General features: G+C 42.8%; 1 protein-coding gene and 2 non-coding genes across 4 annotated transcripts; all 3 read left to right on the top strand.

Annotated features, from left to right (window-relative positions):
- The first annotated feature begins 20696 nt into the window (after positions 1-20696).
- Positions 20697-97715, top strand: safb (scaffold attachment factor B). 2 transcript variants are annotated; one of them, XM_078555588.1, is made up of 24 exons: positions 20697-20931; positions 22677-22764; positions 23012-23073; positions 37929-38186; positions 39565-39642; positions 42620-42647; positions 44157-44658; positions 45162-45211; positions 46806-46921; positions 50998-51147; positions 52500-52624; positions 58376-58527; positions 58821-58909; positions 65902-66044; positions 73806-73962; positions 74289-74410; positions 74503-74658; positions 75813-76085; positions 77450-77483; positions 84500-84651; positions 91818-91933; positions 94633-94699; positions 96056-96119; positions 97324-97715. In XM_078555588.1, exons 1-23 carry the CDS (start codon positions 20776-20778, stop codon positions 96093-96095), a joined length of 3114 nt encoding a protein of 1037 aa, XP_078411714.1. In that variant the 5' UTR covers positions 20697-20775; the 3' UTR covers positions 96096-96119; positions 97324-97715. The 2 variants fall into 2 exon arrangements, with proteins under 2 accessions (XP_078411714.1, XP_078411713.1); XM_078555587.1 differs by lacking the exon at positions 96056-96119.
- Positions 59633-59771, top strand: LOC144689291 (small nucleolar RNA SNORA42/SNORA80 family). Its single transcript, XR_013578626.1, has one exon. It is a non-coding gene; the product is annotated as a small nucleolar RNA SNORA42/SNORA80 family (small nucleolar RNA).
- Positions 93226-93362, top strand: LOC144689290 (small nucleolar RNA SNORA42/SNORA80 family). The gene has a single exon (XR_013578625.1). It is a non-coding gene; the product is annotated as a small nucleolar RNA SNORA42/SNORA80 family (small nucleolar RNA).
- Positions 97716-107256: the final 9541 nt, after the last annotated feature.

Raw genomic sequence — 107256 nt, forward strand, 5'->3', positions numbered from 1 at the left:
ACTTGATCGGCCCAGACCTGCTAGAAGTGTACGAGAGTATGCTCCTGGCCGGCAGCATGTCAGAATCCATGAGGAAAGGCATCATCACCCTCATCTACAAGCACAAGGGGGAAAGGGAGGAAATTAGAAATTGGCGACCCATTTCACTGTTGAATGTGGACTATAAGATTCTGTCCAAGGTCATCGCCAACCGGGTCAAATCCGCTCTGGAATTGGTGATTCACCCTGACCAGACCTGCTCTGTGCCAGGCAGGAAGATCTCTGACAGCCTGGCGCTGCTCAGGGATACGATTGCCTATGTACAGGACAGGGGTGTGGATACCTGCCTCATCAGCTTGGATCAGGAGAAGGCCTTTGACAGAATATCGCACACCTACATGGGGGATGTGCTCTCCAAAATGGGCTTTGGGGAGGGAATTCGAAATTGGATCCAACTGCTCTACACTAACATCAGTAGCGCAGTCTCAATCAATGGGTGGGAAACAGATAGCTTTCCGATTAAATCTGGAGTCAGGCAGGGCTGTCCTCTCTCGCCTGTCCTTTTCGTGTGCTGCATAGAACCCTTTGCCGAGTCCATCAGGAAGGATCCGGGCATAAGAGGAGTGACGATCCCAGGCAGTGGAGGCACTCAGGTAAAAGCCTCCCTGTACATGGACGACGTCGCCGTCTTCTGCTCGGATCCGCTGTCGGTGCGCAGACTGATGCACGTCTGCGACCAGTTCGAACTGGCCTCGGGAGCCAAGGTAAATCGTGGGAAGAGCGAGGCCATGTTCTTTGGGAACTGGGCTGACCGATCCTTTGTCCCCTTCACTGTCAGGGCTGACGGCCTGAAGGTGCTGGGGATATGGTTCGGAGGGACCGGGGCATGCGTTAGAAACTGGAAGGAGCGAGTGGCTATGGTGAAAAGGAAACTGGGCATGTGGGAGCGACGCTCCCTCTCCATTGCGGGTAAGAACCTGGTCATCAGGTGTGAGGTACTCTCGCTGTTGCTGTACGTGGCGCAGGTCTGGCCCATTCCACACTCCTGCGCGATGGCGATCACTCGAGCCATCTTCCGCTTTATCTGGAGGTCGAAAATGGATCGTGTCTGCAGGGACGCGATGTACAAGCCTCTAGATAAAGGGGGAAAAAACGTGCCCAACATCGCCCTCATACTGATGGCCACCTTTGTGTGTGGCTGCATCAAGCGGTGCGTAGACCCTCAGTACGCAAACACCAAGTGTCACTACGTGCTGAGGTTCTACCTGTCCCCGGTGTTGCGAAGGATGGGTCTGGCCACGCTGCCGCGGAACGCTCCAAGTAGTTGGACCGTGCCGTACCACCTGTCCCTGGTGGAAAAATTTATGCAGAAAAACACCTTTGACCACAAGTCCATCAGGCAGTGGTCAGCACGTAACGTCCTAGAGGCCCTGAGGGAAAAGGAGAGGGTGGACCCTGTGGGATGGTTCCCCGAGCAGACTGTCAAAGTCATTTGGCAGAATGCCTCATCGCCAGAACTTTCCAACAAGCACCAAGACGTAGCTTGGCTGGTGGTGAGAAAGGCCCTCCCCGTCAGATCCTTCCTACACGCCAGGAGTCTCACCCCCTCTGCACGATGCCCTCGAGGTGGCTGTGGTGGGGAAGAGACCGTTGTTCACCTCCTTGTGGATTGTGCCTTTGCAAAGAAAGTCTGGAGAGAGATGCAGTGGTTGCTGTCGAGGTTCATCCCGAGCAGTTCTGTGACACAGGACTCTGTGCTCTACGGGCTGTTCCCAGGGACACACACCGAGACAAACATCGACTGCAGCTGGAGGATCATCAACTCGGTGAAAGAGGCGCTTTGGTCTGCCCGAAACTTGTTGGTCTTCCAGCACAAAGAGTTGTCCCCGACCGATTGTTGCGGACTGGCACAATCCAAAGTCCAGGACTACGTGCTGAGGGACGCACTAAAGCTTGGGGCAGCTGCCGCAAAGGCGCAATGGGGAAGGGTCGCTGTCTAAGACCTTTCTACCACAGCGCACCGAGAGACTGGGAACTGTTTAGAGCCCCTCCCTCGGGCTGTACAGATCAAAATGAAAGGCTGTAAATGATTGTAATATTGTTTGTACTGATGCACCTGGTGATACATTTTGTAAAAGTTTAACCTGGATTGTACCCTTGTAATGTTGTTTTTGAAATGGTTTTGAATGTGATTGAAGATTTTTTATGAATAAAGTATATTTTTACAAAAAAAAAAAATCTAGGCCTGCTTAGCCTGGGAGGGTGGGGTGGGGTGGCCTTCCTCTGAGGCCGTCCGGAAAGAGGACCTCCCTCCTCTCCCTCACTGCCTCGAGGAAGGCCTCCAGGTCTTTTGCCATAGGCGAATAGAGGACAGCCGCAGCCCTCTGGACTCCATGTAAAATATAGCAAATAAATCCCTAAAATGGCAGCCATTATGGGTTTAAATCGGGCCCACTCTTTTTCAGTCCTACCTTCATTCCCACCCCTGTAGCTGCTAACTGGCCACCCAACCTGCCCACCAGGCAATTAACAGTCCACCCCTGTGAAAATTAGCAGCTGTGGCTGCTTCCCCTTTCAGAGGTGGGATCAGGACCACAACCCAGAAACAGTCCAGACAACCATTTCTGGACTCCGCAAAGAAAATCAGGCCCAATGTTTCAAAGACTTTACAACAGAACTCAAAAGCATAAAAGTTTGTTGTCAGATCAATAAAAATATTTGATCAACACAGTAACCTATACTCTGCTCTCTAGCACTTTAAACCACTTCAGGTGAATTCTGTCCCGTGCCTAACACTAAGTCAGCACAAATCAATCAGATTACTTAGTGCTGTTTGCAGCACTCCTCCATGATCAGTGCCCTCTTATGTGTGGCACATGCACTCCGTTCCTGCCTCACACAAAACCTACCTCTGGTTGCTGCTCATTGGCTTCCTCTGGACCAGCAGCAGTTCTCGACAGTCTCCAGCAGACCCCAGTTTGAGAACCATTGTTTAGGTTGGGTAGAATCAACTAGTAAACCAGTTATGGCCCCTGAGCCATATATTGCCTACCATTATTCTAGCCAGGGGACACAGCCTCTCCGTATCTGTTGAGCCCCCTAAGAATTTTATAAGTTTCAATGAGATCACCTCATTCTTCTAAGTGCCAGAGAATTTAGCCCATTCTAATCACTCTCTCCTCATGGAATAATCCTCATCCTAGAAATCAATCCAGTGAACCTTCACTGCATCCCCTATAATGCAAGTATATCCTTCCTTAGGTAAGGAGACCAAAACTATACACTGTACTCCAGGGGTGGTCTCACCAAAGCCGATATACTTCAGCAAGACTTCTTTACTCTTATACTCCAACCCCGTTGCAATAAAGGCTAACATACCATAATGAGATACATAAAGTCCCGCCGTTTGCGACTTCCTTGTTCGCGAATTCACTTACCTGCGTTTTTTACTTTGTAGACAGCATTGCCCATCACGTGAACAATGCTCACTTATCCACGGTTTCTTCTCTCTCTCTCGTTCTTCTTTTCCCAGGGAGACAGCAGGCATTATGGAGCATCCAGAGCTACAATAACGGCACTATTCAATTTTAAATCTTCACTAGCATCTAACCTAACTCTATGCCTTATGTATTTTATAAACCTGTCCCCTAGTTTTCCCATCCGTATAATTCTTAACTAACCCTTTAGAAAGAATTCAAGGAATCCATGCACATTGCATGCTTTGGTAATCTCCTGCCAAGAGCCATGACACTATGCTCAAAGGCTCCCCTGTCTGTCCAACAGTGCACCACATTTTTGCTGGAGTCCATTTCTGCGCTCGCATGGCTGGAACAGATCTAACTAAATCCCATTCAAAAACATGTTCCCCCTTTGTGATTTCAGTGTTTGTGAGATATCGCGGGAACATAAACCCTGCGAACGGTGGGACTTTACTGTAAATGATTCTGATAATCTGTCCTTAGTTATATTGGTTGAAGGAACTTCCTTGCACTGGAGTTCATTTCTAGAGGGATAGAATTGAAAAGCAGAGAAGCTTTTTGAACTTGTATTGACCTAGGTTGGACCACTCATGATTGGGACCACACGGGATCAGAACCACACAGGATTGGGACCACTGTTGTTTTCCATTTATATGAATGATTTGAGCTTGGGGATCAGAAGTACAATTTCAAAATTACAGATGACACCAAATTGGAGGTGCGTGTAGTTAATACGGAGGAAGATTGAGGCAAAATACATGCTGTTAATAAACTTGCATGATGTGTTTGTTATTGGAAAGTGAATTTCATTATATGTAAGTGCGGTTTTGGTAGGTGGAGTAAGGGGGCTGCATACTCCTTGGAAGAGAATCTAATGGACTAGAGTGACAGAGGATCTAGGAGTACAGATACAATGAATCACTTGTTAAAAATAGCAACACGGGTTGACAAGGCCATAAAAAATGCAAACCAAGTGCTGGAGTAGGTTTCAAGAGGGGTAGAATTAAACATAGGAACAGAAGAGCAGGAGTAGACCATTCAGCCCTTCGAACCATGCTACACAATTCAATACAATCATAGCTGATCATCCACTTCAATGCCTTTTTCCCACACTATCCCCATATCCCTTTATGTCATTGGTATTTAGAAACCTGTCAATTTCTGCTTTAAACATTCTCAATGACTGAGCTTCCACAGTACTCAGTAGTCACAGCCTGCCAACCTGAAAATGATCCATTTATCCCTAATCTCTGTTTTCTGCCTGGTAGCCAACTCTTAATCCATGCCAGTATACTATCTCCTATCCCATGTGCTTTAATTTTGCTAACCAACTTCCTGTGGGGAGCTCGATTAAAAGCCTTCTGAAAATCCAAGTACACTACATCCACCGACTCCCCTTTATCAATTCTGTCAGTAACATCCTCAGAAGACTCCAAAAGGTTCATCAAACATGTTTTCCCATTCATAATTCCATGTTGACTATGTTCAATCAGATCATTATTATCCAAGTGTCCATTTATCACACCCTTTAAATTAGATTCTAGCATTTTCCCAACTACTGATGTAAGGCGAACAGGTCTACAGTTCCCCATGATTTTTATTAGTTTATTTTCATATTCTATTCTCCTTTTCTTTATCAGTTTCTTGGTCCTCCTTTCCTGTATTCTAAAATGCTCCCAATCCTCAAGTTTACTTCTATTTCTGGCAACTTTATAGGCCTTTTCTTTTAATCTTATACAATCCTTAACTTCCTTTGTTAGCCACGGTGGACTGACTTTTCTTTTAGGATTTTTGTGCCTTGAAGAAATGTATAGTTGCTGTAAACTATGCAATAATTCTTTAAAGACTATCCATTGCCTGTGTACCATCATACCTTGTGTAGTCCAAATCCCAATCCACCTCAGCCAATTTATCCCTCATACCTTCATAATTTCCTTTGTTCAAATTTAACACCCTGGCTTCAGATTGAACTACCTCACTTTCAAACATAATGTAAAATTCTATCACATTATGGTCACTCATCCTAAAGGTTCTTTTACAACAAGATTATTAATTAGCTCTTTCTCATTACATAATAGTATATCCAAAATAGCCTGTTCTCTAGTCAGTTCCTCAACATACTGCTCTAGAAAACCATCCCCAACACACTCCAGAAACCCGTCTTCTGCAGCATTAGTGCTCATTAGATTTATCCAGTCTATATGCAGATTGAAGTCACCCTGATCACTGTATTACCTATGCTACATGCTTCTCTAATCTCCTGACTAATACCATGCCCCACATTACCACTACTGTTTGGTGGCTTATAAACAACTCCTACCAATGTTTGCTGCCCCTTACTGTTTCTTAGGTCCACCCAAAGAGATTCCACATTTGTTCTTCTAATCTGAGATTCTTTCTTACTGATCCCGTCCCTTATCAACGCAACACCACCTCCTTTTCCTTTTTGCCTGTCCTTTCTAAATGTTGAATATCTTTAAATATTCAGTTCCCACTCTTGGTCACCCTGTAGCCACATTTCTGTAATAGTAATTAGATCATACCCATTTACCTATATTTGTGCCTTCAAATCATCTACCTTGTTGTGAATGCTGCATGCATTCGGGTAGAGTCCCCTTAACTTTGTCTTTAACATTATTCTGCATTCCAAGCCTGGTTGATGCTCATCTTTGTTTCACCTGCATTCTAACTTCGCTTGCTACTTTTCTACTTCCTGTTACCAGCTTTACTTCCTTCCAATTTGAGCTACCCCTCAGGTTCCCATCCCCTTGACAAACTAGTTTAAACCCTCCCCAACAGCACTGGCAAATCTCCCTGCGAGGATATTAGTCCCGACCCTGTTAAGGTGTAACCCATCCATACAGGTCCCACCTGCATTTCTGGTACCAATGCCTCAGAACGCTGATGCCCTCCCTCCTACACAAATTCTCCAGCCAGGTGTTCAATTGCTCAATCCTCCTATTCCCATGCTCACTAGCACATGGCACTGGGAGTAATCCTGAGAGTACTGCTCTTGAGGTCCTGCTTTTTAATTCCTTCCTAACTCCCTAAAACTTGCTTTAAGGATCTCATCCCTCTTCCTACCTATGTCATTGGTACCAATGTGGACCATGACCTCTGGCTGTTTACCCTCGCCCAGAAGAATGTGCAGCAGCCACTCCACGATATCAATGACCCTGGCACGAGGGAGGCAACACACCATCCTAGAGTCACGTTTACTGCTGCAGAAATGCCTGTCTGATCCTCTGCCTATTGAAACCCCTAACACTATTGCTCTTCTACTCTTCTTCCTCCCCTCCTGTGCAGCTGAGCAACCCATGGTGACACGGACTTGGCTCTGGCTGCGCTCCTGTGAGGAATCCTTGCCCTCACTAGTATCCAAAATAGAAAGCCGATTAGCAAGCAAGATAGACTCAGGAAACTCCTGCACTACCCTGCCTGGTTCTCTTAGACTGCCTGGCAGCCACCCATTCCCTCCCTTCCTGCACGCTCCTAACCTGCGATGTGACTGCCTCCCTAAACGTGCTATGCACATAGTTCTCAGCCTCATGGCCGCCACTCGAGTTCCATAAACTAGATTTCAAGCTTCTGCAGCCGGTGACACTACCTGCAGATGTGTTCGTCTAGGACACATGGTGCATCCATGACTTCCCACATACCGCAGAATGTACATTCCACTGGGCCAAGCTGATCTGCCACACTGTAACTTTAAAAAACTATATATTACAAATGGAATAAGTAGAATTACTTACTAGTTACCTACCAATCAGCTTATTCCCCTATACCGAAGTAATAGCCAGCTACTGGAGGCTGAAAAAAAGTAGAAAAAGAAAAGAGCACCTCCTTCCCCTCTTCACTGAACTCCCCCACTCACCAAACTCCTGCTTTACATTTTGTGCACTCAAAGCAACACTCTCAGTGCAGAGAAAAGCAGAGAAGCTTGTATAGGACCATAGAGGTATATAACTAGTTGAATTTATATACTAGTGAATAGTTATGGTATTCATGTTATAAAAAAGGACAAAGAGACACTAGAAGGTTCAAAAAGGATTTATAAAGATGATACCAGAACTGTAAGAAGTTATAAGTGTTCAGAAGGATTGAACAGACTAGAGCTCTTTTTCTCTCAGAGTAAACTGAGGTGTGACTGAATATCAGGAGGTGGTGGGGGACTATATGTTTTTCATGATTGGAGAACATATGGTGAGACAAGGGTGCAAAGGGATGTGTCATTAATTTCAAAGAAGGCTGCTAACTGTATTGTATTTTGTTTTTAGTTTGAGCAGGCTCAGGATTGAGCCAGGGTCTCAGGTCTAGTTCCCAAGTATAGGCAAGCAGTACTAACAGCAAACCAATGCCAGTTTTAGTCAAGGAATCTAAACACCTTGCTCACTGTGGTATAGAAAGTAAAGGAAGTTTGCCTTGTGATTGACATCAGAAGACTTTGAGACAATTTGATTAATTATTTCCTTACAGTATGGAACAGTGCCCCAAAGTATTTCACAGCCAATTAACTCTTTTGAAATGTAATCACTGTTGCAATGTGGGAAAGGCATCAGATCCCATAAACAGCTAAGTGGTAATGCCCAGAACATCTGTTTAAGTGATGTTGGTTGAAGAATAAATATTGGCCAGGATACCAGGGAGAGCTCCCTTGCTCTTCAAAGTAGCGCGATGGGACCTTTTACAGCCACCTGCTCGTCCTAAAGAGGGCACCTCCAAAAGTGCAATCAGTCCTGTATTGCAGCGTCAACCTGGATTATGTACTCGAGTGTCTGGATGGGGGTTTGAATCCACAACCTCTTGACTCGATGTAGGAGAGGAGGATAGAGGATGAAAATTGGAATAAGAGATCCCCAGGAAACTTCCTCTATACTTTTTGTAATAGAGGGGAGGCAGTGGCCTAGTGGTATTGTCATTTGGCTAGTAATCCAGAGACCCAGGATCTGGGGATCCGATTTCGAATCGCACCATGGCAAATGGTAAAATTTGAATTCAATAAATATCTGGAATTAGAAGTCTAATGATGGCCATAAAACCATTGTCAATTGTTGTAAAACCTATCTGGCTCACTAATTCCCTCCTCACTGGGTCAACATGTGACTCCAGACCCACAACAATGTAGTTGACTCTGAAATGGCCTATCAAGCCACTCACTTGTATCAAATCACTAAAAACAAGTCAATAAGGAATGAATGAAATGGGACAGACCACCCGGCATCGACCTCGGCACTGGAAATGACAATGGCAAACTCAATCCTGTCGACCCCGCAAAATCCTCCTCACTAACATCTGGGGGCTTGTGTCAAAATTGGGAGAGCTGTCTCACAGACTAGTCAAGCAACAGCCTGACAGAGTCATACTCACAGAATCATATCTTACAGATAATGTCCCAGACACCACCATCATCATCATCCCTGGGTATGCCCTGTCCCACCGACGGGACAGAGCCAGAAGAGGTGGCGGCACAGTGGTATACAGTCAGGAAGGAGTCCTCAACATCGCTCATGAAGTCTCATGGCATCAGGTCAAACATGGGCAAGGAAACTTCCTGCTGATGATCACGTACCGCCCTCCCTCAGCTGATGAATCAGTGCTCCTCCATGTTGAACACCACTTGGAGGAAGCACTGAGGGTGCCAAGGGCGCAGAATGTTCTCTGGGCGGGGTACTTCAATGTCCATCACCAAGTGTGGCTCGGTAGCACCACTGCAGGCCAAGTCCTAAAGGACATAACTGCTAGACAGGGTCTGCAGCAGATGGTGAGGGAACCAATAAGAGGGAGAAACGAAAAACCTACTTGACTCCATCCTCACCAACCTGTCTGCAGAAGATGCATCTGTCCATGACAGTATCGGTAGGGGTAACCACCACACAGTCCTTGTGGTGATGAAGCCCCGCCTTCACATTGAGGATACCCTCCATCATGCTGTATGCCACTACCACTGTGCTAAATGGGATAGATTTCAAACAGATCTAACAATCCAAGACTGGGCAATCATGAGACGCCGTGGACCATCAGCAGCAGCAGAATTGTACTCAACCACAATCTATGACCTCATGGCCCAGCATATCCCCCACTCTACCATTACCACCAAGCCAGGGGATCAATCCTGGTTCAGTGAAGAGTGCAGGAGGGCATGCCAGGAGCAGCACCAGGCATACTGAAACATGAGCTGTCAAACTGTTGAAGCTACAACACAGGACTGCTTGCGTGCCAAACAGCATAAGCAGCAAATGATAGACACAACCAACGGATCAGATCTAAGCTCTGCAGTCCTGCCACATCCAGTCGTGAATGGTGGTGGACAATTAAATAACTCGCTGGAGGAGGAGGCTCCACAAATATCCCCATCCACAATGATGGGGGAGCCCTGCATATCAGTGCACAAGGCTGAAGCATTTGCAACCAGTTCAGCCAGAAGTGCCAAGTGGATGTTCCATCTTGGCCTCCTCCGGTGGTCCACAGCATCACAGAAGCCAGTCTTCTGCCAATTCGATTCACTCCACATGATATCAAGAAACGGCTGAAGCCACTGGACACTGCAAATGCTCTGACAATATTCCAGCAAAAGTACTGAAGACTTGTGCTCCAGAACTTGCTGCGCCCTAGCCAAGTTGTTTCAGTACAGTTACAACACTGGCACCCACCTGGCAATGTGGAAAATTGCCCAGGTATGTACTGTACACAAAAAAAGAACAAATCTCACCCAGCCAATTATTGCCCCATCCGTCTATTCTCAATAATCAGTAAAGTGATGGAAGGGGTCATCAACAGTGCTATCAAGCAGCACTTCCTTAGGAATAACCTGCTCACTGACGCTCAGTTTGGGTTCCGCCAAGGTCACTCAACTCCTGGCCTCAGTACAGTTTTGGTTCAGACATGGAAAGAAGAGCTGAACTTCAGAGGTGAGGTGAGAGTAACTGCCCTTGTCATCAAGGCAGCTTTTGACAGAGTGTGGGATCAAGGAGTTTGAGCAAAACTGGAGCCAATGGGAATCAGGGGGAAAACTCTGTGGTTGTGGTTGTTGGAGGTCAATCATCTCAGTTCCAGAACATCACTGCAGGAGTTCCTCAGGGTAGTGTCCTAGGCCCAACCATCTTCAGCTGCTTCATCAAGGACCTTTTTTCCATCATAAAGTCAGAAGTGGGGATGGTCGCTGATGATTGCACAATGTTCAGAACCATTTGCGGCTCCTCAGATACTGAAGCAGTCCATGGCCAAATGCAGCAAGACCTGAACAATATCCAGCCTTGGGCTGAGTAGTGGCAAGTAACATTCGTGCCACACAAGTGCCGGACAATTATCATCTCCAACAAGAGAGAATCTAACCATCGCCAGTTGACGTTCGATGGCATTACCATCGCTGAATCCCCCACTATCAACATCCTGGGGGTTACCATTGACCAGAAACTGAACCGGACTAGCCATATGAATACTGTGGCTACAAGAGCAGTGGCTAGAAATTCTGCAGAGAGTAACTCGCCTCCTGACTCCCCAAAGCCTGTCCACCATCTACAAGGCACAAGTCAGGAGTGTGATGGAATACTCTCCACTTGCCTGGATGAGGGCAGCTCCCACAACACTCAAGAAGGTTGGCATCATCCAGGACAAAGCAGCCTGCTTGATTGGCACCCCATGGACTGACTTAGTCCTTCACTCCCTCCACCACCGATGCACAGTAGCAACAGTGTGTACCATCTACAAGATGCACTGCAGCAGCTCATCAAGTCTCCTTCGACAGCACCTTCCAAATCCACAACCTCTGCCACCTAGAGGGACAAGGGCAGCAGATGCACGGGACATCAGCACCTGCAAGTTCCCCTCCAAGCCATACACTGTCCTGACTCGGAAAATATATCGCTGCCCCTTGACAGCTCAAAATCCTGGAACTCCCTTCCTAACAGCACAGTGGATGTACCTACACCACATGGACTGCAGCTGTTCAAGAAGGCAGCTCACCACCACCTTCTCAAGGACAATTAGGGATGGGCAATAAATGCTGTCCCAGCCAACAACATCCACATCCTATGAAAGAATAAATTTTAAAAAATCAAAGCACATCTTTCACCAAGTTGATGGTCCTCCAGCAACAATTGATGTTTGTCTCAGTGTGCATCCCTGGGAACAGCCCACAGAGCACAGAGACCTGTGTTATGAAGCTGCTCAGAATGAAACGCAGCAAAACCGACTGAATCTCTTTCCAGACTTTCTTTGCAAAGCCATATTCAAGAAGGTGAGCAACAGTCTCTTTCCCACCACAGCTGCCTCAAAGACAGTGTGCAGTGGTGGTGAGACACCTGGCATGCAGCAAGGATCAAATGATGAGCAATTTTGTAAATAAGATGGCATGGCAAGCCCAATTGAAACATTTGCCCCTGTACCTCAGCTATTCACCTACTGGCCATTTCCAGCACTTCAGATTCTTTAGTACTAACCCAGTGGCTCCCGAAAGATCTCTGGGACGGAGATGGGGCGGGGATGGGGGGGGGGGGGGGGGAAAGGGGAGGGGGTGAGCTCCCCTCCCCTTAGGCTGCACCTTGAACTGGCACCGAGGTCAAGATGGTGTCCGTCCTACCCTTACCCTGCTCGTCTGTCAGTCCCTCTCTCTGAGTCAGTGAGGAGAGTCCTGCCCCATGCCAACACTATGAACAACAAGTTTGATGCGTGAGTCATTGACTTTTTCCTCTACCATTTCCTACTTTTCCCACTGAATCGTTTTTATCGGATCAGATCTCGGCTCTGTTGGCTTGGGCCCTGGAATTGTTTCTCTTCTTCTCAAGACCATTTAAAACTGTCATGTGTAGAGAACTCACCACCACGGGAGCTCCTGTTCCTAGATCCGTATTGGAACCTGGTGTGGATTAAGAGAAAGGAAAGTGGATGAACAAACCGATTGATCTGAAAAAAATTAACTGGAACCTGAGGAGGAGTCAGTTCTTATATTGGTGAGTATGTGGGTGGTGATGGAGGATGCTGGGTGTAGGGTCGGTGGGGGAGTAACCATCCTAATTATTTCGTAGAAAAACTCAGCAGGTCTGGCAGCATTGGCGGAGAAGAAAAGAGTTGACGTTTCAAGTCCTCATGACCCTTCGGCAGAACTGAGTAAAGTTAGGAAAGGGGTGAAATATAAGCTGGTTTAGGGTGAGGGGGAGAGAAGTTCGGGGGGGGGTGGTTGTAGGGACAAGCAAGCAGTGATAGGAGCAGATAATCAAAAGATGTCACAGACAAAAGGAACAAAGGGGTGTTAAAGGTGGTGATATTATCTAAGAAAATGTGCTAATTAAGAATGGATGGCAGGACACTCAAGGTACAGCTCTAGTGGGGGTGGGGTGGAAAGACTGACGACAGGGTATTACAGTTATAGATTTAAAAATAATGGAAATAGGTGGGAAAAGAAAAATCTATATAAATTATTGGAAAAAACAAAAGGGAGGGGGAAGAAACGGGAAAGGGGTGGGGATGGGGGAGGGAGTCTAAGATCTAAAGTTGTTGAATTCAATATTCAGCCCGGAAGGCTGTAAAGTGCCTAGTCGGAAGATGAGGTGCTGTTCCTCCAGTTTGCGTTGGGCTTCACTGGAACAATGCAGCAAGCCAAGGACAGACATGTGGGCAAGAGAGCAGGGTGCCGTGTTAAAATGGCAAGCGACGGGGAGGTTTGGATCTTTCTTGCGGACAGACCGCAGGTGTTTTGCAAAGCAGTCATCCAGTTTGCGTTTGGTCTCTCCAAAGTAGAGGAGACCGCATTGGGAGCAACGAATGCAGTAGACTAAGTTAGGGGAAATGCAAGTGAAATGCTGCTTCACTTGAAAGGAGTGTTTGGGCCCTTGGACAGTGAGGAGAGAGGAAGTGAAGGGGCAGGTGTTGCATCTTCTGCGTGGGCATGGGGAGGTACCATAGGTGGGGGTTGAAGAGTAGGGGCTGATGGAGGAGTGGACCAGGGTGTCCCGGAGGGAACGATCCCTACGGAATGCCGCCGGGGGGGGTGAAGGGAAGATGTCTTTGGTGGTGGCATCATGCTGGAGTTGGCGGAAATGGCGGAGGATGATTCTTTGAATGCGGAGGCTGGTGGGGTGATAAGTGAGGACAAGGGGGACCCTATCATGTTTCTGGGAGGGAGGAGAAGGTGTGAGGGCGGATGCGCGGGAGATGGGCCGGACACGGTTGAGGGCCCTGTCAACGACCGTGGGTGGAAAACCTCAGTTAAGGAAGAAGGAGGACATGTCAGAGGAACTGTTTTTGAAGGTAGCATCATCAGAACAGATGAGACGGAGGCGAAGGAACTGAGAGAATGGGATGGAGTCCTTACAGGAAGCGGGGTGTGAGGAGCTGTAGTCAAGATAGCTGTGGGAGTCGGTAGGCTTGTAATGGATATTGGTGGACAGTCTATCATCAGAAATTGAGACAGAGAGGTCAAGGAAGGGAAGTGTCAGAGATGGACCATGTGAAAATGATGGAGGGATGGAGTTTGGTAGCAAAATTAATAAATTTTTCCAGGTCCCGACGAGAGCATGAAGCAGCACCGAAGTAATCATCGATGTACCGGAGAAAGAGTTGTGGGAGGGGGCCGGAGTAGGACTGGAACAAGGAATGTTCCACATACCCCATAATGAGATAGGCATAGCTGGGGCCCATGCGGGTACCCATAGCCACACCTTTTATTTGAAGGAAGTGAGAGGAGTTAAAGGAGAAATTGTTCAGTGTGAGAACAAGTTCAGCCAGACGGAGGAGAGTAGTGGTGGATGGGGATTGTTCGGGCCTCTGTTCAAGGAAGAAGCTAAGGGCCCTCAGACCATCCTGGTGGGGGATGGAGGTGTAGAGGGATTGGACGTCCATGGTGAAGAGGAAGCGGTTGGGGCCAGGGAACTGGAAATTGTTGATGTGACGTAAGGTGTCAGAGGAATCACGGATGTAGGTGGGAAGGGACTGGACAAGGGGAGAGAGAAGGGAGTCAAGATAACGAGAAATGAGTTCCGTGGGGCAGGAACAGGCTGACACGATCGGTCTGCCGGGACAGTTCTGTTTGTGGATTTTGGGTAGGAGGTAAAAGCGGGCCGTCCGAGGTTGGGCGGCTATCAGGTTGGAAGCTGTGGGAGGAAGATCTCCAGAGGAGCTGAGGTGAGTGACAGTCCTGGAAACAATGGCTTGATGTTCAGTGGTGGGGTCATGGTCCAGGGAGAGGTAGGAGGAAGTGTCTGCGAGTTGACGCTCAGCCTCCGCGAGGTAGAGGTCAGTGCACCAGACAACAACAGCACCACCCTTGTCAGCGGGTTTGATGACAATGTTGGGGTTGGACCTGAGAGAACGAGTGCAGTAAGTTCAGAGAGAGACAGATTAGAATGGGTGAGAGGAGCAGAGAAATTGAAACGGCTAATGTCACGCCGACAGTTTTCAATGAAAAGATCAAGAGAAGGTAAGAATCCAGAGGGGGGGGGGGGGTCCAGGTGGAGGGAGAATATTGGAGGTGGGTAAAAGGATCCGTTGAACGGGGAGAGGACTCCTGCCCAAAGAAATGAGCACGGAGACGAAGACGGCGGAAGATGGTATCACCCCACCAACCTCCGCATTCAAAGGATCATCCTCCGCCATTTCCGCCAACTCTAGCATGATGCCACCACCAAACACATCTCCCCTTCACCCCCCCGGCGGCATTCCGTAGGGATCGTTCCCTCCGGGACACCCTGGTCCACTCCTCCATCAGCCCCTACTCTTCAACCCCCACCTATGGTACCTCCCCATGCCCACACAGAAGATGCAACACCTGCCCCTTCACTTCCTCTCTCCTCACTGTCCAAGGATCCAAACACTCCTTTCAAGTGAAGCAGCATTTCACTTGCATTTCCCCTAACTTAGTCTACTGCATTCGTTGCTCCCAATGCCGTCTCCTCTACATTGGAGAGACCAAACGCAAACTGGGCGACCGCTTTGCAGAACACCTGCGGTCTGTCCGCAAGAAAGACCCAAACCTCCCCGTCGCTTGCCATTTTAACACGGCACCCTGCTCTCTTGCCCACATGTCTGTCTTTGGCTTGCTACGTTGTTCCAGTGAAGCCCAACGCAAACTGGAGGAACAGCACCTCATCTTCCGACTAGGCACTTTGCAGCCTTCCGGGCTGAATATTGAATTCAACAACTTTAGATCTTAAACTCCCTCCCCCATCCCCACCCCTTTCCCGTTTCTTCCCCCTCCCTTTTGTTTTTTCCAATAATTTATATAGATTTATCTTTTCCCACCTATTTCCATTATTTTTAAATCTATAACTGTAATACCCTGTCGTCAGTCTTTCCACCCCACCCCCACTAGAGCTGTACCTTGAGTGTCCTGCCATCCATTCTTAATTAGCACATTTTCTTAGATAATATCACCACCTTTAACACCCCTTTGTTCCTTTTGTCTGTGACATCTTTTGATTATCTGCTCCTATTACTGCTTGCTTGTCCCTACAACCACCACCCGCCCCCCCCACCCCCAACCTTAAACCAGCTTATATTTCACCCCTCTCCTAACTTTACTCAGTTCTGCCGAAGGGTCATGAGGACTTGAAACGTCAACTCTTTTCTTCTCCGCCAATGCTGCCAGACCTGCTGAGTTTTTCCAGGTAATTCTGTTTTTGTTTTGGATTTCCAGCATCCGCAGTAGTTTTTTGTTTTTGATTATTTCGTAATCCAGTCTGAAAGGGAGATAGCATTGATTACACAGTTTTCCTCCTCGTACCCCTCAGTGCACTCCAGTGGAGTATGAGGGGAGTTAAGAGTAGCAAGTTTTAATTAATGTGTGTGTGGAGGGGGGGAGGGTTTGGAGAGAGGGTTTACTGTGTGTGAGGGGGAGGGGGGCTGATTACAGTGTGCGGAGATGGGGAGAGAGGTTGATTACAGTGTGTTGGGGGTGCGGAGAGGCTGATTACAGTGTTTGGGTGCTGGAAGGGTGGGGGCTGATTACAGTGTGTGTGTGGGGGGGTGGGGAGAGAGGCTGATTAGTGCGTGTGAGAAGGGGTAGGGGCTGATTACAGTGTTTTGCAGACGATGTAGCAGCTTCAGAGTCTTCTGACACTAGTAAATGTAGATTGGCTAAAACCTACATGAATACATAAAATGTTTACAAAGTACTTTAAAATCCCTCCATGGACTTGCCGCACCCTATCTCTAATTCCCTCCAATCCCATAACCCTCTGAGATGTCTTTGTTCCTCTAATTCTGGCCTCTTGTGCATTTCCAATTATAATTGCTCCACCATTTGTTGCTGTGGCTTCAGCTGCCTAGTCCCTATGCACTGGAATTGCCTCCCTAAATTTCTCCACTTTGCTTTGCTCCTTTAAGACACTCCTTAAAACCTACCTTTTTTTTTTGCAAAAATATACTTTATTCATAAAATATCTTCAATCACATTCCAAACCATTTCAATAACAACATTACAAGGGTACAATCCAGGTTAAACTTTTACAAAATGTATCACCAGGTGCATCAGTACAAACAATATTACAATCATTTACAGCCTTTCATTTTGATCTGTACAGCCCGAGGGGCTCTAAACAGTTCCCAGTCTCTCGGTGCGCTGTGGTAGAAAGGTCTTAGACAGCGACCCTTCCCCATTGCGCCTTTGCGGCAGCTGCCCCAAGCTTTAGTGCGTCCCTCAGCACGTAGTCCTGGACTTTGGATTGTGCCAGTCCGCAACAATCGGTCGGGGACAACTCTTTGTGCTGGAAAACCAACAAGTTTCGGGCAGACCAAAGCGCCTCTTTCACCGAGTTGATGATCCTCCAGCTGCAGTCGATGTTTGTCTCGGTGTGTGTCCCTGGGAACAGCCCGTAGAGCACAGAGTCCTGTGTCACAGAACTGCTCGGGATGAACCTCGACAGCAACCACTGCATCTCTCTCCAGACTTTCTTTGCAAAGGCACAATCCACAAGGAGGTGAACAACGGTCTCTTCCCCACCACAGCCACCTCGAGGGCAACGTGCAGAGGGGGTGAGACTCCTGGCGTGTAGGAAGGATCTGACGGGGAGGGCCTTTCTCACCACCAGCCAAGCTACGTCTTGGTGCTTGTTGGAAAGTTCTGGCGATGAGGCATTCTGCCAAATGACTTTGACAGTCTGCTCGGGGAACCTTAAAACCTACCTTTTTTTTTTTGTAAAAATATACTTTATTCATAAAAATCTTCAATCACATTCAAAACCATTTCAAAAACAACATTACAAGGGTACAATCCAGGTTAAACTTTTACAAAATGTATCACCAGGTGCATCAGTACAAACAATATTACAGTCATTTACAGCCTTTCATTTTGATCTGTACAGCCCGAGGGGCTCTAAACAGTTCCCAGTCTCTCGGTGCGCTGTGGTAGAAAGGTCTTAGACAGCGACCCTTCCCCATTGCGCCTTTGCGGCAGCTGCCCCAAGCTTTAGTGCGTCCCTCAGCACGTAGTCCTGGACTTTGGATTGTGCCAGTCCGCAACAATCGGTCGGGGACAACTCTTTGTGCTGGAAGACCAACAAGTTTCGGGCAGACCAAAGCGCCTCTTTCACCGAGTTGATGATCCTCCAGCTGCAGTTGATGTTTGTCTCGGTGTGTGTCCCTGGGAACAGCCCGTAGAGCACAGAGTCCTGTGTCACAGAACTGCTCGGGATGAACCTCGACAGCAACCACTGCATCTCTCTCCAGACTTTCTTTGCAAAGGCACAATCCACAAGGAGGTGAACAACGGTCTCTTCCCCACCACAGCCACCTCGAGGGCATCGTGCAGAGGGGGTGAGACTCCTGGCGTGTAGGAAGGATCTGACGGGGAGGGCCTTTCTCACCACCAGCCAAGCTACGTCTTGGTGCTTGTTGGAAAGTTCTGGCGATGAGGCATTCTGCCAAATGACTTTGACAGTCTGCTCGGGGAACCATCCCACAGGGTCCACCCTCTCCTTATCCCTCAGGGCCTCTAGGACGTTACGTGCTGACCACTGCCTGATGGACTTGTGGTCAAAGGTGTTTTTCTGCATAAATTTTTCCACCAGGGACAGGTGGTACGGCACGGTCCAACTACTTGGAGCGTTCCGCGGCAGCGTGGCCAGACCCATCCTTCGCAACACCGGGGACAGGTAGAACCTCAGCACGTAGTGACACTTGGTGTTTGCGTACTGAGGGTCTACGCACCGCTTGATGCAGCCGCACACAAAGGTGGCCATCAGTATGAGGGCGATGTTGGGCACGTTTTTTCCCCCTTTATCTAGAGGCTTGTACATCGCGTCCCTGCAGACACGATCCATTTTCGACCTCCAGATAAAGCGGAAGATGGCTCGAGTGATCGCCATCGCGCAGGAGTGTGGAATGGGCCAGACCTGCGCCACGTACAGCAACAGCGAGAGTACCTCACACCTGATGACCAGGTTCTTACCCGCAATGGAGAGGGAGCGTCGCTCCCACATGCCCAGTTTCCTTTTCACCATAGCCACTCGCTCCTTCCAGTTTCTAACGCATGCCCCGGTCCCTCCGAACCATATCCCCAGCACCTTCAGGCCGTCAGCCCTGACAGTGAAGGGGACAAAGGATCGGTCAGCCCAGTTCCCAAAGAACATGGCCTCGCTCTTCCCACGATTTACCTTGGCTCCCGAGGCCAGTTCGAACTGGTCGCAGACGTGCATCAGTCTGCGCACCGACAGCGGATCCGAGCAGAAGACGGCGACGTCGTCCATGTACAGGGAGGCTTTTACCTGAGTGCCTCCACTGCCTGGGATCGTCACTCCTCTTATGCCCAGATCCTTCCTGATGGACTCGGCAAAGGGTTCTATGCAGCACACAAAAAGGACAGGCGAGAGAGGACAGCCCTGCCTGACTCCAGATTTAATCGGAAAGCTATCTGTTTCCCACCCATTGATTGAGACTGCGCTACTGATGTTAGTGTAGAGCAGTTGGATCCAATTTCGAATTCCCTCCCCAAACCCCATTTTGGAGAGCACATCCCCCATGTAGGTGTGCGATATTCTGTCAAAGGCCTTCTCCTGATCCAAGCTGATGAGGCAGGTATCCACACCCCTGTCCTGTACATAGGCAATCGTATCCCTGAGCAGCGCCAGGCTGTCAGAGATCTTCCTGCCTGGCACAGAGCAGGTCTGGTCAGGGTGAATCACCAATTCCAGAGCGGATTTGACCCGGTTGGCGATGACCTTGGACAGAATCTTATAGTCCATATTCAACAGTGAAATGGGTCGCCAATTTCTAATTTCCTCCCTTTCCCCCTTGTGCTTGTAGATGAGGGTGATGATGCCTTTCCTCATGGATTCTGACATGCTGCCGGCCAGGAGCATACCCTCGTACACTTCTAGCAGGTCTGGGCCGATCAAGTCCCACAGAGCCGAATACAACTCCGCCGGCAGGCCGTCGCTTCCGGGGGTTTTACTCTTCTCGAAGGACTCGAGGGCCTTAGTCAGTTCGTCAGGAGTTAGCGGTTTGTCTAGGCTCTCCCGCGTACTGTGGTCTAGGACCTCCGTAATAGAGGACAGGAAGGACTGGGAGGCCGTGCTGTCCGTGGGCTTCACGTCATACAGTCCGGCATAAAAGGATTTGCTGATCCTCAGAATGTCGGACCGTGATGACTTTACTGAGCCGTCTTCTTCCTTCAGGCTGCTGATCACAGAGCGCTCTCTGTGTACCTTTTGGAAGAAGAAACGTGAGCACGTCTCATCCTGCTCCACGGAGCGGACTCTGGAACGGAAGATGATCTTGGAGGCCTCCGAGGCAAAGTGCGAGGCTTGCTGGCCCTTCACCTCTTGGAGCTCCTCCTTGACATCGACCCCCATCGACCGCAGCCGGAGCAGATTCTGCATCTTTTCCTGGAGTCGGGACATTTCCCTCTGTTCCTTTCTAGCTTTCTGGGTGCCTTTGAGGATGAAAAACCTCTTGATGCTTCCCTTGATCACTTCCCACCAGTGTGAAACCTACCTTTGACCAAGCTTTTGGTCCTCTGCCCTGATATCTCCTTATGTGGCTTGGTGTCAGATTTTGTTTTTCTCATGTTCCTGTGAAGCACCTTTCATTAAGCATGTTTCATTAAGTTACAGGTGCTTTATAAATATAAGTTGTTTGGTTTACATAATGTATTCATTATATGTCGATCTATGATCCATGAACTTTAATAATTCTATACTGAATGTTCCAATTCTCATTGTCCCATTTTTGAGATGGCCGCTGGGATTGGATATTGCGCGCGTGCGTAGTCTTCACCGCCCCCGCGCCCGGCGGCCCCGCCGCGCATGCGCAATTCGTGGTGCCGGTTTCCCTTTCGAGCAGGTGGCGCCATTTTGTCCACTTCATCCCTGGCGGTCGGATCGCGGTGATGGCGGCGGAGAGCGGGGCAGTGGCGCAGACGGCGACGGCGGAAGAGTTGCGCAGCATCACCGAGCTGCGGGTGGTGGATCTGAAAGCGGAGCTGAAGAAGAGAAACCTCGATACGAGCGGCAACAAGAGCGTCCTGGTGGAGCGGCTCCGCAAGGTGAGGAGGCCTCGGCGGCCATTCCAAACCGCCAGGCCTGAGGCATCGGCAGCACCGCGGGCCCCAGGGTCTCCCATTGAGGCGGCCTCTCTCTCTCTCCACCCCCCCCCCCTCCCGGGGGTGAGGCCTCTGCCCTGCTGGATGAGGCCGCACATCCTCGGCAGTCGGTTTAGTTGCCCCGCTGCCGCACTTCCTTCGAGGCGAGGCGTCTTCGGATTCAGCTCAAATTCTTAATGGAACTGCGGTTGGTTATTTAATCCCCGTTTTTCCTCCAAACAAATGCCCTATTTTTAGCAGAAATGTCAATGAGTGGCCTTAGTTCCAGCCCAAACCCTCTCTCAAATCGTTCCTCTGAAATTTGGGCTGAGAATGTCCACTCGCTTCTATTTAAAATCCACATTGACTTTGTTTTCTCTTAAACTTTAGAGCTAATTTGCCAATTTTGTGCAAAAGCTTCTCTGGATTTCTTTTTGTCCCTATAAATGCCACGTGTTTTCTGGGACCAATTTGAACCCTGTTACTGCAGATTGTATTTCGCTAGCCAGATTAGCAATCTCCCTGAGAATTAATATACACCAGAAAGACCTTAATTAAATACCATTTGCAGTAAATGTCCATTCCTTTCATCCCTGGTGTCACACTAGACCTTAAACTGAAGTATGTTTTAAGGAAATTGTTGATAATATCCGATTCTAAACTGATTGGAGTAACTGAATGTTCTTTCTAATCTCCACAGCGTCAGTTGCAAAACTAAGAGAAGTAGGGATGATAGTCTAGTGTCTTGTGTTCATGCAGAAGCCAAAATTGATAGCTCCAGCAAAGTACCAGAAATATATCAGTGCTGGAGATTAAAACACAAAGTAACGAAGTAGATTAATAGTTTATAATAACAATTTTATTGATTCTCACGAGTTTGAAAATTACAACACGAAAAAAAAGTGTGGGAATTAAAAAGGATGTCTAAATATGATGGAATTTGTAAGGTTGCAAACTTAAATTAATATAAGACTCAAATATGAGCAAAACATGGTTGCAGTGTCTGCTAGTTTGTCTAAATTATCTCCATTACAGCAATTCTGTATATTTTCCAGTATTGCAGTTATTTTTCAGCCACGTCTTGGAATTTCAGCCATTTTCCTTGCATTGGAAACTGTTTTCCTTGAAGTTGCTGGTTTGGGGAATATCTAAAAGTAATTCATGATGAAGTTGGGGTGGATTCAGGAGTTACATTTGAGCTAATGTAAATCTTGCAGGTTTTCCACCTAAATGCTTGAAATAAAAATTAATAACTTGCACTTACATAGTTTATGCAAAATATATCATTTGAAGATGATTTACAAGAGGTTTGGTGAATTTCAGCAAGCAGAGAGCGTAAGTTAAAGGTGGTGAACACATGGTTAAAGAGGTAATATTTAGGGAGGCTTTTGAACTATGAATTGGTATGCAGCCAGAAAATTGAAGCCTGTAACAGTGTGATAGCCAAGGTTCTGCCAGTAATGGAATGGACGGGTTGTGTTAAATCATAGGGCGATTTCAAGAACCCCTATTAGTATCAAATTCCTCCTTTTGGGTAATATACTTGAGTGGAATTTCAACAAATTCCTCAACTGGTTTAATTATTTTAACTAATCGCTGGGATGTTCACCCCTTTTAAGTATTTAGCTTTTAGCACATATGCCCAAAAATATATTTTAAATGCAAGTTTTTTACTCTTGCCATATAATAACTGTGGTTTCTGCCTTCAGGCAGTAGAAGAGGAAGGAGGGAATCCTGATGAAATTCCAATTGCGGCGGACACTCCAGGACGGAAAATATCAAAGCGGTCAGGAAAAGGTAGTTTGTGTAGATGACGTGTATGGCATATACCTTGTAAATGGAATACTCAACACCTTCCCTGTGACCATTTCTCTATCTCACCCTTCTGGTTCATCGTGAACTAATATTAAACATCTTATTCATGTTTCTGTAATTTTGATTACACTCTTAAGCTCACCATGAATAATCTTAAACAAGATCTGTACGTGTGCATCCCGTCATGTAATTTAAACCTTGAAGATTATTTATATTTTTTTGGTGGTAGGTCGGAGAGCAGAGGATGATGGAACTGATGATGGTCTGGAGGAAGATTCTGGCGATGGACAGGTTGGTGATTGGGCAAGGTTGATGTCTGCATTGTATATATTCATTCCATAGTATTACATTTGAAGATAAAGATGCTAGTAGTGGAATTGTGCAGCAAAAAACTGATTGTGTCCCACATTTAGGCTCCTTCATTGTTCCTAATAACCATGACTTGATTTTTAATTTTGACTGGTCTTGTAATTTATGGTTCTTTCAAAGTAATCTAGAAAGAGTCCAGTGTAGTGAGTTTACCCAAAAATGCATCTACACTACATTTCAAACATAATACACATTGCATTTATTTCTTGATATAAAAATGATGTATATTAATTGATGCCTTTGATTTTATAGGCACTTAAAAAGGGATAAATCCACAATTTAAAGAAAGACTGTTCATCCAGTTAATTGTTCTGCAAAATACATTAGATAGTGGAACTTCTTTTGTTTGAGTCTAAATGGCAATTAATCTTGCCTATGTTTTATAGTGCATTGGCTCTGGTTTTTTTGTAAATGGAGAAGAATAGATTTTAAAAAGGACTTGTCTGTGAAATAGTCTTAATCTGGTGTCTTGGAAGTTCTTTGGATCTATTTTGGGTAAGGCTCAGCAAAAAATATTTTTTACAAGTTTGGATATGGATACTCTTCAAGGCCAACAATGTGTGCTTAATTTCTGTCAACTGTGTGCACTTAACTATGCCAGTCCCCTGTGTCCTGATTTTGTGCTCGCGTTGTAACACCTGATGCCTCAAGTCAACACCTGTTTTTACAGCACCTATTGGATCATTTTCTTTTTGCTTTCCTACTTTGATGTTCTGAATTGAGTGGCATTTCCACATTTCTCCATTGTATCATTTTTTGTCATCTTTGCCTTGACACTGCCATTTTGTCTGCTAAGTGCATAAAAATTGAAAGAACATTTCTGAAATCTTTATATGATGTTTTTTCAGATTTTAAACTTTGCATTAAATGTCTTTAGAAGTTTTCTTTTCTTTGTGTGCATCCTATAAATAAATATCCAAATTGCATCCAGACTGTTGTAGGATATGTAGAAAGCTACTTGGAACATTTTAATATAAAAACAGAAAATTTCTGGAAGCACAGTGGCCAGGCAACATCTGCAGAGAGTGAAACAGTTAATGTTTCTGGATCAAAAACTCAGGTCTGACAGCATCTGCGGAGAGGGATGCAGTTGATGTTATTGTATCCCTCTCCGCAGATGCTGTCAGACCTGCTGAGTTTTTCCAGGTATTTTTGTTTTTGTTCTAGATTTCCAGCATCTGCAGTATTTTGCTTTTATCTTAATGTTTCTGGATGATCACCGTGGAGTTTTTATATTTTTCTCAGATTATCCAGCTTTGTGCATTTAGTACGCTTGGGTTTTATTCTCTTCTAACAAATAAATAACAAGGTAATAATGGGCTGGTACACTTAATTGGCAGGATGTGACTAGTGATGTGTAACAAGAGTGTCTTGAGGTCTCAGCTATTCATTGTACTTGCTAAGAACTTGGATGATTGGATAGAAAGCCACATCATAAGTTTGCAGATTGCACAAACACAGACAGCATTGTAAACAGTGTAGGTCGAAGCATAAAAATGTAGAGAGTTACTGAAAGATGAAGTGAATGGGTAAAACTGGATTTCAGTGTGAGGTCATCCACTTCAGACCTCCACTGTTTTTGGTTTATCGCCATTTAGAGATTACCCAGTTTTATCCTTTAGGTCTAAAGAGACATTTGATATACATAGATTATTAAAATGCCCTGAAACAGGTACAAAAAATAATATAAAAGCTTATTGGAGTTCTGACCTTTATACCTGGAGGATTAGAATACAAGGGGAAAAAGTTATGCTACATCTACACAAAGCACTGGTTAGACCACACAGTATACTGTGTGCAGCTTTATGCACCGCACCTCAGAAAGGATATATTGGTCTTGGTGGGAGTACAGTGTGGCAACAAGCAGCCCTAGCAACACTGAAGTCAGTGGGAACTGGGGAAATGTCCACTGGTTGGAGTCATACCTAGCACTAAGGAAGATAGTTGTGGTTGTTGGAGGGCCATCATCTCACCCCCAGGACATCAATACAGGAGTTCATCTGTGTGGTGTCCTAGGCCCAACCATCTTCAGCCGCTTCATCAATGACCTTCACTCGATCAAAAGGTCAGAAGTTGGGATGTTTGCTTATGATTGCAGAATGTTCAGATATTGAAGCAGTCCTTCTCCAGGCCTTGCTGCATGTGGACAACATTCAGGCTTGGACTGACTTGAAATGGCAAGTAATATTTGCACTATAAAAGCACCAGGCGAGAATCTTAACCATCTTCCCTTCATTCAGTGGTATTATAGAGTCATGGAGGTCTACACACAGAAAAAGACCCTTCGGCCCATCAAGCCTGCACCGGTCAAACAAGTACCTAACTATTCTAATCCCATTTTCCAGCATTAGGCCCATAGCCTTGTATGCCATGGCATTGCAAGTACACATCCAAATACTACTTAAATGTTATGAGGGTTTCTGCCTCTACCACCCTTTCAGGCAGAGAGTTCCAGATTCCCACCACCCTCTGGGTTAAAAAATTCTTCCTCACACCCCCTCTAAACCTCCTGCCCCTTACCTTAAATCTATGCCCCCTGGTTATTGATCCCTCCACCAAGGGGAAAAGTTCCTTCCTGTCTACCCTATCTGTGCCCCATTTAATTTTATACACCTCAATCATGCCCCCCCTCAATCTCCTCTGCTCCAGGGAAAATAACTCCAGTCTACCCAATCTCATAACTCAAAACTCTCCAGCCCAGGCAACATCCTGGTAAATCTCCTCTGCACTCTCTCTAGTGCAATCACATCCTTCCTATAATACGGATTCCAGAACTGCACGCAATACTCTAGCTGTGGCCTAACCAGCGTTTTATACAGTTCCAGTATAACCTCCCTGCTCGTATATTCAATGCCTCGGCTAATAAAGGCAAGTATCCCATATGCCTTCTTAACCACCTTATCTACCTGTCCCACTATCTTAAGGGACCGGTGGACATGCACACCAAGGTCCCTCTGACCCTCGGTACTTCCCGGGGTCCTACCATTCTTCACGTATTCCCATGCCTTGTTTGTCCTGTCCAAGTGTATCACCTCACACTTATCCGGATTAAATTCCATTTGCCACTGAGCAGCCTGTCTATATCCTCCTGTAATCTAAGGCTATCCTCCTCGCTATTTACCACCCCACCAATTTTCGTGCCATCGCAAACTTACTGATCAACCCTCCTACATTCAAGTCTAAATCGTTTATATGTACCACAAACAGCAAGGGACCCAACACCGATTACCATTGCTGAATCCTCCACTGTCAACATTCAGGGGACTATCATTGACCAGAAACTGAACTGGACCAGCCATAAAAATACTGTGGCTACAAGAACGGGTCAGAGGCTGGGAATTCTGCAGCAAGTAATTCTCTTGACTTCACAAAGCCTGTCCACTATCTACAAGATACAAGTCAGGAGTGTGATGGAATACCCTCCACTGCCTGGCTGAGTGCGGCTCCAGCAACACTCGACAAGCTTGACACCATTCAGGCCAAAGTAGTCCACTTGATTGGCACCCCAGCACCTTAGCCACTCCCTCCACTGGCACACAGTAACAGCAGTGTGTACCATATACAAGATGCACTGCTGCAACTTGTCAAGGCTCTTTGACAGCACCTTCCAAACCTGCAACCTCTACCACTCAGAAGAACAAGGGCAGCAGATGCCTGTTCCCATTCAAACTGTTGACATTCCTTCACTTGCTGGGTCAAAATCTTGGAATTCCCTTCCTAACAGCAGTGGGCGTACCGCATGGACTGCAGCAGTTGAAGAAGGCAGCTCCACCACTATCTTCTCTAGAGTAATTGGGCATGGGAAGCAAATGTTGATGCCTACATTCCATGAAAGAAATAACAAAATATTGAAATGAGTAGCTGTGTTATCTCCTTAACCAGTTAAATTGAAGGCTTGTGAAATTAGCACAAAGACCAAGAAGGAAATGTAAATTGGAGTGGGGTGAATTATTGCCAAATCAGAGGGAAAGAAAGCATGGAATAAGAAAGGAAAAAAGGAAATGTCTCTTTAAAAATTACATCTTTGAAATCTCCAACAATTAGTTTGGCAGGTTGTTACTAAGTGTGCCACAAGGATCAGTGCTAGGTCTCAACTTTTTATAATCTATGCTTCTAACTTGGATGTTTTACACTGGGTTACTTCCTCTAAGTTAAATAACCGACTGTACCAAACAAGGTTGGAGAGTCTGCAAAAGCATATAGATAGGTTAACTGACTTGGCAAGGAGTTGCCAGATCGAGTACAATGTGAGATTATTCATTTAAATCATTTTTTAAAAAAAGGAGCCCCATTTGAGTCCTCCACCATTCAGCAATGGCAGCTCTGATTGAGGCTATAACTTCACTTCTCTGCCTGTCCCCATAACCCTGATCTCTTGTCAATCAAAAACCTGTAACTCAGCCTCGAATATATTCAATGACCCAGCCTCCACTGCTTTCTGGGGAAGGAATTCTAATGACTAACGACCCTCTGGGAAAATAAGTTATTCCTCATTTGTCTCTTAAATAGAAGACTCTTTGTTTTTGAACTGTGTGTCCAAGTTGTCAATTCTCCCACAAGAGGCAACATCCCCTCAGTATCTACCCCATCAAGCTCTCAGAATCTTTTATGTTCTGAATCTTCTAAACTTCAGAGAGTACGGGTTCAACCTACTCAACCTCAAGGCATCCCCTTCATCCCTAGAATCAGCCTGGTGAACCTTCTTTGAGCTGCTTCCAATGCAAGTATATTCCTCCTCAAACAAAGAGAAACTCTACACTGTACTCCAGGTGCAGTCTCACCAGTGCTCTGTACAGCTGTAGTAAGACTTCCCTACTTCTATATTCCAGTAGAGGCCAACATTCCATTTACCTTCCTAAGGTCATAAACTGAGCAGGAGTGGGCCATTTGCACCATTGCTTTACCAATTAATTTCCTAACTTGTTGTACCTGCATGCTAACTTTTTTGATTCATGTAGAAGGATACCCAGATCCGTCAACATTCTGCAGCCTCTTTCCATTTAAATAATATTTTGCTTTTCTGTTCTTCCTGCCAAAGTGAGCAACATCATATTTTCCCACATGATACTCCATCTGCAAATTTTTTTGCCCACTCACTTAACCTATCTGTATCCCTTTGCTTTCCTATCTATCTTTTTATCATCAAATTTGGCCACAATACCTTCTGTCCCTTTAACCAAGTCATTAATATAGATTATAAATAGTTGAGGCCCCAGCACTGATCTCTGCAGCAATCCACTAGTTTGGTGATAAATAGAGAAAATATTTTTAAACAATTGGGAAGCTATTAAATGTCTTCAGAGGAATTTGAGTGTCCTTGTATAACAGTTTTTTTTTATTCATTCATGGGATATGATTGTCGCTAACAAGGCCAGCATTGTTGCCCTTGAGAAGATGGCAGTGAGCTGCCTTTTTTGAACCCTTGAAGTCCATGTGGCCTAGGTACACTCACACTGATGTTAGGATGTTCTAGGATGTGGGCCCAGTGAAATTCATACAACGGCATTGTACAATTGTGTGGTAATACTATTAAAAAGTCTCTCTGGCACTGAAAATTAACTACTGATAGTGTGAAGGTGTTTTTTTTCAGATTTTAATTATATAAGTAGCTAAGAAATAGAAGGTGTAGTCTATATAGCTCCATGAATCTGCTCTGCCATTAAATAAGATCATGGCTGATCTTTGATTTCAATTCCACTTTCCCTACAATCCACATCTCTCTCAAGCCTTTTTAAGAGTCCAAACATTTGTCTCAGCCTTGAGTATACCCACTGGCTGAACATTCAAAGCCATCTGGGGTAGAGAATTCCAACAATTCACAACCCAAGTTAAGAAATTAAGTAATTAGCAAGGTACAAGAGTAAGAGAATCTTGCTGTAATTGTACAAAACTTTTTGAAAACTAAATCTGGAGTATTGTGCACAGTTTTTGTCTCTGTACATAAAGAAGGCCTTGCAGGGGGCACAGTGAAGCTTCCCTAGATGGATTCCTGGATGGCCTTCAAGTTGAATGAGAGATGATCTCATTGAAAGATATGATTCGGAAAGGGCTTGACAGTGGATGCTGAGAGGCTACATTCTGACTAGAGAGTCTAAAACACGGTGCACAGCCTCAGGCTTTTTGGGACAGTCATTTAAGACTGAGGTGAGGAGAAATTTCTTAACTTGGGTTGTGAATTGTTGGAATTCTCTACCCCAGATGGCTTTGGATATTCAGCCGGTGGGTATATTCAAGGCTGAGACAAATGTTTGGACTCTTAAAAGGGCTTGAGAGAGATGCGGATTGTAGGGAAAGTGGAATTGAAATAAAAGATCAGCCATGATCTTATTAAATGGCAGAGCAGATTCATGGAGCTATATAGACTACATCTTCTATTTCTTAGTTTCTTATATAATTAAAATAGGAAAAAAACACCTTTACACTATAGTTAATTTTCAGTGCCAGAGAGGATGTTTAATAGTATTACCACCAATGCTGTTGTATGAATTTCAGTGCAGGTGCAATGTCAGGTACGTGGGCCATATGTTCCAACGATTGGCTGATCAAATCAAACAGCATGTCCTTTATGTTGTTTGTGATAGGCAGAGTACGGACTGTGCTCACTATCAGCCCATGCTTACAGAACCCAAAACAAAACAGCAATCGTTAGATGTGATTCCGCAATTGGGTGGCACTTGCAAAACAATCCTGAGTGCACTACACTAACGACCAGTTTAAGATAATCAGTCGAGTTCGTAATGTGGCTCATTTAAGCTTGCTAGAAGTGACATACATTCATGTGCAGGGACCCATTCCCTGCAAACAAAAGGAGTATGTTCTAGCCTCGCACCTTTTTTTTTGTACTCTATGGCCAGCGTACCATTTACTTTCCTAATTACTTCATTAACACATGGGCTCAAATCATGGAACACCCTTCATGGGGAGCCTTTATTTCTTCATTGCTTTCTCCGTGGTAACACCTCACCAATCAGACTCAAAAAAATTCTTTCGAGTTATCAACAGTCACAGATTGCAACTCTTTCGAGTACAATCTCAGTTCTTGGTTTCCGGGAGTGGGACACGAACCCACAACCCTCTGATTCAAAGGCGAGGGTGCTATGAACTGAGCCACAGCTGACACCTCTACCAATCAGACTCAATGAGCACCCTTTCTTCTGTGGTCTAAATTGTTGTGATCGTTTGAAATTTGGCATTCTTGCATTTGTCCTGATTGCAAGACGAAAACCTTTGGCAACGTATCTCTTTTCAGCAATATTAATAGTAATTAACATTTATAACTTCATCAAGGCATACTTAGACTGGAATTGACCAGACTTGGCTTCCTATGGTGAGCTTTAGTTTACTGCACGAGTGCAACAACTTTGTGCTAATCAGTGCATTTCCACGTGAGGCAAATAGTGCAGTGTCATTTTTGTGAAGCAAATGCACAACTTGGCAGCACCTTCTGAGTGTTTGAGCTTAACCATGCATCTGCTCTTCTGAAGTTGCTGTACCGTTTGCTACCTCACACTGTTATTTTGACAATACACTATTATTCCCAAATAATAGTTGCCAAATGACGTGTTGATTGAAGAGTTTCTTTGCGTTTGTCAAAAGACAAGTCAACTGAAAGTTGAATTCCCAAAGCTTATTAAAACTACTTTGTTTTGAACAGTTTACAGAACAAGTAAAGCATGTGTAGAACACCTGTCGTTTGTTGAGTTTGACAGGGAGGAAGAAAATTATTTTTAATCGAATGCGGATTTCTTTTCTTGTGGAAAAGTTGAAAAATGATCTATTTTTCCAAACTTTTTAAATCAGGCAAGAAGACCACATTCTCACTGCTCCCAAGATTCTGGCCTGATTTTTCCATGCTCCTAGATACTGCTGTTACCATTGCTGCTAGGTTTCAGGACCTGCATCAGTGTTCCTAGGACACTTCATAGAAATTATAGAAAGTTATGACACCAAAAGGTCATTCAGCCTATTGATACAGGGTCTGCTTTCCTGCACTTAGCCCAAAGCTCATGGCTCTTCAAGAAGACGTCCAAGTACTCTTATTAATGGTGGTAATGTTTTCTGTCTCTACCACCCTTTCGGACAGATTGTTCCCATGTCTCTACCACGCTTTGGATTAAAATGTTTCCTTATCTCCCTTTCAGTTCTTCTACCAATTATTTTAAATCTATGCCCCCTGTTTTTTGACCCCTCAGTTAGGTAAATAGGTCATCCCTATTTACTCTATCTAGGCTCCTCAATTTTATACACCTTGATCAGTCACCCCTAAGCTCCCTCAGTTCCAAGGAAAACAACCCCAGCCTGTCTGGTTTTTCCTCATTGCTAAAGTTTTCTGGCCCCAGTAACATCCTCATAAATCTATACACCCTCCAGTGCAATCACATCTTGTAATATGATGACCAGAATTGTATACAGTGCTCAAGCTGTGCTCTAACCCCCAGTGTTGTTTACTGTTCCAGCATTTCCTTTATGCATCGGCTAATTTTTAAAGTTTATTCATCCACAGAATGTGGGCGTTGCTGGCTAGGCCAGCATTTATTGCCCATCCCTAATTGCCTTTGAGGGGGTGGTGGTGAACTGCCACCTTGAATCACTGCAGTCCATATGACGTAGAGACACCCAAAGTGCTGTTAGGAAGGGAATAAAGTAAAATGTGCCATATGTCTTAACTTTTAGTGACCTGTCCTGCTACCTTTAAGGATCTGTGATCATACACTCCAAAGTTCCTCCAAACTGCTAAGTATCCTCCCATTTATTGTGTATTCCTTGCCTTGTAGCATCTCCCAAAATGCATCACCTCATACTTCTCTAGATTGGATTTCACTTTTCTGCTCAATTGATCTATGTTTTTTGTGCCTTTTTCCTCATTGTCAACCACATGGCTAATTTTTATATCTGCACATCTTTTTACTATAGCCCCTACATTTGAGTTGAAGTCATTAATTTTGTTCTGATCTTGATAGTGACTTAATTTTAAAACGGGAAATCCAAACATCCAGTTAATAATGGAAAGAACTACGCCTCAACATTTCACACTTTTAAACAAAAAAAACAACTCTAATGTGACTTAGTGCTATAGTTTATAAATAGTGTATTCTATGAACTCAGTTGTGCTCCCCTGCCCTGCCCTGGCCAAGAGTTCCCTTACCTTATAAAACCTTGACGGTTCATTTGCTTTCTTGGGCCCAACCCAGAGGTATGCCACAGCCCTCTGGAATTCACTTCATTTCTCCTCCGTGTTCCAGCCGTTCTGAGCTACAAGGTTCCATGGGAATCTTTCCATTAGCTTTGGGTTATCAACCCCCCAACTTTCTTTTAAGGCTTCACTCAGAGACTCCTCAGCTCCTTACTTTGGTGTTTTACATAAATAGCCTGCTTTTCCCAGTCTGCTCTAAGCTAATTGCTCAACAAGGCTATTAACCTTGTTGGGCGAGGTCCCCCAATTTGTTAACTTCCCGAATGGGACCCCAATTTTGTTCTGACCCTGGATGAGATGCCTCCAGTTTGTTAGTTGGTCCCCTGGTGATGCCCCCCAATTTGTTTGCTTTCCAAACGGGACCCCAATTCTGTTATGCCCCCAGCTGAGGAGGAATGAGCTGGTTGCCCTTCATTCAGCCCCCTTGGTTGGTCACAACAAGGTTAATTTAAGAGGAATTCCCCCACCCTGCGCCTACCCTTTTCCAGTCCAAATGCATTTATGTTTTAGAAGGAGCCAATTTAACCAGGCATTCTTGAGTCAAAGAAAGAGTTAAGTTTATTAGTTACTAAACATGCGAGAAAAAATAATAAAAGCACAACGCACATACACACAAGTCAGAGACAAGAAGTTGAATCCAAATAAAAGTTTTTTAAAAATATACAAATCAGACTTTGGCTCGTCCATGAGGTGTATCAATCGCGAAACATCGTTGCTGTTAAGTTGGGTGATTCCAATAAGCTGAGTTAGGCAGTTTAGCAGTTGGTTTAGAGACACTTGGTTCTGCAGGTTGGTTGAAGAAGCTGTTTTATTTCCTTTTTGATAGTGGCTTTTCTGACTTGCCTCCAGTAACAGAGAGAGAGAGCCTTTGCCTGCAAGCTGCAAAGGGGTGCCTAGTTGGTCATCATCTGCTGTGACTCTCACAGCATACACTAGCACACCAGAAGTAGAACACACAAATCAGTTCTGCAGCTAGCTTTTTAACCATTTCATTGTGTATTCCTGGAAGGGAAAAAAATGAACACGTCTTTTGCCCAGAGTCTATTTTCTTTCAACTCAGATCATTTCTGCATTCTAAGTTATAACTCAACAGGAGATGGTTTTTGCTGAGATGTGGTAATCAGTCTCCATTGTCTTCGCAACCACAGAAGATTAAAGTCCAATCTTTTACATTTCATCTCTTCCTTTCAAGTATCTGTCTGAAGTAGGCCTTGACACCTTTTTAGGTGTACATTCCATGTGCTCTCTTGACTAGTTGGTCAAGTATAATCCACATAGGAATTTTCCAGAAAGTGGTCACTTTACATTCTCAGCCAGCTTTTGCTCAGTGTCTTTGCTGGTATGTCTTTTTAAAAACACATGTCTTCCTTAAAAGTTCAATATGCCCCTAAGTAAAAACTGCCGTGACAACCTTTCACTGTTGGAAGCTGCTGTAGATTTCTTCCTCTAGCTCCAAGCTAGGCAAAGCTTTCAGCCTCTCTTCCTCTCACAAACTGAGCACGAGCTCCCATCTGCACAATGATCAATGAAGGTAGTATTTTCTCTGTTTAAATAGAAGCAAAATACTGCGGATGCTGGAAATCTGAAAGAAAAACAGAAAATACTGGAAAAACTCAGGCCTGACAGCATCTGTGGAGAGAAAACAGAGTTGAGTCCATATGACTCTTTAGGGGCACTTCTTCAGAGCTCTTATATTTTAATATAAATTTATATTTTTTATTCATTCATGGGATTTGGGCATCGCTGGCTAAGCCAGCATTTGTTACCCTTGTTCAGAGGACATTTAAGAGCCACATGGCCAGACCAGATGGGTTTTTACAACAATTGGCAATGGTTTCATGGTCACATGTAGGCCAGACAAGGTAAGGATGGCAGATTTCCTTCGAGCCTCTGAAGGGCATTAGTTTTTACAATCGACAATGGTTTCATGGTCGTTAGGCTTTTAATTCCGGATTTTTATTGATTCAAGTTTCGCTGGGGGAGATCTGAACCCTGGTGCCCAGAGCATTACCCTGGGTCCCTGGAATACTAGTCAGTGACTATGCCATCACCTCCCCATATACCTTTTGTTGAGATAACTGTGGACCTTTTGGCTTTATTAGAAGCTTAAACATAGGCCATTTATGGTTTAAATTTTCAAACTACTAACTTTGACCTTGTAAGATAAACACAGATTATCCTTTAACTGTAATTAATCCAGACTTGGTTGATTTACATTTACTTTAGGGTTGTTTATCAGTTTCTTAATGAATCTTTTCTATTTATCCACATTTTAAAAATTCCAATTCCTAAAGCTAAAAGTTATATTCTATAACATATAAATTATGAAACTAGACATTTGCAACAAAATAAAACTACATAAAGCACTAAGCATTGCTGAACCCTGCTGGTAACAGCCTTCCAGTTGCAAAAACACCTGTCAATCATTACCCTTTGTTTCCTGCCACTAAAGCCAATTTTGGATCCAATCTGCAACTTTCTCTTGGATCCCAAGGGCTTTTGCATTTTTGGTCAACCTGCCATGTGTCAAAAACCTTGTTAAAACCCATGTAGACTACATCCACCGCACTTCCCTCAACAATCATACTTGTGACCACTTCAAAAAGTTTAATCAAGTTTGTCAAATGTGAACTTCCCTTAAATCCATGCTGACTTACCTTGATTAATCTATTCCTCTCTAAATGAAGATTTGTACTACACATCAGAATTGATACTAATAATTAGGACAAATCCAAAGTTAAGCTAACTGGCCTTTAACCACTTGGATTATGCCTTCCTTTTTAAATAATGATACAACCTTAGTGGCCCTCCAATCCTCTGGCACACTCTAGCCAGGGAGGATTTAAATACCATGGTTGAAGCTGCAATTTCCTTCCTTTTAACAACCTAGGATGTATTTCATTTGGGCCTAGTGATTTATCTACTTTCAGAGATGCAAAATCCTTTAATGCTTGCTCTTACAATGTTTATCCCATCCGATATTTCACATTCTTCCTCCATACTATGGTATCATCAGCCCCTTCATTTGTGAAGATAGCCTCAGAGTAGCCATTAAAACTACCCACATCCCCCAACTCCACACGTAGGTTACCTTTGTGGTCCCTAGTAAGTCTCACTGTTTCCTTAGCTTTCCCCTTGCTCTTTACATATTTAAAAGAAACTTTGGATTTTCCTTAATTTTTACTTACCAGCATTTTTTCATGCACTCTTTGCATTCCTAATTTCCCTTTTAATTTAGCCCTACACTTTCTGTATCCTTCTAGGCCTTTCTTCCTGTCCAGCTTAATTCTTTAAAACTAAATCTGGAACTCCCCTTGTTGGGCTCGCCACATACTGGCTTAAAAGTTTCTCCTAAATGCAGCTTAGAAGTTCTGTTCCTTTTGCACTGACTGTATCCCAGTTAATATTAACGTAACCATTACTGCCTTGTTTTTGCTTGTCAGAAATATGCCTACAAATTTGATCTTCTATCTCCCTCAGATTGTTTGGAGGTCCTACTGCCAGCAATGTGATTGCCCCTTTTTTATATAGCCTCATTTAATGATCCCTCAAACAAATTCTGTAATTGTTTCTTTTATAAATATTGACACCCAACAACTTTTTCTTTAATCTCCCTCAATCTCTTCTGAAAACCCTGTAACCAGGAACGCTAAGCTGTCATTCCTGCTGCTTTCTAAGCCATGTTTCAGCAATAGCTAAGAAATAACCATACTTCCAAGTAGCAATCTGTGCCCTGAGCTCACCTGCCTTATTCCTTATATGCTTTGCATTTAGGTATATGTCATAAAACACAATCAAACTTTTTTTTTGTTTACCCTGCCTTCCACTTGCGTTGTTAATTTTCTCCCATCCATTTCCAGCTCTGCTTTTCTCCTTCCCGAATCTGCTCAGCTTCCCATCCCCGCCTAGCTAATTTAAAACATAGTACTAACAAACCTGCCTGTGAGGATATTAGTTCCTGACCCTACTGAGGTGCAACCTGTCCATCCTGTACAGATCCTACTTCCCCAGAACCAGTCCTAATTCCCCAAGAATCTAAAAGCCTCCCTCTGCATCATCTCTCCAGGTACACATTCATCTGCTCCATCCTGTGTCAGTCCTCACTTTTAGGTACTGCTTCTTAGTCTCTTTCCAAATTCCTTAAAATTTACCTGCAGAACCTCAAATGATTTTCTACCTATGTCATTGGTCCATGGTCATTGGCTGTTCACCCTCTTCCTCCAGCCATTCTGTGATACCTTTGATCCTGACATGAAGGAGGCAACATACCCGCCCTGAAATCATGCCTGGTAACATGGAAACACCAGCCTGTTTCCCAATCGGTGGAATCCCTTATAACTACTGCTGTCTTGACCTTTCTCCTCCCTCTGTCCACATGAGCCACCATAGTGCTGTGGACTTGGCTTTGGCTACACTCCCCATCAGTACTTAGAACCGAATACTGATTAGAAAGCAAAATGCTCTCGGGTCGCCTGAACTACCTGCCTGCAGTATTTGTCTGGTAGTCACCCAGTCCCTCCCTGTTCGCACTCTTCCTGAAACACGCAATCCATGAAACACTCATCCTCATGGATGGGCTACAGTGACAACAACTATTGCTCAAGCTCCAAAATGTAGAGCTTGCATTCCTCCAGCTGATGACATGTCTTGTATCATTTGGTTGTCTGTGACCTGGGAGCCTTCTGGAGTTCCTTCATGACACAAGATGTGCATTCCATGAGTTTGAGATGTCCTGCCATATCTCTATTTATTAGATTAATCCAATTAAACCAGATATAATTAACATATTCTTTGTTAATATATTTACTGTTTTACTTCTAATTAACTACTGTGTGTTGCTCAGATACTTCTCTGCAGAGCCTCCTGTCAGAGTCTGAGGTCCCATCCGAAACCTGCAAGAACATTTCCCAGTGTTCCCAGTTCCCAAAAGTGCCCTAATGCTGATAAATCATTGTCTTGAACATATTGCTTAATTAAACAGCACCCTATTTTATCAAGTCTTTCTTGAGCACAGCAATGGTGGTTACTTCCGGTAGACAGGCTTAAAGTCTTAGTTAAGGGTTAGCCCTGTGTTGTCTGATCTAACTATATGAAAGTGTAATAACTGTGTACCTCTTTGTGAGCCAAACTGCATACGTACGTTTTCAATGTGCCTCTACTGCACTTCCGCTCTGCATGTAGACTAAGTAAACTTTTGGTGTGGCTAAATTCAAATTATTAGCCTGCTTTAGTTAACAACAAGCGAGCATCCAGAGCAATGATTAGGACCCAGCTCACTTTGTTGAATCAGTCAGTGCACCTTGTCTTCGTGCAGTAATACAGCATAATAAACATGACATTTTTCCACTGCAGTGGGTTGTTTGGTTGGACTTCTAGCTACCCAGCTGTATGAAGCCTTAGTTAGGAACTCTGCCAGCTTCCAGCTCTTCAAATTCAATGTCATAAGTTTTAACTTTCTCTTTGAGCCACTTGGGGTGTTACAAGATCTACAGAATGGTAACTTGGCACTGTATCATATAACTGTTGAGCGTTTCCTGGCCTGTTGATAGTCACATCCTAAAGCAATGTACATATTTCATTACAGGAGGATATTGAAGCCAGTGTTGACCAATTACAGGACATTTCAGCATTGGATGTTAATTTTGGGCCTGAAGCTGACATCGAAGGTGCAATGGCAGGGTGTGCTGATGAAAATGAGATTGAACAAATCACAGCATCTTTAACTGAGAATATTGAACACGTAGGACTACCTGTAGATATCACTATGCAGCTGCCTTTGGAAATGGGTACAGAAGAACCTCTGGAGTCACCTCTAATTCTAAGCACAGATCTTCCAGCTGAAGTATGAAGAATTTGAATTAACTCACTCTTTTCATGGATGTGTATTTGCAATCAATTGTGGATAGGTAGAATTTGTTGTAAAGGGAGCAAAGCTGAACTTGGAATTCAGTTTATTCTAGAAGGGACTTGAGAGTGCAGTGGGTTAAAATACTTCCTTGACCTGGGTTTGGATATCGCCCAGACTCTCTAGATAAGCGTTGCCTCTTTAGCTCCGGTAACTAAACTTGCACTTTCAGGAAGTTATTAATTTCAAGTAGATAAGACCATAAATAGATAAAAGATGTTTTAGATTTTATAAATGGTACGTAAAGAACTCAAATTTGTGCAAAATATAGGTGAGGCCACAGTTGAATTACTCTGTTCAGTTTTAACTGCAAATGGGATATTAAAACCACAGAGAGCGTATTGCATAGATTGACAAGGATGGTGCCTGGAATGGGGGGGGATATTCAAGTTGAGGAGAAGAAACTTTAGATACAAGAGCACTGAAGACTGGAAGAACATTTGAAGAGATTTTAAAGATAATGAGCAATCTTAATGAAGTGAACAGGGAAACACTTTCCTCTGGTTGTGGAGGGGGTGTCAGTAATCATCAATTTAATGAGAGAAATTCAAAAATTCTTAGGGGCTGGAAGGGGTAGAAGTTGGCTCAGGGAGTGCTTTGCTATAGGCAGAGTCCATTGCATCTTTTAATGAGAAATATCAATATTTGAAGCAGATGAATAATGGGAGAGTGGAAGAGCTGGCTAAACTTGAGACTCTAGTTTTAATTTCAATTTAACTTCTACTGAACATTGCATTTATAGCACAGATTTACTCATAAATTGGCAATCTCAGCCATAGTGGGTGGTGTAGGGCATGGGGAAGAAACTATTACAGTGGCAGAGATGTTGGAAGATTGGGATTAAGCAAACCTGTGAGAGTAGAAAGAACCGCACTCATTAACTCTTGCCTGAATTGGATAACGCTAATTATTTTAAATGCTGATGTTGGGTGTCAAATGTGCCCTCCAACCCAGCAATGCTGATCCTCAATTTACAAACGTTCAATTCTGCTGTTCTTGGGTGAAATGCCATACTAAGAAACAGGCAGCTCTTTTTGACACAATTTCTATAACAATCTGATTGCTTAACAGAAAGTCACCTTGCTTTTCAACTTCTTCCAACAAATAATATTAGTATGAGAATTACATTTTGGAAGGGGCACCAGATGGGTTAAATCCATGTATTTCTGGAGCTGCAAGGTAACTTTGCTGTTGGATTTGAAATTAAACTTGTTTACATGTAGCATTTTGACTGCATGTTCAATGGACATGTTTTGCACGTCAGTTCAATTTGAACCCTTTTTGCCTGAAAAATTTCATACTTGATATATTTCAGATCGTGGATGAACCAAAGGAGATGATTGACACAGAGATGCCTTGCGCTGCAGAGGAGGAGTCTATGTCAATTAAAGAAGTAGGATGCCACTTTGTGATTGTTAACTTTTAAAGGTTATTAAAGGGCTTCTTGAAACAAAACTCATTTTGATGCAGCATCTGTGGAGAGAGAAACAAAGTTAACGTTTCAGGTCATACGGACTCGAAACGTTAACTTTGTTTCTCCTTCCACAGATGCTGTCAGACTTGCTGAGTTTTTGCAGAATTTTCTGTTCTTGTTTCAGATTTCCAGCATCCGCAGTATTTTGCTTTTATCATTTTGAAACAGCAGCATATTTTGAAAGCTGTGTCAATTCATTTAAGTAATGGTAATACTGCTGACAGTTTATATTTGTAAGAAGCTAATATTGCAAACTTTGTTTATGTTCAATAAGTTTGATATTGCTTTGCTGCCAGTAATTTGCTGGTGTAGATGTAATAAAGTCAATTTTCTTTCCTGCTTCTGGAGATTAGTCTTGCAGCTAAAATAGTGTTGGAATAGTGTTTCACTGTTTAAAAACAAATCTATTTGTTGATCACAAGTTCCATAGGATTTTATTTATAGCAAAATTTTGTTTGCAGATGAGGCAGTATTATGAGGTAAACAGCATGAGTCAGTAACAAGTGTAGCCAATGTAGTGTGCTGCAAGTCCAATAAGTGAAATGTTTATCAAAGGGAAGTCTTGAACTAGCAGAGATCTGCAAAACATTGGCTGTGAAATTAGTATCTATTTGCAACCTACTTCTTTAAAACTTCCATCCTTCTCTGTCATGATATGCCCATCCCAATCCCCCATTCTACAAATTGTAGACTGCACCCCCCGCCCCCCAAATGCCTGCTGGTTTCCTTTTCTCCCACTGGTGCCGATTGCCTTCTCCTGCTCGCCCCTTGCGTGCTGCTGCCACCTCTTCACTGACATTCCTCACTGCTATGTTTCTTAAGCATAATTTTTACATTGTACAACACTGTCCAATTGTCATTATCTTCCGACATGCTTTGTAATGCCCCAATCTCTGGTGATGCTCCAAGTTAGGAAACACAAAAATTTGAAACATTATGCTGTAAGTATAATTCATGTGACCAGTGCCAGTACCCTAGTGATATTCCAGGGAGTAACCCAATCCATTTGTGTTACTGGCTTAGCCTTGAATATCACCGCTTTACAAAAGAGGAAAATGCAAAAGATCGTTGGTCTGTGGAGTCTGGGCCATTAAATATTTTTAAGGCTGAATTGGATAAATTATTGATTGACAAGGGAGTCTTAAGGGTATAGGGGGTAGACGGGAAAGTGGAGTTAACACCACAATCAGGTGAGTCATGATCTTATGAAATGGTGCAGCAGACATGTGGGGCTGAATGGCCTGCTGCTCCTAACTCATATGTTCATATGTGCAGGAATTTTTGGAGGTGTTGGGGAGATGATTGAAGATGAGGTCAGAGATAGGTTTTGAGGAGTGTTCTGAACATTGGGAGAATTGAAGCAAGATGTAGTGATTTTGGAAAAGCACTTGAGGTCAAACCCAAGATACTTGGAGACTCTGGTTGGGATACAGCAGTCCCAGAGGAGGGCAAAAGCTGGGATGTAAACCCAGAGGAGGTTGATGAGGTATGGTCAGATTGCACCATGTCGAATTATTTTAAACATTTTGAACTCCAGCAAGTAGGGACTGAAGGGGGGGTGGGATGGGAGGTTTCAGAGGCCAGTGTTTAGAGGGTGAAAGGGTGCCGAAAGGTATTTGAGGCTGACGTATGTTGAAATTGTGGCGTTTTATGTTGGGAGATGGGGAATCAATGTCATTGAGAAAGTGGGCAAGTATTTAGAGTTGGGTAAGATGAAGGTGAGTCTTTCAGACTGCTCGGAGTTTGTGGAGGGTGGGAGACCAGCTACAATAGCATTGAAAAAGAGCTGGAGGTGATGAGTAAGGTTTCAATGACAAGCTGAAGTAGGATTGGAGGAGACCAATATTGCACAGTTGGAAATGAACGGTTTTGGTGATGGATGGAAATATAGAGTTTGAAACACAGCCCATTTCAGCCTGAGTGATTGTCTCGGGAGGGGGAAGAAGACACTGGCTTGGAAACAGTTATGGGGTTGGGGGGTGCGGACTTGTAAACGGCTTTTGGTCTTGGTCAGCTGGAGGAAGCTGTGATTCATAGATTTCAGCCTGATGGAGATGGTTTTGGAGACTCGAGGCGGAACTGGGATATCTGCATACTTGGGAAAGTTTGCACAGTACCATCAGGTGATGTCATTTAGGGGGCAGAATATAGTTCCTTTAAGGACTGCAGTGGTGATCTTGCAGTTGGGAAGAGAAGACATTGAATGAGATGCATTCGTTATATTGGGCAGATTAGAATGAACAGTGAAGAATTTTAAATGGATGCATAGAGAGGGAATTCAGGAGGAAAGTGTATTTTTTATACCTTACTCAAAAGTTCCTCTTTGTTCAAAATGTACCCTGGGGAAACATGTCTGTTTTAAGTATCTTGGTACATTCTTTGACAATTTTAATAGTGCAACTCGCATTTATGTAATGGTTTGCAACATTGGAAACCTGAAGTGAACTGAGATGGTGCACTTTAAGTTGATCGGTTTAGTTGTAGTTGGCAGTATTAAGTTACCAGAGCACTGCTATAAACTTTTATTTTTACAGTGTCCTAAATTGAGAGATTTTTGAATAGTTTATGTATTTTTGCATCCTTCATCTGTGACAGAACCAGGAGTTCTCTGAAATCAACTTGGCTTGTGGGTACATAATTTTCAAAATTTTTGGCTCTCTAGCTTGTGCCAGAGTGCAGAAACAGGAAATGAACACAGAAAAGACAGATTCTTCTCTGTTAAAACATATTAAAGTGTAATTCAGGCTTGGAAATTTTATTGGCCTAGGTCAGCCAAAGAAGAGCTTGAAAAGTTACTTAAATTTTGTATGTTAGATGATCTATGGACCTTAATTATGTATAATCTTCTTGTCAGATATAAGCAGCATTAATGATTTCTAATCTCATTTATTTTCAGGATGCTGAAGATTTACTTGAAGAAACAGGTATTAAAGAAACCCTCCTTCCATCCATGTGCCCCAGTGCAACTTAATTTTTCTCACTTTTTAAAAAAAAACGTGATCACATGCAAGTATTCTGGTGTGTAATAGCAATGGTTCAGAGCAGCACAGGTACAGGGAGACTGGAAAACTTAGGCATATCCCAGATCTCCTACATTAATTCAATTACTACAAAGCTCTAATTGCACAACTGACCCAACATGAACTGACAGCATTAGGACATCTGTTAGCTTTCCTAAATGGGAAGAACCAGCTATGCTCTATATATTTTGAATGCAATCTAATTTCTGTTGAAGTCTTAATTGATAAATTGCATATATAATGCCACTCGAAGTATGATTACACAGTCTTGCACATTAGTTTTATGGAGCTTTAATGGCTATTAAACTTAGTAACAGATATGAGTTGTGGGGTAAATATTAAACCTCAGCACCTGATTTCAAATTTATTTAAATTCTGTCAGTTGTATATTTTTAATGAACTGAAACTTGAGATCCATCAACCCGTGTAACCAATTGGGTTAGTAATTTAACTAGCTGATATGTTTTCTGTCATCCTAGGGCAATAATAAATGTGCAGGTGTTCTTTGCCTGAGTGATTTTGGCCTGGGAGTTCTCGTCAGGAAGAGGGGGAAGACAGTGACTCAGTTGTGCTATATAGGCATGTATATATTAACAAATAAGGCCAGCACATATTCATGCTGTTATCCTTATTTCAATCTAATTGGGTTTTCTAACCTCGATCTGGTGATGTGTATGAGTACACAAGAGCACTCTGTTCATATATGTCTAAATTCTGTATAATGGGCAATGAGGTAAAAGTGCTATTAGGAAAGTTTAGAGACTAAACTGCACTATTGCCAAAGTAAAAGAAACTGACCAGTTTATGATATTTGAATAAAAACAAAATACAAAGTCAAGTGAACTAAGGAAATGCTGCAGATTAAAGCAAATAGAAGATCAATCTCCCCAGGAATATTAAAAGACTTGACGAACAATCTACCCACATATGTTTTGTTGGACTCTTGCTTCACTTGGAAGAAATGAAGTTAATCAGAAGACTTAGGACTCTCAAAAGGAAACATTTATTGAACACTCATGGATGCAGTTTGGAAATAATAATTTCTGATCATCTTGAACTGCAAAGGAATTTCTGACTTCAACTAATTACTTCTTGGAAATACATGGACATGTCATGGTTTCACTTGAACTACTACTGCTAACTTCCAAAGTTATCAGTTTGCAGCATTGAGGACTTCTGATACGTGAGGTTAATAAAATATTTATTGGTAAATTAGCGAAGAAATTACAATGAATTTGATTTTTCTAGGTAGTTGTGTGCTCCCTCAGTTTTCCAATCTCCCTGTGGTTCTAGTGAAAGCTAGGGGCAGTGTCCTGCATAGTTACACGGCAGACACAATAGCTCCGTGAATGTTCTTGCTGTATTTCAGTGGTAATTAAACCTTGTGCCATTCTATTCCCATTGATCCCGTAGAGAAGGAGAATGTAGCCGAGAGTTCGGGGGAAGCTTGTAGTTCAGTCCCTATCGAGGAGGAACCCCCTGAAGAGGCACAGCTATCTACACAAGAAATGATCAACATAGAGTCCTACCAGAAAGAAGAAGAAGATGACAACATCTCAGTTACTGTACAAGCAGAGGACGCGCTGACATTAGAACTCGACAATGACTTGCTTTTGGATGCGCCCAAGAAAGAATCAAAACCACCAGGGACTGACTCAGAGAAAACCTCCGATCAAGCACCATGTGGCAATAAAAATGAAACTGAAATGAATGCAACAGCAAATATGAGCGAAACAGAAAGCGACCAACAGAAACAAGAGTTAGAAGTGGCAGGCATTGAGAGCACAGAGAAAGAACAGCAGCCAGGAACTGAGGAAAGCAAAGATGAAACAATGAAAACAGAAGATGAAGGTGATTCTAATGAAGCAGCTAAGAAAGAAACCTCGATTATAGAGGGCAGTGATCAGAACAAGAGGTTTGTTGTTTCTCAGTTCTAGATCAGAAGCTTTCTTTTTTTCATTCATACTAAGATTCCAGTAAACCTATCTCGTGAATTGGCCTGCACCGTGGTGGTAATTTTGATCTTTTTTGTTTTTGTTAAAAGTTCTTAATTTTCTTTTCCTGTACTGTTAGAGGCGAATTCCTTTTACACTTTCTGCTCTCCTCCAACCTGCAGAGGTTGTTCACGAACTGGAATATTTTGCTTCCGTGTACTCTTCACCGACAGTACCAAAAATGTAATGAGGCATTTTTTTATACAGTTCCATTTGCAATTGGGATCTAAAATATCATTGATGCCCCTACATCCAATATGTTTGGTTTATTGCATTCTCAGTGATCTATAACTGACAGTAGTTGTATGCTTTGGTAGGTATTCAACAGATTGCTTGGATTGGAAAAAGTTCTGTTTTTTTGCAAATGTACATTCCTGAAATCCTATTTGTTCTCTATCTAATAAATCTGATTTTGTACCTTTAGCTCTATCAAGGATGGGAAAGATGCTAAAATCGCAGCAAAGGATGAGAAAGGTAGGCCACAGAACATAACCAGTGTTTGGAGCCATTGATGGCTGTAGTTCTGTCTTGATCCAAGTTAATAACAGTAGCTATGTTCTTACGAACATGAAATAGGAGCAGACGTAGGCCATTCAACCCCTCCAGCCTCCTCTGGCATTCAGTAAGATCGTGGCTTATCTGTTTGTTTCAGATTCCACATTCCCAACTACCCCAATAACCTTGAATTCCCTTGTCTAACAAGAATCTATCTACCTCCACCTTAAAAATATTCAATGACCCCACCTCCACCACCTTCAGAAGCAGAGTTTTAAAGTTGCACAACCCTCAGAGAAACTTTTCGTCCTACAAGGGCGATTCCTAAATTTAAAACAGTGCCCCCTAGTTCTGGACCCACCCACAAGAGGAAACATCCTTTCTGCATCCACCTTGTCAAGACCATTCATGATCTTATATACTTCAATTAAGTCACCCCTCACTCTTCTAAACTCCAGTGGAAACAAGCCTAATCTGTCCAACCTTTCCTCATAAGGCAACCCGCTCATTCCAGGCATTAATTTAGTAAACCATCTCTGAACTGCTTCCAATGCATCTACGTCCTTTCTTAAATAAGGAGAACAAACTGCGCACAGTATTCAAGATGTGGTCTCACCACTGCTCTGCATAATTGAAGCATAGCATCCTTACTTTTATGTTCAATTCATCTTTTAAAGGATAGCATTCCATTAGGCTTCTTAGTTACTTGCTGTACCTGCATACTAACTTTTTGTGATTCATGCACTAGAACACCTAGATCCCTCCGCACCTCGGAATTCTGCAGCCATTCTCCGTTTAAGTAATACTATGCTTTTTTATTCCTGCCAAAGTTGTCATTTTCTCTTTCATTAAATCCACTCACTCAGAACTTGACGCTGTTGATAAGGGCCAATTTCAACATTTTTGGAAGTGTTATTGTGCAAGTGATTTTTCTACCCATCATTCTTAACTGATGTAAATCATATGATCAAAGAAATAAAACTGTGGTTTTGTTTGTATTCACTAAATAATTTACTGCAAACCCCTTATTGTTTTACTATGTAAATGTTAATGTTTAACTGCGCCCCCCCCCCCCCCCCCCAAAAAGGAAATTAGTTTGGGATCATTTGTTGACTCCTAAGAATTATATTGATATCTGTTCACTAGAGGGATTGTAGGTAATAGAAATATTAATAGCATTGCATTTTCAGAGGAGAAAAAGGCAAGAAATATATTTAAAGTAGGTGATTAACATATGTGGAAGAGAAGCACATGATGGAAAGATCATACATAATCTGGATAGATAGCGTGTTTTCACATTTTTGGTTTTCCTAGTCTTGGCTCAAATCAGAATTACAGGTGGCAGCTGGCATAATAAAGAACACGATGATGTAACTATCTTGAAACTTCTATTATTCTACTTTTTTCAGTGCAATGGTTGTTGATTTGAGTATGAAATGCCTTAAATGAAGTGCAGTTTATTTACAAAGTAACAGTTTTTGGATTTCTTGATGCCTGCCCAATTATTTTGGGTGAATGTTGATCCAGAAAAAAGTCTTTTTTTGCTTACTAAAGATAATACCTTGTCATCCAGGCCGATCTGGTAGCACCAGCATTTCGGATGCTGCAGGCAAGAACCTTTGGGTGAGTGGCCTGTCCTCTGCCACTAGAGCAACTGACTTGAAGAACCTCTTCAGTAAATATGGCAAGGTAATGCCTGAAGTTTTTTAGTGGCTTGTAATGTGTGACACAACTTTACGGGTTGATGCGCCTTAAGGTATGAAACTCTTGTTGAGCGATTTTTAGTTTATTAAAATTAAAATAAATCAACCTTACAGGACTACGGGGATAGACTGTACAATTGGGACTGACTGGGTTGGTTTATGGAGAGTCGTCATGGACTTGATGTGCTGAATGTCCTCCTGTGTCATAATGACTCTGACTATGAGACACATGATATTTGATAGAGAGTATATTTTTAATACCATAAACGCCTAACAGAAATGTGGTGTCTCAAAGTTGATTGTCTTTTGCTTTCTACCTTGTAGGTTTGGAAAACCTAAATCTGGCAGTTAATCCTTAAAAATAACGTCTTCAGTTTCTCGCATTGCAGAAAACATTATATATTTAACCACTGCCATACCAGCTAAAATAACTAATTGTTGTTTATGCCCAAGTGCAGAAAAGCAGAGAGATTTGGGTGATGCCAACCATCCTCCCATCCTTCACCCTCCCTTAATTCCAGCTTGTCTAAAACTGTTTGTTTTCTATCCTGTAACAAGTTCCACTCATCTATTTCCCAAAGTCAATAGTGACCAGCATTGGTTCCTGATCTTGTGGTGTCTCAAATTTAAAATAACTCTACTTTCAATCTTTCCATGATCACAGAACTTCCTATCTCCGTAATCACCTCTAACACTACATCCTCTCTGTTCACCTCAAAAAATCTCCCCTGCGTGCTTTGAATTGCGTCACACTCTGGTATTCCCTCTGAATCACTCTGACCTTACAACAGATAAGTTTCCAGTGATCTTGAGGAAGGGGCTGTCAGGAGAATTATGTAAACCAAATGCCTGCAGAATCCTTTAGCCAGATCAATCTTCAGACATCCAAAAATAAGTCAAAATGGGAAAATGCACTTCTCTTAATGTCTACTATTTTGACACAGGATTCTGTTGATATTTCTCAAGGTTCAGCTACAATATCGATTGAAAGACTGTAAATGCATATTGCCCTGAATTTTAATTGACTTCTGCCTTGGTGCCCTGCTCCCATCTCTTGGTGTTCCAGAAACAATGATGGGCAGGGAAGCACCCTCTAATCTATTCAGCTGTCCCATACAATTGTGATATCTTTTATATCACAATATGTACACTATCCACATCATCCAAAACATGTGATCTCCTGGGAGAGGCGAAAAACCAGATTTTAAAACCCTGGCCAGGTTGCAGGTGTCATTGGTGGGGGGGTGCTGAAACCTGAGACATTCTTGTCTGACCCATCGAGGTGATCAAAACTAATCCAGGAGGCCTTTCTGGCTTTGATGTAATTGGTGATGTTCATCAGACACCAGAAACTGACCTAGCTTGCACTTGGAAGGAATTTAGTGAATTGGCATCTGCCACATGAGAAGACAGCCTGGAAGGCCCTCTATATTCTGGAGAAGAAATCACCTGCTGACATCTAACCCCGATCAGACACCTTTTTCCAACTTAAAATTGGGAGAAAATCAAAATACTGCAGATGCAGGGAATCTGAAGTAAAAACAGAAAATGCTGGAAAAACTCAAGTCTGGCAGTATCTGTGGGAGAGAGAGTGTTAACGTTTCAAGTCTGTATGACTCTTCTTCAGACCCCTAGTCCCCTCCTAATCTGTTTAATTGGAACAAGCTATAACCTAGATCCTTCATCACATAAACTTCAATCAGATTACTCCTAAGTCTACACTTTAGCTTATCTTGAATGCTAAGGTGCTTTATGCTAGAAATTAGTCTAGTAGTTTTCCACTGTACCCTTTTCAAATCTTCAGTGTCAACATGTTCTTTTGAAAGTTTCTCACTATCAAAAAAGAATGCCTGCCCCTCTAACACACCAACTCAGATCAAATGGTTCTCCAATACTACATGTCTTCCCAAATACCTGGATGAACCAAAAATCATTGTTTAGATTCTGGAAGAAACAACTTGTGGTTAATATTTTCACTTTCATTTTCTATTTTCAGCTTGGTGGCCTTGTTTCTTTAAACATAATATATGGTGCTTTCTTTTTTTAAAAATACATAAAAATTAACTCTTTCCAACCCTTTACCCTTTGCCTAACATTCTCTTGTTCCCCTTCTATCAGTTTACCTTCACTTTGCTCTCATTTCTTCACTCTCTCCTCTTCTTCTTTCTTTTCTTAACTGTTTTGTCCTCTTTTTCCTCCTACCTCTTGCCCCTCTCCAATTCTCCAACATAAGCCTCACGCAAATCTTTTTTGAACTCTATGCCTGCCACTAGTTTCCCAGGAAATCAAGACTTTAGTTTTCAGAACACTCATTATGCATGTAATGTATTTGTTGAGCATTTCCTGACATTTTGCTTTTTCACCTGCTTTGTTTCTTCTCAATAATTGAATATTTCCATTTTCCACCTCCTAAGTAAAGCTCATGCAGGATAACAAGAAGCTGTTTTTGCTTCAAAATTCAACTTGTTTCTTGTGAAAAATGCATTGTCTCAGATTTTCTTCATTTCTCATTCTCAACAGTGTATAAATGTAACCTGAATGAAGATTTTGAAATTTATCCTGAAGGCTTTCTTCACAAAATATTGAAAAACAACCAAATAAATTTTGTTCAAATGCTTCTCTCTCTATCTCTTATCTGGCTTGCATAAATGTGACTTTAATTCATTTTGGGAAATTTTGCACACTTAACATGTTCAGTCTGCAGGATTAGTCTGCCTTCAGTTAAGAGTCACAGCTTCAGGAAACAATATCAGGACTTTTGGGAGATGCTGAAGCCTTCCAAGTAGAAAGGAACAGCATTAAAAGACCTGATACAAATTCAGTGGATAAGTTTAATCATGTCATTGTGAAATTCTCAATGTTTTTATTTAAACTCATTCCAATTTGCAAAAAAAAAGGAAAAAATTGATAAACCACAAATAAGAACAGAAAATGGTAGAAACATAGACACCTGTAAAGAGAAAAAATGTTATATTTTGGATGTGCATCATTCTTTAAAGCCCTCTTCTAATGAAGGTTACATAACTGGAATATGCATTTCTAGCAATTCCTGTACTTGTTACTGATGGAAAAATATCTAAGTTTTTCGGAAAGCGTGATTATCTGGAAAATAACACAAGAAATAGGAACAGGAATAATCCGTACAGCCCGTCGAGCCTGCTCTGCTATTCAGTATGATCATGACTGATCTATGGCTTCAACTTTACTTTCCTGACTGCTCTCCATATCGTTTGATTTCCTGCAAAAGTTATTACAATGACACTCTAACTGTGAAATAACAGAAGCCAATGTGGGGCATTTGCATTTTAAATGCAGAAATGGAAATTTATAATAAGGGTTGACTCAAATCATAAAGTGACGAGTTTTATTGACAGGAAATGAGTGCAGTTGGCTGTTGGCTGTTTTTTAAAATATGGATATAGTAACCATGGTAGTAATTGAAAACCTAGAACGTATTCTTGGAGAGAAAATGCTCAGCATTGGAACCAGGTGGTTGGAAACATGGCCACAAGTGGTGGACTGAGTGGAGAATGGACACAGAAGAGCCCTCCATTGAGTGAGATGGAATTATAGTACTGGAGAGGTTAGAGGTGCAGAGGTTTTTTTAACATTGAATTTTGGGAACCAACTGGTAACATTGTCATGATGCGCACTGAAGACACATTGACTTTCAGCCATGATATCTGTTTAGCTGAATTGTACAGAATTTTTATATAACATAATGGCCTAGTAAGTAGTTGAGTGATGATCGCATCTGGTTGTGGTAAAATCCATTTATTATGGCATAACTGGTGACAGGATTGCTTTTCATCACTACTCTTGCTGATTTTGCAAAAAATTCAATTGACACGAATTGGTGACATTTCATTGTTATGTAACAAGAGTAAAGTTTTAATATGTAAAGATGTAGGTTAACTGGTTTATTCCATGAAGAACAGGCTATGCCAGTAATAAGTTGGTAAATATGCACTAACAGATGTGCCAGTTGGCTGCTATGAGATATTTCAGATAATGAAGTTAATTATATTCCATTCACTTAGATGAAATTCTGTTTCTGTATAGGTGGTTGGTGCAAAGGTAGTGACTAATGCTCGTAGTCCTGGAGCACGTTGCTATGGATTTGTGACCATGTCAACCAGTGAGGAGGCAACAAAATGTATCGGCAATCTGCACAGAACAGAGCTGCATGGGCGAATGATCTCTGTGGAGAAGGTGAGTGCAAAGTAGCACAGGATAAATTCAAGTCTGAAATAAAATAGTGTTGGATGTACACTGGTTCGTTAGTATCTATACAGAGAATTTAATGGTCAATGTTTCAAATGGGCTGTCAGCACTCAATAGTGCCTGAAAATTTAATTGATAAGAGAAGAGATTTATTTAGAATTGACCAGGAAGGTAGTTTGCCAAAATATCTCGATATTGTCCTGAAAATTATAACCAGTGAAACTGTTTGAAATTTACAAGCATTTCTTGTGCTTGATATTTAACTCAGATCTCCATATGATTCCTGCATAGCACTATGGTGAATGTAAAAGTACAAGGCTTTGCGCTTGGAAATATTTAAAGCTATTTTGATGTGCCTTTTGATTAATCTGAAGCCTATAGTGATCACAAAACTTTTGTCATTTTTGAAACAATCTCATTAGTTGCTAAGCAGCTGATTTTATATTTAAGGTTCTAGGTCAATACTGCTAAGCCTGACCGGCTTGGGGGTTTTGTTTAATAATACATATTTGCTAAAGTAACATGGAGCACCAACATTTTGGCAGCTATGAAAATTTATTCATTCTTTTCTCCCCCAATCCCCAAACCTCGCAGTGCATGTCACTGCGGAGCCTTTTTCCCTCCATGCCTTGGACTTGCAATGTATCTTGACGCAGTGTTATATGTTAAGGAGGGAGGCGCGGCTCAATGCATATCCAGTTTTGGGTGGCATACCAGGGCTCAAAACTCTCTACAAATAGCACTCTGTGCTGGAACATCAGGCCAGCACATGGTTTCAGTCACACTTTATTCTTTTTCTCCATCGCCATCTCTGCTAAAGAAACTCGATGTGCAAGATGTTTTTACCCAGTGGGGGTATAAACCAAAGGGATGCAAGGCACCATGTAGCAACTAACAGCTATTGGGGGGAACTGAGTCATGCGATATTACTGTGACTTGCCACTGAAAGTGGAGTAATTCATTATCTGAGAGTGGAGTATAAGTATGTGTGAATTATATTGAGTGGTAGATAGAGAAAAGTTGAAATATGAGACCTGCAGAATCTGGGAGACTTACAGAAGAGCTGAGAGAAATCCCTGCAGAAAGGCGCAGAGTCAGTGAGAGTCTTGGATAAAAAGACAGAAAATAGCAAGAAATGTGTTCACCATACAGGGAGAAAGTCTGCCACTGTGAATTAGAGAATGAGAAATAAGCAGAAAAAACACTTTTTGGAAAGACTATTTCTGTTGTTACTGATGAGCAACACAAGTAATCAGCTAGCTCAGAATGTGACTTCTTGAGGGTTGGAATTGTCATGGCTGCTCTGAGTAGATGAGACTATAAAATTGTTCTGTTTTCAGGCTAAAAATGAGCCTTCAGGGAAGAAACCAGATAAGAAGGACGACTCTAAAAAGGATCCAAAATCAGCTTCAAGTCGAGAACTCAGTGGTGACAGGCGCCATTCTGCAGAGTCCAAAACCGACAAGTGAGTAATCTGTAAAAGTTATTGCTTTGGTAGCTTTTTCTGAAATGGTCAGTATGACATTACTAGGTGCTAAATGTTACATAACTTGGACTTTGGTCAATACTTGAACGGTCAGTAGCAATATTATGTGACATTAAACAATAGGTAGATGGCGGTACCTTTGACTACAAAGTATTTCATATTTTTCTGACCAAGCAGTAAGAGCCCTAGCCACAATTTGAGACGTTAAAAGTGGCTCCATATGTTGTTTAGTACAGGCAGTTGTTGCAAGATTGCACACAACACTCTCACTATTCATGTAAAATGTATTTGCACTTCGTAAGAGGAAGATAGAACTTGGCAACAACATGGTGACTGCTGCTTAATTCAAAGCATAAATCGGAGGGAAATGAATGCGACACTGAACCATGCAGGCACTTGTTTAAGGGGTAATCTTTAATCTGTGATGAGTTAGCTAGCCAACATGTAATGGTATGCTAAACCTGACATATTAAGGAGAAAATACCCCTAGTTGCTATCTCTAGTGATATCAGGTAGTGCAGATACACTGCATTACGATAAGGAAGAGTATAGCACACTGGAAATTACTACCCAGACTCGCTCAAGGAAAATAGCCAGTTAGGCAGAAGTAAATACTTCTAACCACCCAATGAACCATATCCTAGCTTTGACTACTTGGTATGGGGTGGGAAAGGAGTTGGATCTCCGCATTCAGAAATGGGTTATTTGCGGTACTTAAGATTAATATCTTGAGTGATGGGGCTGGTGAGTTGTGGCCAGTTTTACAGTTGGGTCTAAATAATGGCTGTATTCGGTGTAAACTTCAAAGATTTCTCTTCGGAAAGTCACACCAAGATAATGTGATGTATTGCTGCATATCCGCAAGGAGAAAGAGAAAAACAGTCACTCCAGGCTGTGTTTTTGTGCAGTGCATAAACTCAGCTTCTTAATTGAGTGTTGTAGGGAGAAGTGAGATAAAATATTCTATTACATTTACATCCTTTTCCCAAAACTACCCAAAGGCTCTCATACACCTTGTATGAACTAGAACTTCAATATTGTACATGTAGTAACCCATTCACTCCATGTCTTGGGGTTAACAATCTGCTACCTTACCATGAGTTACATCAGAAATTATGCAGGAAAAGCCATGTTACAGAATATAAATTGCAGGTTGACTAATGACAATATACAAGGAAGCTAGTTAAATTATATTATATGACAATACACCTAACTCTCAGATACAGTTAATAAAGGATGAGATCAGAACAGGAGTGAGAAATTGCCTTGTCTCAGAGGATCAAAATGTAGAATCAGTTTGGGTGGAGATGAGCAGTAGTGAAGGAAATAAGTCACTGGGAGTGACTAGGCCCCCTGACTGGTTCACTTTGTAAAGAAAAGAAAATATGAGGAGGATAGTGTAGAACTTCAAAAGGCCATAGACAAGTTGGTGGAATGGGTGGACAAGTGGCAGATAAAATTCAGTGCGGAGAAGTATGAATCGGTTCATTTTGATAGGAAGAACACAAAGATAATATGGAAATGAAGGTACAATTCTAAAGGAGATGCAGGAACAGAGGGACCTGGGTGTAAGTTGAAAGTGGCAGGACAGGTTGAGAGAATGGTTAAAGTATTCTAGGGACATATAGTACAAGAGCAAGGAGGTTATGTATATATTTTATAAAACACTGGTTCGGCCTCAGTTGGAGTATTGTGTCCAGTTCTGGACATCACACTTTAGGAAAGATCTTAAGGCATTAAAGCGACTGCTGAAAAGATTTATAAGAATGATTACAGGGATCAGGAACTTCAGTTATGTAGATAGACTGGCGAAATTGGTGCTGTTTTCCTTGGAGAATAAAAGGTTGAGAGGAGATTAGACAGAGATATTTAAAATCATGAGGAGTCTGGACAGAATAGATAGGGAAAAACTGTTTCCACTAGTGAAAGGATTGAGATTTAAGGTAATTGGCAAAAGAAGCAATGGAGACATAATCTTTGATTTTTTTAACTTTGTGGGCCTCATGAAGTTCTGATTGCTATAATAACCTGCAAGTACATCTGATCCAATTGAACTTGAGCGTGTGACTGCTACTTGTATCATTGGGCTTGCTAATCATACAACAGGGCAAATCTTTTCTTGACTGTAAATCTTGAAGGCACAGATTCTCCCTGAACAGACAAGTAAACAAGTTTTTAATCCTTGAAATCTTCAAGGTAGAGTACTAGGCATAACGACTACTCGAGGCTACTCAATAGCTTTATTTGATCTCTTTAAACTATTGCTGCTTTTTAGTGTTTAAAAGCTTGTGTTCTCTGGCAGGTTGATCAGAATCTAAAGAAAATGCATTTATATATCACCTCATAAATGTCCAAAAGTGTTTCACCAGCAGTGGATTATTTTTGTTTGGTTAAAATGAATCTACAAAAGTAAACCACTCATTGCCCACAGAGATCCAAAACTTGGTTGACTATGTTCTGAGACTGCTGCGCACCTTCCACAAAGGCACAGGAAACTATGCCTTGCAAACAATTAGCAAAAGCTAGTTTGATAGAATGCAGCACTGCCAGAGGTGAATCTTGGCTTTAACTATAGGCTCTTAAACTAAAAGGACACATTGACAGCCCCTCTAACCAAAACATCCATTTTTTAAAATCCCAACCTGGCTATAATCTGATCAAAAGGTTTTAGCAGGACAATTTATAGCTTGAAATAGGATGTTTCCATGTTTGTAAGCTATAATTATGATCATGGCAGAAGTCCTTATGACACAAGAACATAAGAAAGAGAGAGAGCATAAGAGAGCAGGAGTAGTCCATTCAGCCCTTTGAGCCCGCTCTGCCATTCAGTGAGACCATTACTGATATTCTACTTCAGCGTTTTCCTGCACTATCCATATATCCTTTGATATTTTTAATATGTAGAAATCTATCGATCTCCCTGTCTTGAACATACTGAACGACTGAGCCTCCACAGCCCTCTGGGGCAGAGAATTCCAAAAATTCACCACCCTTATCGAATGAAGAAATTCCTCATCTCAGTCCTAAATGACCTGCCCCTTATTCTGAGACTGTGTCCCCTGGTTCTAGACCACCCAGCCAGAGGAAAGATCCTTCCTGCATCTACCCGGTCAAGCAGAGTAAGCATTTTGTAAGTTTCAGTGGTAAGTCCTCTCGTTCTTCTAAACTCCAGAGAATAAAAGCCCAGTCTATTTAATCTTTCCACCTAGGACAATCCTTCCACCCAGGGATTGGTTTGGTGAACATTCATTGCACTTCCCTCTGTGGCAAGTATCTTTCATTGGGTAAACCCAAAATTGCACACAATACTCCAAGTGTGATCTCATCAAAGCTCTGTATAAGTGCAGTACAAGCCAACATCCCATTTGCCTTCAAAATTGCTCGCTGTACCTGCATGTTAGCTTTCAATGATTCGTGAACAAGGACGTGCCTTTGAAGTTCAACACTTCCAGACCTCTCACCATTTAAGAAATTCTCTAATTCTGTTTTTCCTGCCAAAGTGGATAACTTCCACATTGTTGTCCATCTACCAAATTTTTGCCCACTCACTTAGCTTCTCCAAATCCCCTTGAAATGTCCTTGCATTCTCTTCACAACTCACACTTCCACCTAATTTTGTGTCACCTGCAAACTTGGAAATAAGACATTTAATCCCCACAGCAAAATCATTGGTATATATTGTGACTAGCTGGGTCGCAAGCACTGATCCTTGCGGTATCCCACTAGTCACAGCCTAAAAATGACCTATTTATTCGTACTGTTTTCTGTCCGTTAACTGGTTCTCAATCCATGCCAGTATATTACTCCTAATCTCGTGCTCAATTTTGTTTACTAACTTATGTGGGGCCATATCAAAAGCTTTCTGAAAATCTAAATGTACCACATCCATTGTTTACAAAAAACTCGAACTGGTTTGTTAAACATTTTCCTTTCATAAATCCATGTTGACTCTGCCCAATCCTACCATTATTTTCTAAGTATCCTGTTATTCACATTCTTTATTATAGATTCTAGTATTTTCCTTATAACTGACGTTAGGCTAACAGGTGTGTAGTTCACTGTTTTCTCTTTCCCCTCCTTTCTTAAATAGTGGGGTTACATTTGCCACCTCCCAATCTGCCAGGGACCATTTCAAAGTCTACAGAATTTTGAAAGATGACTGCCAATGCATCTACTACCTCTACAGCCATGTCTTCAACATTCTGGGATGTAGATCATCAGGCCTAGGGGATCACCTACTTAAAGAATTTATACAATTGCCTTTATTGGAAATTAACCCATATTTTAAAAATTTCTAGTTTCCTTTAACTGGTGTGTACTTATAGATGAAGGGTACACATCTGCAGTGCAAGAAAATCAGCAAATCAGATCTCCTAACTGAATACTCCACCTGCATTAAATGCTGCTTTCTCTTTTTCCACCATGTAATTTTGATAGAAACTGGAGTTCTATTTGGTACCATCTACACGTTATACATTTGATGGGCACACTCTTTGAAAATATAAAGAAATTTGAGATGAACAAATGTCTTGTAGTCATACTGATTTTTTTAAAAGGCACAGTTCTCGAAAGAAGATTGTTTATTTTGGAGTTGATTGGTCTCCCGAGGAAGTAATAAAGGCCGGCATCAGGGGAGAAGGTTCTCCATTGAAAGCTCTAACGGTTGAGCAAAATGAAGCAAGAAAAAAGTGAACATTTTACATATCGCCATGTAATCCTTAATTAAACTTTATTTTGTTGGCCTTCACTTTGGAGGGACGACGGACACAATTAGAAATAATCCTTTGTAGTGAAGAGGAATGTAAGCTTTAGTAGGAAAACCTATTTTAAGGGATTGGTATAGAGGTGGATCGTTTTAGATTAGATTTTAGATGAGTGAGCTCGTCCTAGAATTACCCCCATGGTAAGGTAACAATGTTCATTTTATGTAATGTCTTGTGACTGCAGGATTTCTTAATGTACTTCATGCCTAGTGAATTACTTTTAGTGTGTAGTTGTATAAGTGGTACATTTAAGATCTTTACAGATAGTGAATTATATAACTAACCAGTTAATATTTTGTTTAGCAGTTAAGAGATGTATTGGTTGGGACACCAGTAAAACCTCCTCTGAATATGCCTGGGAATCTCGCAGGCAGGCAGAACTTTGGTTTAATGTCTCATCTGAAAGTTAGCTACCTGACAATGCAGCTCTCCCTCAGTATTGCACCAAAGCGTTAGTCTATATTTCATGTTCAAGTTTTGAAGGGGACTTAAACCAATGACCAAGTATGTCATGTGCGATTTTTATGCCCCATTCATTTTAATAGCTTCGATTAAAACAGTAAATTAGGTTAAAACAAAAAGCTGCATTCCTGGGCAACTAGAAACAGTGAACATGATAATCAAACTACTCAATGATTAATTATGCAGATATCCTTAGGCCTGTCAAAATAAAACACAGCTCTGATTATTGTATGAAGCAATAATACCTCCATGGAATGTGACAAATCTCAGGAATAACTTGTGATATGAGGATGAATGACTGACCCGAAAGGGCTCAATGCTGGGGTGGGAGAAACATCCCAGATCATTCCACACCTTGATATACAGAGAACCAAGCTGTCAAGCACTGGAAAACAGTGAATTAATGAAGTCGTTCTACAACACATTTTCCTCTACATAGCGACATTGTAGAGGTTTGTCCAAACTCCACATAAGCTTTAATAGTCAAGTGCAATTTGTGCTTTAGATCTAGCAGTGGGAAGAAAGATGACAAAAGAGAAGACTCCAAGAAATTGGATGACAGGAAGAAAGATTCAAAGGATGAAAAACGAGATGACAAAAAAGATTCAAAAAATGAACGGAAGACTGGATCCTCGCATGCTGGTGGAAGCAGATCAGGTAAGGCACGCTGAGTATCTGTTGGGAGAGGATGCAATCTTTAAGTGCTCTTTACACTGAAGTAGATGACATGATGGGTTCGTGTAAACTGGAGTGGTGCTAGTAGAATCTCACCCGCACATCCCTTGCTGCATAGGTTCAGACAGCTTGATAATCTAGCTTTGAAAACACAGTTCAGAATTAGCTTTCACTTTTATATTTTTTTACACTGGAATTGAATTCCCTGCGGAGATCATTCTGAAATTGATTTACACAGTGAACAAAAGTATGCTTCCTTATCTTTACCTTTTCAGGAAGTCGGGGTTCAGAGAGAATAGTAGTGATGGATAAATCTAAGGGAGAACCGGTCATCAGTGTGAAAACAAAGTCCAAAGATGAGTCGGTAAGCACTCTTAATGGTTCCACTCAACCAAGACAATCGTACAACTCCGTCAAGATGACTTTAATATGTCCTTCCAAACAGTTGCAATCCAGTAAAATGCATTAAAAATCACATGGTATGAAAGAATGGGAAACCTTTTTGAAGGAATTTGTGTCTCATGGCGAGAGGTATTAGGATATCTTTGACATCAAATATTCAGGTAAAATATATGATGAGACACTGCACAAAGCTCTCTCTTTTCTGCCCAGCACGCTCCTTAAACCAACTCATACACCATTAGCTACATTTTTGCTTTCTGATGATAGCTGACCTATGACCCTGAGTGAGATTGCCACCACCATTCTTAAGATTAGATTTGAAATCAATGTTTCCTTAAATTGCTGCCCAGTTTATTTGCTTCTACTTTGTACACTTAATTGCTAACGATCTTAGATTATCTGATTGCTCGCAGTGATTATGTCACCATCATTAATTCTTCAGGATGAATGCCTGGTGTGTTAACTAAAGTAACACTGGACTTTGGGGTCGGTGCTTTTGTAAACTTGCATCCATGAACTTCAAAGTGTGTATTCATGATTAGAAGGCTAGGTTGTATTGAAGTTTAAGTGATTAGGAATTCAGTGAAGCTCAGGTAGTTTGTAACATGACCTGAAACTAGGATCAGGTTGTAAATCTTATTCATACTGATACCCTTTTCTATTACAGCTGGAAGGGTTGTAAATTGCATGGCTATGGATTTATACTGGGAGCTAGACCATGATCCCTTTATGGTACTTTCCATGCTAAATCAAGTTACTGCCCCAAACCATTGTCTGGCCTGGATCCTCCATAGGCCAATTTCACTGATGGGGGTAGCACAGCACAATCAGAATTGTAAGTTAGGTTTTCATCAGTGGTGAAGTAAGGGCCCATTTTGTTGTAGAGCTGATCTGTGTATAGATACTGCCTGAAAGAGTGGTAGAGCCAGAAAGCTTCATTGCAGCTAAAAGATACTTGGATATATACTTGAAGTACCATAACCTACAGGGCTACAGACCAAGTGCGGGAAGTTGGGATTAAGCTGCATAACTCTCTTTTTGTTGGCATGGACATGTAGGCTGAACTGTCTCCTTCTGTGGTCATAAATCTGAGAAAACAGTATCTAAGACCTGCTCAACAGGTAAGTAAAGAAAACAAGATTGAAACAAACAAAGCAATTTCAAGTAGGATCTAACAGTAGATTTTCCTCTATTGGCACCGAACTGGAGCAGGTGTACCACATTGGAGAGAAAACAGCTGCCCATGATTGTTTTGCCTGCCCAAGCAATTTTGGGGAAAAACGGGAGTTCAGTTGCACGCCTGGCTAGGCCCTTTTGAGATGAAAGCAAAAAACTGCAGATGCTGGAAATCCAAAACAAAAACAGAAATATCTGGAAAAACTCAGCAGGTCTGGCAGCATCGGCGGAGAAGAGCACAGTTGACGTTTCGAGTCCTCATGACCCTTCAACAGAACAGAACCTTCTGTAGAAGGGTCATGAGGACTCGAAACATCAACTGTGCTCTTCTCCGCTGATGCTGCCCAGACCTGCTGAGTTTTTCCAGGTATTTCTGTTTCTGTTTTTGTTTAGGCCCTTTTGAGTGCTGCTAGAGAACAGTAGCTAGCCAGCGGCTGAAAGACTTTTTAGGCTCTTTAGAGAGATGAGGGAGAATCATCAGAGGATAATTTAACTTAGCTGCTTGTTCTTCAGACTGCCCTCTGTACCCCTGCAAACGCTGCAGAGTCCATGGGCTGGCCCATGAATTTGGTATCTTCAGGGCCCAGTGGCCACAGCTACATGAAAGGGTGACACAAGTTTAGCAATACATCTACCATTTAAGATAGAGATGAGAATTTTTTTCTCTCAAAGGATATGTGGAATTCACTTCCTCAGAAAGCAGTGGAGGCTGAGTCATTGAATTTATTTAAGGCAGAGTTAGACAGATTTTTGATAGACAAGGGAGTCAAGGGTTAAGGGTTTTGCAAACTGTCCACTTGCCTGGTTTACAGTTGCTATATCCCATGTGTTAGCACGAGCAAGCACTAGTAAGTCAATATCTCACATTATTGGCGCTTCCAGGTTATTTTGCGACTTCAGCCCTTTTTGTTAACAATTCTTAATTTCTGATTCTGCAGGCACTTCAGTTGCTTCTATATTGCCCATTACGGAGGTTGATACATCAGTAATGTTACTTGTACCAGTTTTTTGCTCAACTGGATCACAATTCAGCAAGTTTTTATTCATGGAAACAACTTCACAACTGTGACTCCATACCACACATTTCTTTCATTTTCTCCAGATTGTTTTGAAGCTCAAGAACCTCATTGCTCTTTTCGTGATGAGGTTCTAACAGTTTATTTTTGGTTTATAATTCTGCTTTCAATCAACTATTCTGATGCATCAACAATTCCTTTTCCTGTTCAAGGTATTTTCCACAATGCGTCATAGACTTCTGATGCTTGAAGTTCATCAAGTCTTAACTGAAGATCGACCTTTAAGTTTGCTTCTACAAATTTATCATTTAGACATGTCAAGTCCTCAGTCAAGTGTTCTACTTTCTGGACTGATGCTCAATTGTTCACACCAATTCTTGATTTTCATTAGCAATCACCTCACATGTGAAAGTTGCTTCTCTACATCAGGTTTTCCTTCAAGGCTTATTGTTATCAACAATAAGCTTTTCATTTTTGGCCACAGTAATTTTTAGGCACTGGCTAAGAGCAGCATATCGACCACCTGCTGTAATACAGTTGTCACCACATTAGTGTCTCCGCTAGACACATCATTACCCAGAGTAACATCATCTTACAATAGGTGATCTAGGAATAATTCCCACTGTAACAATTCCGTTTATGAAGTCACTTCGTAAAGTGACTTTACACAAAGGAACAGGTTCATAAATTCTTCTAAATACTCCTTATTAATGTCTTTTCCTTCATAAAACTGTCTTGGAACACATTGTATCATCAGCCACCATCAATGGTTGATCTGCCCTAGTATCTCTCCCAAATTTTAATTTGTTTACTTATTTTGTTGAAGGAGTAAGTAATTTGAAACAAAGCATCCAGAACCTCTAGCAGCCTGACTCCCTTTACCAGTAATGAAAGAAGAATTCTCTGGATTATCCTGAACCATATCCCCCTTTCTCGTAGGTTCTGAGGGAACACATTTCACCTGTACTTCTGCTACAGTTTTAACAACCATTTCCTTTTCTGTATGCCCTTTTCTAAGGATTCCTTAAGCATTTCTACTACTGCGGTAGGTCTCCCATTTAATTTCCAGCAATCTGCTTGAAGATGTTACAATGGAAACACTTCCGGCCTTCGAATGTCACTTCTACCCTCAGCACCTTCCTTTCTACTCTGAGGAGGAATTTCTGATGAATTCCCAGATGTTCCTTCTTTTCCCTGGCTATTTGTCTTCCTTTCACCTTCCCACCTTCTATCCTCCTCTGCGTTTGTGGGGGGTGACAGGAAAAAAGATTTGTATTTATGAACCAGTTCATAATCGTCAGCCATCTCTGCTGCCTGTTTAGCGGTTTTAACCCTCTGGTCTTCAACATGAGTTCTAACTAATGGAGGAAGTGCATTTTTAAAATCCTTCCAGGAGAATTATTTCCTTAAGAGCTTCATATGTTGTCTCTACATTTAATGCCCATACTCAATGGTCAAAATTACTTCGCTTTACCCTATCAAATTCAACACAGATCTGCCCAGGCTGTTTCCTTATGTTTTGAAATTTCTACCTGTATGCCTCAGGGACCAACTCATATACAGCAGGAATACCCTTTTTTACTGTATCGTAATCCACAGACACCTCTTCTGACAGTGATGCATAAACCTCACGAGCTCTGACTACCAACCTACTCTATAGGAGCAACGTCCAGGTTTCTTTTGGCCACTTCATTTGCTTAACTACTTTCTCAAGCAAAATAAAGAATCAAACTTTGGAAGGACTTGTACAAATGTAAACATCTCCCCACTGGGCTTTGGGTTGGAGGTGTTTGTTTTCATCAGCAGAATTTTCTTCAGCAACTGAGGCCTCCTTTTTAAAATTTCAGCCTTTTAAGCCTTTCTATGGGTATTGAGGTCAAGTTTTCGCACTTCCATTTCTTCTCCTTTTTCAAGTTTTCTCATCTCTCTCTCTCTCTCTCTCCTCCAATTCAAGTTTTTTCAGTTCCTTTTCCTGTTCAAGCTGCTACATATGCAGTTGAATTTTAAAAATTCATTCATGGGATGTGGCCGTCACTGGCTAGGCCAGCATTTGTTGCCCATCCCTAATCGCTCTTGTTCGGATGGCATTTTATAAGAGTCAACCACATTCCTGTGGATCTGGAGTCACATGTAGGCCAGACCTGGTAAGAATGGCAAATTCCCTTCCCTGAAGGACATTAGTGAACCAGATGGGTTTTTATGACAATTGACAATGGTTTTCATGGTCATCATTAGACTTTAAATTCCAGATTTTTATTGAATTCAAATTCCACTATCTACCATGGTGGGACTTGAACCAGAGCATTACCCTGCGTCTCTGGAATACCAGTCCAACAACAATACCATTATGCCACCACTTCCCCCTAATCCTAGCTAACTCAATTAACTCACCCCCTGGAGAACGTGGTCTCTCTGGTATCCTTTCCAATGTCAAATGCTGTACTATTACCTCAACTATGTCTGCTTTCCTTGACCTATGGTTAATTCTAACTTCAAATCATCTGCCAATTCCGTTAGCTTGGCCTTGGCTACGTTTTGTAAAGCAGTCAGGATTAAACCTTCCATGTTCAGAAACATCTTGGCAATGTCCAAAGCCATTTCGAATTCTAACCCGTGTAATATACTTCACAGAAAATCCTGTCCCTATGCCCAGTACCTCCATGTACGCGTTTTTAAGGATTCTCAGACCCCACGAAAATTCAAGAATTTACAATGCAACAAAGAGACCCACCTTATTACGATCCCGGAAGAACCCCCACTTTATGATCCGAGCTGATGTTAATTTTGGACTAGTCGGATTCCAGGGTGGAACCTGGCATGATAGGTCCTAACTTTTATTCTTTGTTTAGAAACGTGGAGGGCAGTTACTGAACACATTTCCAGGAGCCTGCTAGTGCACTTTTAACGAAAGGTTAAAACATTTATTGAACAGGAAAAAGGAACTATATTCCGGTCAGACACACTACACTCCAAAACCAAGTGACTGATGTCACCAAAGCAGATTTTACGGACCTTTCATCACGCCCCCCCCCCGGCCCAAGATGCTTGTCACATCGTGAGCCAACCGGTTTCACCGAAACTCTTTCTTTCTCACCAGGGCACCCACGCTCTAAGGTCTTGCCTTAGAATTCTCCCCCAAATGATGCTTTCACTCAGACATTTTCGACAAGGCTTCACTTCCAGGTTTCAATCTTCTCCTTCTGATGTTCCTTCCCCCGAATCTTTATAGGCATTCAGACTTCACCTTCATCGCACACTCTCGGCTATTCAGCCGTGCCAAGCGGAATACCACCGCTCCAAAAGCCCCTAGTGAGGAGTCACCAACCTTTGGCTGTCTCCTCGGATCTTCTGGCTTCTCTCAAGCCCACTTTACTTTGTCTTCTCCCAGCAGTGCTCTCTCTTTAATTCGTAGTCTTTTCTTGTGCTCCTTACCGTTACCTTTACTTAACAGACCTGTTTCAGATTCCTCTTCTAGTCCCTTGACTTGACTGCCTTCCTAGGACGTCTTTCCCTCTCCCACTTGCGGCTTCTTATAACATTTTCTGCAGAATGGTGCTTCTCGTCTAGGTAACCTGACCTTTTTGCGCTGTTTCATTTTCTTCTCTTCTGCGCAGGCGCAGAGCTAGCTGCCAACCTGAAAAAAGATTTTAAAAAACAAACTGCATATGTGCCCAGGGCCATTTACCAGCCTTGAGGTGTGAGCATGCGCAGAACCAGGAGAACAAAAAAAAAGACCTACGCATCTGTGGCCTTTCCATGGCTGACACATGCGCAGAGACCACCGCTGGGAATTGTAGTTCTCAAACTCCGAGGGCCCGATCTCCAATTTAGAGGTAAGTATTTCCTTTTTTCTTTGGGGTCCATCATAGTATTATAAAAATAATAAGCAAGTTACGCTCCTCTGCTTTCTTATCAATTATAAACAGAATAACTCTTGCCTTGTGTCATGCAGGTCCCCCTGGAGTCCTTTCAACTTTCATGCAACATTGTTGCCTGAATACCTGTTGCATAGTACAGCTTTTATGGTTTCTTATAAGCCTGACTCATCAGTTTTATTTAAGCTGATTCCCACTCATTTAACCACCACTGCCCCCGTAACAAAATTCACCAACCTAACTTGGCTACTGCTGGGATCAAGAGTTGTTCACGGATCACTGAGTTTGGACAATCACTGAAATCTTCAACCACTGTTCATTGTATCCAGCACATTGACCAGTGTGCATGGTCCAAAGCTAACCTATACGCACTATTCCTGCTGTCTTACAAAAGTAACCTCTGAAGGTTAAGTTTTTCGTAATAACATATTTAACATACTTAACTCCGAGGTTCCCCCCTCCTGTAGTCTCAAATCCTGCAGTAAGACAGTCCTCCTTTGTTACTGCAAAGCTCTTAGCGCTAATTTTTAATGTTCTAGGCCTAATTTTTTGCTTGCTTTTTTCATGACCAGACGCTTTTGAGATGAGGAATAATAAAGTACAACTTTGAAATTTCCTGATATCACTGCACCATTTACATTATGGCCATTTTAGCATGCGAAGGCAGGGGATTTAATTAAAGTACTTAATTAAAGGAGTCAACCTACTCCTGGAGAAAATAAGTGTTGAATTATGACCCTTTCCACTAAGAAATGCCTTCACTTACGGTTTTGTTCAAACATGTAATATTTTTACTATTGTGAGGCAGACTCTCATAATATTCTGTTAACTACAGTTTCAGCTATGCAACATTAAAATTTGAGGGATTTTCTTTTTGTTAAAATTAGTCTGCGAAAAGTCAAGACAGCAAACCAGACAGCAAAGAAAAGGACAAGAAAGACATGCTCTCCTTTGACAAGATCAAAGAGCAACGGGAGCGTGAGCGACAAAGACAACGCGAACGGGAGATTCGGGAGATAGAAAGGCGCAGGTAAGACCAATTTCATAAATCTTAACAGAACCGATGTCTTTGGGTAGCAATTTAGGAAATTTCATTCCTGTAATATTGAAAAATACTTATTAATATCTGCGTGCAATCTAACAAAACAAGGTCCAAAAGCCAGAAATGTTTGGATTATTCTTTCTTCCTAATTCTGGCTCTCAGAACTGAAATGCATGGCTTATGAATTTATGTTTGGATCTGTTCTGTGATCCCCTCATAGTGTACCCCATGCTACAGAAAATTACTGCACCAAACCATTGACCGGCCTGTATCCACTGTAAGCCTGGTTCACTGATGGGTTCAATACACTACATTAAGATCCATATATATTACAATTGTGTTTTTTTTTTGTTGAGAATTCTAGGTATTTATCTAAATTGACCTTTGAACAAGTTCTGTTTGTAAAGCAAGAAAATCTGATCCATGGGAAATGCTGTTCGAGATTTGAGCACTATTTTTAGTTATCAGCTGGCCAAAGAGCTTAAATTCAGGTGGTTATTAAAGATGTGTAAATTCTATACACCAATAACTAACTTGAGCAGTAAATACACATTTTTTGAACAAAGCTTAATTGAGCTTTAGAATGATATTTGTGAAAATGGGTGTTTTTGTAATATTTATATAGTATAAAAACATCTGCTCCTTCTGAACTGCAAGAGGAACTATATATGTGAGAGATTCTATCACTGCAACTCAAAGAAAGCTATGTTTGGTATAAATGGATGCTTACATCCATGGAATGGAGAAACCTGTTAATCTGTGGTCAGTGGCTGAATAACACCTTTTGGGACAAATGGCAAGTTAAGATTTTCTACCTCTAGCAAACCCACATTGCAGATCACCATGGGACTACTAGTGTCCTCTCGCAAATGGGGATATTTAAATAGTGCCTTTAATGTCAAAAGCCTCCAAAACCCTGTAGAGAAGAAGATTGAGCAACAGTTGATAACAGGGCAATAATTGATATAGGGAGTGACAAGGTATTGGAGGTGTTGGCAGGCTTAAAAGTGGACAAATCTCCAGGTCCGGATGATTTGTGTCCCAGACTGCTGAGGGAGGCAAGGGAGGAGATTGCAGAGGCTCTGACTCAAATTTTTAATTCCTCCCTGGCCACGGGGGAGGTGCCAGAGGCCTGGAGAACAGCTAATGTGGTTCCGCTATTTAAGAAGGGTTGTTGAGAAAAGCCAGGGAACTACAGGCATGTGAGTCTCATGTCAGTGGTAGGGAAACTATTGGAGAAAACTCTGAAGGAGCGAATCTATCTCCACTTGGAGAGGCAAGGTTTGATCACTGATAGTCAGCATGGCTTTGTCAGAGAGAGGCCATGCCTAACAAATTTGATCGAATTTTTTGAGGAGGTGACCAGGTGTGCAGATGAGGGTAGTGCAGTTGATGTAGTTTATATGGATTTCAGCAAAGCCTTTGACAAGGTCCCACATGGGAGACTTATAGAGAAGGCAAATGCACATGGGATACAGGGTAATTTGATAAAGTGGATTCAAAATTGGTTTAGCTGTAGGAGACAGAGGGTGATGACAGAAGGATGCTTTAGTGACTGGAAACCAGTGTCCAGTGGCGTACCACAGGGGTCTGTGCTGGGTCCCCTATTATTTGTCATTTATATAAACGACATAGATGACTATGTAGGGGGGTAGGATTAGTAAGTTTGCGGATGACACAAAGATTGGCTGGGTGGTTAACAGTGAGGTTGAGTGTCTTGGGCTACAGGAAGATATGGGCGGGATGTTCAAATGGGCAGATAAGTGGCAGATGGAATTTAACCCTGAAAAGTGTGAAGTGATACATTTTGGAAAGAGTAATTTGATAAGGAAGTATTCAATGAACAGCATGACACTAGGAAGTTCTGAGGAACAAAGGGACCTTGGCGTGTGTGTCCATAGATCTCTGAAGGCAGAGGGGCATGTTAGTGGGGTGGTGAAAAAGGTATATGGGACACTTGCCTTTATCAATCAAGGCATAGATTACAAAAGTAGGGAGGTCGTGTTGGAGTTGTATAGAACCTTGGTGAGGCCACAGCTGGAGTAGTGTGTGCAGTTCTGTTCGCCACATTATAGGAAGGATGTGATTGCACTGGAGGGGGTGCAGAGGAGATTCACCAGGATGTTGCCTGGGATGAAACATTTAAGTTATGAAGAGAGGTTGGATAGACTTGGGTTGTTTTTGTTGGAGCAGAGAAGACTGAGAGGCGACCTGATCGAGGTGTACAAGATTATGAGGGGCATGGATAGGGAGCAGCTGTTCCCCTTAGTTGAAGGGTCAGTCACAAGGGGGCGTAAGTTCATGGTGAGGGACAGGAGGTTTAGGGGGGGATATGAGGAAAAGCTTTTTCACCCAGAGGGTGGTGATGGTCTGGAATGCACTGCCTGGGAGGGTGGTGGAGGCGGGTTTCCTCACATCCTTTAAAAAGTACCTGGATGAGCACTTGGCACATCATAACATTCAAGGCTATGGGCCAAGTGCTGGTAAATGGGATTAGGTAGGTAGGTCAGGTGTTTCTCACGTGTCGGTGCAGACTCGAAGGGCCCCTTCTGCTCAGAGATTCTGTGAACAGTGGAAAAGTTAGAAGATAATTGAAAGCATGGTCAAACGAATGGCCATTCGCAGATTTTTAAAGTTAGGGATAGAATAGGCAAGTGGAGAGATTTGAGGAGGAAGGCCCAGGTATAAGGCCCAAGATGGCTGCAGGTTTTTATAGCACAGTACTCATTGGAATTTAGAAGAATGAGAGGTGACCTTATTGAAACATGTAAGATTCTCAGGGGGCTTGACAGGGTCGATGCTGAGAGGTTGTTTCCCCTTGTAGGAGAGTCTAGGACCAGAGGGCATAATCTCAGTGTAAGGGGGTCATCCATTTAAGACAGAGATGAGGAGGAATTTCTTCTCTGAGGGTAATGAACCTGTGGAATTCTTTACCGCAGAGAACTGTAGAGGCTGGGCCATTAAGTATATTCAAGGCGGGGATAGACAAATTTTTAATCAGTAAGGGAATCGAGGGTTATGGGGAAAAGGCAGGAAAGTGGAATTGAGAATTATCAGATCAGCCATGATCTCATTGAATGGCGGAGCAGACTCGATGGGCCAATTGGCCTACTTCTGCTCCTATGCCTTATGGTCTTGTATGACACAAGATGCGCAAGGGAGCGGAATCACAGTAGAGCAAAGTTGACTGCCCATCTGGTATAGATTGGGGGAGGCAATACCGTAGTTGTATTGTCACTGGACTAGTGATCCAGAGAGACAGAGTAATTCTCTGGGGACCTGGGTTCAAATCCCACCATGGCAGATGGTGGAATTTGAATTCAATAAAAATCTGGAATTATAAGTCTAATGACCATGAAATCATTGTCAATTGTTGTAAAAACCAATCTGGTTCACTAATGCCCTTCAGGAAAGGAAATCTGCCATCCTTGCCTGGCCTACATGTGACTCCAGACCCAGAGCAATGTGGTTGGCACTTAAATGCCCTCTGAAATGGCCTAGCAAGCCACTCCATTGTATCAGACCGCTGCAAAGTCTCAAAAAAGGAATGAAATCGGACGGACCACCCAGCATCGACCTAGGCACAGGAAATAACAAAGGCAAACTCAGCCCTGTTGACGCTCCAGAGCCCTCCTTACTAACATCTGGGGGCTAGTTCCAAATTTGGGAGAGCTGCCTCACAACAATAGTCAAGCAACAGCCTGGCATAGTCATCCTCATGAAATCATACCTTATAGATAATGTCCCAGGCACCACCACCATCATCCCTGGATATGCATGTTCCACCAGCAGGACAGACCCGGCAGAGGTGGCTGCACAGTAGTATACAGTTGGGAGGGAATTGCCCTGGGAGTCCTCAACATCGACTCCGGACCCCATGAAGTCTCATGGCATCAGGACAAACATGGGCAAGGAAACCTCCTACTGATTACCACGTACCGCTCTTCCTCAGCTGATGAATCAGTACTCCTCCATGTTGAACACCACTTGGAGGAAGCACTGAGGGTGGCAAGGGCACAGAATGTACTCTGGGTGGGGGACTTTAATATCCATCACCAAGAGTGGCTCAGTCGCACCACTACTGACCGAGCTGGCTGAGTCCTATATGACATAGCTGCTGAACTGGGTCTGCGGCAGATGGTGAGGGAACCAACAAGAGGGAAAAAGATGCTTAACTTCATCCTTACCAATCTGCCTGCTGCAGATGCATCTGTCCATGATGGTACCGGTAAGAGTGACCACTGCATAGTCATTGTGGAGATGAAGTCCCGCCTTCACATTGAGGATGCCCTTCATCTTGCTGTGTGGCACTACCACCGTGCTAAATGGGATAGATTTCAAACAGATCTAGCAACTCAAGACTGGGCATCCATGAGATGCCGTGGGCCATGAGCAACAGCAGAATTGTACTCGAGCACAATCTGTAACCTTGTGGCCTGGCATATCGCCCACTCTGCCATTACCATCAAGCCAGAATCCTGGTTCAATGAAGAGTGTAGGAGGGCATTCCCAAAGCAGCACCAGGCATACCTAAAAATGAGGTGTCAACCTGGTGAAGCTATAACGCAGGATGACTTGTGTGCCAAACAGCATAAGCAGCAAGTGATAGACAGAGCTAAGCAATCCCACAACCAAGAGATCAGATCTGAGCTCTGCAGTCCTGCCACGTCCCGTTGTGAATGGTAGTGGACAATTAAACAATTCACCGGAGGAGGAGGCCCCACAAATATCCCAATCCCTCAAATGATGGAGGAGCCCAGCACATCAGTATAAAAGATAAGGCTGAAGCATTTGCTACAATCTTCAGCCAGAAGCGCAGAGTGGATGATCCATCTCTGCCTCCTCCGGAGGTCCCCGGCATTACAGATGCCAGTCTTCAGCCAATTGGATTCACTCCACGTGATATCAAGAAACAGCTAAAGGCACTGGATACTGCAAAGGCTATGGGCCTTGCCAATATTTCAGCAATAGCACTGAAGACCTGTGCTCCAGAACTTGCCGCGCCCCTAGCCAAGCTGTTTCAGTACAACTACAACACTGGCACCTACCCAGCTATCTGGGGAATTGCCCAGGTGTGTCCAGTGCATAAAAAGCAGGACAAATCCAACCAGGCCAATTACCGGCCCATCAATCTGCTCTCGATCATAAGTGAAGTAATGGAAGGGGTCATCAACAGTGCTGTCAAGCAGCACTTGCTTAGCAATAATCTGCTCACTGATGCCCAGTTTGGGTTCTGCCAGGGCCACTCAGCTCCTGACCTCATACAGCCTTGGTTCAAACGTGGACAAAAGAGCTGAACTCCGGAGGTGAGGTGAGAGTCGCTGCTCTTGACATCAAGGCCGCATCTGACTGAGTGTGGCATCAAGGTGCCCTAGCAAAACTGGAGTCAGTGGGAATCGGGAAAAACTCTCTGCTGGTTGGAGTCATACCTAGCACAAAGGAAGATGGTTGTGGTTGTTGGAGGTCAGTCATCTCAGCTCCAGGACATCACTGCAGGAGTTTCTCAGGGCAGAGTCCACGGCCCAACCATATTGAGCTGCATCATCATTGACCGACCTTCCATCATAAGGTCAGAAATGGGATGTTTGCTGATGATTGCACAATGCTCACCATTCACGACGCCTCAGATACTGAAGCAGTTCATGCCCAAATGCAGCAAGACCTGCACAATATCCAGGCTTCGGCTGACAAGTGGCAAGTAACATTCACACCACCAGCACGCCCCTTGACATTCAGTGGCATTACCATTACTGAATCCCCCATGATCAACATCCTGGGGGTTACAATTGACCAAAAACTGACTGGACTAGCCATATAAATACTGTGACTACAAGAGCAGTCAGAGGCTAGGAATCCTACAACAAGTAACTCACCTCCTGACTCCCCAAAGCCTGCCCACCATCTGCAAGGCACAAGTCAGGACTGTGATGGAATACTCCCCACTTGCCTGGGATGAGTGCAGCTTCCACAACACTCAAAGCTTGACACCATCCAGGACAAACCCCGCTTGATTGGCACCCCTTCCACAAACATTCACTCCCACCGCACAGTAGCAGCAGTGTGTACCATCTACAAGATGCAGTGCAGGAATTCACCAATGCTCCTTAGACAGCACCTTCCAAACTCACGACCGCTACCATCCCGAAGGACAAGGGCAGCAGGTAGATGGGAACACCGCCACCTGTAAGTTCCCCTCCAAGTCACTCACCATCCTGACCAGAAACATATCGCCATTTCTTTACTGTTGCTGGATCAAATCTTGGAGATTCCTTCTTAGCAGCACTGTGGGTGTACCTACACCACATGGACTGCAGTGGTTCAAGAAGGCAGCTCACCACCACCTTCTCAAGGGCAACTAGGGATGGGCAATAAATGCTGGCCCAGCCAGTGAAGCCTAAGTCCCGTGAATGAATTAAAAAAAGGATTGGGATGTGGGCCTAGAGAAAGCCATGAAAGAATTTGTAAATAGGGTGAAGATTTTTATTTTGTGCATCATGAAATGGAACCAACTGAAGTTATTGAGATTTCATGCAGCACATGGTGTTGGGTTTGCAGGTCTGAATGAGTTGGAATACGTGGGAGAAGCTGATGAAATCATAGGAGAAATTAAATCTAGAAGTAACAAATTTGTAGAGTCACTGTTGCAGAGATGAATGTAAGCTACCCTTGTGCTTGAATAAATGCGGGATCAAAACAGATTCTAACTTTGGACACTGGTACATAGTGAGTTTCTGGCTGTGGAACTAACTTTGGGGAAACAGTCCTGTGTTTTTCCACAGAGGCCAAGTTAAGATGGAGACAGTCCAGTTTGTCCTTTTTGTTTAGAGTAGTGTTCTTCATTGCAAGGCCCACGAGCCAGTGGCAGCTACCACCAACGTGAAGTGCGATTTCCCCAACCAGTGCTATAGTGCTGCTCCGGCATCTCCAACCAGGGCCCAGAGAGCAGATTGCAGTGGAGCAGAGGCCCAGGGCCCCGGGCAGATGGGGCTGGCTGCGAGGCCCGGGGGGGTAAGTCGCTGCGAAGCGGAGCCCCAGGTTGTGGGGTGGGGGAAGACTGAGTGTGTGTGTTGGAGTGAGAGAGAGAGTATGTGTGGGAGATCCAGGAAACCGACCCATTCGTTGAGGAGTGAGCCGATCCTGACAGCAGCCTTCACCCACGGAGGTGCCACCTGGCATTTCGATGCAGTTAGTTACTGAAAATGTTCAAGGGGCAGCTGCCGTTACAGCAGGATGTGATGTATTTGAGTGCGCCATTATCTCCCCAAGAAAGAGAAGCTCTTTCTGCAGGCAAATCCCTCACCCCCAGCACTGAGGCGCAGCCAAATCAGTCTATTTCAAGCCTGCATTTCCCACCCGCCCCCCCAGAAAGAACAAATGTATTCTGCTTTTCAATTAATGTCCCTTCATCCTTTATGTTATCGCAAGCAGGAGTGAATCAGACAACGGCCTCTATTAAAGTAGTTGATGTGCCTATCATATTGCTTTTTTTTTGCTAAAGTGGCCCTTGCTTGAAAAATTGTTTAGAGTGATGGCAGTTTTGATGTTGGTCAGCTAACGGAATCATTTAAAATATCAAAGAGCACCGCAGCAATGGATATGTTCAGCTGCTTTCTGCATTCTTTTGCAATGGGGAAATTTGTGTTGAATATATGATAGTCGATATTTTTTTCTGTTAAATGATGCTTTTGTTTCAATAATTGGTGTTGCTTTGTTTTTGTAGTTAACTGGAAATTAATTTTCCCCTAACAGAGAACGTGAGAAGTGGGAGAGAGAGCGTATGCGAGAGCGCGAAGAGCGGGAGCTGCTCCAGCGGGAGAGGGAGCGGCTTGAAATTGAAAGGAAGCGTCTTGAGAGGGAACGGCTAGAACGAGAAAGGCTAGAACGGGAGAGAATCAGAATAGAACAGGTAAAACAAGGGCCAGGAAAAATATCAATCGTTAATTCATTCAAGGTGATGCTTTTAAACAAAAAAGACAAATCTAGGGGTACCCTTTCAGCTATTTTTGATTTAATAAGAGATATAGAAACACCCATCTAGTTGCATTTTGTGGCCTTTTAACCATTATGATCAACTCCAACTATGATAGTTTAATATAAGAAATATGGAAAGGTATATGGTCCATAATGTTCAATTCAAATAGAAATGATTAGTAGATTACATTTAGAATAAAAATAAGCTTTCTTTCCTCTATTATCTGCCGTATAACCCTAAAATGTCTTCCTTTTGCACAGGAGAGGCGGCGAGAACAGGAGCGAATTAATAGAGAGAAAGAAGAACTCCGACGTCAGCAGGAGCAAATGCGCTATGAGCATGAACGTCGTGGTGGAATTAAAAGACCATATGATAGTGATAGGTAAATGTTTAATCTGTAATGCCGCACACTGCCCTTTGCCTACTTGGTATTGTGTATAAACCTAAAAATGTTTTTCATCTTCCTCTTTCTAGACGAGACGATCAGTACTGGCCTGATCAGAAACGTATAGCCCTTGACAGTGACAGCAGGTATGGCAGTCATGGATCAGACTTTGGCCGCCCAGAAAGGTTCAATGACTTTGATCACCGAGATCGAGGTCGGGGGTTTCCAGATATGCAGGTGGACAGGTGAGTCGCAGTTCAGTGTAGATTGTAATGCTTGTTGAGACTGGGCAAATTAAAGGTGGAAGTGAATTATGCTTGCACATCCTCCTTGGATTTAGAGCATTGGTTGTTATGGGTATTTACAATTTGAGAATCCTACATCTGCAGTGGAGTTAAATTAGTGAATTATACAAACACACAAATAAACTATGAAACTTCATTATCTTGATGAATAAACCTGCAAGAATGGTGCCAAGGGAAGTGGAAACTCAGCTTTTCCCACAAAGCACAATATTGTGGTTTCGAATGCTTCCAGCTTTTTGGCTAAAAATTAAGGAACCTCAAGTTAAGTTTTTAACTTCAGGTTTGCTTACACAGTTGACTTTTAAAATATTCACTTACTAAAATTTGTTTGGTTGCATGTCTGTAATTCACCTGATTGTCAGAATCTTCCCTAAAGTTACTGGTGCCAAGTATTAATTGTGGGAAAACTGTTGACTGAAACAAGTTTGTTGATGTTAGTGAAAAATCCTAAAGCTTAAAATAACTTGGATACAATTTCTTGGGAGACACTGGACATACCAGAAAATAATAGTAAGTTAAAGCTTTTATCATTATTTATTCAAATGGGTGCCTGACATCAGCCTAACTGTTAATTTATAAATTGCTTAATTATGATTAAAATTTAAAGGATTCTAGTGATGAGAAGTGCAACATTTTGCATTTCTTCTCATGTATCGTACCATGCTGAGATAAGACACAGTATGAGTTCAATATAATGTGCTTTCCTACTCTGCCCTAAATCCAAATTTGCAACTACCAGTTGCCACCCATCATCTTCCACCACAGTCAGCTTTGCAGCTCTGTTTGAGCCATCAGTTGATAAATTGTTTTAATTAAACCTGAGCTAGAGTGACTGCCAGAGATTCTTTCTACTTGAGATTTTTTTTTGTAGGTAGTAGAAAGGGGAGACAATTATCATGTCAGTCGGGATTGTCTTGGGGCCCAGGTGCAAGATAAAATAGTGTTCCAGTCCTAAGATCTGTGTATTAAGGTGTCGATCTTGCCTGGTTTTTGCATTATGCTTCCATGTTTCCACTGGCCTTAATGAATTTTTACACAAGTGAAAGTGAGTTTGGTCATATTGTTGCTTAACATCATCTTTCTCTCTCTTCTAGGCGAATGGATCGGTTTGACCGCAGAGATAGTGGCCCACCACGTCGGGATGAAGGGCCATTTGGAGGAAGATTTGACAAGAGGCTTGAAGGATTCCATGATAGACGAGGTGGTAGTCGGGGCCGTGATATTGTTATGAAATCAGGTAGAGATCACGATAGACACCTTGATCATGGCTCCCACCGCAACCACAGTCCTCGGCGCGAATCTCCACGAAGAGGGCCGCCACGTGGCAACTGGAAACCTGAGCGGATGCCAGACAGGCGTGATTCTGGGTATGAATTAAATTCTTAAAACCAGATAAGATCTCAGAAATGTTATGTTCTTATGGACACTGGGATTTCTCAGGGTCGGAGAGGAAGAATTAAACACATGTAGAGATGTCACGTGGGTCTGTTGGAATTAGCATAATCTCTTAGGTGATAACCTGAAAATGACAACAGCTTTTTATTGAGTTTTTTTGGTCTGTCCCAGCATCAGTCATTGTAACAATTGGGGTGGATGATGCACTAGGTTGTATTGTCTGATGGGTAGGATGAGCATTGATAGGTCTGATTACCGTTTCTGCATTTTTGAAATGCAACGAATGCAGTGGAATTAGATTCTAATGATGCTTCAGCTGAGTACGAATGCATTTTCCTACGGTAAATTGCTTCTATGCAGTATATAATAAGTTTTAAAAGTTGCTGTAGGATGCGCATGACCATTGCAGGAATCTCTTCGGTTTGCATTTAAATATCTGGAATGGCATGGAAAATGAATGAGTTGAGATGTGTAATGCAAGACAGAAAGCCAACTTATTGCTGTTAAAACATTAAAAAGTTTACAAGAGGGAATGAGACGCCTGGTGCTTGAAAAGCTCTCCACTGCTCTTGAACTTCAGATTTAGTTGTTCAGCTGGAAAAATGACCAATCTAAAATTAGCTGGAATCCTTCAACAAACTTTATGTGGCATAATCTTGTATGGCCTAGCTGTTTACATTGGGCATGAATGAGTGAGCACTTTTAAGAATTTTTATCTGATCTACAAAGGATAGCACAGCAACAGATCGTACGGCTCAATCAGTCCATGCTGGTGTTTATGCACCACTCAAGTCTCCTTCTATCTTTCCTCATCTAAATCTATCATTATAACCCTCTGTTCCCTTCTCCTTCATATACTTGTCCAGCTTCCCCTTAAATGCATCTATACTATTCACTTAGCCACTCCAAATTCTCCTTCCAGTTCCAAATTCTCACCATTCTTTGAGTCAAAAAGCTTTCTCTGAATTCCCTATTGAATTTCTTGGTGATTCTATTAATATGTAATTGAAAATGGGTTGCTGTTGGATGCCACGCTGGTGCAAACCCTTTATCTTAATGGTGCTCCGTCGGGGTGTTTAACAGAACTTGAAATTATCCTTTTGGCCATTTAATAGAGAGTGGCAATCAAGTTCTCCAGTCTTTCTCAAGTGCTTACAGCTATCAAGACAGTCCACTGTAGTCATACTACCTAACAATTAAAAATCACAGTAGTTGAATGAAATATTTAAATAGTATTTTGGGAATTAATTTGCTAATGTGTATAGTATGTGTTTCTAGTTATGGCAGTCTGAATGCTTATATTAATATAATGATGTTGTGTTCCTTTCTTTCACAGTTCTCGAGGCATGATTGGTGATAGAGATGGGCAGGTAACATATTTCACTTGCATGAATTTATTAGTTACGTATATGGATTTGGAACTATGGGATTGTCATTTTCAGATCTTAAACGAGGATTGTTGTATCTTTCCTAGCAAGACAAATCCAACCTGGCCAGTTACCGCCACATCAGCCTACTCTCAATCATTAAAGTAACGGAAGGGGCTATCAACAGTGCTGTCAGGCGGCACTTGCTTAGCAATAACCTGCTCACTGATTCCCAGTTTGGGTTCCGCCAGGGCCATTCAGCTCCTGACCTCAATCCAGCCTTGGTTCAGACATGGACAAAAGAGCTGAACTCCCAAAGTGAAGTGAGAGTGACTGCCCTTGACATAAAGGCATAATTTGACCGAATGTGGCATCAAGGAGCCCTAGCAAAACTGGAGTCAGTGGGAATCAGGGTGAAAACTCTGCTGGTTGGAGTCATACCTAGCACAAAGGAAGATGGTTGTGGTTGTTGGAGGTCAGTCATTTCAATTCCAGGACATAGCTGCAGGAGTTCCTCAGGGTCATGTCCTAGGCCCAACCATCTTCAGCTGCTTCAACAATGACCTTCCTTCCATCATAAGGTCAGAAGTGGGGAATGTTCACTGATGATTGCACAATGTGCAGCACCATTCCTGACTCTCAAGACACTGAAGCAGTCCATGTCCAAATGCTGCAAGACCTGGGCACTATGCAGGCTTAGGCTGACAAGTGGCAAGTAACATTTGCACAACACAAAGTGTCATACAATGACCATCTCCAACAAGAGAGAATCTAACCATTGCCCCTTGATGTTCAATGGCATTATTATCACTGAATCCGCCACTATCAACATGCTGGGGGATACCATTGACTAGAAACAACTGGATTAGCCTTATAAATACTGTGGCTACAAGAGAAGGTCAGAGGCTAGGAATCGTGTGACAAGTAATTCTACTCCTGACTCCCCAAAGCCTGCCCACCATCAACAAGGCACAAGTCAGGAGTGTGACGGAATACTCCCTGGATGAATGCAGCTCCCACAACACTGAAGAAGCTTGACACCGTCCAGGACAAAGCAACCCGCTTGAGTGGCACCACATCCCTCCACCGCCGATGCACAGTAGCAGCAGTGTGCGGCATCTACAAGATGCACTGCAGGAATTCACCAAGGCTCCTTAGACAGCACCTTCCAAACCCATGACCACTACCACCTAGAAGGACAAGGGCAGCAGATAGATGAGAACACCACCATCTGGAGGTTCCCCTCCAAGTAACTCTCCACCCTGACTTGGAAGTATATCACTGTTCCTTCACTGTCGCTGGGTGGAAATCCTGGAACTCTCTAACCGCACTCTGGGTGCACCTACACCACAGGGACTGCAGCGGTTCAAGAAGGCAGCTCACCACCATCTTCTCAAGGGCAACTAGAGGTGGGCAATAAATGCTGGCCCAGCCAGCGAAGCCCACATCCCGTGAACAAATTTAAAAATAAATAAATAAAAATATGACCAGAAGGATGTTTGATAGCTATCACTTACAGAGAATGAGATCTGTTACTGAACATCACGCAAGGGTGGGAAGATCAGATTCACGTTGAAGGCACCGCATTTCTGAAGCCCCTCAGATGAGAGTCCTGCTGGAATTAATAGGCACATGGCATTGAACCTGTGTCAGGAGCATTCATATTGCAATGCTGCCCTCCGTAGGTTTTTCATAACCCTGAAGGCACTTGCCACTTAGGGAAAATGAGAGAAATCATAGACTTGGGGTAAAGGTTCTAAAAGCAACACTTAAAAGGACAGGTTTAAGGACAAATTTTTGGGTATCCAGGAATTGATGCATTTGATGATTCAGTTATAGAGGCACATAGATGAAGAAGGTCCACAGTGCAGTTGGGACTACCTGCTGGGATAGGGTATGTATCTTACAATGATAGCGAGGGTGGTAACAAAGCATTTGCATGTTTGTTATATTGACTCACTCCTGAAACTTGTTTGCTTGGAGCCCAAACTCAAGCTTTCAGTTATCTGACCACTGATTATTCTCAGTGGAGGAATGGGAGCATAGGGAAAGTAAACAGTCTTTTTCCACCTGTCTCAACGGCACTGAATGACTGTTTTTGTGATTCTTTTTCTTTACAGACATGTTTGACATTACAGGTAGAGTAACTGAAATCCGGCTACCAAAAACCGGAGGTGTCTGAAAATCAGACATTCTTTTCCCACGCTCCTGAGTAGCCAGTCTTGATCCCACATGAGCCAGCTCTGAATTGTTTGGGGAGTTGCTGCATTGGTGTGGCGGCATGCCAAGTACTGATTGGCTTCCCATGCCTCACGTTTAGTTTTCAGTTAGAACCGCAGGGTATTTTTAACGTCATTTCATTTTGATCTTTTCTCATTTTAAATAGGGTGAGCTGATGTAAGGAAGTGGAAGAGGCATGAAAGAGTTATTAAAGCCAATGCGTGAGAAGTGAATTAATATGAGCAGCGACATGGCCTTTAACCCAAAAGTGCTTTGCAATCATATCAATTAGTTTTCCCGTGTTCCCTATTCACTGAATTAAGGGGTTCCGTTATTATTCCGAAAACCGGCAAATTATGAAATCGATCCCGAGGTTGCTGGATTTGAGCTACTTTACCTGTACTCTGATATAAACCTAAATGAAAGACCAAGTGAGGAATGATATCAAGTTCATTGTTTTGTGACAGGCAGGATTCCTCAGTTTTGTGATCTTGGGAGAGTCTGCGTCATGAGAAAAAAAAACAAAAATACCTGGAAAAACTCAGGTCTGGCAGCATCTGTGGAGAGGAGCACAGTTAACGTTTCGAGTCTGCATGACTCTTCAACAGAACTAAGGAAAGATAGAAAAGGGGCGAAATATAAGATGGATTAAGGGGTAAGGTGGGACAAGAAGAGCCGGATAGAGGGCCAGTGATAGGTGGAGATAACCAAAAGATGTCTCAGACAAAAGAACAAAGAGGTGTTGAAGGTGGTGATATTAGCTAAGGAATGTGCTAATAAGTGACATTAAGGGTAGAAAGCAGGACAAGCAAGGTACAGATAGCCCTAGTGGGGGTGGGGTGGGGTAAAGGAATTGAAAAAAGCTAAAAGGTAGAGATAAAACAATGGATGGAATTACATTTAAAAATAATGGAAATAGGTGGGAAAAGAAAAATCTATATAAATTATTGGAAAAAACAAAAAGGAGGGGGACAATCGGAAAGGGGGTGGGGATGGAGGAGAGAGTTCATGATCTGAAATTGTTGAACTCAATATTCAGTCCGGAAGGCTGTAAAGTGCCTGGTCGGAAGATGAGGTGCTGTTCCTCCAGTTTGCGTTGAGCTTCATTGCAACAATGAAGCAAGCCAAGGACGGACATGTGGGCATGAGAGCAGGGTGGAGTGTTGAAATGAACGACAGGGAGGTCAGGGTAATGCTTGCGGACAGACCGAAGGTGTTCTGCAAAGCGGTCACCCAGTCTGCGTTTGGTCTCTCCAATGTAGAGGAAACCGCATTGGAAGCAACGAATGCAGTAGACTAAGTTCAGGGAAGTGCAAGTGAAATGCTGCTTCACTTGAAATGAGTGTTTGGGCCCTTGGACGGTGAGGAGAGGGTAAGTAGAGGGGCAGATGTTGCATCTTCTGCGGTTGCATGGGAAGGTGCCGTGGGAGGGGGTTGAGGTGTAGGGGGTGATGGAGGAGTGGACCAGGGTTTCACGGAGGGAACGATCCCTACGGAATGCCGCCGGGAGGGGTGAAGGGAAGATGTGTTTGGTGGTGGCATCATGCTGGAGTTGGCGGAAATGGCGGAGGATGATCCTTTGAATGTGGAGGCTGGTGTGGTGATAAGTGAGGACAAGGGGAACCCCATCATGTTTCTGGGAGGGAGAAGAAGGTGTGAGGGCGGATGCATGGGAGATGGGCCGGACACGGTTGAGGGCCCTGTGAACCACCGTGGGTGGAAAACCTCAGTTAAGGAAGAAGGAGGGCATGACAGAGGAACTGTTTTTGAAAGTGGCATCATCAGAACAGGTGCCACGGAGGCGAAGGAACTGAGAGAATGGGATGGACTTCTTACAGGAAGCGGGGTGTGAGGAGCTGTAGTCGAGGTAGCTGTGGGAGTCGATAGGCTTGTAATGAATATTGGACAGTCTATCACCAGAAATTGAGTCAGAGAGGTCAAGGAAGGGAAGGGAAGTGTCAGAGATGGACCATGTGAAAATGATGGAGGGGTGGAAATTGGAAGCAAAATTAATAAATTTTTCCAGGTCCAGACGAGAGCATGAAGCAGCACCGAAGTAATCATCGATGTACCGGAGAAAGAGTTGTGGGAGGGCGCTGGAGTAGGACTGGAACAAGGAATGTTCCACATACCCCATAAAGAGACAGGCATAGCTGGGGCCCATGCGGGTACCCTTAGCCACACCTTTTATTTGGAGAAAGTGAGAGGAGTTTAAGGAGAAATTGTTCAGTGTGAGAACAAGTTCAGCCAGACGGAGGAGAGTAATGGTGGATGGGGATTGTTCGGGCCTCTGTTCGAGGAAGAAGCGGAGAGCCATCAGACCATCCCGGTGGTTGGGCTGACATGATTCTACCTCCTACCCAAAATCCACAAACAGGACTGTCCCGGCAGACCGATCGTATCAGCCTGTTCCTGCCCCACGGAACTCATTTCTTGCTATCTTGACTCCATTCTCTCTCCCCTTGTCCAGTCCCTTCCCACCTACATCCATGAATCCTCTGACACCCTACATCATATCAACAATTTCCAGTTCCCTGGCCCCAACCGCCTGCTCTTCACCATGGACGTCCAATCCCTCTAGACCTCTATCCCCCACCGGGATGGTCTGATGGCTCTCCGCTTCTTCCTCGAACAGAGGCCTGAACAATCCCCATCCACCACTACTCTCCTCCGTCTGGCTGAACTTGTTCTCACACTGAACAATTTCTCCTTAAACTCCTCTCACTTACTTCAAATAAAAGGTGTGGCTAAGGGTACCCGCATGGGCCCCAGCTATGCCTGTCTCTTTATGGGGTATGTGGAACATTCCTTGTTCCAGTCCTACTCCAGCGCCCTCCCACAACTCTTTCTCCGGTACATCGATGATTACTTCGGTGCTGCTTCATGCTCTCGTCCAGACCTGGAAAAATTTATTAATTTTGCTTCCAATTTCCACCCCTCCATCATTTTCACATGGTCCATCTCTGAAACTTCCCTTCCCTTCCTTGACCTCTCTGTCTCAATTTCTGGTGATAGACTGTCCAATATTCATTACAAGCCTATCGACTCCCACAGCTACCTCGACTACAGTTCCTCACACCCCGCTTCCTGTAAGGAGTCCATCCCATTCTCTCAGTTCCTTCGCCTCCGTGGCATCTGTTCTGATGATGCCACTTTCAAAAACAGTTCCTCTGACATGCCCTCCTTCCTTAACTGAGGTTTTCCACCCACGGTGGTTGACAGGGCCCTCAACCGTGTCCAGCCCATCTCCCGCGCATCCGCCCTCACACCACCTTCTCCCTCCCAGAAACATGATAGGGTCCCCCTTGTCCTCACTTATCACCCCACCAGCCTCCGCATTCAAAGGATCACCTTCCACCAACTCCAGCATGATGCCACCACCAAACACATCTCCCCTTCACCCCCCAGCCCCCCCCCCGGTGGCATTCCATAGGGATCGTTCCCTCCGTGAAACCCTGGTCCACTCCTGCATCACCCCCTACACCTCAACCCCCTCCCATGGCTCCTTCCCATACAACCGCAGAAGATGCAACATCTGCCCCTTTACTTCCCCTCTCCTCACCGTCCAAGGGCCCAAACACTCATTTCAAGTGAAGCAGCATTTCACTTGCACTTCCCTGAACTTAGTCTACTGCATTCGTTGCTCCCAATGCGGTTTCCTCTACATTGGAGAGACCAAACGCAGACTGGGTGACCGCTTTGCAGAACACCTTCGGTCTGTCCGCAAGCATTACCCTGACCTCCCTGTCGCTTGCCATTTCAACACTCCACCCTGCTCTCATGCCCACATGACCGTCCTTGGCTTGCTGCATTGTTGCAATGAAGCTCAACGCAAACTGGAGGAACAGCACCTCATCTTCCGACCAGGCACTTTACAGCCTTCCGGACTGAATATTGAGTTCAACAATTTTAGATCATGAACTCTCTCCTCCATCCCCACCCCCTTTCCGATTTTCCCCCTCCTTTTTGTTTTTTTCCAATAATTTATATAGATATTTCTTTTCCCACCTATTTCCATTATTTTTAAATGTATTTCCATCCATTGTTTTATCTCTACCTTTTAGCCTTTTTCGATTCCTTTACCCCACCCCACCCCCACTAGGGCTATCTGTACCTTGCTCGTCCTACTTTCTACCCTTAATTAACACATTTCTTAGCTAATATCACCACCTTCAACACCTCTTTGTTCTTTTGTCTGAGACATCTTTTGGTTATCTCCACCTATCACTGGCCCTCTATCCAGCTCTTCTTGACCATCCCCCCCCCCCCCCCACTTAAACCAGTTTATATTTCGCCCTTTTTCTATTTTTCCTTAGTTCAGTTGAAGAGTCATGCGGACTCAACGTTAACTGCTCCTCTCCACAGATGCTGCCAGACTTGCTGAGTTTTTCCAGGTATTTTTGTTTTTGTTTTGGATTTCCAGCATCCACAGTTTTTTGCTTTTATCTTAGTGTGTCATGAGCCTTGTTTTTAATAGAAGTAGGATGCAAGGTGGAGGAAAAGCACAAACGTATTTGGAATTTTAAAGGAGCAAGAGGGTTCAGAAGAGCACTAACCATTCTGATATTGATAAAATTGGAGAACTGCAAAATGAAACAGCCAATATGTACTTGTCCAGGTTTCATCACTGAGCAGTAATCTTCTTCAATATCCCAATATGGGAACTATATGTTAAAAACTGTTGTTGATCACAACATTAATTTGAAAGGAATATATGGAAAAATTAAAGCATTAAATGAGTCATCATTCTACATAGTTTCTTTAAGCAAACTTAAAATATTTGTATTATGTCTGTTCAGCATTATCCTGATGGAAGGCATGGAGGACCAGAACGCCACAACCGCGATTCAGGGTCACAGCGAGAGGGTTGGGGCGGGTCTGGTGGCGGCTATGGACCAGACATGAAACGTGTAGGAGACAACAGGGGAGGAATTATGCCTCGCCAATCAAGGTAAGTATTTGATAAAACTGCAAGAACAGGTTGAACTTAAGTCTAGAATTAGAGGAAAGAAGGACTGAGGCAAGGTATAAGGGTGGTGAATATTGGAGATAGGCAGTTTATGGAGGACAGAATATTTTGGGTTATAGGGAGCTACGGTCAGGAGGCAAAGTTTGGAGTGATATGTAAGTCATTATTCATTCATGCTGATGGTGAACTTTGGAGGAATCATGGAGGAGCTTTTTGATTTATTTTGAATTGGGAGATGACCCAAGCATGGATAAGGATTTCAGCTGAGGTAGGTGAATAGGCCATTCCTTTAAACCTATTCGGCTGTTAATTTAGATTGACTAATCTGTACCACAACTTCATTCACCAACCTTTCTTTGGTATCCTTTGATAACCTGGCGTAACAAAAATTTATCAACCTCAGTCTTGAAAAGTTCTGTTTGACTCAGCATTCAGAACCTTTTACAAGGGACAAGTTCCAGATTTCCACAGACTAGATTAAGTGCTATGAGGTAAGGCAAGAAGAGACAGTTTTGGAGCACAACACCAGTGTAGACCTGTTGGGTGAATGGTCAATTTCTAAGCTGTAAAATTCAATTCTATAGACCCCTTAATCATTCTAACATCTTGATTAGATAACCCTTTAATCAACTCAAGGGAATATTAACCAAGCTTTTGCAACCTGTTAATTTAACCCTGGTATCATTCTGTTGCAGAGGCGGAAGTAATCATTTTGATGATCAGGATATTTTTGAATGGGCAGTTAGGGAGGGAGATGAAATATGGTGACAGTATAGAATCTTTGACCAAATTCAGTGCCTTTGGTATCTCCAGTGTTCACTTCAAGGAAATTCTGGTTATTATGTATTTGAGAGGGAAAGATGTAGTACTGGATATTGTACATATTAAAGACACTCCTGTGCCCATGGTTCGTGTAGCTGATGGGCATAGTATAACAAAGAAGCTTGAAGGGCAGTGTGTGAAATTTTAGGGTGTAATGCAGGAGGATGAGTATGTTTGGGGGAGTCGTTGCGACAGGAATTCCATTGTTGCTGCACTGGCTGACTAGGGCAAATGAGCCATGTAAGAGCATACCTACAGAAATGGTAAGTGACTAGAGAAGGTAGAGATGAATGGCAAAAAAAGACAGGTAATCATGTTTCACAGGAGATACTGATCACGGCTGCTTGTTTTATGGATGGGTGCAAATCAATAGGGAGTTGTGGGAGAGGTGAACAGCAGAGACATGTTTAAGATCCTTAGGAAGATAGGAACAGGAGTAGACCATTCAACCCATCAGGCCTGAGTCGCCATTCAATACCATTTTTATTCATTCATGGGATGTGGATATCAGGTGTTTCTGCGGCCATAGTCCACATGACTCCAGGATGGTATGTTGCCTCCCTGGTGCCAGGGTCAAGGATATCACTGAACGGCTGCAGGGCATTCTAAAAAGGGGAGGACAAACAGACAGAGATCATGGTACATATTGGTACCAGCGACATAGGCAGGAAGAGAGATGAGGTCCTGCAAGCAGAATTTAGGGAGCTGGGAAGCAGATTTAAAAAACAGGACCTCAAAAGTAATCAGTGGATTACTTCCGGTGCCACACTCTAGTAAGTATAGAAATAGGAGATTAGTCCAAATGAATGCGTGGCTGGAGAGATGGTGCAGGAGGGAGGGCTTTAGATTTCTGGGACATTGGGACTGTTTCTGGGGGCGGTGGGACCTGTACGAGGCGAACAGGTTGCACCTGAACCGGAATGGGACCAACACCCTTGCGGGCAGGTTTGCTAGTGCCGGTGGGGGGATGTTTAAACTAACTTGGCAGGGGAATGGGATCCTGAGAGGAGGTTCAGCAGGCACAGCCAAAATTAGAAAAGAGAGCAAGTGAGTCTGGAAGGCATAGAAATTATAGGCCAGTTAAGGCACAAAGGAGTTTGGCAGGGTTGGATGGTGTTTATTTTAATGCAAGGAGTCTGACGAATAAGGCAGAGGAGTTGAGGGCACAAATCAACACATGGAAGTATGATGTCATTGCTGTCACAGAGACATGGTTGAGAGAAGGGCAAGATTGGCAGCTCAATATTCCAGGATATAGGGTCTTCAGGCAAGACAGGAAAGGAGGTAAAAGAGGAGGGGGTATCGCAATATTGATCAAGGAATAAATTACAGCAGTAAGAAGGGATGACATCTTAGAAGGCACCTCAAATGAAGCCATATGGGTAGAATTTAAAAACAAAAAAGGAGCTGGGAGTGCATTATAGGCCCCCAGACAATCAAAGCGAAATAAAAGAGCAGACATGTAGGCAAATTTCAGAGAAGTGTAAAAATAATAGGGTAGTAATAGTGGGGCATTTCAACCTCCCCAACATTAACTGGGTTAGTCATATTGTGATAGGTTTAGAGGGAACGGAATTCTTCAAATGCAACCAGGAGAGCTTTTTAAGCCAGTATGTAGAAGGCCCTACAAGAGAGGAGCGGTCCTGGACTTAATTTTAGGGAATGAAGTCGGGCAAATAGTAGAGGTATCAGTGGGGGAACATTTTGCAGATAGTGATCATAATTCCGTTAGATTCAAGGATGATTTGGAAAAGGACAAGGATGGGCCAGAAATCAGAGTTCTATACTGGGGGAAGGCCAATTTTAATAAGATCAGATATGATTTGGCCAGAGTGGACTTGGAGCAGCTATTTTTAGGTAAATCTGTGTCAGAGCAGTGGGACTCATTCAAGAAGGAAATAGGGAGAGTACAGGGCCAACATATTCCAGTAAAGATAAAGGGTGTGTCCAACAAATCCAGAGAACCCTGGATTTCGAGGGATATAAAGGATTGGTTAAAGAGAAAAGGGGAGGCTTATGGCAGATACCAAGGGCTGAAAACAACGGAAGCCCTAGAGGAGTATAGAAGGTGTAGGGGGATCTTAAAAAATGAAATTAGGAGAGCAAAAAGGGGGCATGAAAAAACATTGGCGGGTAAAATAAAGGAAAATCCAAAGTCATTTTACAAGTACATTGAGTAAGAGGATAACTAGGGAAAGAGTAGGGCCCTTTAAGGACCATAGTGGTAATTTGTGTGTGGAGCCGGAAGGACGTTGGTAGGGTCCTAAATGAATACTTTGTGTCGATGTTCACAAGGGTGAAAGGGACGACATGGGTATGGAAATCAGGCAGAAGGACTGTGATATAATTAAATAAATTAGCATAGAAAGGGAGGAGGTTCTAAGTGGTCTGGCAAGCTTAACAGTAGATAAATCTCCAGGCCCGGTTGAAATGTATCCCAGGCTGTTGAGTGAGGCAAGGGAGGAGATAACAGGGGTGCTGGCAAAAATTTTCAATACCTCTCTGGCCACAGGAGAGGTGCCAGAGGACTTGAGGACAGCCAATGCGGTACCGTTATTCAAGAAGGGAGGAAGGGATAAACCAAGGAACTACAGGCCAGTCAGTCAAACCTCAGTGGTGGGGAAACTATTGAAAGCAATTCTGAGGGACAGAATTAATCTACACTTGGAGAAGCAGGGGTTAATCAAGGACAGTCAGCATGGTTTTGTTAAGGGAAGGTCATGTCTGACCAATTTGATTGAATTTTTCGAAGAGGTGACCAAGTGTGTAGATGAGGGCAATGCATGTGACGTAGTCTACTTGGACTTAAGGCTCTTGACAAGGTCACACATGGGAGACTGATGACAAAGGTAAGAGCCCATGGGATCCAAGGCAATTTGGCAAATTGGATCCAGAATTGGCTGAGTGGCAGGAAGCAGAGGGTGATTGTCGAGGGGTGTTTTTGTGACTGGATGCCTGTATCCAGTGGGGTTCCACAGGGATCGGTGTTGGGTCCCTTGCTGTTTGTAGTATATATAAGACTTGAATGTAGGAGGGTTGATCAGCAAGTTGGCGGATGACACAAAAATTGGTGGGGTGGTAAATAGTGAGGAGGATAACCTTAGATTACAAGAGGTTATAGACAGGCAGCTAAGATGGGCTGATCAGTGGCAAATGGAATTTAATCCGGGCATGTGTGAGGTGATGCACTTGGGCAGGACAAACAAGGCACGGGAATACACGATGAATGGTAGGACCATGGGAAGTACCGAGGATCAGAGGGACTTTGGTGTGCATGTCCACCGGTCCCTTAAGGTAGCAGGACAGGTAGATAAGGTGGTTAAGAAGGCATATGGGATACTTGCCTTTATTAGCCGAGGCATAGAATATACGAGCAGGGAGGTTATACTGGAACTGTATAAAACGCTGGTTAGGCCACAGCTACAGTATTGCGTGCAGTTCTGGAATCCGTATTATAGGAAGGATGTGATTGCACTAGAGAGAGTGCAGAGGAGATTTACCAGGATGTTGCCTGGGCTGGAGATTTTTAGTTATGAGGAGAGATTGGATAGACTGGGGTTATTTTCCTTGGAGCAGAGGAGATTGAGGGGGCACATGATTGAGGTGTATAAAATTATGAGGGGTTTAGATAGGAAGGAACTTTCCCCCTTGGTGGAGGGATTAATAACCAGGGGGCATAGATTTAAGGTAAGGGACAGGAGGTTTAGAGGGGATGTGAGGAAGAATTTTTTCACCCGGAGGGTGATGGGAATCTGGAACTCTCTGCCTGAAAGGGTGGCAGAGGCAGAAACCCTCATAACATTTAAGAAGTATTTGGATGTGCACTTGTGATGCCATGGCATACAAGGCTATGGGCCTAGTGCTGGAAAATGGGATTAGAATAGTTAGGTACTTGTTTGATTGGTGCAGGCTTGATGGGCCGAAGGACCTTTTCTGTGTTGTAGACCTCTATGACACTGGCTAGGCCAGCATTTATCGCCTATCCCTAATTGCCCTTGAGAAGGTGGTGATGAGCTGTCATCTTGCAATGCTGCAGTATATGTAGTGTAGGTACATCCACAGTGCTGTTAAGTAGTTCCAAGATTTTGATCATGGCTGATCATCCACTTCAATGCTTTTCTCCCACACTATCCCTACACCCCTTTATGTCATCTGTCAATCTCTGCTTTAAACATACTCGATGACTGAGCTTCCATCTGGGATAGAGAATTCCAAAGATTCATAACCCTCTGAATAATAAAAAAACTCTCATCTCAGCCCTAAGTGGCTTCCCCTCAGTTTGAAATTGTCACCTGGTTCTGGACTCCCCAGCCAGAGGGAACATCTTACCTTCATCTACCCTGTCTGTCCTTTTAAGTATTTTGTAGGTTTCAATGAGATCACTTCTCATTCTTCAAAACTAGAGAATACAGGCCCAGTTTCCCCAATCTCGCTTCTTTGGCAGTCCTGCCATCCTGGGAACAAGTCTGGTGAATCTTCGTTGCATTCCTTGTATGGCAATATCCTTCCTAAGGTAAGGGGACCAAAACTGCACACAGCTCCAGGTGTGGTTTAACCACGGTTCTATTGAAGCAGGACTTTACTCCCCCTGTACTCAAATCCTCTTGTGATAAAGGCTAATATACCATTAGCCTTGCAATTGCTTGTTGCACCTGCATGTTAGCTTGCAGCTCCCAACAACACTCAAGAAGCTTGACACCATCTAGGACAAAGCAACCTGCTTGATTGGCACCCCATCCAAAAACCTTCACTCCTTGCACAGTGGCAGCACTTTGTACCATCTACAAGATGCACTGCAGGAACTCACCAAGGCTCCTTAGCACCTTCCAAACCCACAACTGCTACCATCTAGAAGGGCAAGGGCAGCAGACACGGGAACACCACCACCTGGAAGTTCCTTCCAATCCGCACGCCATCCTGACTTGGAAATATATCACCGTTACTTCACTGCCACTGAGTCAAAATCCCTAGAACTCCCTTCCTAACAGCATTGTGAGTGTACCTACACCACATGGACTGCAGCGGTTCAAGAAGGTGATTCAACACCACTTGAGGGCAATTAGGGGAAAGGCAATAAATGCTGGCCTAGCCAGTAACACCTACATCCCATGAGTGAATTAAAGTGACTTTTGTACACCCAGGTCCTTTTGTACATCTGCACTTTCTAATCTTTTAGCATTTAAGCAATACCCTTCACATCTGTTCCTCCCACCAAAGTGGATAACCTCACATTTTTCCACATTATATTCCATCTACCATGTTCTTGCCCACTCACTAAGTCTGTCCAAATCCCCTTGAAGCCACTTTTCATCTCCGTCCCAACAGGCATTTCACCTAGCTTTGTCACCTGTGAACTTGGAAATATTACATTTGGCCACCACATCCAAATAATTGATATATATTGTGAACAGCTGGGGCCCCAGTACTGATCCTTGCAGTACCCCGCTAGTCACAGCCGCCTGCCAACATGAAAATGATCCATTTATTCCTACTATTTTCTGCCTGTCAACCAATCCTTAATCCATGCCAGTATATTACCTCCTATCCCATGTGCTTTCATTTTGCTAACCAACTGTAATGCTTTATCAAAAGCTTTCTTAAAATCCAAGTGTACCATGTCCACCGACTCCCCTTTATCAGTTCTGTTAGTAACATCCTCAAAAGACTTACAGGTTCGTCAAACATGATTTCCCAATCATAAATCATGTTGACTATGCCCAACCGGATCATTATTATCCAAGTGTCCATTTATCACATCCTTTTAGAATAGATTATATCATTTCTCTGCTACTGATGTTAGGCTAACAGATCTGTAGTTCCCTGTTTTCTCTCTCCCTACCTTCTTAAATAGCAGGGTGACATTTGGAGAGGAAGGAGGTTGGAAATGGGGCAGTCAGCAGAGAAGATTAGCTGAGAATGGACTTTTTGGCAAGGTGACATTGGAGATATCCAAGGTAAAAAAGGCCCATTTACAATGGTAGGAAGCACAGAAGCAAGGAATGGTAACTGATTAGGAATTTCGTAGGTGAATGATTGAGCACTCAACTGAGTCTCATAAAGGAGATGAGCTTCGAGATTGCTGTAGCAGGGATGAAGAACTAGTGAGTATAGAGGGCAGGGGTTAAGGGAAGAACACGTAAAGTAGTTTGTGAGTGAAATTATGGAGGGGTTAAGTTCATGCATAAAACTAAGAGTGATGTAGTGGCACAGAAATGGAATTGAATTGTAGTTCCCCCTTCCTGCCCCTTGCATATTTCTTGGAAATATCTTTAGATGTTGTCTCATTGGCTCATTTACATTGTAAAATATTACTTTTGCTTGTACAGAGATGGTAGGGATTGGAATAGTGACCATGGACGGAAGATGGAAGGCCATCCAGAACGCTCTTGGCAGGGTAACCTGGAAGCAGGAATGATGGGAAGAGATCCTGATCGTTGGCAAGGTAACCTTTTAGGACAGAAGTTTGTAATGAAAAGTCAGTGGTCTTTTTTAAAAGATTCCAATCTTGATTGATTAGCCCGGTCATTCTTGAGCTGTGATCAAGATCACCATTTTACCTTAATTTATTTCCAAATGCTTTTCTCTACACTTCATCTATATCACTGATAACCAAATAATTGCAAGTTGCTGGCTAATCATTTTACACTTACAGCAGTTGTTTCAGGTAATATGAGCTAAGCATGGATTATTTTTTGAAGTAATTTTGCGGCAAGACTACATCTTTGCCAGCCTTAAGTTAACTAGTGAGTTGTGTACTTTAACTGGAGTGTCCAATTTTGCAACCATAGTCAAAATCTAAATTGTTTGCCTGACAGTCCAGGTTTAATGTCACAGTTGTCTATTTGAAATAGCTTTTTGTTTTAGAATTACAAGTTTTCTAAACTTGATCAATAATTAAACCTGTTTGTTTTAGCATATCTTGTGTATGGTGCATGTCACACTTCAAATATTCCCATTGTGGAAGAAACATTAAAAAAAAATCAGTTCTTGCTGCCTCACCACACCTCCCCCAATCTTCTGAGATACCTATCTGACATGGGAGGATCCACGTTTTTTTTAAGAGGTAGCATTAAACAAGCAGTGTACATTGCATGTCAGCCGTGGCTCATTCAGTACACTTTTGCCTCTGAGTCACAAGGTTCTGGGTTCAAGTCCTACTCCAGGAATTGAGCACAAAAATCAAAGCTGTCACTCCAGTGCAGTACTGAGGGAGTGCAGCAATATCGATGGTTTTTTGAATGAGAAATTAAACCTGTCTGCCGCCTCCAGTGGGTGTAAAAGATCCCATGGCACTATTTTGAAGAAGAGCAGAGTAGTTCTCCCTAGTGTCCTGGCCAATATTTATCTCTCCATCAAATCACAGAAACAGATTATCTGGTCATTATCTTATTGCTGTTTGTGGAAGCTTGTGGTGTGCAAATTGACTATAGTGTTCTCTATACTATAACATGACAAAAGTACTTCATTGACTGTAAAGCGCTTTGACATGTTTGGTGGTTGGGGAAAGCACTATATAAATGCAAGTTACTTCATGTTTCCCAAGTCTGGGATTTGGTATGAGATGCAAACATTTCAATGTTAGACATCCAGCATATTAAGTGGAAGTTGGGCAAACAAATGATGCCTGTGGGGCTGAATTGCTGTGTGTGTCAGCAAGGGCAGGTGAAATGTTGGAATTAAAGAACAACCGTGTGATTGTGTGGCACTAAGGGATCTCTCTTTGCTTATCCATTTGCATGGCATGATTTATGGTGGGATCCATCCCATGATCTCTTCATAGTGTACTCCATGCAAAATCAAATCACTGCCCCAAACCATTGACTGGCCTGCATCCTCCATAGGCCTGCTTCACTGATGTGGGCAGCACAAAGAATAATTGGTTATTCTCAGTTTAAAAATAAGGATATTCTGTATGTTGTATCAGACCATATAACTCTATTGATGGGATGGAAGATTGCTGTAGTGTTGAAATTTCTTAATTTTGATATTATCCTAAATTTTAATTTTTTTTCCCCTGGCTTTTTGTTGGAAGCAGATTTGAAATCTTGCTTTTATATTTGCTACATGCACAAACTGTTCTTGAGCACTAATGTATCAACTATGTAACAAACACTTGTTATAATTAGGGACTTTTTGTACTTTTTTTTAGTTCAACTGAAGATCCGTGTGTGCAGTTTTACATCCCATAAACTGTACCTCAACTCAAACTTAGATTTTAAATAGTAGGCACTTACTCATGGCAGATTTAAAAGGGAAAAAAAGTTTGATAATTGCAATCAGTAATCTAATCCCTTCAGGTTCAATACGTTCACAGTGAGTACAGTACCTATTTAAAATATATTCCACCAAATATACCACCGAAAAAGAGTAGGTAAAGTGAGTGTTGGCCCTTAAAGAGTGAGAATGGGGAGTTAATAGTAGATAAATCTACTTAGATGATATGTAAAGTGGTGCTTTTAATCTATGGTAAAGTGGGTATATCTAACTCTTGATTAAAAACCTATTTATAATTTTAATTTATCTAGCACCTATTATATTCCCAAGACATCCCACGGCATTTTACACCCGGGTGTTAATTTTGAAGTGCAGTCGTGATATTTAGGCAAATGTAACCGATTGCACACAAGTGTTAAGAATCATTTTAATCAGGACACTGGGAGACCTCTCCTCTGTAGTGCCATGGGATTTTTTTTTTACACCAAACTGAGCTCACAGGCACTGTATTGGTTCATCTCTCTGAAAGGTGCCATCCCAGCAAAGCAGATCTTTCTCACTGCTCTCTCTGGCTGCCTGGTTCAAGCAATGGTGCTAAAACCCAAATGGCTTTAAAGTTTGGAACTGCATTAGCCTTTACAGCTCAATGACCTTGCATTGTCATAAGTTTTAGGACACTGAACTTCACCCTTCTGTTAGGTTGGGTTTGGAAGCTTTTGAGATGATGCTTTGGTTCTAATTTACTTACATGCTGTTGTGGAAAGCAATTTCCCTGGAAATACAAGTAATGGCAAGCAAATGGTAGCCCCAATAAGGAATAAATTTGATAAAAGTTTTTGTTGAATTAATTTAGGATTTTTAAAATAAAAATAATCAGTCATAAATATTTTTTTTTGCTGAAAATAACCGAGTATTCTGCTTTTGTAGGAGGGGATAGGGGCATACCTGCCCCGTCTGGGCAAGGCCATATGATACAACGAGGAGGAATGCCTGGGTAAGAAGGGACATGTCTTAATAAGCGAAGAGTTTATCAGCCCTGCGACTGTTGGCTGCTGCTGAATCCTGCTGAGCACAAGTATAATTAAACAATATTTGATCAGGAGTTCTGAGTACCCTTCCTAGTATTGTTCACAATTTGATTTAAAGGCAGAAATCACTGGGGTCTTGGTTTGGAACCAGTTCAGTTTAATGGGATGGAAGTAGGTTATTCTTTGGCTCTTACAGGTCCTCGGTAAGTTTTGGGCAGTTCCTTGTGTGGACTTGCTGCACAAAACTCCATAATTTGGCACTAATTTGGCAGGCTGTGTTGAAAGGATTGTTGATAGGGCTACGATTAATCTATAGGCATCCAATGGTACAATCGTGTCCTACGTTCTGTTATTTTGAACCTGTGCTTGAATCAAGAAATCAAGAGAGGCACCATTCTCCAGAATGAACATATAGTCACCAAAAACCTTAAAATTGTATTTGTGAGATTTGTGCTGCTTCTATTCCATCTTTCTGAATTTAATTGGACTGTACGCATCAGAATATTACATTGCACTACTCCTTTAAGTAACCTGATAGATATCATCTGTAAATAAATCTAGAAATTGGTTAAATTTTGTGATATCTTCTTAATAGAAGCCTCTGGCAAAAATTCAGTTTATTCATTCCCTATAAAGCAAATGCTTTAATTTAAGTCGGACTTTCTTGAACTCCTTAATCAGATACTGTCTGCACGTATATGTACATCCATTAATATAAGCTGTCTTTTGTCTTCATTTCTTGGATGTTGTTCACAATGCGAACTGCACATATCTGGTTTCCAAAAGCTAGCTATCATTTTTATTTAGACCCAAGTATAAACCATGTTTTCATTATGGCTAAAAAGCCTGTGAAGCATGATTAGCTTTGTCCTGTGACTGACCTATAGTCTGTAATGCTTCCAGTATATTAGGTAGATTGTATTTGCAGAAGAAATATTGTGAAGAACTTCATGTTTTCTTATACAGTATCATTTTTCTGGGGAAATGTTTATTGGCATGGGGTGACGATTTAAAGCAGTTAATTATACCCTTTTTAATTTTTTTAGTTAGCCACTTTTATACAAAAATTTTAAAAGCAGAAAACAATCTTGGGTTAATTTTCCATTTATGACCTTACTTGCATATTCATAAGGTTACATTTAACTTCTGCTTGAATGATTTTGACAGCTGTCTGGATGAATGGGTAAAACCTACATCCTGCAACTGAACATGAAGTTTATTTCGTAAATGAGGGTTACTTGGTAAGAATAAATTAAAATTGAATTATTTGATCATGACTACTTTTGTGAAAAGGTTGATCCCAATCCTTCTCATTTTACCAGAGCAACTGAGTTCATTTGGCATTCTCGGAACAACTTGTGACTGATGTAAATATGCAGAATGGAGGTCAGTATAGTCTTCATTGCTGCTGGCATTAGTGAATGAAGTCAATGCCATTATCCATTCTGTTTTGCTCCACTTAGTGAGAAACAATTGACCAACTGCTCAAATGTACTTATTACAAAAATACCTGTATAGCAAAAGTAATTAAGCGATCATAGCATATGGTCAAGCATAATTATATTTGTGCTCATCAAGATTCAGCAATTGAATTTTTAAACTGGTTTTTAAAGAAACAAGTTTAGAGAAGACACTTCTCAATGATTGGATGTGGATGCCGATGCCCCAGAGTGCTCTTTTTTGAGATCTCTTCTGTATATATTGATGATTTAGATATAAGGCTAGAAGGAATGCTACCAAATTAGAAGATGCTAAAGTAGGAACATAGCAAATAATTCTGAGGACTAAAGGAAGCTGCATTGAACATTGATAAGATGATGGAATGGATTTGGTGTTGAGGTACCAGAGGGGGTATAACTCTATTCGCTAGAATAATGCCTGGTATGGGGAAATACAAATAGGAGAGACCTGGAAAATTGAAACTGCTTTTGTTAGAATAGAGTGATTTAGAAGAGATGTTTATGAAAGAATGAAACAGCATATAAAGAAACATTGTTTCTAGTGTTTGAAGAGTCTAAGACGTAGATATAGGGTTAAAAGTAAGAGAAACACAAGGCTGTACTGAAGTTAGTAATTGAAATAGCCTATGTCAACATTTAAGAAAAAATTGGTTGAAAGCAAGGGGAATAAAAGGGAATGGGAACAGGTGGGGCACATTAGCAGAAAGGTCCACTGCTCATGTGAAGGGTAAACTCCATCATAAACTGGTTCGTGAATTCTTTACATGACAGAGGCTCATTTCCTAGAAAGGAAACACTTTTCCCCAGAGTAATTTTATGGCATTAAAAAGTTTCAGCTTGTAACATGTTAATTTATGGTAAGATTTCATCCTTATCTCTGTATTCTACCTGAAACTTAGAAAATGTTCTAATTTGATATTTGTCCATGCAGACCAGTAAATAAGTATTATTGGCACTGTTAAATATAGTGATTGTCTTGTCCAATCGTTAGATGTTCGGTTGGCTATAGAGGTCTGATTTTTGTTAGGGCTCGCACCACTATTCTGTGGATTTACTTTGACTTGTGCATGTTCATTTCTTGGCATGTCCATCGGTACCGCTGAATTGAGACAAATATCCTTTTTCCACAGGCATGGAGGATTTGTACAAGGAGGGAACCAGGGGGTTGGTGGTCAACCAATGAACCGTACTGTCCAGATGATGGCAGGCGGTGGCATACAAGGATCGGGCAGCTTTGGCGACCAAGACAGAGTGCAGAGACTGTCCAACGATCCCCGCTTCCAACATCGCTACTAGCTCTTATTTCTATTAACTGATTTTAATGTAAAGGAAATCTTTAATAGTGGTGCGTAGTGCTAATCACAGTACCATGTTCTTGTGTATTTTTGTTTACTTCCTCTGAAACCAGAATTGTTTTGGAATTAATGATCATTTCATGGTTACTTTATTGTTAAAGTACTTGTATTGAGCCTAGACTCTGAAGGAGTCACTTCAATTTTCCATAAATAAAAGTAAAAATATACTTTGGGTGTCTGAACTTAATTTTAAAACTAGATACAAATTTGGGGGTTCTCCTTTGTGATGGCGTGACTGCCCATGATGTTCTCTAGTATGATTTAATGTCTGCTAGCTTTTGAGTTTTGGTTATAGAAGTGCATTATTAAAAGAATGGCTTTTGATGCACTTTTCTAGTCTTTCCTTCTCTTCTATCTGGTCCCCAAATAACATAACCTCTTCAGAGTTTATTTTGAAAAGTAATTTGGAGATGCAGAAATATGCCTTTCGGTGTGAGGATGCTTTGGGCAGTGGTTCCGCATAACATACGAACATACTAAATAAGAGCAGAAGTAGGCCATTCGGCCCCTTAAGCCTGCTCCGCCATTCAATAATCTGACATAATCGGCTGATCTGTTTGTGTTTTGAGTTCCATGTTCCCACCTATTCCTGATAACCTTTGATTCCGTTCTCTAACAAGAATCTATCTACCTCCCTTAAAATTATTCAGTGGCCCCACCTCCACTGCCTTTTGAGGCAGAGTGTTTCACAATGATCTGAGAGAAAAAATTCCCCCTCATCTCTGTCCTATAAGGGTAACCCCTAATTTAAAACAGTGCCCGCTAGTTCTGAACTCACCCACAAGAGGAAACATCTATTCCATGTCCACCTTGTCAATACCATTCAGGATCTTATATACTTCAGTCAAGTCAGCCCTCATTTTTCTCATAAAACAACGCACTCATTCCAGGGTATCAATCTAGTAAATCTTCTCTGAATCGCCTCCAATGTATTTGCATCTTTCCTTAAATGAGGAGACCAAAACTCCACACAATATTCAAGATGTCTCACCAATGTTCTGTGTAACTGAAACATAACATCCTTTTATGTTCAATTCCTCTCGTAATAAAGGATAACATTCCATTAGCTGCCTTGATTACATGCTGTACCTGCATACTAACATTTTGTGACTCATGCACGAGAGCACCTAGACCCCTCTGCACCTTGGAATTCTGCAGTCATTCTCCGTTTAAGTAATACTCTGCTTTTGTATTCTGCCTGCCAAAGTGAACAACTTCTCATTTTCCCCACATTATATTCCATCTGCCAGATTTTTGCCCACTTACACAACTTATCTATATTCTGTCTGCAAGCTCCTTATGTCTTGACAACACACTTTCCTACCTATCTTTTGTGTTGTCTGCAAATTTAGCTACCATGCCTTCACTCCCCTTATCTCATGTAAGTCATTGATGTAAATTGTAAAAAGTTGAGGCTCCAGCACAGACCTCCGTGGGACTCCACTTGTCATATCCTGCCAGTCAGACAAAGACCCATTTATGCATAATCTGTTTTCTGCCAGCCAGTCTTCTATCCAGGCTAATATGTTACCCCCTGCACTGAGCTTTTATTTTCAGCAATAACATTTGATGTGGCACCTTTTCAAATGCTTTCTGGAAATCCAAGTACAGTATGTCTATAGGCTCCCCTCTATCCACCACAAATGTTACTCCTTCAAAAAACTGGTTAAACATGATTTCCTTTTCATAAAACCATGCTGACTCTTCCAGATTACCTTGAGCTTTTCCAAGTGCCTAGCTATGATTGACTCTAACACCTTCCTCACGATAGACGTCAAGCTAACTGACTTATAGTTACCTGTTTTCTGCCTCCTTCCCTTGAATAGAGGGGGCTATATTTGCTACTTTCCAGTCTGATGGAACCTTTCCAGAGTCTAGGGAATTTTGGAAAATTAACACCAACTACTACCTCATTAGCCACTTCTTTTAAGACCGTAAGATGAAGTCCATCAGGACCCAGAGAATTGTCAGCCCGTATATTCATCAGTTTGCTCAGTGCTGCTTCCCTAGTGATTGTAATTTTACCAAGTTTTCCTCTCCCACACAGCTATTACTGGAATGTTTTTTGTATCCTCTATAGTGAAAACAGAAGCAAAATATTTGCTCATTTCGTCTGCCATTTTCTTATCTACTATTAATTCTCCATTCTCACTCTATAAGGGCCAACATTCACTTTTTTAAATACCTGCAGAAACTTTTGCTGTTTGTTTTTACATTTCCAGCTAGCTTCCTCTCGTACTCTAATTTCTTTCTCCTGATTATTCTTGTTAGCCATTCTCTGCAGTTCTTTATATTCTGACCAATCATATGACCTGCCACTCATCTTGCAGTTAATGCTTTTCCCTTAAGTTTGATGCTTTCCTTAACTTTAGTTAACCACAGGTGGTGGGTCCTCCCCTTAGAATTTTTCTTTACAGTAGGAATATACTTATCCTGAAATATCCTTTGAATGTCTGCCGTTGCTTCTCTTGTTCTATTGCCTAGTCTAGCATCCCAGTTCACTTCAGATAGCTCAGCTTTCATGCCCACATAGTTGCCCTTAGTTAAGTTAAAAATACAAGCCTTAGACCCGCCCTTCTCCCTTTAAAATTGGATGTAAAATTCAAACACATTGTGGTCGCTGCTAATTAGGGGTGCCTTTACTCTAAGGTCATAAATTAATCCCGTCACATTACACAATGCCAAATCTAATGTAACCTGCTCCCTGGTTGGTTCCAGAACATGCTGCTGTACACTGTATTTAATTATCTCTTGGACCCCGTTCATTATCCCCCTCTTAATATTCTTGCAACTCTGAACGCTTTGGATGGAGAAAGCCCTGGCAGATCTTTCTTACAACTATCTAATTTTGAACTGGCATCCCCTGGTATTTGAACTCATCAGAGAAGAGTCGCTGAGTCATTTTGTTTTCCAACTCCTTCGTTCTACTTCCACTAGATTTCTTTAAATGAGAGGCCTTCAATGTGAAAATCATTTCCTTTACCTCACAAAGTTAGTGGCATTGAATCTTCATTGGTTTCTTAAGAAAGAAAAGTACAGCACAGGAACAGGCCCTTCGGCCCTCCAAGCCTGCACCAATCATTTTGCCCTTAGCGTAGATTTTATGTTCAAGTAAGTGACTGGGATAGCATATTGCACTAAATAGACATCCAGCAAATTCCTTGTAAGCCACAGTGCAGATCTCTCATTTCTTGATCACAAGACATCAACTGGTCAGGTGGGCAGAAAAATGGCAATGGAATTCCATCCAGAGAAGTGAGGGGTAATATGTTTGGGGCAAAAGCGAAGGGAATACATAATAAATGGTAAAATTCTGAGATATGTAGAATAACAGAGTGGATGTCCACAGATCCCTGAAGTAGCAGGACAGGTAGAAAAGGCAGGAAGACATATGGAATACTTTATTGGCTAAGACCTAGAATATAAGAGCAGAGAGGTTATTATAGGATTGTATAAACATGAGTTAGATTGCAGCTAGACTACTGTACAGTACTTGTCACTAGAAGGATGTGATCACACTCAAGAGGGTACAGAGATTTACAAGGATATTGCCAGGAATGGAGAATTTTAGCTATGAGGAGAGTTTGTTGTATAAGCTGAGATTGTTGCCTTTGGAACAGGGGAAGCGAAGGGGAGATTTAATTGCGATGTACAAAATTGATGGGTTGAGATACAGTGGATTGGATAGGAAGGGCCTGTTCCTGTTAGCAGAGAGGTCAATAACCATGGGCATGGGTTTAAAGTAATTGGTAGAAGGATTAGAAAGGATTTGAGTAATCATTTCACCCCAAACTCACTCAAACAGTGGCAGAGGCAGAAACGCTCATCTAAATTTAAAAAACAGTTATGTACTTGGTGTCATAATCTACAGGGCTATGGACCAAGGGCTGGAAAGTGAGGTTAGGTTGAGTAGCTCTCCAACCGGCAGGGCAGCAAGGGCCAAATAAGAAATAGCAGGAGTAGGCCATTCGGCCCCTCAAGCCTGCCCCACCATTCAATAAGATCAAGGCTGATCTGCCCCAGGCCTCAACTCCTCTTTCATGCCAGCTCCTCATAGTCCTCAACTCCCTGATATTTCATAAAATCTATCTACCTCTAAATGCTTTGTGATCTAGCTTCCGCAACCTCTCTTGAGGTAGAGAATTTCAGATATTCACTACGCTCTGAGAGAAGAAATTCCTTTGCATCTCAGTTTTAAATGAGTGCCCCCTTATTCTGTAACTATGTCCCCGAGTTCAAGATTCCCCCACTACTGGAAACATCTTCTCAACATCTACCCTGTCAAGCCCCCTCAGAAACTTGCACGTTTCAATAAGATCACCCCTCATTCTTCAAAACTGTAATGAATAAAGACCTAACCTGTTTAGCCGTTCTTGATAAGTCAACCCCTTCATCCCAGGAATCAGCCTAGTGAATCTCTTTTATACTGTCTCTCCAATGCCAGTATATCCTTTCTTAAATACGGGGACCAAAATTCTATACAGTACTCCAGGTGCGGCCTCACCAACACCCTGTACAGTTGTAACAAGACTACCCCATTTTTAAACTCCAACCCCTTAACAATACAGGTCAAAATTCCACTTACCTTAATTACCTGCTGCACCTGCGTGCTAACCTCTTGTGATTCATGTACAAGAACACCCAGATCCCTCTGTGCTGCACTTTTTTGGAGTCTCTCTCTATTTAAGCAATAGTTTGCCTTTTGATTTTTCCTACCAAAGTGCATAACCTCACACTTTCCTACATTAAATTCCATCTGCCAAGTTTTTGCCCACTCACTCAACTTGTCTATATCCCTTTGCAGATTCCTTATGTCCTCATCACAACATGCCCTCCCACCTATTTTTGTATCATCAGCAAATTTTGATACATTACACTCTGCTCCCTTCTCTAATTCATTAATATAGATAGTAAATAATTGAGGTCCTAGGACTGATTCTTATGGAACTCCACTAGTTACATCTTTCCAACCTGAAAAAGACCCATTAATCCCAAATCTGTCTTCTGTGTGCTGATCAACCCTCAATCCATTCTAATACATTACCCCCAATACTGTGAGCTCTTGTAGAATAACCTTTTATGTGGCACCTTACCGAATGCCTTCTAGAAATCCAAATACACTACATCTACCGGTTCCCCTTTATCAACTCTGCTTGTTATATCCTCAAAGAACTCGAGTAAATTTGTCAAATATGATTTCCCTTTCACAAAACCGTGTTGAGTTTGTGTTAAGCTTTTCTAAATGTCCTGCTGTTTCTTCATTAATAATGGACTCTAGCATTTTCCCAACGACAGATGTTAGGCTGACTGGCTAAGTTCTGCTTTTTGTCTCCCTCTCTTCTTGAACAGGGGCATCACATTAGCGGTTTTCCAATCCGCTGGGACCCTCCCGGAATCCAGTGGGTTCTGGAATATTTCCACCAATGCCTCCACTATCTCTGCAGCCACTTCTTTTACAACCCTTGGATGCAGGCCATCAGGTCCTGGCAACTTGTCTGCCTTTAGTCCCATTAGTTTGTCAAATACTTTGCCCCTCATGACAGAGCCGTTACAAGATCTTTCCTCCCATTAGCTCTTAGCTTCTCTGATATCTTTGGAATGGTTATAGTGTCCTCCACTGTGAAGACCAATGCAAAATATTGGTTTAAATTTTCTGCCAGTTCCCATTATCAATTCTCCAGTCGCATCCCACGCTCACTTTAGCTATTCTCTTTCTTTTTATATACCCGTAGAAGCTCTTGCTGTTTGTTTTTATATTTCTTGCCAATTTGCTTTCATAATCAATTTTCTCCCTCTTTATTAGCTTTTTTAGTCATCTGCTGCTGGTTCCTAAAAACTTCCCAATCCTCTGGCCTACCACTAGTTTTTGCCGCTTTGTATGCCTTAGTTTTTGATTGGGTACTCTCCTTGATCGCCTTTGTTAACCACGGGTGTTTCAGCCTGGTCATCGAGTTCTTGTTTTGACTAGGATAAATTTTTGCTGAGCGTCATGAAATATCTGCTTAAATGTCTGCCTCTGCTCATCCACTGACCTTCCCATTAGTCTTATTTTCCCAGCCACTTTAGACAACTCTTTCTTCATACCTCTGTAATTGCCCTTATTTAAGTTGAGGACACTGGTTTGAGACCCGAGTTGCTCACCCTCAAACTGAATTTGAAATTCTACCATGTTGTGATCACTATCCCCTAGAGGATCCTTAACTACGAGATCTCTCATTAATCCTACCTCATTACACATTACTAGATCTAAAATAGCCTGTTCCAGGGTAGGTTCTGCAACGTATTGCTCTAAGAAACAATCCCTGATGCACTCTACAAATTCGTCTTCCATGTTACCCCACCAATCTGATTTGTCCAGTCAATATGCAGATTAAAATCACTCATGACAATTGTAGTGCTCTTCTTACACACCTCCATTATTTCCTGATTTATGCTTTGTCCTACAGTGAGGCAACTCTTCAGGGGCCTATAGATGACTCCCACCCGTGACTTCTTCCCCTTGCTATTCCTTATTTCTACCCAAACTGATTCCACATCACGATCTATTGCACCTATATCACTACTCACCACCATGCTGATACCTTCCTTTATTAACAAAGCTACCCCACCTCCTTTTCCTTTTTGCCTATTTTTCCAGAACATCGAATACCCTTGAATATTGAGTTCCCAGTCTTGGTCACCCTGCAACCATGTCTCTGTAATAGCTATCAAGTCATTCATTTATTTATATTTGTGCCATCAACTCACATATCTTGTTACAAATGCTATGTGCATTCAGATAAAGAGCTTTGATTTTTTTTACCATTATTACTCATTCTGGTTCTAATTTCTTCTTATATTTTCTGCCCCTTCCTGTCACACTTTGATTATCGTTAGCCTTTTCACTACCCTGCACCTCTGCTCTCTCGTTTATTTTTGACTTTTTAAACTTCCCTTCAGTTGAACTCTCCCCGCTTCCTCCACTAATTAGTTTAAAACCCCATCTACAACCCTCGTTATACAATTCGCCAGGACATTGGTCCCAGCGTGGTTCAAATGAAGCCTGCTCCAACGAAACAGCTCTCTCCAACCCCGGTACTGGTGCCAGTGCCCCATGAATCGGAGCCCATTTCTCCCACACCGATTTTTGAACCGTGTATTTACTTCTAATAATTTACCCTATGCCAATTTCTACATGGCTCAGGTAGTAATCCAAAGATCAGCCCAGAGACCTTTGTGGTCCTGCTTTTTAATTTAGCTCCATGCTTCTCGTCCCTCAGCAGAACCTCTTTCCTAGTCCTACCTATGTCGTTGGTACCTATGTGGACCACGACAACTGGATATTTCCCTCCCACTCCAAGTTGCTCTCCAGCCCAGAAGAGATGCCCTTAACCTTGGCACCAGGTAGGCAACACAGCCTTTGCGACTCTCTGTCTTTGCTGCAAAGAACAGTATTTATTCCCTTATCTATGCTATCTACTATTACATTTCTCTTTTCTCTCCCCACTTGAATGGCACTCTGTACCATGGTGCTGTGGTCAGTTTGTTCATCCTCTCTGCAGTCTGTGCCCTCGTCTACACCGGGAGCAAGAACCTCGTACCTATTGAACAAGGGCACCAGCTGAGGCTCCTTCAAAACTAAATTCTGGATCCCCATACCTGCCTCACTCGCAGTCACACCCTCCTGTCCCTGACCACGGACCAAATTTGATGTAATTAATCTAAGGGGTGTGACTGGTGGAACTAAGGGGTGGTGGTAGAGGCAGAAACTTTAAACTCTTTTAAAAAGTACCAGGATCTGCACCTAAAGTGCTGTAAGCTGCAGGACTATGGGCCAGGTACAGGAAGGTGGGATTAGAAAGGGCACCTGGGTGTCCTTGGGCTAGCATAGACAAGATGGGCCGAATGGCCTCCTTCTGTGTTGTAACTTTTCTATGGTTCTATGGACTGCCCCCTGAAACACAGTGTTCATGTAACACTCCCCCTCCCTGAATTGTCACAGTGTCCACAGCTTAGACTCCAGCTCATCAACTCTGAGCCAAAGTTCCTCGAGCAGCCAACACTTGCTGCAGATGTGGTCACCGTGAATCGCACCGGTGTCCACCAGCTCCCTCATACTACAGCTGCAACACATCGCCTGCCCAGTCATCTCTCTTCTATTGAATTAATTAATTTGGATATTAAATATTTTAGAAGTGAAGTTCTTAACTGTATTCTTCAGCTGTAATAATGTCTCCTGATTTAAACCATTTGGCCAATCAAAAGAGACACGGAAGAGATACCCACCAATCACCTACCTGTTTTCCTGTGACGTCACACTTTGGCTCTGACAGGTGGAAACAGGTTGAAGGGGCTTCCTACAGCCGCTGCCCTTCTCGCACAAGTCCGCTCTCCATCTGCTCCCGGCTCTCGTCTCGCTGTTTTAAACTGTGAAACTCCTGGCTCTCGTCTCTCTGTTTTAAACTGTAAAATTCCCGGCTCTCCTCTCACTGTTTTAAACTTAAATGGCCTCCTGAGCCATTAATCTTTCTATGTTTCTGTGCAGTGAGATTCAATAAATTGGCAGAGCAGCGGCACTTAAGGATACCAGGTAAGAGGGATAACTGGTAAATGATGGGACTTGCAATAGGTTAGGTTTGAAGGTATAACTTAGGGCAGCCAAAGAAGGAAGATAAGATTTGGGTGTTTTTTTTAAATTCATTCAAGGGATGTGGGCTTCGCACACTAGGCCAGCATTTATTGCCCAACCCTAATTGCCTTCTTGAACTGCTGCAGTCCATGTGGTGTAGGTACACCCACAGTGCTGTTAAGGAGGGAGTTCCAAGATTTTGACCCAGTGACAGTGAAGGAACAGCGATATATTTCCAAGTCAGGATGGTGAGTGACTTGGAGGGGAACTTCCAGGTAGTGATGTTTCCGTCTATCTGCTGCCCCTGTCCTCCTAGATGGTAGTGGTTGTAGATTTGGAAGGTGCTGTCGAGGAGCCTTGGTGAATTCCTGCAGCACATCTTATAGATAGTACCCACTGCTGCTACAATGCGTCGGTGATGAAGGGAGTGAATGTTTGTGGGGGGGTGGGGTGCCAATCAAGCGGGCTGCTTTGTCCTGGATGGTGTCAAGCTTCTTGAGTGTTGTTGGAGCAGCACTCAGCCAGGTAAGTGGAGAGTATTTCATCACACTCCCGACTTGTGCCTTGTAGATGGTGGACAGGCTTTGGGAAGTCAGGAGTTGAGTCCCCTGCTGCAGGATTCCTAGCCTCTGACCTGCTCTTGTGGCCACATTATTTATATGGCTACTCCAGTTTCTGGACAATGGTAACCACCCCCCCCCCCCGCCCAGGATGTTGATAGTGGGAGATTCAGTGATGGTAATGCTATTGAATGTCAAGGAGCGATGATTGGATTCTCTCTTGTTGGAGATGGTCATTGCCTGGCACTTGTGCGGCACAAATGTTACTTGCCACTTGTCAACCCAAATCTGGATATTATCCAGTCTTGCTGCATTTGGACATGGACTGCGTCAGTATCTGAGGAATTGCGAATGGTACTGAACATTGTACAATCATCAGCGAATATCCCCACTTCTGACCTTATGATGTAAGGAAGGTCATTGATGAAGCAGCTGGAGATGGTTGGGCCTAGGACACTACCCTGAGGAACTTCTACAGTGATGTCCTGGAGCTGAGATGATTGACCTCCAATAACCTCCCCCTGGACCATGACACCACCA

Source organism: Cetorhinus maximus, chromosome 13, assembly GCF_964194155.1.
Source record: "Cetorhinus maximus chromosome 13, sCetMax3.hap1.1, whole genome shotgun sequence".
In the NCBI taxonomy this organism is placed as follows: Eukaryota; Metazoa; Chordata; class Chondrichthyes; order Lamniformes; family Cetorhinidae; genus Cetorhinus; species Cetorhinus maximus.

What these genes read in the sequence shown, in the direction of transcription:
- safb (XM_078555587.1), top strand. Translation starts at nt 20,776, where the DNA reads ATGGCGGCGGAGAGCGGGGCAGTGGCGCAGACGGCGACGGCGGAAGAG. An exon ending in TGGTGGAGCGGCTCCGCAAG is followed by an intron (nt 20,932 to 22,676) that starts GTGAGGAGGCCT and finishes TTCTGCCTTCAG; the next exon opens with GCAGTAGAAGAGGAAGGAGG. An exon ending in CGGGAGATAGAAAGGCGCAG is followed by an intron (nt 66,045 to 73,805) that starts GTAAGACCAATT and finishes TTCCCCTAACAG; the next exon opens with AGAACGTGAGAAGTGGGAGA.